General features: G+C 42.8%; 4 protein-coding genes across 5 annotated transcripts; 1 reads left to right on the forward strand and 3 right to left on the reverse strand.

Moving 5' to 3' along the window:
• Positions 1-618: 618 nt before the first annotated feature.
• On the reverse strand, positions 619-7,681 carry LOC121620831 (synaptotagmin-2-like). The gene is made up of 8 exons (XM_041957061.1): positions 7,477-7,681; positions 6,647-6,807; positions 4,430-4,561; positions 3,061-3,228; positions 2,200-2,367; positions 1,655-1,772; positions 986-1,119; positions 619-834 (listed from the first exon to the last, which is right to left on the reverse strand). Exons 1-8 carry the CDS (start codon positions 7,679-7,681, stop codon positions 619-621), a joined length of 1,302 nt encoding a protein of 433 aa, XP_041812995.1.
• A 24,514-nt stretch (positions 7,682-32,195) lies between these two features.
• mybphb (myosin binding protein Hb) lies at positions 32,196-41,870 on the reverse strand. 2 transcript variants are annotated; one of them, XM_041955789.1, is made up of 13 exons: positions 41,575-41,870; positions 40,084-40,152; positions 39,737-39,871; positions 38,876-39,043; positions 36,140-36,228; positions 35,852-36,047; positions 35,602-35,741; positions 35,350-35,509; positions 35,027-35,163; positions 33,536-33,722; positions 33,350-33,403; positions 32,615-32,646; positions 32,196-32,526 (listed from the first exon to the last, which is right to left on the reverse strand). In XM_041955789.1, the coding sequence occupies exons 1-11, from the start codon at positions 41,825-41,827 to the stop codon at positions 33,372-33,374; spliced, it is 1,566 nt and encodes a 521-aa protein (XP_041811723.1). In that variant the 5' UTR covers positions 41,828-41,870; the 3' UTR covers positions 32,196-32,526; positions 32,615-32,646; positions 33,350-33,371. The 2 variants fall into 2 exon arrangements, with proteins under 2 accessions (XP_041811723.1, XP_041811730.1); XM_041955796.1 differs by lacking the exon at positions 40,084-40,152.
• Positions 41,871-42,216: 346 nt separating this feature from the next.
• Positions 42,217-96,184, reverse strand: nav1b (neuron navigator 1b). Its single transcript, XM_041946194.1, is given in 33 exon segments — positions 42,217-45,609; positions 45,706-45,903; positions 46,034-46,152; positions 46,285-46,481; positions 46,839-46,910; positions 47,001-47,155; positions 47,261-47,496; positions 48,820-48,988; positions 49,396-49,491; positions 49,585-49,685; positions 50,186-50,384; positions 50,908-51,064; positions 51,192-51,370; positions 52,578-52,699; positions 52,788-52,899; positions 53,063-53,128; positions 53,274-53,357; positions 54,372-54,380; positions 55,372-55,449; positions 55,955-55,978; positions 56,311-56,363; positions 57,019-57,192; positions 57,798-57,958; positions 58,051-58,092; positions 59,032-59,448; positions 60,014-60,767; positions 61,867-62,167; positions 63,425-63,575; positions 79,936-80,292; positions 82,600-82,702; positions 88,785-89,519; positions 95,068-95,156; positions 95,400-96,184. Coding segments are annotated over 33 exon segments (6,579 nt in total). The 3' UTR covers positions 42,217-45,525.
• Positions 96,185-116,578: 20,394 nt separating this feature from the next.
• csrp1b (cysteine and glycine-rich protein 1b) lies at positions 116,579-121,640 on the forward strand. The gene is made up of 6 exons (XM_041952872.1): positions 116,579-116,651; positions 117,630-117,739; positions 118,207-118,375; positions 118,603-118,732; positions 118,856-118,949; positions 120,323-121,640. The coding sequence occupies exons 2-6, from the start codon at positions 117,631-117,633 to the stop codon at positions 120,397-120,399; spliced, it is 579 nt and encodes a 192-aa protein (XP_041808806.1). The 5' UTR covers positions 116,579-116,651; position 117,630; the 3' UTR covers positions 120,400-121,640.
• Positions 121,641-124,111: the final 2,471 nt, after the last annotated feature.

A 124,111-nucleotide genomic window follows, 5' to 3' on the forward strand; every position in this document is an offset into this window, starting at 1 on the left:
CTGATAAAATGAAGACAATCATTTATGCAGATTTCTCTTGAAAATATTTTGCAACATGGATCGCTGCATTCAGTGACCTGGGCCTTAATCACTCTCAATTAAATCTTTTTGCTTTAATAGACTTAAACAGACTCTATGCAGGAAATAACCCAATACTACAGTACTTTCTATTGCAAGTTATAGCACACTTATTAGCAAGATACAATACTGGGCGTGGTGTATGCAGAGCAGTGGGGAGGTAAGTAAAGCATGCTCTATAAACTAAACTAAAGCTTTATTTCCAGCATTGTCTTCAGCAAGACTTCCGTTCGGTGTCAGCACCCTAAGAATCAGTTTCTAAGTTTCTCCAAATGAAAGAAAGACCAAAAGTCGATCATTCATGAGCCAGTCACCCGATAACTCAACGCCACTCTTCGCAGCATACACTAATGTGTGAAATGTGATGCTTAAAAAGAGTTTTTTTCGACTTAACCATGAATGAGCAGATATTCTAAGATGTCTCTTTTTTGCTGAGCAGGTTTCATGACGGGTAGTCATGTGTTAAGTCATGGGTTTCATGCAAAGTAGGGGTGGGGGTTGGATTTCTGAGTTAGTGCATTAGCTGGTTGGTGGAGCACGTTACTTCTTTGCAGCCAAGGATGCCAGCTGACCATCGATATCCTCCTCTGGCTGCAATGGATGCCACTGGGCAATGGGGCGGCGCGGGTTAGCCAGCATGTCGGACCAATGCTTCAGACCGAGGCCAGTCGCCTTGCTGCCCACAAAGATCTTTCCGATGGCGTCATTCTTACCGATCTTGTCATAATCAAACACTGTGACGGCCACCAAGATTTTCTACGGAGGGACAACGTTTCTGTTAATGAGTCATCAAAACATCAAAATATGTATGCAAATTATTCTGAAAGCCTTTTGTAAAGTGGAGAAACAAAACTCAGCTCTCCTCACAGCCAGACATTACTAACTGAACTGTTGATTTGTACAGTACCTGCATCTGTTCCAGCGGGATTTCAAAGCTGAAGGATTCATTATAATACGGGTTCAAGGTGTTCTTCTTCACCGTGGTCTTCTTTTTCTTCAGACGCTTGCCCCCCTGCAGCAGCTGGATCTTTACATAAGGATCTGCAAAGGGCATCGATATGATCAGTAATAGAGACCATCAAAGGAATGTACTGTAATGCAGTTGCTAACTTTCCTCTTCTGCAATATTTGCTTCTCTTCCAACACTTGCGATACATATTTCCATCATTTTGATTTCCTGACTTCTTTCTGTATTGATTTACCCTCAGTGTTTGTGATAGATGTGGCATTTATGGAATTTGGTGCTGCTGAATTACAATTGTGAACTACATTTCCCAAGTGTACCTGCATAACAAAGCACAGTCTCTATGCCCTGTATGATCTATCTGAAATCATTATAAACTGTGGGATTGCCCTAACAAAGGCTCTAGGAACCCAAGGATTGTCTTTATTGTTACATACTCGCATTGAACCTCAATGTGCAGAGCTGTCTTCTCTCCAAATTTGATGTTCTAGGCTTTCTTGTACATTTATCATTTCCTAATCTCAGTCATAGACCAGCACAAATTGAAGCCTAAACTCTTACAAACAGCTCCAATCAACGCTGTAACTTAAAGGTGCTTTTGGCATTTTCTACCAGATAATCCGCAGGCGTCCATCTTCTTCAGGTTCTTTGCCTCCAGGATGCAGACGGTGAGTTTTCCAGCGGTGGGAACGTAACGGAGGGAGATGCAGATGTCTCCGAGTTTCTCAGGCTGAGCGGTCAGCACAGAGAGAAGAGACAGAGGTGACAAGCACACATGTTCATCAGACAACAACAGAAAACTGCTTGTTTTAGAATATGACGATGGACTACAGCAAAGTGCTCTCAGCTACTTGCACTTTTACTTTCGGGCTGAAATTGAGGCCTTTTCAAAATTCTTGCTTGGAATTGCACAGTTCTGTTTGATTCATTTGATTTTGGAGATCTGAGGCTCTCAGCGTCCCCTGAAGTGAATGAGATGGGGATTTTTGCTTCAAAGGATTTGTTTCTGTATTAAAAATGTAAGATATCTCAGCATAATAATTCCAAGGTCAGTGTTATCAAAATTATTGTACTACTGCAAGAAAATTGCACACGTTTACAAAACATCTCAGTCTTCTTTAAAAGCCTAATTGCTAATGTTTGAATATTAACAGCACCTCCTCTTGATCAGCGCTCTCCAGATCCCGCCACTCCTCGATCGGACGTCCGAGGTCGATGGTGTTCATGGGGATCTTCACCTCGCCAATGACGTCATGTTTGGAAAATCGATCGTAGTCATAAACAGACATCACCAGAGTCTTCCCACCGAGCTCCTCATAGGGTACCTGATCGACAGACACAGTGCCGTGTTGTTTTATACTGTGATGCCTTGTGTTTTAATTCAGTGGTGACTTCATGAATATGAAAACAAATGAAATCCTTTAATATGTTAAAAAGGAATTTTAAAAACAACAGGTTGACTGGAGAAGCTTAATTAGCCAGTTAGTATTAATACATGTGATATCAGCAACTATGGAAAACCGGTGAATTAGTGCTGAAAGCTGGTAAGAAATAAACAAAGCACAAATGAAATAAATTCCAATTCTCTGAGGAAAGACTATTTAAGCAGAAATGGCAGCTAAAAAGCAAATTGGGGACAGTTGCAGACATCTCATATGACATTAACTAAAAAATGTGATTCAAATAATCCTCCACAATGAAGTTAGGTTGTTTTGTGTGTTTGTACATTTGCAGACAGGCAGATCTTCCAACATGAAGCAGAGCTGCCCGTAAAGACTCTGCAGACTTTATCGAGCCTGGAGAGGAGAGAGGAGCATGCACTGCAGGCTGCACAGACAAGTGAGTGCACACATCCTGAAGGAGCTGACAATCCATCGTCAGTCCCGTCACACTGACACACTACAAGGATTAGATTAGATAATTTATGTAAAAACACAAACTGTCTCCCCATCATCCATAAATGTCTGATCTTTGCCTCTCGTTGTGTTTACAGCTGCAACAGACAACAATAGACTCACCTTGAATACAAACGTCTCATTGAAGACAGGGTTCAGGGTTTTCTTGTGGACTTTGGTGTCAAACTTCTTCTTCTTCTCAGGTAGGAGCAGGACTTTAACGTAAGGATCGGAGGTACCGCCTGAGTCCATGGACATGAGGTCCGCAGCTTGAAGGATGCCGACTGTGAGCTGTAGGCAGAGGAGGTGTGAGCGGGGCGCAGAGGACAGAAGAAGCGAAGACACAATTCTATCAGGCAAAAATCCAGCGTCTCTAAGATTGTTCATTTGTGTCAGGGTCACCGCTGCAGAGAGTGGTTATGTAACAGCCTCTGACAACTTAAGCCCTGCAATCAATCACCACAAACTTCTCATGTCAGACTGGAGAGGCATTGAAAGTTAGAGGGTTTTCTTCCCAATGTCACACAATTTTCACAGTGTGATAACTTCTAAAAAATATTATTTTATTTATGTATTATAAGATATACCATATATATATATATATATATATATATATATGCATATACGTATATATACAATATTTATAGTATATGTTTGAGCTAGTTGTACTTTAGTGACAACTAGAAAAGACCCATTTAAAGTATTTTTTGCTCCACTTGCTGCTCTGTTTTATTTTGACTTAATTTAAGGCTTAAAGCCTCATTAATTCATGCCATACACTACCAATGCGTTACTGATGATAAAGTTATCGAATCTCTGAAAAATATATTCCTTTTCCCCTCAGAAATAATTATTGCAAAACTATTCTGCCTGTTTTTCAGCCTTTCTGCAAAAATCATTATTCCATTGCTCCGCTGGGGTTTTACAATGAAGCTGCCCATAAATTTGTGAGGATCAGACCTCGAAGGAGTAATTGAATTTTTGGGGGAAATTCGCATTTCCGCTTTCTTGACAGGGGTTTGACAAGAAGGTCAATGCCCATTCAATATGCAGCTACATCCAGTTAGCTTAGCTTAGCATAAACATGGGGGAAATGTGGGCTAGCCTGGCTTTGTAGGAAGCAAACAAAATCTGACCACTAGCTTCTCTAAAGCTCATTATTAACTAATTCTGTCTCAAGCTTTAGAGTTATTGGATTTTTATTACCCTTGGACAGAAACCTTTGTATTAAGCCAAAAGATATGATGGTGGTATCGATCTGTTCATAAACTTTCATAAACAAGAAATTTAATCATTGTATTTCCCAAAATGATGAACTATCTTTTCTGGAGAATGTATTGTGCAAAAAATGTGCAACACTCCCCAAAAATCAAATAAAATTCTCAATGAAAAACAGTTCTCACTCATCTAAAACTGCTCCCTACTAAAACACTACTATTTCTTTTGAAGCTTGACAGTATGTGTAATGGATTCACAAGCAACAACCACAGACCTTTGTATTCTCAAAGTCATAATCTATGGAGTACTGCAGCTTCCCCAGTTTCTCTTGTTCTTTCTCCTCCTCCTCTTTCTCTTCCTCCGTCAGTCCGGTCTCTCCCTCGTCATCATCGTCGTCCTGGTGTTTCTGTGGTGTGAACGTGACAAGACAAAGCACGGTGTTAAAGGTCGGGGCACCAGGGATCAGAACGCAGGGCTCCCAACAACAGCCAGCATGCCACAGACACTGGAGCTCCAGGAGTTTTTACGTGGGAGATACATGTTTTGGTTACTGCTTACCTGCACAGCACCTGATGATAATAACCAGGGATTTATCATTTACAGGGTGAGAACTCTCGATTGGTAACACAAAAATACATGTTTATATCGCACTTTCTGCACACCTTGTCTGCTCATTTTGGATCATTGGGCAGTTCCTTCGACATGCTTGTGCAGTACAGTGACAGCCAGAGTCAGTGGAGGCTTTGCATGCTAGTTCCACTGAGAGGGGTAATAAATGCAAAGGTTTTCCAATGGAATCAGATATTAGCATAGTTTTCTAATTTGTCAAAGGGCTTTGATTTCACCGAACGAACAAGGAGGTGAATGTTTCTTTAAAAAACCCCTAAGGAACTAGCTCACAACAGCAAATGCCAGTGCATACTAAAATGATAAAAGGCAAATAAGACATAATATTCAGTGCAAGGAGATGGCTTTTAAATAAATTCTCACAACCTTCATCTTTCAAGATTAATGCAAAACTTTAGTAACCTGCATGCCTTGTCTCACCGCTAAATTTATGTGGCACCAAAAAAAAAAATAATAAAAAAACAGCCTTTCTTTTCAGCTCACCATTATTACAATAAATGGTTCAGGATTAAAGGGCACAGCCAGCTATTTGAATAATGTAGTCTTATTGCTGCAGTTATTATTGAAGTTAAATTAAAGCCTCATTGCCAAGGTGACCTTGACTTTGACATGTTTTTTCAGGCCATCCGGTGTCTCCACATCCTACCTCCTCCTTGAGTGTTACAATCAGAAGGACAGATTGGCGAGTATTCGTCTCTTCATGCAGTTTTATCATCACCGTTTCCATGTCTCCCAAACAACCAACCATGCCCTTTACCACATGCATAGATTAATAGTGTTAAAAAGTGTCTTGCATATCATCTCTTAGTCCAATACTTTCCATATTGGTGTGAGTTATAGTTACATTGTCCCAGGAACAATGCGTTAGATGGTTAGACTCTCCTCTCTGGGGGTTTATGGAGCACATCATAGCTTTCCATTGTTACATTCTCAAGCGGTCGTAACAAACTTTTAAAAAACAAAACAAAAGTTGGGGGTGTCTAAAAAGAAAATTTAAAAAAGCAACGGAAGCTACAACTTTCATTCCATGAAACCCCCCTCCGCCCCGGGGGCCAGAGAGCATCAACGCGAACTATCCACCTACCGTAGAGCGGGAGTCCACCACAGTCAAGAAACACGAGGCACACACAAGACAGACACAAAGCGGGGGGAAAAAAGGAGGAGAGAGGAAGAGATTCAACTCACAAGACACCAAACACACTACAAAAAGAGAGGCAGTCAACACCACCACCACCACCACAATTATGATGAGGAATGACACGCTTGTTTTCAGCCGGGGACGATAAATTCATGAAGTAATTGATCGCTTTAATTAACTGTCACTGGGGCTCAGGGTAATCTATGGTGATGTTAGTTGATTGGTCCTCAAATGAATCACTGGCTTTTCTAACATTCATCCCCTAATTCACTGTGGCTTTGCTTCCAAAATCTTCAAATATTTCTGCAGGTCTCACGCCTCCGCCCATTATCTTCAATTATGAAATGCAGCGTTTGGCACTTGCGACTCGTCAAAGGAAGCTTTCGCCTTCATGGCGCTCGTTACTCTTTGCCACTCCGAAACAAAGCGTGTCATTTCTCACCACGGGTCACAATGGAATACGTCACACGTTTAAACAACCACCACAACAACATCAAATAAATGGAGGGGAAGAGAGCTCTCCTTGTGTCCTCTACAGCCTGGGCTACAACAGCTGCCGGTAAAAGCAAATTTGGTTAGCTAGAGACATCTTTGAATGAATAAAAACTCTGCAATAATTATTAATAACAATAACAATTGAATGATAAATGATTGTAGGAAAGAAGAGGCAAAACATCACCACGTTACCCTGCATTTTCAGAATGTAGTAGGCACAAGGCACCATACCTCGCCACCCTGCATGTTCTTCATGTTGAAGCCATCCTTGCCCTTCTTCCCTTTCTTGTTCTTCTTCTTCTTGCAGCAGCATTTTTTGATTATGCAGAAGCAGCAGGTAAGGATCAGCAACGCGGCCACCACAGCAATGGCAATCAGAGCCCACGGAGGCACTGTCAGTTTGAGAACAACAGAGGGACAACTGAGATTGACGTCTGTGTTTCACATCAAAGAAACTTTCTGTCAAACATTGTGAATCTCTGCAGAGAGCGTGGACGCACTGCTGCATCATTCCAGCCCAGGCGCCAGAATAACATGTTGGCATTGAACATTTCTGCAAACCACGGACGCGTTAAATTTGCACATTTCGTATCAGCATTTCCACAATAGGTATCAAAGTTACTGGTACATGTGTATGAGCTGAGCTTCTCATCAGGAGGAGGAGGAGGGGATGCTGGTGGTGCGAAAGCTAGATGAGTCGACTGCTGAGCAGCAGATCGCTGTTTAAGCTGCGTTTCTTCCCAAAAATATTGGTATTTTTTGACAAGAAGTTGGAATATTTTCCAGCCATGTTTGTGGCAAGAAAACTGTGTATTGCTATTGAGACCTCAGGACATTTTCCAGCCTAACTTTGGAGACATATCAGGTATTCTAGGCCAAAACAATATCTTTTCCTGAGCCTAACCAAGTGTTTTTTCAGTGTTGGTACAACAAAACAAATTAGATAGTAAGAAACGTAAAGTTTCAACGAATCTGTGGTAAAGAAATGTAAAAAACATATACGTGGTTTGCAGAAACGTACGATCCCAACATTTATTCTGCTGCCTGGGTGGATTACTCACATGGGATTTTATCAATTTCATTCAGGAATTTGCTCTTGATCTCTTCAAACATGTCATTCTTGTTGATCTCTGTGTTGTTGGAGCCAGAGGTGTCCGGCGCCGAGGTGGAGATGACAGCCGGGGTGGGAGCCATGGTCATGGTGGTGGCACCGGTGGGCTCGTTGGCTGACACGGCCTGTGTCCTTCTGAACAGGTTGAACTTCATTGTCAAAGACTAGGTGCAGCGTCCCTGAGACACAAACAGATCAGACAGAGAGGGAGGATTAGATTCTCCAAACAACCGCGGTGTGTGAAGACGGCAAGAATATTTTATCTGAATCTGTATGAAAAGACTCTCAGAATATATCTCATCCTGAGGCTTATTGTTAGAGAAACGCACTGAATTTTAATTAATTTCAAACACGATGATATATTCTGTCAGAATGATTGTATGGTATCTTCCAGCTGACTGGTCCTCTGGGAAAAGACCAAACGGATGTTTTATTATAAACAACAAGTAAAAACTTAAATGTTGTGCAGAAAACCAACAATTCAAATAATTGATTTGTCTTTTAATGCATTTTGACAAAGAGCTAGTTAAACCTTTTTTGGGAAATATGCTTATTTGCTTTCTTTCCAAGAGTTAGATGCAAAACTTAAGCATGGAGCTGACAAGGGAGGCGATTATCTTAGCTTAGCATAAAGACTGGAGGTCCACCAGCATGTCTGAAGCTTAAAATTAATGTTTCTTGTTGTTTCATCATTCCACGAAGTGAAATGTGAAAAAGACAATTTGTGGTTTTAGGGGGAGTTGCGTGCTGTAACCATTTCTTCATGAGCAGCTGTTAATCGTGTAGCGTCTACAGGCTATAGCGCTGTTTGTCTGCCAAGCTCACAGTAACAACAAGGCTCCGGGAAGACACCGTGTTCAGTTGTTAGTGAGGCCTCAGGTGTGTGCAGACACAACATGAGGCACATTTTAGAGGCGACACAACTGTAAAATCAGTGGTAAGACGAGAGGGGGAATTATTCAGCGAGGGCAACGCAAACTGGGGCGGGGGTGCTTCTGCCCATGATGAAAGTGTTTTAACTCGAGCACCAAATCCAGGTAATCCCAGGGCTTTACGAGTCCACTTCATATGCACACAGAGGCTAGGCAAAAGGAAAGAGGCTTGAGGGACACAAGACAAAACTTCACTTCACTCACGGTCTGAAAACACATTTACAGACATGTGGACGGAGCCAGGCTAGCTGTTAAGCTAAGCTAATCATGTCCAGACTCCATTTCCACACTTAAAACAAAGGCACGACAGTATTGTTGAGCTTCTTGTCCAGCTCTTGGGAAGAAAGTGAATATTTTCCCAAAAGATCACTTAAATTCATCCTTCAAACAAAAATGCCAAATCTAGCAAAAAAGACGAATCAATTACAAAAAAACAATGACTTCCACTCCTGCGGAAAAGCTTTTCATGTTTATTCCGGATATATTGTTGCTCTGCTAGTGAGTGGCTAATTGATAAAGATGATCCCATTTGTGTGAGAGATGATGAGCTGGAGAGCTTCAGAGAAGCTACTCAGCGCCATGAACGATGGAGGGGCGTTAGAAAGAGACGGTCTGGGAGGCGTCGCAATCAACAGCGTTCATCATTAGTGAAGGATTAAACAGAAATCAGTCACGTGATTGAGCACAAACTCTCGGCTCAGTAATCTCATAGGATATAAAAGCCATGAAAGTCTGGACTGAACACATCAATTATGCTGAGGATGTGAGAATTTACTGTCGGTGTGAAAAATGAGCAGAAACTGAGGTGAGTACCCCAAAACTCCCTCTGAACACAGCGATCTGCCAGACCTGAAGGAGACCCAGAGAGAGAGACCTGCGTCTCAGCACAGGGCTACCGCAGAATTACAACCAGGAGCCGGCTAGCTGAGCTTAGCATGAAGACTGGAAACAGGGGGAAGCTAATAAAGCTAACAAAATTCAGTTACCAGTGAAATCACAACTTGTTCTTAGACAAAGCAGATATAATATGTTAATTTGTTAGCTGTAGAGGTTCTGGCAGACAGATTTTATTACCTCTGGACAGAGCCAAGCTAGCTCTTTCCAGTCTTTATGCTAAGATACGCTAACTAGCTCCTAGTGGTGGCTTCATTTTCAGTGGAGAGCTGATTAATTGCTGAACGGGCTGATTAATTGATTGGTTGATTGGCATTTTTTAAACAAAAATGTTGAACATTCCCTGGTCCCACCTTTCTTTTCTTTGTCCTTTGTGATTGTTTGATTCATAGCTTAAGGTTTAGGACTGTTGGTCAGATAAAATAAGACCAAACTATTAATATATGTGTTGCAGAAAGAGGAATAAAGTGTAATGCTAAAAAAATTATGAGGCTGCCATTCAACTCGGTCTCACATCAATCAGAGAACAATAAAACAAGTGTCCCTTCACAGCGGTTCATCTTTTTCAACCTTTGGAAATTCAATCTGCTGCAACCAGCTGAAAAGATTCATTTCCCTCCCAGCCTCAAGTAAGCATTATAACCTTTATTCTCCGTTTTTATTCTCCTTGTATCACTATGAGTGGCACTAGCATGCTATTAACGTTTTTACTGCTGAGCGCAAAGGGGTTGGAGCTGTGGTATAAATGAGGCTCGTTTTTTTTTTTTTTTTCACAGCACACAGAAAAACACATGTTGCAGATAACTGGACGCATCTGACAACTGTAACGTCGATTGACTTTGGATTAAATTAGAATCAGGGCATTATGATTTGATGCAGAGGAAAAAGAGGCTTCTTTTTGTGGTTATTTACTAGATTACTTAAAGCGGACAGTAACACAGCACTAATAAGACCGCTGGGATCAAACACAGTTTAGTGGTTTAGATTCTGCCTGCAAGAATGTTTTTACTGCAGTGTGATACATTCTGATGTATCACACTGGTACTGGTATTATTTTCAGGACTGAACATGGTGATTTGGACGCTGCCTTTACGCTTTCATGCCCCCCACCAGCTCAAACATCATGCTAAAGAATAATTGGCAACTTGACAACAGTTTAGTTGTTGTGCAGCTATGTGTTTGTTTTTGCTTCAGGGTGAAGAATTCAAAGGAGAAAAGTGTTTCGACTGAAAAGGTCACGCGTTCTTTTATTCCTCTGCAGCTTAATATATCTGCTGCAACTGTTAAGCAAGCGCCATGTAGACAGGCTTGTAGCATGAAAAGAGGAAACGAAACATAAAATAAAGATGAACAAAACATGCAGCATGAATAAAATATAAAACAATTTGTGCGCATGTGTCTGAGTGTTTGTGTTCATGTGTTTGTGTGTGTGTGTGCGCGCGTGTGTGTCATTACAGCTCGTAAATGTTCAGAGGATTTTCGTTTCATCGTCCTCTGAAAGCACTGAAAGAAAATGATCTGTCACAGCTTAAAAGACAATTTCTATCCACTGTTTTAAATGAGGAAGAACAACAGCTGAGTGTAGGGTTTCACGGACCCAAACATACTCACACACACACACACATACACACAAAATTATGTGTCAAATAAGGATGATATACAGCAAGTCTTTTGCTGTAGAGACAGTTTTATGTAATTAAGCTCACAGTGCATGTGCGGATTTCTATATCACAACATGAAAGTGTAAGATCAGACTTCTTTGTCAGCGTCTGGCAAACACAATTATGATGTAACCTCATCTCCATTGACTGCCAGGCCACGGATCAATACGTGCTGCATTCCAACATGTGCATTTTCTGCGTGATCTTACACCCCTTTTCCTGTCGTAGGGCAGGATTTGTGGTCAAATGCGTGGCGTTCGCATACAGTGCAGCGGAGGCCCGTGTGCTCTGGGCCCGCACATTATTGTTGCTAAGCAATGCTGAGTGTCTCTATCAGCTATCGAGAATTGCTCACAACCTGCCTATAGCCGAGGTGACCGGCCAATCAAATAGCCAGTTGGCTCAAGGCCAGTGTCAAGTCACCGTGTGAGCGGTGGGCTCGGGCATGCTGTGAATGCAGCCTGCTCTTCTCTGTTATGATGCGTGGCAATAATGATGAAAGTTTTAGCTGCAGCAGGGGTCCCTCCCAAAAATACTGCTGTCACAGGACACAAACTGTCACACAAAACACTAACAAAACATGCCAGCAGCTGTAATAAACGCATCATTCAGGACGATTCCTGCTTTCCTGATCTCAACTCGGGAATAACTCGACACTCTAACTTCCATAACTTAGCATGTGCCTTCTGCTGGCATCCAAATGAGCAGGACCGAGGACAGCGGCTGAATGTGAAAGACACCAAAACACGTCCACAGCCGCCCCCCCTCAGCTTGTTTTAGCTCAGTGTTTACCTCTGTGCCATTAGCACTCAGTCCTTATCTGCCTTTGATTTCTGCAGCTCATCACTGGCCAGCGTCACTCAGCCACACACGCACACACACACACACACACACACACAAAAGACTGACACATCCTGGTGCACAAGGATATGCAGGTACAGAGAAGACAGGCACAGTGTAATAGCTTCTCATGACTTAGTTTTAAAAAGGCAGAGAAGATCCTCTAAGATAGCTGTCTTCTAGTTGTGCGTTTCGATTGTATTCATGCCACATAACTGCGCCTTCATTCAAAAAGATCCCCAAAACAAAACTCACCAGTCAGATGTGGTATTCCCCTTCGCGAGGTGGCCCATCCAATATCAATAACTGTATGGGCTACAGTGCCTCAGAGCTGTGGTAACATAGTCTGATCTCTCCCATAAGCAGAGACCGCAGTCTCCTCTCACTTCTCTCCACTGCAGCACTACACCCCTCCTCCTCCTCCTCCTCTCCTCCTCCTCCTCCTCCTCCTCTTCCAATGCACACCATCTCCCCCATTTTCCACCCTCCCATCACACACCTCCCTACTCCCTCTCTGTCTCTCCCTCAATGTACTGATGCACGCAGCCTCTTTACCTCTTTCTCTCTCTCTCCCCCCCCCAACCTCATTTGTGATGCTGCTCACACAGCTGATTGCAGCATGCCACTCTTTGGTCTAGCATCGGAGGGCAGTTGTAACAGATCAATATGCACAAGCTTTGGGGTGAGAGGAGGTGGGTTTGAATGAAGCCACAGTTTGCACGGATAGAGTCGGAGAACCAGCAAGGCGGGTAGAAGGAGGGCCGACGAACTCTTAAGGGTGTGCTTACTTTACCACATCAGCTCCAAATAGCATCACACTGAGCTCATACAATTAATTGGATCCCAGGAATTGATCTCAGAAGTGTGATATAACCCTCCGGAGAGACCCTTCCCTGTTAAACCCATTCAGAAAGAAACAACTGACACCAAGAATGATTAGGTCAACTTGTCTGCCTTTCACTGATCCCTCAGGAGACCCGTCAATGATAATTGGAAGGCAGCAGATTGCAAAGCATCTTCTCCAGTGAACACAAACAAAAACGTAGCCCACGGTGGCGAGCTAAAACCATTACATCACAAAGCATATGCTGTGTGACCGAGAAATCTTTGCATACATGGAGATGAGAATATTAGGCTTGAATGTGAAAATCTGGGTAAAAATAGCCTGGTTATATTCAGTCTGCATGAAACTGGTTTAAAATCCTCAAATGCATGAAAGCGTCCCTCCTGTCGTTACTTCTGTACATATTTGAGGCCGTTTCAATTCCAGCATTCAATCTTTTCCCCCAGTTTTCTCCTCTAACGCTCCTTCCCTCCTCGCACTCCTTGGGGAAATACCTTTCTGTGTGCTCATGTTCAGCTAGCAGCTGTCAGGAGCCGGTGTGATGTTGCTCCTCTTGCTTCACGCACAGTGCAATGAGCTTCTTCTGCCACAGGGGGGCAGGGATCTCACACAAAATTGCTGCATCACAGATACTGCAAAGTTGTGCCCAGAGACACTTGTCTTTCATGCTTTGGCCAAATTGGTTTTCATCCGCTAAGTGCATCAGGTAAAAGTGACACATCCAACTCTTTTTAAACAAAATATTTAGCTTTAGCTTTGTACAAAACTGTTGATGATGGCCAAGGTCTTTGCTTTATTAAGGCTGAATATCCCATTTGCTTCTAAGCATTTTTGTGTTTAATGGCTGTCTATTTCATCAGATCCTCTAAGGCCTTGCCATCATTTTGTGAGCTGCACAACTCAAATTAGAAATTAGCAAATTTGACAGACTGAGGTGGACAATGAGGAGACGCAGTGGCGTGCACGGGGGGTGGGGGGGTGGGGCGCGACCGCCCCCTCTCGTGGCCCAATTGTTGAAAAACGCGTGCTAAAGTGCCACCTGGGAGCCAAAATGCACGCTAAAGTGCCCCCTGGGAGCCAAAACGCGCTAAAGTGCCCTCTTGGAAGCCAAAACGCGTGCTAAAATGCCACCTGGGAGCCAAAACGCGCATTATAGTGCCCTCTTGGACACCAAAATGCGCGCTAAAGTGAAGTCCTTTTCACCCCTGCCCTTTAAAAAGTCTGTGCACGCCACTGAAGAGACGTGATAGGGCTGAAAAAAGATGAGGCATATGGGAAAACTGAAGGAGCAAGGTGAAGTTAGTGAAGCTACTGTCACAGTCAAATCTGTTGAAGGAAACATAATCAGCAGCTCTAAAGGAACGGATCTACAATGTTAGATGCAGTCAGGCCTGGCAACATTCACTCATGTGATGCAGCAAAAAGCAGGCAGGACATGAAATAACGTGGGCATGGTTGTGGAGCTAACGTGGCTAACAGGCTAAGAAGAGTCGTCCATAATGCAGTGAATTATAAAGTTTCTATCCTTAACAGTAACCTCTGTCATTGTTCTTGCACTCGCTGTGGCCGAGCAGTATCCCTCTTTTTCTACTGCTTGCAATATTTTTGCTTGCAGTCTTGAAACAAGAATCGAAACAAACAACAACTCCTGAACGAGAGGTCACTCCCACTTGGAGCCTGGAGGCGATTAGCTTAGCTTAGCATAAAGACACGATAGGTAAGAAAATCATTCTACAAACACCTATAAATCTCAATGAGACATCCTGTAGTTTCTTGCTTGTTGATTCAGTACAAAAAGCAAAGAGTAGAAATGAGACATTGTTTACTGAGGGTTATGTGTCAGACTATTTCGTGGCTGCAGTGTCAGTGTTGCCGTGATTTTCCAGAGTTAATTGTTTTTAGTTAAATTAAGGGGTGTAGGGTCAGCTACAGTGCTGCAGGGTGGCTGTTTGCAGTAAGGGGGGTAAGGGAAAAGGACGCGAGCTGATCTATTATGCTGTCTCAATGAAAAGTTCCTACAGTCAGTAATTATACAGTGGCATTTAATGCTAAGTATAGCATCACTCACTGTAAATCTGCATTGTCAGAGGAGCAGACTTGGCAACAACAATAACTTAATTCACTCAAAAGTGGATTTATGATGCAGTAAACCCAGACTTCATTGTGAAATAAAGTGCAAACAGGAAAGGAAAAATTGAGAAAACATAGATGGAAGAGAGCCAAACAGAACTGCTCTAAAGTCAACAGATTTGAATTAAATTTTAAATTGTGCCATTTTCATTGACAGGGCCCGAAGGCGCGAGGTTTCAGGACTCAGATGCAAGACTCAGACACAATCAGCGAAGTTACAAAATAAAGAAGTAATTTATCAACAAAAGGCGCTCAGGATAAATAACTACAGCACATACAACGTATGGCTTCAAAGTACAAACAAAGGACGCTAGGGATAATTTAGAATGCAAAAATCAAAACTCAAAGAGGCTCACATGGCTACGAAACAAAGTAACAAATGAATCAAGACTAGACTAGAAAAATACTCAAACAATGACTTACTTACAAACAAATTACAAGGCACGAACAGCAAGACAAGGTTTAAGAGCGCTAGATAAATCAAGGCTTGGTACAAGGACATGGCACAAGACAATCTGGAACAAGACAAAGAGAGACGCGGACTATATATACACGAGGTAACAATGAACAGGTGGAGACAATTAGGGCGGGGTAGACAATCAGACAGGCGGGAAACACACCGGGAAGTCAAGGGGCCTGAAACGAGAGGAGAGTTAGGTTTCACAATAAAACAGGAAGTGTAAGACAAGACATGACGCTCCTGAACAAAAACACAGATCTGATGAGACATGACATTCATATTAGCCCTGAACCTCCACACCTGAAGAAGTACAAGAATTAAAAGAATAATCAACAGCAGCCAGGAAAGCGTGTTCATTTTTAAAACTGACAATGATAATACAGCTTTCTGAAAGAGATGATGTGTCATTATTTTTAGATCTGGTCACCAGTAATCAGCTAACGTTCTTCACCAGAGCTGATAGATCACGACTGCTTCTTGACTCAGCAGCTTTGGTGCCTGGCAGAGTTTAGTGCAAGGTCACAATGCAGCTGCATTATTAACCGAGGCAGTGATAGTACAGTAGGATTGACTTGGTTTCCCAGTGCATTGTGGGATACTCCAGCCCTTCCCTGGCTCTCTCATTTCCTCAGAGCATCTGTGAATGAGTAATTCTCTCTCCACCTCTCTTTCTACTAGCTGTCCTCTCCACAAAGCATGAGTCAGGCCTGAGGACTGTGCTGTGCTGTGCTGTGCTGGGACGTCGATAAGAGCAACACAACCACTATCAAAGCCCCAGATAATTAACATATGCGGGGAACAGCTGCTGCCAACGTGTGCCAGAGCTGAGCTGTGCCGGGACGTTTTGGTCGGGATGATTTGTCTCCTCCGAGGCAGCGGAGAAGATGTGGAAACGACTGCACCCTCTCAGCTCCTGCAGGGAGTGCTGCAATGCAGGGGTGTAACGGAGAAATCCAAAGCTAGGAGGCAGTTTGTCCACCAGTCAGCTGCTCACTCTCATTCCTCCATTTCCCTCCATGCCTCACTTCTTCCTCTCCTCATTGCTTTCATCTTTTACGTCTATCATTCTAGCCTTTTGTGCCTCCCTACCAACTCTCTCTCTGCATGTATCTCTCTCTCTCTCACACACACACCCACACACACACGCACACACACAGACACTTAAAGCACTGGTCGTGCTCTGGCCCATCATTACTGCAACGTAGACAGCAGTAAACAGAAAGCACCATATGGTCGTCGCTGGCTCTGTACATCAGCTGCAGTGTTTGGAAGTCTTGGAAGTAGCAGTTGGTCAACAAGGTGACAGTGTGTCTGTGTTTGCCTGTGTGTGTATGTGTGTCTGCAAACACAGGGTGGGTTTGGTTTGTGTGTTGAGTGGGTGGATGGCTGTCGAGGAGGAACTCCTGCGCTCTGACAGCAGCTTTTTACTCCGAGTTGCTAGCATCTGTGATGCTACAGTGTCTCCTAAGTGAAGGAAAACAGAGCTGTGACAACTCGACCATGTAAAAGCCATAACTGCTTGTCCTGATACAGATTACCGGATTTGCCCCCAAAATAATTCAATAGTAAAGCAAACAAAGCCAATTATACAGGCTTCCAGGCCAACAAAAGCCCAAACATCTTGAAGATTGTCAGAGAGAGCCACCCTGTACAGGAAGTACTGGACCAGCTCTCTGTTTAAAGGGTCTGATACTCAGGCCAGTACAGTCTTACCCTAATAGTGTATGACTGAGGGCTTTTTAAGATCAGTCTTTGTGTCGGGTTCAGTTGCCGGTGATGCCCGTTAACGTCAGCTCTCCTCTATGTGCCCAGTGCTCTTGTTATGGTGCTAGGACAAAATTTAGTAGCTGGGAATAAACCCCACTGGTCTGTTAATTTCTTTTGGCTAGAGTAATCTTTAAGAACCTCTAAGATGTTAATCACACAACCACCCATGGGAACATATGACCTAGGGAGCATAGGACTCTGGAAACATATGGCCTTTGCCACATAGGAGTTTTAGCTGAAAAATGATTGGTCATAATTATATTTATTTACACACGGCTTCGCTGGCACTTGAATAGACCTATTTTCTGACAAAAATTTGGATCTGTCATAACAGAAAAACACACCAGTGCAACTAATAACTAAAAAGAATGGCTCATTTTAAGGCCCTGCACACTCACACAGGTGTTGTAACTTACTCTGACTGATTAGAGTTCTGCTCAGGTTGTTGTTGGGAGGTGCTGTGCTGGGAATTACAGGTCAACAAACTCCATGTTCTTGTAAAAGTGATGACGTTCTAATTTGTCCTGCCCTAACAGGTGCGACAAAACTGTCAGCAAAGTGATAGAAATTTAAATAAAGCCCTGTTTGTACGTGGCAACACAGTCCTGAGAAGTCTACTCAGGCAATACAAATGAGAACACCTGTGTGGGCGGACTATGCGTCTTTGGCTGTGGTTCCAGAGTGAATTTACCTGAAACTGTTTATTAGTCATGATAAGAGCTGGCCAGAATCTCTCAATGCGAAGGAAAGGTGCTTCAACGTTTCCTTTCTTATCTCCTTTAGCATACAGGACGATCCCAGCCTTGAAGTGTGTGTCAGGGGCCATGGGAGTGAGCCAAATCTATTTCATGTAGACCGTCTATTAAAACCAGTATGTGTAGGATTTGAAATTCTGAGTTTGATGCCCCCAAGATAATGTGGCAGAAAGCAAAGCACACTGCTAAGTTACTCATCGACTCATTTCCACTGACAATGAAGGGCTGAAAACATGCACGTTATATAGACGAAGAAGAAAACTTGGAACACTCTGTGTAAAGCATGAATAAAACTGAATGTGATCATTTGCTAATCCTTTTTGACAAATACTCAATTGAAAACAGCACAAAGACTATATTTCATGTTTGACCTCATTAGCTTCATAGATTTCTGTAAATATCTGCTTATTCTGAATGTGATGCAGCAACATGTTTCAACAAGTTGAAACAGGAGCAACAAAAGACTGGGAAAGTTGTGAAACGCTCCAAAAACACCTGTTTGGATCATTCCACAGGTAAACAGGTTGATCGGAACGGATCTACAATGTTAGATGCAGTCAGGCCGGCAACATTCACTCATGTGATGCAGCAAAAAGCAGGCAGGACATGAAATAACGTGGGCATGGTTGTGGAGCTAACGTGGCTAACAGGCTAAGAAGAGTCGTCGACAATGCAGTGAATTATAAAGTTTCTAGCATTAACAGTAACCTCTGTCATTGTTCTTGCCAAACAAGTCTTGTAACAGGAATCGAAACAAACAACTCCTGAATGAGAGGTCACTCCCACTCCCACTCGCCTGGAGGCGATTAGCTTAGCTTAGCATAAAGACACGATAGGTAAGAAAATCATTCTACAAACACCTATAAATCTCACTGACACATCCTTTAGTATCTTGCTTGTTGATTCAGTACAAAAAGCAAAGAGTAGAAATGAGACATTGTTTACTGAGGGTTATGTGTCAGACTATTTCGTGGCTGCAGTGTCAGTGTTGCCGTGATTTTCTGGAGTTAATTATTTTTAGTTAAATTAAGGGGTGTAGGGTCAGTTACAGTGCTGCAGAGTGGCTGTTTGCAGTAAGGGGGGTAAGGGAAAAGGACACAAGCTGATCTATTAAGCTGTCTCAATGGAAAGTTCCTACAGTCAGTAATTATACAGTTGCATTTAATGCTAAGTATAGCATCACTCACTGTAAATCTGCATTCTGAGGGGAGCAGACTTGGCAACAACAATAACTTAATTCACTCAAAAGTGGATTTATGATGCAGTAAACCCAGTTCATTGTGAAATAAAGTGCAAACAGGAAAGGAAAAATTGAGAAAACATAGATGGAAGAGAGCCAAACAGAACTGCTCTAAAGTCAACAGATTTGAATTAAATTTTAAATTGTGCCATTTTCATTGACAGGGCCCGGAGGCGCGAGGTTTCAGGACTCAGATGCAAGACTCAGACACAATCAGCGAAGTTACAAAATAAAGAAGTAATTTATTAACAAAAGGCGTAACAGGTGATAGTATCATGACTGGGTATGAAAGGAGCATCCTGGAAAGGCTCAGTCGCTCACAAGCGTGCATCACTTTGTGAACACATGATTGTATGAAGGAGATTTATACGTGGGCTCAGAAACACTTTGTAAAACTGCTGCCTTGAAAACACAGTTTGTTTGCAAATCATTGCTTTCTGTTATTATTTATATTTTACACAGCGTCTTAACTTTTTTGGAATTGGGGTTTTAACAACTAATAACGTTAATGATGGTTTTGTTTGTGCCAACAAACCCTGACAGTGTGCAGCTAAATGAAATTTACCCATCATTAGTATCATTTATTATTTACACCTGTGCTTTTCCTACTGTGACATTTAAAAATGTCTCCTGACGTGTCATTGTGAGCCTTCTGGACTGTACCAATGAGGCAAATATGCTGAAAAGTAACTCGTTTAAACTAAGCTTAACCTTAATAGTATAGGGTGTGGAAATGATCGGGGTCAGCAATTAAAGCAAATGTATATGTGGTGTGGAAGTGCTGAATAGTGTCAAAATGAGAAGAAAAAATGCAGCGAGAGCTAAAAGTCCAGATTTTTAATGGTCCAGTTACATAGCCAAGGCTGACTAGGACAGCTGACGACCCTCCCAGGGCAGCTGGACCAGGACTGTCCACTACAGGAGGGAGGTCCCTTCAATAAAAACAAAAATCAACATTTTAAATGGTCGATGAGAACGTGAATACAAATAAAGGTCTTTCAAACAATCAAATCAAACCCAAACCAAATGTCTTTTGGTAATTAGTCGTTAACACTTTAATGCTACAGTGTATTACACCATCTGCTTACCACATAGTGCAAAACAATTTTAATCACAGGGGTGAAACTAACATAAGTATTTAACTGTGTAATATCTTTCTACTAAATTTCCCATGTGAGTCTGTTCACAAACATTAGCTTAAAGGCAAACTATTCCAACTATAACACCCACAAACATTTCCCTGAAACAATCGTTTTCTTTGTTGCTCATCTGTATGAACGACTGCAAATATTCTGCCATTCACTAAACAAACAGGAGTAATCTGGCTCTCTGGAGTTGATGACTATCCTTAAATGTTTTTCTCAGTTTGTGTTGGACTCATATCGACTCGCTCATTTGTGAACAGAGAAATTCTTTCAAGTTTTTCCTCTTTAGGTTTCTCAGATTGGACCAATCTACACTTCTCAGGCATTAAACCCCTTATTTTCTGTCTCTTTCCTGTCCTCCTATCCTCCTCCTGCACCGTAAACACAAATACAGTTTAACTGGACTCATCATCAGGACAGAAACCAACAAACGAACATACAGATATGTACATCTGTGCACGATATACACACTGTTCTTTCGTCCTCCCGGTGCTGAAAATAGCCTGGCCGACTACCACGGGATACTGGTGCATTTAGGGTGTGAGCAGAAGGGAAGAAGGGAGCGACATTTAGAAGCAGAAAGGGAGAAAAAACGAGAGGGAGGGAATACATCCCCCCACCAGTGAAGGATGTGTTGCCCAACTGCACAGATCTGGGGCAACATGGTGGGGTGGTACTGAGTAAAGAGAAGCCAGAAGGGACACGAGTTCAGTGAGTAATTATCTGATCCTGCTGCACAGACTTCCTACAGTTCCTCTTCTCTTCCTCTGGCCTCGAAACAATTTCACATCAGATTTTATTCGAGATGCTTGCTAATTAAACAGTGAGCAGTCACTTTCCCGCTACCCTCTGTGCCTTATTAAAGCACACATACAGGGATGTGGATGCATTTGGAAGCAAAAAACGTATAAGGCTGAATAACGATGAATACAAGAACCAGATGTGTCAGTCTTGGCATCTCCTATTTTCTGCTCCAGCAAATTTCCAAATCTGTCAAGGGTTTGGTGGAGGGAGAGGAGAAGACAGATTGGTATCATTAAGAAAGCCCTTCATCAGCAAGTCCTGAAAAACAAGTATGTATTCTGCATTAAAAACAGAAAGGTTCTCTTTGTTCTGTTACTGTAAGTGATAAATTACTTTATTTAGTGTGATTTAAAACATTCAGTTCAGACATGTGATTGATATTTGTTAAATGTTGCTATTGCTGGTCATCAACCCTCTGCATCTGGTCAGGTAAGCATGCAGGACTCAGAATGGCCAGTTGAGGGCACTATATCTGCAGAGGTTACTGGCATCAGTAAAATGGCTCTGCATACTTGAAGGAGACTTCATACACATTTCAGCTGGTATTAAAATCATTGGCACATTTGGCTGTATTGATTCTCACTTACTGACTTACTGCATCACTATTAACGTCATGCTTTTAGAATGTAATTTAGAGGTAGAGAGGAGTTGGCTTGGTAGTAGGAAATATTTCCATTTTGCGCTATATAATACTTATTTACCTCTACACTTCAGAGGTAAATACTGTACTTTTTACTGCACTACATTCATCTATGATCCGTCATGTCCATTAAAACCTGTTTCTATATTTTGACATTGTGTCTATTTTATATTTGCACTCTATCCTGCATCTACTTTGAACTGCTGCACAACAATTTCCCTTGGAATACATGAAGTTTTATTTTATCTTACCCAGTCTTATCTTATTTGACGGCTATTGTTGTTTGTGACCCTTATAAAAACAGCATTTATTCGGGATCCCTTGTCATGTTTCAGATGAGTCTGAGCTGCTAGTAGTTCCAAGGAAACCTTATCCGTCCAAACTTCAAGAACCAAGGAGGTAAAATTGTCCATTTATATAACATATTTTTGTGTACTTTCACACCACACTATTCATCACAAAGCCCTTCAGATCTATGTTGTGACCTTTTGAAGGGACCCCTCCCCCAGCCTGGGGACCACTGGACTAAGATATTGAACTGGAGCAAAAAAAAAAAAAAAAAAGTTAGCATTATTTCTGTACTGTTACTTAAGCAGTATTTTGAATGCAGAGCTTTTACCTGTAATAAAGCATTCTTGTATAGGCACTTTAACTTAAAGGCACAATAAATGATTTCTTTTGGCTACTTTGGGGCAGCTATTAGGAAACTGTTGCTTCCAGCAGTCAAACAGACACATTACCATTCATTTGGAGTCATGTTTCTGGCTACTTGATCCACTCTTCACCTTTTTTAGCTCTGTTTTTGGTCTCTACCGACTCCTGAGGGAAATACATGGATGTTTAGCCGCTAAATGCTCCACTGTGTTCACCAGCTGTTCACTAACTGTGTCTGTCTCCTGTTTGGTGCTGAGCAGGTGGTGTACAGTGGGTTTTCAGAGCTTTTAAACTGAACACAGCTGTCTTCTGCATCCAGAGTTGTTTAAATGAAAAGTTGTGGGCCGAGCATCAAAAAAAAAATCACCTGAAACTCGCTACAATGCTCCATAAAGCCGTGCTGAGCTGCAGATTTGAGTGATGATTACCTGCAGATTCATCACTGCACGTGACCTCTTTCACTTTGTCACCTTGTTTTCATACTGTGAATTTGATGCATTGTTATTACAAAAATAGAAATTATAGCCACTTTAAAGAAAGAATCTCAATACTTTTTCCACAACTGGTACAAATTACCCCAAAGCTAAAACAGCTGCTGTTTATTTTGTACGAACTTGAAAACGTTCTCTGACAGCTTCAGCTTCAGCTTCAGATTTTAGCTTTGCAGTATTGCAGTAAGCTACTGATCATTGCTGCTCAGCCTGGTGCTTAAATATATTAATTCGTCCATGAAGCACTCAGAATTGATCTGCTGAGAGGTATTGATCCCGCTATGCACAAGACTGTGGAGGCTGGGCTGCAACAGTCACTACAGTCATGTGCTTCTTAAGTAAATGAAGCAAGTGGTGGACCAGTGCACTAAGGTAATATTATATAATGTTGTATTTTTTTATCATTTTATCATCACCTCAGACATTACACACAGTCCTGTGATCTATAGTTAATATAAAAACATTGATAAGTGCAGCTTTAGATGGAAAAAGCTGAACCTTCCCTCACACCGATCCTGTCCTCTTTCTATCTTCACCCCTTCATCCTGGATTCCTCTTCAGTAGTCAAAAATTGGAGATTAATTATTTATTAAGTCAACCAGATATCAGCACATACTCAGCTCGGCTGCAGCTAACAGTTATTTTTAGCAGTGATTAATTCACTGATTATTTTCTTGATGAACTGTTGAATTTTTTTGGTGCATAAAATGTCAAAAAATGGTTACAAAAGTTCATTACAGCTTCACAGGATGGTTGCAATTTTTCTTTAAGAATTACATACATTACATTAATCAATTATTATAATAATTGTCAAGTAATTTTCTGCTGTTGGACTAATCAATTAATGAACTAATCATTGTAAATCTAGATCTCAGGTTTCGGCTCCTACACTTTCCCATTCAACCTATATGGCTTCCGTTCCTCCTAACTTCTCCCTCTGCTGTTACTTCAGTCTGGATTGTGGATTTGATCCGCTGCATCTTTTCTACCTTTTCCTCGGGGCTTCTGAACAATTAGCATCAACATTTGTTTCCTTTTGGACACACTAACTGACCACCAAAGGCTCAATCTCAACATTTGATGGCTCAGTACCTGAGCTATATAATGAGGCACATCTCATTTTCTGGGCAGGTTGAACCTTAAACCTTAAAACAAATCCGTTGTATCGTGTCCTCGGGCAGAGAAGTGCTGTACTGATGGCACCAAACAGACAGAGAACGCACTGCAGCACCAGCAAAGACATCAGTTCAGCAACTTTCACAGGGAAGCTCTCAAAGTCTACAAAACATCTCCCTCGACACTACTGACTGTGATTGATGTCAGAGTGTCTCTCATCACAAAGCATCATCAGATGTCATTTTGATAACTGCTATTACTGTGTGTACGGTACAGTGCACACAGAGGACTGTGTGTAGAGTATCAATGAAAGACATGAACGCTGTGCTTCATGTACATCGATGCACCTGACAGCCAGTGAAAGAGGATCTTAGTTTTAAGAGATAATGGGCTCCAGTACAGAATCCCATTTCATGAACCATCAAGCAGCAGAAGCGCCCCTGGCATGATCACCTCTCCTCAGGAGGAGCTGTGCTGTGGGAGGTTAAAGGAGCTCAAAGGAGGCCTCTTGATTACTGCAAGAACTGTTGACATCCGGGAAATATCACAACCGATATTCACATTTCCAACACTCGTCAATCTGTCAACTGTTTCACTATTGTGAAGGTGTTGTCCTCGCATACAGTCACACACATATGGAGGGTTCCTGCTAAATCTACCGGTAGCCTCAGTCGGCTCTTGTTTACTCTTAATATCATTGATCCAACGTGGGTGAAGAGAAGTAGCCAAAGATCACAAGTTGTAGTACCAACAAAAAAAAACTAAAGAAGACCCATTTGGTCACACATAAAATAACAAGACTAATGGTGTGTTCAGACTATCGGTGACAAACAGGCCACAAGTCTTTTTTAATGGAATTCAGTGGCATGAATGTACAAAGTGACACCAGACACTGATGCCAGACGAGCGTGACGTGCTACAAATTGTACGAATTGAGTTGAGCCGACCTCAACTGTTTTCAGCGCTTGACTGAGTGACACATCAGCGTCATGTCTTTGTTTCACCATTTCCAATCTCCCTCTGTCCCACAATTCTTGTTCCGTTTCATCTAAAAAATCGGAAGAGAAGCTCATGCCTGGTCCACGTGCACACAAGTATTTTCAAAACGTAGCTTTTCTGTGCAGTTTGGGCTTTTGTAAACATGTAAACTTAGTTTTAGGTAATTAAAAACAGAACTTTTGGAAAACTTTTTCCAGGCTGAAGATATTCAGAAGCTGGTTTGCAGAGTTGACATTTAGACTGACTTTTCAGCCTGTGAAAACAGAGTGTTGTGTATCGCCTTTGTTTGACGTCACAGTGACAGTGTGCATTGTTATTTCCTATGTTTTGCCTTTGCCATTGAAGGATCACACCTCTAGTTGCAGATAGCCTTCAGGTAATGTCTTTTCTTCAGGCTCCTGATTGGCCAGCATGGCATCAGGGTAAGGGTTATATCACTGCCTGTTGGTTTAGTGCACTTTTGATGGCACTTCAATTGTGCTTTCATATGGACAGAGATTTTTGTAAAACAGTGCTTTTGAGAGCAAAAGAATAGTGTATGTGTGGACTAATGTCTAGTCTTGCTGTTAAGCTCCCAGTGCTATTTAACCTTACCCTTGCTTTACCGTGACATCGTGAAAAAACGCACACCTGCACTTCAAGGTAAAGGGTGTCAACATGCTAAGATGCTCACATTGACAATGCTAACATGCTATTGTTTAGCAGACGTTATGTTTGCCATGTTCACCGTCTGAGTTTAGCATGTTAGCATGCTAACATTAGCTAATTAGCACTAAACACAAACTACAGCTGAGGTATGAGGTAAATATCGGACAAATTAAAACTTATCTTGATGCTGGAGCTAGATAAAAAGTCAGGGGAATCGCCAAAGTTGTTATAATTCATCCTGAAGGAAACATGAATGTCTGAACCAAGTGTCATGTTTATCCATCCAACAGTTGTCAGGACACTTTACTCAAAACCACAAATGCCAACAACATGGTAGTTCTAAATGAAAAAGTCAGAGGCTCACCAAACCCTGCAAGATTCAGTATATCGGAACCATGAATGCCTTTGCAGCATTTCATAGAAATCCATCCAATAGGTGCTGAGAAATTTCAGTTTGGAGCAGTGGTCGGCCGACTCGCTGACTCACTGACGGATAAAAAAAGAGGTGCGTTTGCTTACATAAACTTGAAATGGAAACTCCATAGTGTACTAGTGTTATAAAGGAACACCTGAACACTGACGTCATCACGACACACCAAGCACGAACTGTGCAGCGTGATTAATCCGCTAAATGCAAATTCAGCAAGAAAAAACTACTTTGTAGATGCAAAACAATGTTTGTGACAGTGAATGTTTGTCATAGTGCACCATACCTTCAGACTGTTCAGAAATACTTCATCTATCTACCTGAAAATGTTCAACATCTATTGCAGCACAAAATGCACCAAGACAAATGCATGCATCGTGGGAGAGGAAAGCTGTGTCGGTACGTGTGTGTGAGCGCAGACGTGCTGCAGCTACACACCCCTTCACCCATCTCCGCTGATGCCAAAAGGAAGTCCTCATTTGGCTCACGCACTCAGGAGTGTCCCAGCCATGTACTCATTACGCCCCCGGGGACTGAAGAGCCCACTGCATCACCTGATCTGTTCACACCACTGCATCATAATCAGCCAAGGAACATACAGCCACAGCAAAGATCATCCACCCAAATCTGTGGTGCAAAGTTAGATCTTAATCGACAGGAAAAACAGGAATATCCACACGGGAGATGTCTGTGAGGCCTAATGACGAATTTCAAGCTACAGCGTAATCAGTGTCCATCAGAGGCTGTAATGCGCAAAATTTCAAAGCACATTATCGAGAGCTTTATCTTTAACCACCTCCCATACCATCCGTGAGGGGAATATTCTACTAAAATGCATTTAAAGAAAAGGCTGCAATGTCATAAATTCATTTAGTTAACAGCTAACAGTCAGACACAGATTCATATAAACACAGTGAGCGCTGCAGACTTGCGTGGGCCCTCCACTCTTGCTGGCTCAGCAGATTTGACTTTGCACACACTCCCTCAGAGCTTTTACTGTATAACAGTGAGCTGACTCTCATCACCCCCCTCTAAAGACTGTCACACTGTAAAAAATGCCCCAGTGAAGAAATGCAGATGGAGAAGATGAAGAGGAATGAATCAGTTGTTTGCTCAAAACAACTTATTTTCCGTCTCCTTCAGGAAAATGTTTGCACCGGCATACTGAAAATCAAATATCTCTCACTTCCAATCCATTTCTAAACATCTAGATTATAAGCAACCAATGAAAAGTGTTTGCAGTGTTCTTTCTACAGTGCGAGAAATTTCCATCTCAAGTCCTGCCCTCTCACACACACGTTTGTTTTTGATATGTAACATTATACTGCAGCACTACATGATGCTACGCACCAGGCATGAGGACTTACCGGCATGCTGTAAAAGTTACACTCTGGCAGATTTAGCCTCTCTGTATTAGAATGAGAGGCGACTGGCAAAACACTGTCTGCTCTAATTACCCCTGAGCCATTTATTCGCTCTTTCTCTCTCTGCAGAGCTTTTTTTTTTTTCCACGTTCAGACTGGATGTGTGTAATGAGGCTAGGTGCCTCTGTGACAACCTGGCATGCAGCAAAGCCCCAGTAACTGATGATGCAGTCTTGGACAGAGAGGAAGAAACGCTGCTTACCTTGAAGAGAGATGTGCTGCCTCCGAGACAAGGAGTGGAAGCAGAGAACAGGGTCAGATATGCAGGAAGAAAAAAATCTTAACAATCTGCTCTTTGGTTCATCCCACTCTCAAAAGACATCTCAAAACACCCCAGTACTGGTAGGTCCCAGTTTTACCTGGGGGGTGGTGGGGGGGTTCTGTCCGAGAAGCAGACACCCTCAAACAAGAGTTCCCTAGGCTCAAGGTGCTGCTGAGGTGTTCTCAGATCAGGCAGAGAGAGGGAGGGGAAACACTCACACAGATTAACATTGTTCTAACACTGAAATCAGCACAAGCATCAGAGCCGGTGCAGCTCCACTGCTGTATTTCCCGGCACTGTTCGCTCATTGGCTGAGGAGCTGCTCAATAAAAACCCTCCCTGTCATCAATTGGCTAGGGGAGGGGGGGTTACATTTTCTGTGGCGCACTAACGACTGTGCTCCTCCTCTTTTCTTTCTTGCTCCATCACTTTTTTCCACTGTAGAGGCATACAGGGAGTGCTGAGCTTTGAGAATTAGACGCAGGAGGGAAGAGAGGCAGAGAGCGAGGAGATGGGGGGAGTGCAAGAACAGGGGAATCGATGAGTGGTGAAAGGGGAGGTGAAGATGGTAACCGGCAGTCTGCAGTGGCTCTCACGGAGCCTGATTTTAGGTCCTGTGTCTCCCTGCTGCAGAAACTCTGCAGGAACCTGAGTGCAGTGAGGTGTGAGGACCAGAGAGGATAGAAGGAGAGGGGGGGGGGGTGGATGGGTGAGGGGGTGTTACCGGTTTGCTTGGGCTGGTTTTGCTGCAGTATAGAGGCAGGCAGAACACAGATGGGAAGTTGTTGTTTTTCCTTTTTTTTTCTTCTTCTGGCAGCACTTGATGTGCAGCTCCAGCAGAGTCAGCAGCAGCAACATAAAAAGGCAACTAGTTCCTCCCATCCTTGTTTACAGGCATCGGACATGTAACTCGTGAATAATTCAAAAGAGCAGAAGGTGGGATGAGCTGCAGGAGTGACACAGATCACTGCTGCTGCCTCATTAAGGGGGCAGAGATTATGGAGTCATCTAATTAAACAAAAAAACGGGAAAGTCAAAGGAGTCAAACTGTGTATTGTAGAAGAGCGTTAAATCTCGCCTGATGTTGCCTGCACTGCAGACGAAGCATTCAGCTCCACAACCTGACATTTGGCATGCTCTATGAGCATTTCTGCTAGGATTGGTCATGTCCAATAATATATAGGAAAGCAACAAAGAAGAAGCTGTTAACTTCCCTCCTGCTCAACAGTTCAGAGCCTCAAATTTAATTAAACTGGCTTAATGAAGTCTCGTTCTGCCATCTGAAATCAATAGAATACCTGACTTCCTACACTGGACGGCTGGGGAGAGCTGCATCACAGAGTCACTGCAGGTTTCTCCTGGGAAATCCACTCAATTGCGTGACTGGTTTGTGAGAATCACTGTTTGCTAAAATCTAATCATTTCAGATTATTTCATAAATCATCACTGTGAAGAGACGAGATCTCGGGGACCAAAACAGTCTTAAAACATGAGGAAAACTGCCCTAAACTGCACACAACAGTACCACCTCCTCACAGTCCTCCTCAGTCCTGCCCTCAGACAGTCTATCCAGCAGATTTAGCAGTGTAACATTTGTTAATGAAAAGCAACGACAGGACAGTGGTGTGAGTGCCAGTTCCACCATTACACTTATTAAACCTTCTGGGAATGTTGCCAAACCTCTGCAGCAAATAGCAGCCAGGCTGCCTTCAAGGAGGGCAGACCATTTCATTGCCTTTGGCGTTACCCTTGACGTAGCAGCAACCAGGCAGTGCTCAGTGCATTACCAACGATTAAAGCAACGCCGCCAGATGAGTCAGAGATGCTGCATCGCTAAAGCATCCTGCCTTTTTATGAACTTTCCATCCTGCCATGCTTATTTGCTTCCATTCCTCGAGGGGGGCCGTGATGGACAAAAAAGTTTTGGACGGGATCTAATCATTCAGATGCAGGATAGTTTGTGATTGCCTCATGCTGCACTTCATGGCAGTAAATCATAATAGATGAAACAGAGACACGGAGATAATTCAGCATAGACATTAGAGTCGGAATATTCGCCTGAAGCGGCAGCGTAGCTCTGGTTTCATAAAGGTGAACGAGGGAGTTTAATGAGCCTCAAACATAAAATGGAAATGGAATCGTGAAGCAAGATTAACCACAAGAGCAGAGCTGCTGTAAAATGCTCCCAGTGACGATGCTAACATGCTGATGTTAGGCATGTATAATGTTTATACCACGTTCACCAACTTACTATGGTGGGTTGACACGCCAACGGTTGCTAATTAGCACTAAACACAAACAGTTGAGGCTGATGGAAATTACATTTGCTCCTAAACCAAAGTATTGGATAGACCTGCTCTGAGGATAGTGCTGGATGAAAAGTCAGAGGATCATCAAGGTGATTATGATTAATTCTGACAGTAAGTGGAACAAATTTAATGTCAGTTCATTCAAGAGCTTTTGAGGTATTTCATTCAAAACCACAAATCTGAAGTTCATGGTGGCACCAGGGGAAAAGTCAGGGGATCAGCAAAGCCGGAAGCCAGACAAAGTCTGGACACCATGAGCGTCAGTACAAAATTTCATGGCAATAAATCTTATAGTTGTGATATTTCACAACTATTTGCAGGACTAAAAGGACAATTTTCCTTATGAGATTTTGCAGATTTGACATATTTGCCTGCATGAAACTCTCCACACATAAAGTACTTGATTAAAAAATATAGTAAGACAGTAAAAACACAAACTCTTACCTAAGAATCTTTCACTTAGCTCACTAGTTAGTAAATATGAGTTTAGCATGTACAGTTACTACCATCATGTAAGATGTTGAATGTAATTATAGGATTCATACATATGAGGTATTTTACCTGAATATATTTAATATATGCACATACCTATATTATACATCAGTGATTTAATCGTGGTTTTCATTGGAGGTTTGAAACTTTCTCGGTGCAGGACCTAAATTAGACAGGAAGTCTCTCGCTCCATGACCCTATTGCGGCATGTCAGCATCCAGGGACCCACCAGAAGTAGGCCTGAGACCCATTATGGCTCCCAGCCCACAGGTTAAAGCTGCACGACGCAAATTGTGCAAGCAGGCATCTCAAAATGGCAGACATGTATTCCAAGGATGGTAAATCAAATGGGCAGGTAGCTTTGCTGATCTCTCTTCATCATTAAATTCTGCCTTTTCATTTTTCAGATGTGGCAGCAGCCGCAACTTCTGTTAAATGGTTCTATCAATCGTCCTATTGCAGGCCTGCAGAGGTCGTTGCATGATTGTAACACTAGAGGGTGGCACATTCAAAGAGTCAGACTGTTTTTCTTTCTACTCTAACCATAGAGCTGGGTCACTCACTCTGCAGCACACTTCCAGCACACTTGGTTACTACCTCTCTACAGTAATGCAAAGAGTGTGTGCTGGGAAACATGATCCTTCTGCCACCAAAATTAACACAATCTGAAAATGGGCATGTGAGGGAGGGGAACTGTGGTGTTTTTGATCCTTTTAACGCCAGATAATGAAGACCTTCCTCTCTTTCTGTTTGCAGTTATTTTTTTCATTTCGCTCCTTCAGTTTTCTGAGGAAACAGAAAAGCACGTTTCTCCAGTCGAGCCTCCCAAAATAACCCCGGCGAGATGGAGCACCGAAGCTAATTTTGTCAGCCGCTGTGTGAACCCATGTGTCTGTGTAACCTGGATATCTCTGGCATCCTGCCCTCCATCACTATGCCAGTAACTCAAAATCCAAATAGTTACAAGATCAGTACCATAGACTGGTATTACTATTATGGAAGTCCTGGCATACTGCGACGCACTCTTGGGGCTGTATGAGCCAAATGAATAGTACTGCTGTCCCCAGATTCTCACTGGTCTGCTGCCAACAGGGCTTCATACATTCAGCAGCTGAGTGAAACTGTAGTGGAAAGTAATTAAATCAGTTTGAAGACTCAGTAGCTTTCTGCATTAGCATCGCCTGTAACAGTGTTTTATGCTTTCATTCTAATTTCTCGGTAACTTTTCATTATGAAAAGATCTTTGAAAATCTATACCAATTATAAGGAAAGTAAGAACTTCTTTTAAATCAAGATTTACTGTAAACACAACTAAATATAAATTTCACTTATTATTGGAGGCTTTATTCTTTATATATATATGTATGTACTGCAATGTGTTCATGTCTGTTGACACTTACAATTCACTGGAATTATTTGTGTGCATTGAATTGTGTACCGGTTGAATTTTGTTCCTACAATTAGCACCAAAATGAACATAGTTCTGTCCAGGAGGCTTCTAAGATTGTTAATAATAATGTAATTAAGTGTTCTATATGTATGATTGTCCTTGTGTCACTGCATTTTATTAATTTCTCATTAAAACTGTGCACAGATGGAGTTATTTACAATACTGGTTCATGTTTTAAGCACAATATGGGGTTGTCTTTGTCACCTTTTGTAACCAATAGTAGCCTTTACATTACTTCTGCTGGAGATTTCAATTTGAAGAACACACTGTGTTGAAAAACAAAACCAGAAATTAAATTATTTATTGATATAAACACGTAGATGTTAGATGTAGTTCTTGGTGTACACCTTGTTGCACTGACAAGATGATAAAACCAGGGAGGAACAGTGTTTGAAATCTGATCATTTAGTTACCATAGACAGTATCGTTGGGGAAAAAGCTGATTGTGGACAAGGATGTGGACTTAATATGATGGAGTGAATGATGAAGGCGTAACATGACAACAATTGTTCATCATAAGACAGGGTAACACTCGGCAAGAGGCCACAGGCAGCAGCCCTTTGGCAGTGTGGTCACCAGCCATATATACATGTTCTTTCAGGAATCCAGCACCTTCCTGCAAAGACAAAGAAATAATTCAAAACGTAAAATCCTCGTGCATCGTTGCGGACGACGGTTTTAGAAACGCTAAAAGTGTCACGCACCTTATGCTGCAAAGGTCTCATTCCATCTGCTCCTAATTTGGGATTGCAACAGATGAACAGATAACAACAACAGGTGTTAAAGAGGAGTCAGAACTGCAGTTGTAGAGACGGCAGCCAATCAGAATCGCATAAAAGAATGAAAGAAAATAAGGCATACATAAACATTTGTTTTGTATTTATTAAATATATGCGTTAAAAATGAACTTCAGGATTGTATAAAACTTTGCAGAGATTAAAGCTCTGCAATCGTTATACTGTGTTAGTATTGAGAGAGTAACCTGCTAATAAAATGCTGTATCTCAGTTTTCTAAAGGAGGCTGCTGCTGCTGCTGCTGAGTCAAGGAAATGTGATTAAGTCTCCTATCCGAGTACACGAGCAGCCACCACAGTTTTAATTTATGGGCGCTACCGCTTGGACTCTTTCAGAGGCCACCTTTTCCAAGTTTAGTGCCGTCCATGTATGGAAAGTAAGTCACGGACACGGCAGATGTCACCTAAGGACTCATATAGATCAACCTATCTAATACATCCAGTTTAACTATTAAACTTTCATTGCAATCCTTTTTTATAACTATGCACGTTGTGCAACTGGACTACAAGGAACAACCAACGTCTGCAAAGATAATACAAACTAAACTATATTTGCATGTTTATTTCATAACGCTGATGAGGCACTTTTATTTATTTAGAACAGAACAACAAGAATATTGAAATAAGCTCCTGCTCATTTCTGACCTGTGAGAAAGTGAATGTTGACCTATTTCTTGTCTGCATCTGCAACCACCGGCTCTGTTTGACAGAAAGACAAGTTATTAGCTTTCAGAAAGTTAAAACTCAAATACTGGCAAAGCAGATGCTGGAACATAAATACAATTTGCACACCCACAAATAGATTAAGAGTTTGTTTTTTTTTAAACTTACGTTTGACCTCCAGCTTGCAGCTAACAGTTGCTTCTCCGTGATCGTTCATGGCTTTGCAGGAGTACACACCTCCGTCAAAGTTACCAGGCCTACGGATCTCCAGGGAGCAGATACCCTGAACGCAGATCTGCCTGTACTTGGGGTCGTCGCCGATAATCATCTGGTTCTTCATCCATTGAACCTTGGGCTGTAAAAACAAAAAAACCCAACAGGTTTAGATAACAGATGCAACAGATGTGATGTTTGCATGTTTTGCTGCAGGAGTACGGGAAGTATGTTGAACCATCTCATCCCCTCACAGCCATCAACTCAAACACAAACAAGCAACAAGGGTGTTTCTATTTTTGTTTGTGCTACTTGGCAAGAAAAAAAAAACCCTTTTGATTGAAGTGGACAAACAGCACGCACCCGGCTTGGGAGTTTTAAAGGCACTGATATGGTGAGGACCTCCTGGGGCCCCACGGAGGAATGCTACACATGTGACCCTGCCTCCCAGCTGACCTGTCCCCCCTCATGGCCTCCTCCTCTCCTGCTTCAAGAGCAAAGAATACCAATTCTAGCCTTCTCATCAAGACCATCTATGCTAATGCCCTGTTGGCGGCCCTTTGGGATTATGAGCCCAAACAGGAGGTGGGAGGCTCAGACCATCAGGCTAACAAGGTCAGAGCTAAAGTGCTGACATGTAGCTTGAGCAGTGGCACCTCTGTTGTTCTAGTGATCATTGAGCAAACTTCGAATGCACGCTCGTTCATCAGCTAGAAATTACAGCTGGTATATTAACAGAACTGCAAACCATTTCCCACAACATACCATTAAGTTTTCAGACTGCCTCCCTGCCGTGTATTAGTTTCACAAAATGTATGAAAATCAACTGGCAGCGACGTCTTTGAGACCAATTATCACAGCACGCATTAGTCCAATGCATTTAGATTTCTCAAATTGATCGTATTATTATGCTAAATGATTGGCACACTGCCCCACATTTCTCTCTCCGAGAGGTGTGTGAGGAGACAGAGAGGACGCAGGGCCTTAAAATCACCCAAACCACACCCTTCCACTATCAATCCAACTGCCAAACAGTAAGACATGAAGTGTGCATGCGCATTATTCTCACTGTGTGTAGATCTGGGTGTGATGCTGCAGGTTAACTGCACTTTGATTCTACATGCATGCTTCTCCTAAGGGGAAAAAATAAAGGCTAATCTAATGCAATTATTGTTGTGTCAGCAGTCAGCAGGTTTGTTTCAAAAACTATGCCTTAGTGGTGTGTTCAAGGACGCTCGGTGACTCCCAGAGTGTGATATTTGGTGGCTGAAACATAATGAATTTATGAGCCTCATTGTCAGGAAAATGAAGACAACCTATGTGCAGGTGAATAAACAGTTCTGGTGCTGGCTTCTGGTGCTACTACTGTGGTGCTAAAGTTTCGCTGAAGCTGGTAGTTTAGAGGCATGACGCTGGTCGAGCACAGAAAGAAATGTGAAACTGTACTTTTGGGGATCCCCTGACGGAGCACAGAAGCTTGGTGCTGTAGCCGACGGTGGTGGCTCTGTCAGACAGAGAAGTGGTGAACTTGGGTGGCTCGCTGAAGTCGTGCTCCTTGTACTCAGGAGGCTTGTAGTCAATACCTGGAGGATGGAAGAGAAACAGAATGAAGCTCCTACGACGTGTGCGCCTTAGCTGATAGAACAGCTTTCTGCACCCGCACTCAAATCTGAATCTATTTACCTGAGTGAAACACCCTCAGAGAGCTGAGGAAGGACCAATGAGACGACAGCTTCAGAGGAAACAGTCAACGATGTGCAAAAACGTACCTGTCTTCAGGATCTTGGCCTCCTCCTTTGCGATACAAGCGTCCTCGCTCATTCCACACTTGTTCTCAGAAAACACTCTGAACTTGTAGGTGTTGCCCATGATGAGGTCAGAGATGGTGGCATTCAGTCTATGGTAATGCTCCAACACAGTGAACCAGTCCTGCGGACACACACAGCGAAGAAACAACGAATTAACAGAGGAAACTTTACTGCGACCACACGGTCAGACACCGTTCGATGTGGAAAACTTACTCCAGTCTTTTTGTCGGCCTTCTGGATTGTGTAACCTGTGATGTCTGTGTTTCCGCTGTCTTTGGGTGCAGTCCACTCCAGAGCAACATTGAAGCCCCAGGTATCCACAATCTTTACGCTGGCAGGAGGCCCCGGCAGCTCTGCAAACAACCGGCCCGGATTAGGAATCAAGTACTCTATACACTATTCGTCACTGTATTTGGGACCGTCGTATGTCCTCTGTTTGCCGCAATCTCAACATTTTGCTCACCAACAATCTGAAGGGTGAGTGAAGACTTGTCCTCGAAGTCCTCCACCTTCACGCACATCTCGTACACTCCGGAGTCGTCTCTCTCGGAGGCACGGATGAACAGGATGCTGTCCCTGTCGGTGCTGCGGATGTTCACCCTCTTTGTGTCCAGGGGCTGACCATTCTTTGTCCAGGTGACCACAGGTTTGGGTTTGCCCTGAGGGAAAGAACAAAATCAGACATTTTGAGGAGTCGCGTAGTTTTGTTTCATCACGAGTTTAAAGGAGGATACAGGCGTCTTCGTCTTACGGTGAAGGGGATGGTCAGGTTGATCTTGTCTCCGACGTAAGCGACGTACCTCTGCCTCAGGAAACGAGGCAAGCGAACCTTGGGACGATCTGGAGGGGAAAAACAATGAATGAATGAACAACCAACGATTATTATGGTAAATCCACACTCATACATCTTTTACAATGAGAGCCTCTTTGGAGCTCTTTTATCTGCTGGTTCCACCGGGGGGATCAGTGAAGGGAAGAAACAGCCTGAAAGGGATTGTCAGGATCTGTTAAGAGATTCCTGGAGGGACACAAGAAGATTTCATTTTCTTTTGTGGCCATTAAATCTTGAGGATATCGATAAAGTTGAGTTGATTTAAGCCCATTTTAGCCAGAATTTTCACTGGTGCCATCAGGATGTCTTTGCCTAAAGTGTCCCATCTGTATTCCAAGTCCTTTATCTCTTTTGAGATGTGTCTGTCTGCTCGGTGGTGCATACCTTTCATAGACAACATGGGACAAGTAAGACTTTGTCTAGATTATAGTTCAGGAAAATAAAATGAGAAGATGCACATAATATTGGAAGACAGGAATCTATGGAAAGTAGGATAGTTAATATTTGTGTGTGTTTATATGTATGCATGTGCATATATGTTTTTTGCATGGGCTTATATTTAAAAAAAATCACTAACATATAGATCATTCTAATTTTATAGATGTATTTTATTTAATAAACCCTCAAACTCATCATACAATTTTTTTTATGTGTTTTAGCCATGACCGCCCCCCCACCCCCCGGTTTATTGGAGTTTGTTGTTCTGTTTGCAGGCTGACATACAATTGCGTTATTGTAACAAATTACAGTGAACTGACACTTGAAATTGGAAAGATAAGAGGCGTAAATGTGCAAAGATCACAGGCGTGAGCTGCCCTGGTGGATCCTTCCCCAACCGCCCCCACCTCCCTCCACTGTGCAGCAAGCTCGCAAAAGGCCAGAAAAAGCCCATAAATCATTATAAAAAGAAAATCATGAGGGCTGTTAGCCGCCGTGACGTTTCAAATGATACTTAAGCCTCAGAAGTGTCTTGCCGAGGCTCGTTTGTAAAAGCGATTTGGTGAGAGGCACCACCTGCTGAGGCCAGCAGAGCAACATTTGTCAGGACTCTAAATAAAGCGCCGTGCTGAAGCGTATCGGCTCCCCTCATGACGCACGACCCCCGCTCACATCAGCACGCATTCAAATTCTCGATGAATTCAACGGGACGCAGGAAGGATCAGACGGCCCCCGAAAGCAACTGATCTGTAAACGCGAACTGGAATATAAAGTATTCTGTGTGTATCAGGACAGATGTACCACATGTTAGGCGTCTTATCACCTCATGCAGAGGGGATTAGGCTTAATGAACATTCTCCCTGTAAAGTCTGAGGCATGTTTCAAAACAAACAGTGAATCTCTGGAAGTGTCATGAGATTTGGATGTCACCTGAGAGGTTAGATCCAAATCCACCACCCCCCAGCAGCCCCTCTGCAGGCAGAGACAGGACACGCTGGAATTTACCATCCGCCCCCCCCTCTCCTCCCCTGCAGCCCCCCACCTGCTTGCAATCAGGTCACTTGTCACCATCGATCTTGCAGAAAAGACGCCCGTCGCTCCCTCGGCATGAACCTTGGCAGGGATCACAACGCAATGTCAACCCCTCCGCAGAAAAGTCCGTGTTAATATCGGTGACATCCCAGCTATTTTTCCAAAGCTTTGTGGCCATTTTGTCGGAAACCATTCATAAGTCGTTTCTATATGCGGACCACCGGCTATGGCGAACATGACTATTGACATATTGCCAGTCCAGCTGGGATCAAGTTGCCTTCCCCTCCTGTTCAGCTCTCCATTACGCATAACGATGATTTGTGAGGGAGCCAAAGTAACACTCCTCCTCCTTTTAAAGCCCTCGGGGCCCAATCAGCATTTTCCCCGCGAATCACTTTAGATATACTGTCTATGATTAACACTGTGAGGTGTACGGCGTCAGTAAAACCATCGACTTAGCGAGTGTGTAATGATCACACTGTGGCTGGGTGGATCAGTGCTTCTTCTACGTTTTCTAACGTTAACACTGCAGCGATGTGTCAACAGGACGGGGACAGCTGAGAAGAAAACATTGCTGAGCTGTTTCTGTTTGACTCCTGCACTTTACAACTGTCCCTTCCCATAATAAATGTCTCCATAAAGTTAAGGCCAGACCTGTGTCGGAGAGTACATGCACATAAACCCATTAAAAATTTTAATCAACATTTGTCATTAAAATGAGTGATTTTTGGACCCATGTTGCAACATTTTGAGCTTCAAATTTAAAATAATTAATAGAGCATAATTTGTGATTACTTTGTCTCCATACACTTTGTAGTTAATATTCACATATGTGTGGGGTATGTACTATTAGACTTTTTATTTTTGCTATTCAGTAGATAAAGAAAAACAGACTGAAAAGCTTTTTTGTGCCCTTTTTTGCCACTGAAAGTCTGTATTTGTGCACATATTTAGCTTATTAAATTTTCTCACTTTTCTGTATTTTTTCCCACTGTTTCCTGTAGATTCCTGCATAAAGTGTCATAAATGATACAGTATTCTGTTTTTTCAATGGTTAGATATCTATTTTATGCATCTGGTCTTGTCCCTCATTTTGCTGCTGTGGTGCTTTTGAACTTCTTATCTGACACTTCTTTGTGATTTCTTGTACTTTTCTCGCTCTCTGTCTTTGTGAACACTTCTTACCAGCAACCTCCTTCACCAGGACAGCCTCGGGGAGGGCGACTGGGGGGCTGCGGCCGCCAGCATTCACAGCCACCACGCGGATCTTCAGGCGGTCACCGGTGGTCTGGTTCTTGATGATGTAGCGGCAGGACTTCTGCAGATCCTCATTGACTGCTTTCCAGTCCTCAGCTGAGTGGGAAAATTACGCAAAATGAAGATAGACTGGTGCGATTTACAGAGCTGTTGTTTATCTTGATATTACAGGATTAAGACTGTAATCATACACTATGCTGACTGTGAGAGCTGCTGGCAGACTGAGAGGAACGGATCAGTTTCACACAGTTAATACATTAGAACAAGTGCTGCCTGCTGTGCAGCTTTGCAGTGGAAATGGAGTGATTGCGTTTGACACAATTTTCTTGCATGTGATATGGAAATTGCTGGTCTGTGGGTAATCAGCGAGGCCTCTCTGCTAAATCAAGCCTGCACTGAACTGCTGCTGATATTAGCTTAGGGCTCTAAGTCTAAAAGCAGGACCTCCAGCAAGACCACAGCAGCTCCTGAAATGCTCCTTTCCTTGTAGGGAGAAGTTAGGTAGCTCATGATGTAACTCTGTGAGTGACACTTCAGGGACAGCTGCAACCGATATGGCTGACCCACATAAAAAGAGCAATTTAAGAGGTTCCTGAGAGTATATCAAAAACACTTAAACATTGAAGATATAATTAAAGATATTAGATATAACGCTACTAATGCAAAAAGCTGAAATCAGCTGTTTAAATAATTCAAAAGGTCAACTGACATTTTTGTCAGGGTGTATTAATAATCTGATCCCTTTTGCACACATGACAGTATTCAGTGTGCTGGTCTAGAAGGACTTACTTCCATCCTTGCAGACTTCGATGGTGTATCCATCCAGGCCGGATGGTCCAACGACCTCTGGCTGGCTCCAGATGATAGTAACGGAAGTGTCATTCTTATCCTCAACAAACAGATCCAGTGGAGCGCTTGTGGGCTCTGCAGACGCCACGAAAGCACTCAGTTAATCAACGGACATTTGCAAAGGGGCAGAAATGCACAAAAGCAATAAAATCATAAATCGATGCAAAGTTGAGGTTCGTAAGAGGTGATGACCCAGTTCTTTATTTTAACTCTGCAATAAAAGAACACACCAAGTGATGAAAGTAGAATCTTATCACTCTGAGGTTTCTCTCTGAGCAGTGGGTTACCTTTGGGTGGAGGTGGTGGAGGTGTGGGTGGCTTAGGCTCCTCTGGTGCAGGCGCTTCAGCAGCTTCAGCTGATGTTAAACAGGCATTTGCATTATTATTGGCAGCACGTGATGAGCAGAGCGATGTTGCAGCATCAACTAAAACCCAGCTATGCGCCTCACAGCTCTCTGTCTCCCGTACGGGGAGGTCAAAGGAATCACAATGCTAATGCTGGAAGGCTCCTTATCCAATTTGTGCCACATGACAAAATCATCACAGATATTAAAGAGAGAGGAATGAACATGTTTTGTGTCTGCAGGTTGGTTTACCATCAGCAGGTGCTTCAGAGTCCGCGGCTCCAACTGCAGCTGGAGCGGCGGCAGCTTTTATTAAATGTTAGATATCAGTGATTAGTGCAGAGCAGATGTGGCGAACAGACGATAATGTGTGTGCTGAGACTGCAGACTAGGTTCAAAGTGTTATATGGAAGTCAGTTAGTGACGTTAGCTTTACTGCAAAAGGTTTAAGACTCAAACTTAACATATAAAGACATCCTTTGTTGCTCAAGTGCTCTTTACCATCAGCAGGGGCCTCAGCTGCAGGTTTCTCCTCTGTTACTGCACAGCAGTGGATATTTGAGGTTAGAAGATATCCGCATTAGCTGTTAGTGTAGCTAGCTTTACTGTAGAAGGTTCAAGTTTTCATAATACTTATAAATTCACCACAGTCTGTTTTACTATCAGCAGCGGCCTCAGCTGCAGCAGCTGGCCTTCCTTCTGTAGCCGCTGATATTAGAGTTTAGAAGATGTGGAGATGCATAACATCTTGAAAAAAATGTTCTGAAAAGAGTTAAAATGTAATAAAATAACAAATGGAAGAGTTAAAATGAGCAGCAATGAGTGAGTTAGGTGGAAACTGAGATACTCCTTTCAGAGTATCACACCATCAGCTGCTCTGCAGCAGCAGGAGCAGCAGCTTCATCAGCGCTGATGTAGATGTTAGATGTTTGAATGGTGGCTGAATCAAGGGCGACTGAGGCGGATGGCAATTATTAGAAATAGTGAAGGAATTCAAACAGGTGAAGTAAAACAGGTGTTAAAATGCGTTTTACATCAGTCATGTAAAGTGAGAGACCAACACAGCGCACGTTTGCGGATGGAAATTTAACTGATGTATTAAAGCGCATGTTAACAGCGACTTTACAAGCAAACATCAGTTTCACTGTGGGGAAAATGACTTTCAGTAACTTAGAAGTCCGCTGCAGGAGTCCAGGCAGGCGGTTTACGCAGTTGCATGCAGCTCCCGGTTAATGTGACCTCGCCACGGAGCGCGCTCAAGCGCACGTGCGTAAAGGTTACCGCGCCCTTACCACGAGATGAACCGACTACTTCGGCTTTGATTGAAAGGTTAAACAACTAATCCAGGGCTCATCCGCTGAGAAATAACAAGTCGGCGGACTGTATAATGGACGGTGACTCGGGGCTCACACGACGCTGCGCTCGGACCATTACCGTCTGCGGGTGGAGGCGTGGGGGGTTTGGGCTCCTCAGCTGGCGGGGCCTCTCCCTCGGCAGGGGCCGCCTCAGCAGGTGCAGCTTCGCCCTCTGCGGGGGCCGGGGCGGCTTCAGCTGGGGCGGCTTCAGCCGGTGCGGCCTCTGGAGCGGGTTCAGGAGCTGGTTCAGGAGCCGGCTCCGGAGCCTTCTCCTCCTTCTTGGCTGGTTCTTTCTTAGCCGCCTTCTTGATTGGGGCAGGCTTGGACGGCATGTTGGAGGTTGCAGCTAATTCCCAACTCGGTTAAGTCCTTAAAAAGTGGATCCAATGCCACTATTCCAGTGGGGGAGGCAGGCTTATATAGGGCTCTGCAGGTTCAGGGACCGCCCCCTAATGAAATACATGTAACAGATACAGGGCACCGTGTATGACTCAGACCACCATGTCTGTTAGTCCCACTCACCAACACTCAGCATCATTAAATGTTCCACTACATAGACTATGGCCTAACTAAGTGACAATATGGAAAAATACAACCATGAGTTATTGATAATTCTTACATAAAGAACACTCATTGCATTATTATTTTATACACTTCTTATAAACAGGTCAAATGGACACACAAGAAGCAGCAGAATAAATATAACATGTATTTTATTGATTCCAACAACCAGTGATAGGTGGATGAAAGCCTCCAGAAACATGCCTCGTCCATGGATCGGACCCAACTCTGAAGAAATGTACCTTTCCCTCAAGGATGATCGCCCCCCCTTGTTAATGATTGTTGCCGCATCCAGAATGCTGACCTATTTACAATCTTTACAATGATGTCCTGTACAAAATAGAGAAATTAACTTTTACAAAGGATTCTTTAGAAAAAAAAGAAAAGAAATATCAAATATCGGAGTATTAAAGAGGAAAACATTATCTCGAATGATTTTCCGAAACAATACATTAATGTTAACGTTTTTCTCGTCACACAGCAAGTTTACATGCATTTACAACACAACCCTTAACATTTGCACATCAGTGACATTAGATACCGCATAACATCTTTTTTTTTTTTTAACGTCTTAGTTTAGTCCACAACAAGCTTTGCAAAAATATGACTATTCAGCAACCTGTATTGGCCTAAGATATCAGATTTAATCTATCTGGTTTAATTCTACTTAAAATATGCAAACGGTCAAGTGCTGATTCTTAACAACTGTTTCCGGCCCATAATAAGATTTTTAATCTTTTTCTTGGTTTGTTTATCGTCATTTGACCATCTACAAGTCCGGTTATGACACTTTTGGCCCCATTCATAAGGACAAAACACACGAAGCATCTTCATATCTTTAACTGCATCTATGAACCCTGTTCTCAACACAACACCAAACAAATCCAGCTCACCTTAAGGCTCACCTGCTAAAACAAGCTTCCACTTTTTATCCTGGGATGCAATTTGGTCCAAATCAAGAACTCAAAGACAGACCAGATGAAAACACGCCGAGTTTGCTCGTTAGGTTCAGACATTTGTTGATTGCCAACACCAGTAGAAGTTGCTGCATAGTCCTGATACAACAGTAAGCAAACACAAATCACAGCTACTACAGAGCAACAGGCACAACAACCAGTGAATGAGATGAGAAGCTCGAGCTGATGGCTTTAGTTAACCTGCAGAAACAGACCAGGGTGGGGTTGGTAATACTGTCTAATACCTGACATATTTACAATAACTGAAATTATTCTCAATCGGCATGTGACCAGTGAGAGTCACTGTCATCTTTTTTGCTCTTTCATGTCTTTAGTTCATCTTTTTTTTTGTTTACAGGTGACCAATCAGAGCTGCGCATTCATTTTCTTCTTAGCTTTAAGCGAACAAAGCAACAAAGAGCTCAGACACTGCTTAAAATGTTACACTTTCTCATCAAGCTGTCATAAAAGTGGTCTGACATTCATTTACAGGGTTTATGTACATGTGAAGTTTAGTCCGAGCACCTGAACAGTGACAGTTTGGGACGAACAGGTGAATTACTTCCACACCACTTGCACCACCATGTGCTTCGTTAATCCATTAGGGCTTCTTTACAAAAAAACCTACACAAAGAACCAAAAAAAAGTATTTAAATCTTAAGCTTTTCTCACGTGCTTTGATACAATTAATCTCCGGAATCAGCTCATGACTGTGCCGCGTACCCAAAATGTTCTCGGATATGAATACCGTACGACATCAACATGGGCGCACACCATACAATGTCTCACACGACTTGACGGTCTCCACGTAATGTCTTCAACAACACGTCCTAAAAAAAACATCTGGAGTCGTCTCTCAGATCTATTTCACGCTTCTTTAGCGTCTGACAGCACAAAACTCTTTGCTAGCCTACCCTGAAAGTCTACATGATCTGTGTTCAACACCGAAACAGTTTGGGACATTGTTAAAGAGCACCATACGCACCTAAATGATGATAATAAGCATGAGTGACATTAAGAATGAGAATTTTAAGTTCTGTGCATGAACTGTTGCAAATGAAATGGGCATAGGTTGCTTTAAAGTCACTGTACTCAGCCATTGTTAAAAGTGTGTTGCAGTGGAGCTTTGTGATAAGGCTTCCTTTAAAAGCACCTACTAAACGATTGATACTGTTACATGGTTGATTTATAAGTGTTTTCTATACATTCAGAGTTGAACTTAAACCCCTAACTTGACAGTCAATATGCATGATTAAAGTACAGTATTTGGTTCAGTATATTAGATATTTGCACCAACTAATATAGATAAAATAACTGCGATGTAGCCTGATTGTATGTACAAATATATACAATAACTACTCTGAATATGGGGAGAAAGATTTGAAACAAATTAGTCTTTCCTAGATAGATGTAATTTAAAAAAATCTGATTTGGATTCAATAGAATTTTCTTGATCTGTTTAATCAGAGGGTGTTTGTTATGTTATATTATCCCTGTGTATCTAATACCTGATATACTGTATATGGCAAGATTGGTGACACTGCTTGTTTCACATGAAGCAGTTCATAAAAGTAAATGAAGTGTCTGGAAAATATGTTTCTCTGCAGCGAAAAAAGTGACAAACTCACATCACTGATAAATAAGTTTGGTTTTATGTAAAAGAGTATGACAGCAAGTTTAACTTTTCAACTTATAAGCTATTAAAATGATAAAGTAGGTGGAAAAATATGTGAACAAGTATACTGATACTTTATCCTGGAATTATTTATCATTTCATACTGTTAAAAAAAGATGATTCTTTGAAATAAATAATGTGGAGTTGAAGAAATACTTGATTTCTTGGCTGGGATGATATTGATGAAAGCACCAGTATACTCTGCTGAAGTTGAGGTGACACTGACGTCTTTTTTCTTAAGGCATTTTATTCGTTTCACCTGCTCGGGCTGTAAAGTTCAGGATTGCATATGTATAAGATTTGGCCTACAGAGACTTATACAGTCGATATGTACCAAAGAACTTTGCAATAAACAGTAGCGTCTGTCATGCTGTCATACTCTTTTCCAGAAATGAGTCACCATAATTGAGAATAGCTCCTGTTGACAAGCACCCCATATCCCATGATGCACTTGGGCAGGACAGACTGCGTGTGCTGTTGCAGAAATCCCCTGAAGTCTAAGTGCAGAGACGATGAGTTTCATAATGATCTATTAGCACCGATCTAAGAGTACTGAGGGCTAACACGGCGGTAAAGGGAAGGGAACTGAAGTGAATGTCATCCAGTCAAACATATAGGAAAGGAAAAGAATATATTTCATTCAATGCGTGTTAACAGTCTTTTGAAAATACTGTATGCGTTAAGATTTGTAGTTACCCAGTTACACTTTTAACCTACTGGGGGAATGACAGTTTAAATCACCCTACAACCATTTCTGAGGGTTCCTTTGTTCCTGAATGTGCACTGCATCATTACAGCGGACAAAAACAAAAAAAATTTAACTTGAAGTGCTAAGTGTTCAAAGTTTAGGCAGGCTAGGGTCTTCTTTGTCAGGGGATTCAATGTAATTGGCCGCCTCCTGAAGTTTCAAGAGCATTGCCATCTAGAACAAAGAAGAGAGAGTTGAAAAATCAGCAATCCTGAAGGATCCATCTCAGTTTGAAATCACATGAAAGGAGCAGGAAGTGCTCTTTCTTACCAGTGGATCGGACTCCATGGAGCTGGGTGGAGTCTCTTTGTGAGGCCTCTCCTCGAAGGGCTGGCCGGGGCTGCTGGAGCCAATGCTGGGCGGAGGCAGGTGGAACAGCTTTGCCTGGTCCTGCTGGGCAGACGGCCAAGGCAGGGTGCCCCTCACCCACTCCACTGGGTCCTCCCACACCGCCTTCTGGCCGTGGACCTGAAGCGTCACAACATACCAGCAACAGTAAAATTAGAGCACCGCATTTCCTGTGAAAGAGAAGCCACCAGTACTTCATGAGGAAGACTCCAGTGTGAGCTGGAGACCACTTCCTGGACGTCTTTCTCACCTTGATGCCGTCCTTGGCCCCCTCTTGCAGGTAAGGAATGATAGAGTGGTTCCAAAGGTCAATGAACCACGACTGAAACTCATCCACCGTGACTGGACAGGACAGGAAGAAGCAGGGGCCTGAGGAGACACGAGAGGAGAGGAAGGAGAAAAATCTTTCATTCACGCAAATAAAGTTCTCAATATTCCAATATGCAAAATAAAAGTTCCTCCAGCTTCAAAGTCATGCCCTGTAGAATAGAAGTTCCATACCAATGAGGAAGTCCGACGTGCTGTGCTTCTCCAGGAAGGCGTGCAGGTGATACCACAGCTTGGGCACCCAGTCCAACACCCTCATCAGGTCCTCGTTGGTCAAACTTCTCTCATCCTCGGACTCCATCAGCTTCCTGTGCAGGTAGCGCACCAGGAAGCCGTTGGCCGGCTCCACATTGTTGGAGAAGGTCACCATCCTAAGATGGCGAAAGCACATACAGATCGATACTTGGCTAGTTTGTTGTTAGCTATGCCTTCGACCCTCTGAACCACAGCAGCTCAAACATAACAATGTAACCTCTTATTAAAACTAGAATAGAAAACTATCATTGGTATTCATGACACTCAGTGAAATCAAACTGCAGTTAAATCACATTGTATCAGATTGCATATAAACACATTAACTCACAGTTTACTATCGATCTGCTTTAAGACGTTTTTATTGTATTGACTTGTTTACTTCACAGCGAGCTTCAAATCCAACCTCAATGTAATCAGGACAAATCCGCAACACACAAGAGGGAAATCCTCCCACAGCCGCTCCTTCCACCAACCTGAAGCTGAGATGAAGGCCGTGGTTCGCTGTCATCTTCACCGGCTGATTGCTTGTTCCAACAATGTAAGGACTGAGGGCGGGAACAAGGTTAGAGGTTAGCTTACACTGACCCGCCACACTCCTCCTGCAGCTCGCTTCAGTCTGTGTATGTGGAGCTTACCATTTGTGATATTTGCAGGTGAGGGCACCATTTACCAGCTCGCTGATGGAAGCGGGGTCGTGAATGTCATCCAGAATAACTACCAGCGGCACTTCTGACGTGCTGGTTTCCCGATCGATTTGATTGGCCAGGTTGGACAGGTATAGCTGTAGGTCCTGAGGAGGGAAAGGAAGAGGGACAGTGACGGACGATGACTAAAAGAGGCTGACAACATGACGAGCAGATAATCCGCTGTCATTCAGGACGTCAGTTTGTGTCACCTTGCACGACTGGCGGTGCATGTTGAAAGTGACCACGATGCCGCTGGTGACTTCGCGGGCGCTTCGGTCCACTAGGTACTCAGCCAGCCGGGAGGCGAGGTAGCTCTTGCCCGTCCCGCTCGGCCCAGACAGGATGAGACGGCGGTGTTTGAGTAGCAGACTGATGTAGTGCTGCATCATGGGTTTGGGAATGAGGGTTTCGAATACCAGGCTGTCCACACACTTCTCCTTCAAACCTGAATTAACGAGGAAAAGTGAGAATGGACTGTGATGTCATAAACAAAGAAGTTGATGACTATCTGCTAATTGCCGAGCACAAATTAGAATCGGCGACAAAGTGTGATACTTGAGATTTAAGTGCTTGTTAAGAATTCTGTTAATATCTAGACCAAAATGAATACGCATTACAAACAGGAAGAGCCAGAGTAAGAAGACGCGGTGAAAACAGATTTATATCACCTCAAATGTCCTTCATAAGCAACATGGAGCTCAAGCATTTGGCTCTTAAAATAACTTTGCATCAAGCGTAGGGAGTCTGTGCAGCCCCCACCGGGCTGCAGGGGTCTAATGTTCCGCCTTCGCATCCAAGGGGCCCAAGTGTCTGAGGCTGATTGACCAGCTGGACCCGGCTGCACCAGGATCAGGTTACTCAGAGCCCTGTCTGGGCTGCCGCTGCTTTCCCAGCTCTCCTAGCACTTCAATCCTTACATTCCTGCATGCAAAGGTGCAGAGGGGTCGACTCCCAGACCAGGACCTGGTCTCTCCTCACTGGTCGCAGGTTTAGAATCACTGATGGGCTCCACACATGTGCACCTCGCAAACCAAAACACTGCTGTTACAGAAACCTGACGCGTGTAAGCCACATAAATCTGTACTTGTAGTCAGAATGTAAAGTTTCTATCTATAATTTGAGCAAATAAATCTAAAAGTGTGGCAAAATATAATGTTGTTGAGCTGACGAGCTCATCAGCTGCCACAGGGTCATGTGAGTTAACAGCAAGACTGGACAAAACAGTTATAAAGACAGACAGGTCCAAAGTGTCGCTCTGACAAGCAGGCAGACATGAGGATTTGCACTCAGTCAGACTTGGATCAGACTATTAAACTTTTCGGATAAACACCACACAGCTAAAGCAAAAGATCTGATTGACATTTGATCCGTCGATACGTTTGTGTGGACCCAGCTTTCAGTCAAAAGATTTGTGGTTTTCCCAGCGGAAGACATTTAAAATGTAAGCTGGGCCGACTCGAAAAGGGATCGAACCTCTGAATACTTGCGTAAGGAAGTTCATCTCATTTGCCCAAATTCTGATTGTCTGGAGGTAAAAAGGCGTCTCTGGATTTGTTTAAATTTGACTGAATAATGCCTCTGAGCTTGGATTGTAGTCTGCACTAAATCAGTGCTTTGTGAGGGGAGACATTGTTTTCTAATCTTATAATGTACAATCTGACAATGCTTCAATTCAATTTAAAAATCTACTTTAATCAAATCATATGATAATCATATGATAATATATAAGTTTATATGTGACAGCTACTGAAAACATGTCTCCACAGACCTTTCAGAGCCACCGTGATGCCACTGGGGCCTCGGGACATGCAGCGAGAGGGCTGTGTCTCTGGAGCTTCTCCTCCCAGCACCCTCTTGATGTGGCCCATGCTGTAGCTGTAGATGGAGTCTGTAGACAGGCCCAGGCTGGCAGTGGGGTCCACCTTGGCTATGTACACCTGGGAAGAAAAGAGCAGGAGCTGAGTAGGATTTAGACGGCGCCCCTTGTGGTGTTTCACAGCAAATTTCCAAAACGTGTCAAAGGTGAAGGTAAACACGATCTGGATCTGGCTTGGGTTTATTGGGCACTTACATGCTACCAATTAGACCAGCAATTCCCCACTAGCATGACCTGGACAATCTTCAAAGGTAAATTCAAATACCTCTTTTATTAAGTTTGTCAATAAAAGAAATGAACCGTGACGCTGCACGCTATTTCTGCATCTGAGTTTCCACCAGCGTGCAGTGGTCGAACTCTTTGAAGTAACAACATGCTAAATTTAATGTGGCAGCTGAATCACGAATGAGAGCGTGCAAACTGTACATTCAGTTCTCGGACAGGTCACCTTGAACGAAGCGGTCTCACCTTGAAAGCCTGGCTGACAGCTGAATCCAGCATGGGCCAGTCCATCCTGCCATTCACCCTGACGGTGCCGACGAAGAAATCCTGCTGTTTAACTTCCTGTTGACATAATGTACAGCAAACAGGTGATATCAGGAGTTTATGTCGTGTGTACTGGTCTGAGGAAGGACACGCGACAAACGGCACACTTACATCTTTGAAGACGTGTAAATCTGCGACGCAAACCACCACCCTAACGCGGTGATCGTCTCTCTGAGAGGAAAGGCTGAGAGAATCTGCAGAGTGCACATCTGCTGAGGAGTAAATAAAAAAAATGGAGGACAGAAACAGAAAAACAAAAGAAAGATGAGGAAGTTGGAACAAACAGCCTTTTGCTTTTGCTTTTTTAGTTAAGCAATGAACCTCTTCCTTGGTTGCATGTGCACAAATTAGCAAACTGTGAGGGGTAAATAAAATGTTTATTTGGAAGCAAGGAGAGACATCTGACCTTCAAAATAAAAGCAGGAGGTTTATTTTAACAGCAGCTTTTAAATAATATGATGTAGCATGTATTTGTCTTACTCCATTGGGAAAAACACAGAATAATGTGTAAAAATACAATAACAAGCCTACTTTTTTGCTTGAAGATTGTGCACAAAATGAACATCCAGCATATAAATGACAGGATTTACAAGTAAGGTGTAAGGTAAGTAAAAAATAACCTAGAAATATCTGAATTACATTTTTTGCACATTACGTATAATAATCATTCAGTAAATCCACCACAGTCGACATATCAGAGACTGAACTGTACCTGAGCTGCTCCCCTCACTCAGCCCTCTGCTGTAGCTCTTCGGCATGTGCATGGCGACCGACTGTCGAGGTGATGAGCTCCCCAGAGCAGTGAGACCCGAGGACTGGGACACGGAGCTGGAGGGACCGGGGGATGGACAGGGGGACAGGCCGCCTGTCTTCAGCTGGTCGTTCTCAGCCTTCAGGTTCTCCACTGTCATCTACAGGTAAAAAATCATACCAAGTGTTAGCACAGTTTTCATACATCACAGGGGTCAGTTCTTTAATATGACTGCAGTGGTGACGCTTTGGTGAGCTTAGACAGACCTTAACTATCCAAAGGTGGATTTTTTTAACCAAAAGAGGGCAGTAAGACAAGGCAGACTACAACACACAACAGTAACCACACGTTAAACATCAACCTAGAAATAAACTAGAAGGACACTCGGCCGGCGCCAACAGTTCACTCTTCTATGACATGCAAATCTGCAAGTGCAATCAGGATAGTCAGGATAATAATTTCTTCTCTGGAAAGTTTGAACATCTTTCCTTAATATCTCTGGTGGACTTTATTGCAGATAATCCCCATTTGGATGTGACGAAGATAAGGCAAAACTTTATGAACTAAAAGCTTGGCATCCTAATCACCTCTACCAGCTCCTCGGGTGAACTGCAGGGAGGACAGATAACTAGCCTTTACCTTTCTAGAAGTAGAAACAATGAAAAGCAGCGCATCGCACGCACCTGCATGCTGGTCATGGCCTCCTGCAGCTGCTCCAGGCGATGGGCGGAGCCGAGAGCCTCCAGGCGGATGTCTGTCAGTTTACGCTCCTTCTCCCACAGCTCCGTACGCAGCTCCGATACGACCTTATCGTCCGCCACCTCGCCTCCTTCACAGACTCTGCAGGCATTCAGGCCAAATAAGACGACTTTAGAGATGCGTGATAGGAGCATAGAGTTCTGTCATAATCTACCGTATATTCACATCAATTTTAATTATCTGCTGTCCATCGCAGGGAGAGGTTTACCCTGATGACGATGCTAAGGTGGAGGATTTAATTGACGATGGACGATTGTCTCCTTCGTGGTGCACTTTGGGGGAGGAAGGCGCAGAGGACTCCGGGGTGGCAATTTCCTCAATGTCAGCATACGGCCCTGACGGCTTGGAGCCCTTCTTACTAAAGGCCTTGTTGAAGGAGCTGCGTAACTGCACAGAGAAGAAATGCGACACAGATCTAAATGATATATCTAAAAACTCGTGAGTATAACAGAATTAATGAGCAGGTCTTAGGGCTGCTTCAATCAGATAAGTCATGTTTTCCACTGAGAGCTGTCATCCACACTTGATTTCTGTTAACCTTCTGCTGCGACTGTATTTCTTTATTCTTAACTGATGCAGCCATCGAGTTTTATTTATTTGTACCATTTTGAGGCAACAGTTGACAGATACAAACATCCAAAACCCGACTTGGTGTTAAATTTGCAGGATAAAATTCCAAATGAAGCATATCATATATAAGTGTGACTCTTAAAGTGCATGCAGGCTGGAGAAGAGGAGGGGGGCGTTTGGGGGTTTATTTACTGTAGCAACATCACTCACCTCAAAGACCTAAAATAAAAAGCAGGGCAGCATGAGGGAGAGACCAGAGTCATACTTAATAGCAGATTTGGAACAAGATAAGAGGAGAATCACACACACATGCATGAGAACAAACTAGGACGGCGCCTGACTGACTTCAGATCAAACACAACATAATAAACACTGATAAGAGCCCACAGCTCAGCGACAGACTGGGCCAACACACACATATCACTTTATTACAAACATTTAGAATATTTCAGCTTTAAATGTTTATCCTTCATCATTTCTTTTTGCTATTTTCATTCCCAGTCTAATTATTGGAGTCTTGTAATATCCAAGCCTGCATGTCACTGGACATATTGTCCAGTATGACCCTGTGACAGACACATCCTGTGAATCTTGAATCTTGGTGTCTAGGTTTAATCCAACCTGCTGCTTACACAGAACCACCTGGGAAGTCATCCATGGAAACTGGAAAAGGGCGGGAACTTTAAAAAATATTTGGCAGGTGATTGGGGGAACCAGTCTATTAGCGTCCATTATGGGCTAATGTTAACCAATCAATGAGCCGTGAAACTCTTCCTGGAGCCAGTCAGGAGAAGAGTTACGCTGTTCTCACACCTAAACGACACCTGTATGCTGATTGGTCTGAATGACTGTGGTTCGGCCACAAGTGCATAACTTGACTTCCTCTAGTGATCTGACAAAAATGTCTGATTCACCAACCTCTGAAAAATAAGCATCTCTCACGGGACAGTATGTTATCTTCTGTTGTCTAATCTACTTACTACTTAATTTGTCAGTCAGTATTTTCTAACCAGCGTGTCCTCACCCAGCTCTTCTTCTTCTTCTTCTTGGCCTCCTGCTCTTTCAGACTGCCCATACTGGAGTGGCTGGTGGTGCTGGTGAGGCTGGAGATGCTCTCTGAGGAGTTCTGCCGATTGATCAGCAGCTCTAAACAGCAGGAGAAAAGAAAGCACGTTCAACACCGAGAGAGAAGCTGAAATTCCTGTCATCGCCTTTGCATCGCCATGCTCCGCACCTTTAGGTGTGATGTCCGGATTACTGAGCGCCCCCTGGATGATTTCTTGTGCCTCTGTATTTTTGGTCTTCAGAATATCGATGGTGTCCTTCAGCTCTGTGAGCTCAGAGTCCTGAAGAGGGAAGACATCAATATATGTTCATGTCAGCTTCCACGCAGGCAACTGAAGCAAGACTCTCCTGAACGGAGGATTGTGGAACGTCTATCTGCTTTCAACGAGGATGACAGCTTGTGCTGAGTGGCTGATGACAAGGTGGAAATCCCACCATGCAAACCTTTGACCCACATCTCATTTCCAGAACAACTATGTCACTTGGCAGCTTCTCTTTCACTCACAGAACCTAATATGAAGCAGTTGAAACCCTGATCAACTAACTGATCAACCAACTTTAGAATGATATTCAACTTCTCTTCACTTTTCTGTATAGAAAGGGTCACGCACGTCACAGGCGGTGTAACATCGTTAGCATGATGTCACCGAAATACCTTTTGCTCGGAGGAGGCCGACAGGGTCTGCAGGCGTGCCGTCATCAGCGCCAGGCTCTGCTCAAACGCTGCCACCAGATTAGCCTTCAGAGGAGGGGAAGAGGGAGTCAGAAGAGTGGGGGAGGGGCGGGGGTAGGGTCGAGACAGACAGGTATGAGTCACCGGCTGCGTCGAGTCGGCCTGCGGCCTCACACGCTCACAGCACATCAAGCAAATGGCTTTCTCCATCTGCTGCGGGAGGAGGGAGGGGGTGGAGTAGTGGACAGCTGTGGGTGATGTCAGAGATGAAAGAGGATGTTAAGGTAATGGTGGTGAGGGAGGGCAGCGGTGCGACACTGGGGGGACAAACTTCATCAGCCTCATGCAGCATGTTTGACCTCTGGGGTAGGAAACCTCGAGCTACTCCTGCTGCTGATGGAGAGGAATCCTCTAAAAGAAGAGTTAGTTCTCTTTTTGCAGCTTCATTTCGGTTGGGTTTAGTTTCATCTTTTGGTTTGATAGTTTTGGGAGATCTCCCACTGTGTGTTCCTTTCCCGGCATGTCAGATCCTCCTTCATTTCTTTTAGTTGGTACTTTGTTCAGATATTTCTTCTGGGTCACATTTATTTAATAAGACAATACTCTGCTACTCTTTAAATCATTTTGAATGATGTTATGAAGCCTTTCATGGGGCCGTAACTGTTGTAACGACTCAATAAAAATGCAATCAGCTATTCACGAGCAGCAGATCTTCACTCTGGCTGCTTCTAATGTGTGTTACATCACCTGAAAGTCCATTTCTCTCAAATATCTATGTATTCCAAAGGTTAGAACTGCATGTTTGGTATCTTATTAGCTTTCAAGTCTAAGAAAGCTTCCAGGAGTAGGCAGAAATTGGTGCTCAGATCGGTTAATTAGCCAGCTTAGAGATAGATTTGCCATTGGTCAGGCATCAGTTATTAGTTGCAGTCAACATGCTTCACGGCAGATGATGAGGTCGGCTGCCCCACGCAGCGCGCCCAACAGAGATGTCAGATGGCAGCGACTCGTCAGCCTGACGTCCGCTCAGAATCATGCGGAAGCGAGAGAGATCGCTCTGGAAGCAACGGTCCAACAAACCTGGCCTAGCTGCTACACCCAGCATCCAGAGGTGCGGGTCAGCGGGAGGCAGGCAGGGGGGCAGCAGCGAGTCCGGCCGCCAATACAGCCAAGGACGTAAAAGAGAGGGACAGGGGTGTTAGGCGAGAGACTAAACTCCTTACACAACATGAACAGACACACACACAGATAGGCTTCATACAGTCACAGAGTATGTTCAGAACAGTCGACAGTTGAGCAGAGGCAGTGGATAAAGTGTGCAATAGGAGACCGCAGCCAGTACTGGTTCTCTATTATTAGATCAGGATCAGTAGTTGGGGTTAAAGTAAAAGTTGAGTGTGAGTCAAACAGCCAGACTCAAGCATCTCGAAGCTGCAGGGTGAGACTATAAGAAGAAGCAGGGGTGGAACTTCGATCAAAGAGTTAAAAGCAAGGGTTGAACTGGTGTCAGTCAAGACGGCAGCGCTGAGGGACGATAGCAACAGTGGAAAGATGTCAGTGAGACAACTGGAAATATGGCGGCCTAGTGGTTACGGTGCTGACAATGAAAACTGGGGACCTTTTTCGTTTCCAGTCATCTCCCACTCATCACTATCGGCTATGAAATAAAAGGAAGAAAAAGCTCCAAAAAATCTTTTATAAAGTGTTGGGCGGGTGTAGCTCTGCATATCTTATGAGTAGCTCTCCTCACTCCCCGCATATTGGACAGATGCCAGAGGTATGCCTCGGCATCCAGAGTCCTCCACACTTGAGCCTCCTCATTTTCTTGAGCAAGGATTCACACCATATTTTCCCCACATCTCACCCTCACAGAAATGCAGGGCACATATCAGAAACACCTGTCAAACGGGGTTTCTGTAGCTCAGACGGTTGTGGGCTACAAACTCAACGACTTGGAGGGGGCGTAATCTACATTCTGGACTGATAAAAGATCTGGCATGCAGCAACACATTAACAAATTAGCTTGGAAGAAGAGGGCAACAGGGAGTCTTAAAAAAATAATAAAAGAAATCATACTTACATTGGCAGAAAGCTGCATGGTCAAGTCGGCAACCTTTTCCTGGGAGGATTCCAGCTCTCGCCTTAACTTGCGGATTTGCTGTGGACAAATTGAAAAGCAAGCCCCAGCAGATTATACACAGTGCCACAAACAAATACAGATATTAAAAATAGGTTTTGACTATGATAATGTAGCTTTGAATGAGTTGAAATGTGTTCTTTTGTAACTAAAAAACAGAATATGCAAACACTGCTTCACAACAGAAACCAAAATGCAAGATAGATGCACTCCAAACCAACAGAAAATGTTTAATCACGGGATGACAGTGGATTTTTACCACTTTTCTCATGCACTGGGGGTTTTATGAGCTCTGAAAATGGCTTTATGAAATGTTAGCAGGCGGTGCTAAATGAAAACGAATATTAGAGATAAAACAAAATGAAGTGGGTTATGAGCTCCTGAGGAAGAGGTCCGTGGTCACAGACTTCACCGAGCGCCGATAACACAATCTGATAAATGGACCCGTTTCGACAGGAAATGACTGACAGATGACGCACAGCAATGGCACAATGTGAGTTGAAGAGTCACGGCACGCCGGCCTTACCTCCCCTTGTATCCTCTCCTCATTCTACAGAAGGCATGGCGAAAACAAATAAACAGCGGACTTTAGGGGGAGTTCTGAAAATGACGTACTCATCCACAGTGAAAGGGACGCGACTCAAGCTTTATAGAGATGAAAACGGTGAAATACAATCTTGGAATAGGTACCAACTGGGGAAAGCTTTAACATAATGCACATAAGCTTCTCCTGCATGTCAAAACAGTCCATGAATTATTATAATTGAGGCAATTTGCCTGCATTGACTGCGATGGAGAAAATGAGTCAGGGCTAAGTCACAGAGCGTTAAACTCCGGCATAAATAACGTCATTCTGCTCATATCATGACTGGGTCTACTCACCGACGAATAGTTGGATGAAGCATTGGACGCCAAAGAGAGCACAGAGCCATGCACTGAAACAGAAAAGGGAGAGATTTGACTGAACATTAAAAGTGCCTGATTTTTATTTATGGCAATTTTGAGATGCTAATAGGCTAACCAGGTAGTGCAGAAATGCTAGTTATCATTTCTCCTGAAACCAAACAGCAGTGCTTAAACTGGCTTTTACTGCTGAAGACAATGGCAGACCTCAAACTCATCCAATCAAAACACATTAATATCAGGAACAATCACAGGCATGATTAAAGAATTTTACTTAAAATAAATACTTCTTTTATTAGTGTTTAGTTAGTTTGTATTTGAGACTACTGATGTAAACAAACCTTTGTGATAGCATTGAAGTGCATTAAGAACTTGCAGTTGGTGGTAGTCTAGGGCTGGAATGTGTATTAAAAGCCAATTATATGAGAGTGAAACCTGCAGGTTTCAATTAGGGGTGGAGGGGCCTCCTGGTCTGTTTACATTTGGACCACAGATAGCGCCTTTAAGTTCTCCCATAACTCACGAGCAATCTGAAATGGAGGCACCAAAACTCCCCTCCACTGTCCGTGTTTATGAAAACAAATGTCCTCCTGACAGATTGCGTGCTGCACGAGCGGACAGCTTTGTTTAATGCGAGGCCACGGCGGGCGACCCCCCCCTGCAGGGAGGCCGGCTGAGCGGGCTCACCATCGTCCGCTGGTTCACGGAAAGACCCGCACCGCATCATGCTTTTTGGCCGGTCAGCCAGGGACACACTGCTGCCCAGGGGGGAGGATCCATACAGACTGCTGGCTGAGTCACTGGGGGGGCCGATGCTGTTGGAGCGCGATATCCTCGGGGTGCCGCTGGAAATTGGGGCGACTATCGTAAAAGAGGGATGTTTGGAGAGACAGTGAGCGGCCATGATAAAGCTGTAGGATGCAGCAGACACACTGACACACACAGACACAGACACACAGACACAGACACACAGACACACACACACAGACACACACACACACACACACACACACACACACACACACACACACACACACACACACTGTACGCCTCGGTATAGCTCCTGATTCTGATGAGTCAGTGAAAGGCAACACTTCGGTTCCACAACAGTCAGGATATAAATATAGCCTGACTTGACCCCCTATTGCCTGCATCTCCAGCATATTTCACACTTAAACTCGAGTCTAAATGAGCGAATCTATGAGATCGTAATATTCACACCACGATAATTTACCATCACTTCATCATTCAGACACGACCGGATCTATTATTGACAACATTTCTTAACTGTAAAAAAAATAAAAACGAGCCAGACGTCCCCCCAGCGTGAACTTAATATCCCCGTCCTCAGTAATAATCAAAGATAAGATGGATGGCTTATCAAAGATCTCAAGCCTCATTACTTCCAAAGCTCAAACAGCGAGTGCTTTTAGAACCTGGCAGCCAAATGGAGCGAGCGGACTCACCCACGCTGGTGAGGGGAGCCTTGCCGGAGGAGGGGTGGAGCGGGCGGGTGGGAGAAGGCAGCTGAGGGGGGCTGTCGCTCTCTGTCATGCTGACTATGGTGTGGGAGTGGCGCCTGCCCGGTTTGCTTCCATCGCTGTCTGACAGGCTTGAGCCATAGCGTCTGAGGAAAGAGGTCATTTCAAAGATTAAACGACGAAGATGCATCACAGAGGGAGATTTTAAACAAAATGGACAAAAATGGTTTCGACGTACTCTAAGCCTTTCTTCGGCAAGGTGTTTCTGTCTGTTTGTAAGCTGCAAAGAACACAATAAAAACATTATTAACAGAGGAATTAACAGTCAGTTTGAGTCATTCTCATAAAATAGTTTCATCACAAAACACTACAATTTTAAGCTCTGTTTAGCACCTGCAGAACACTCGAGTAATCCTTCCTGCACATGTAGCCCATATGGCACGCTGGGCGCTTTCGCACACGCACACGCACACGCACACACACACACACACACACACACACACACCGTGGGATTGCCTAAAAGAATTCAGACCACCTCCACCTTGACAAACAGAAATCTTCGGATGGATCCAGCCCTCCACCTTCGAAATGATGCGTCAGTGTTTCCATTCCCGGGAAACGGCGCATAAAATATGGTGCGCTAATACGTCTGCTGCCAAGAGACTTACAGGCCGATGCCTTAAAACTGAAACAGTTCGTCTCACCATCAGCTGCAAGGATAAATGTGGTTCCGTCGACCAGCACTGGTTCATGGGAAAATTGGCTTTTTACTCAAATCACTAAGTTTCTGTCTATTTTCTTTCTATTCACAGCTTTGGTAGATCAGTGTGTGTAACATATATGCATTTCTTGTGTTTTTGATGAATTACTCGGTTGCCAACTGAATCACTATCGAGTTTTCATACAGCTCAGTTTTGTGGATTGTTTTCCCATCCTGTTTTTTTCTTAAATAGCGACATTTTTTTCTATAATTCAGAAATTCAAGCAGCTCAGAGGTTCATCTACAAGACCAAAACTGACCTAATTAGTTGCAATGTAATAAACACTTGTTGCTTGTTTCTCCCCTCGACTGAAAAGTGCTCACTTATTCTGCATAAGTTGGTTTTTAATTAAATATTTCAGATGCCACTAATCATTTTTTTTAGAGTCAAAACAACAATATACACTAAAGACAAAGCAAATGATGGAAGAAAACAAGCTTAAATTAGAAGAGACTCACCTGTCTGCGAGGTTGAGGGAGGTCCTGGTTCCGGCCCCCCAGGTCCCCGGACCCCGCTCCTCCTTGTCATGCGTCTCAGCTTTGACGAACCTCGCGCTGGAGGGCACGCTCATCTGGAGGGGCAGGGACTCCATGCTGCGGTGCATGCCAGACAGCTTGGGGTAGAGCAGCGGCGACCCGCTCAGACTCAGGCTGTCACTGGTGTAGGAGCCGGGCGAATCGATGTGGAGCACGGGCGCCGGGCTGGGGGTGAGGCGGGCGGAGGTGTGGGTACCAGCCAAGTCCTGCAGCTTGGAATACGGGGGGACTTTGGGTGGGAGGTCCTGAATGGTCACACAGGAGTCAAGACTGTTGGAGTTGACCTTGTCCAGGTGGGCCAAGCTGGGTGGACGACCCAGAGACTTAGTGTTCAGCATCCTAGAGATCAGGCACAAAAAGAGATGGTAAATTGTAGAAACAAGGTGGAGGAGGTGGAGAGATGACGTTCAAAACAACCATTTATAGCATTAAGAAACCCTTATGCATGAGTATGATGTGTATACATTTCAGTTCATTTACCCCCTGCAATATATACTGTAGCCCGGCAGAAAGCTGCTGTTCTACCTGCCAACTTTTTGAGATTTCTGCCTCTAAAGTTCAAAAGCAACAAAAATCTAAAAAAAAAAAAATCCTCCAAACCATTTCTTTGATAGATTGAAAGTAGCTGAATTAAAAACTGTTCATTTTGAGCGCTGCAGATTATTTAGAGTGACTGGGAGAGATACTGCTGCTGAATTTTTTAAGATGGAATAAAATTTAATCATATACTGTGGTGGTGTATTGGGGGGTAGCAATCACGAGTATATAAAACCAGACCCTGTACCTACATGACAAGGTACCACTAGAGAATAAAGACTGAGGGAAAAATATCAGCTCTTGATACACTAGTCAGTCTGGTCAGAGTGTTTTTGTAATTTGGGCAAGCAATTTTTAAATGAGACACCTTGGTGTGGTGGGTGATGACAGTTCAGGGTATTTGCTGCTGCTGGTCCGTCTCAGGCCGTGCAGTTTCACAGCAGACTCTCCTGTGGACTGAGCCTCCTCTCCTTTCAGAGATCCACAGTCTACGTCAGCACCCACAGCCTTTGCCTTGGCTCTCTCCTTCTCCTTCTCCCGGTCTGTCTGGTTCACTGGGCCCGTGCACGTTCGATTAGCCATCTTACTGCCGCAGCTCCCGGGCTCTTTAACCCGGGGGCCCGTGGAGGCCATGGGCACAGGTTTCAAACTCAACAGACTGGGGTCAATGGTACCGCTGACAGGCCGGGGTGCGGGCCGACCAATCACGCTGAGCGTGCTGGACTTGGCCGGTCGAGGCAGGCTGCGGTACTGAATGCTGTTTCGGGCGTTTGGCCCCAGGAAGCTCTGCTCACTGCTGGCATCAAAACTGTTCTTTCGACCCGAGGGTATTCCTCCTCCCACAGGCTTCACAGGGATTCCAGATGATCTGGGGGTTTTCCCCACAGTCGCAGAGCCACTGGAGATGGTGGCGCCCCCTGCTGTCATAACAGTGGCGGTACCGGTGGCCGTCGGTGGTTTCTTGTAGCCGAAGGAGGCTCCAGCAGTGGGTTTAACTAAACCTGACGGGGGCTTGCGGTGCTCTCCATGATGATCCCTGCTAGCATCTGAACGAGACCGTTGTAGACCAGCAGTTTTGATGGACATCTTGGATTTATCCAGTGGCTTCTCACTTTTAGGTGCTACATAAAGGAAGACATTGTATAGGTGAGAACATTATGGAACATTTTGGCAATTTTAATATAAAATACATGTACTTAAATGATGAGAATGAGCAGGAAGAATGTTTGTGCTGCTCTGTTTCCAAGGATTAGCCTCACAGACTGGACAAGTTGATTGGCCAGTAAAACCAGTAAACCTGAGCTGACAGAAGTGACATCAACCCCTCTTAAATGACTGAAACTGAAATGGATAATCAGCCCTGTCATGCATCATCTCTCTCTAACCAGACACCTTCACATATGAGTGAATGTGGACGTCATTCCAGCTGAGGTTAACTTTATAAACATCTGTATTTACTTTGAGAGCTTTTGTGTGCCCATGACGTCGAATGTGACTCACCCACTGACTTAAAAGGGTCAGAGTCTGTGATAATCCAAGTGATCAAATCAATCAAAATCTCTTCTTACAGATCGTTAAAGTAAATATGTTGAGATTGAAGGATCCTGTAAAAGAGTAAAAGGGTCAAACTGGACTTTTTAACTTGGGGTTAAGTCTAAAGGGAAAGTATATTCAGAAGACGCAATCTGACCTCCTCACTCATTCCCTTAAAAATGCATCTGCTGAGCAAAACTGCAGCCAGAATGCATGCGATCAGGTCTACTTATGTTTAAAGCTGAGGAAATGAAAATGAAAGGCCAAGAAATGTTGACACTGGAACTCAGTTTTGAGCTATTCTCTAATGATGGCATGTCACGTTGTGCATTAAATGAATGTAGCCGCTGCAGATGGCAGACACTGTGTCTCTGCAGACATGTAAGGCTCCGGCCTTTAAGCTGAGATTTTATTTTTTCAATGAAACAGATTTCATGGTGTATTTTTCCATCACTGCTCTGTGCTGCGCTGCAAATCAAAACCTGGCTTATGCTAAGGGGTACACTCCTGTATTCATCCTGACACTGAGCAGATATCCGCCTTGGCCGCTCTACAAACAGGCTCTGTTTTACATTTGGATCCAGAACACAAAGACATAATGGATGACATAGATTTTGTAGTTAAAACAAGTCAACAACAGCAGTGATGAATTCCTACTGGGGAGGAATAAGCTGAGATTGACCTCACCTGCGACCTTCAGCGTGCTCTGAGAGGTGTGGGTGATGGGGGAGGTCACGCCTACAGGAGGATTACGACCCTTCCTGAAACTTCCTGGCTGACCCAAACTTTGAGGCTTCTTCAGTTCTCCTTTACCCCCCGAGTCCTCGCTGAGGCTCGGTGGCTTCTTCCTCCACTTGCTGGGGGCCTCCGCCTTCAGACTCCCCGTGTCATAGCTGCAGCTGTTGAGCTTGTGGCTGGCTTTGCCATCCTCGCTGTACCAAGACAGTCCACTTTCCACCAGGGAGCGCTTCTCTGCATCAGTGCGGAGCTGCAGAGGGCGGAAGGGAAGAGGCACAGTGTGGGGAACCATCAGTCATGCTCTGTGTTATCTACGGAATTGACTTTTCTCTGTAATCTTTGCTTCATCTCAGCTGCATTCCAGTGGGAAGGAGGGAGAGATGGACCGATATGCCCAAAGCGGATTAAAAAAAACCACAGAGGAAGACAAAGGAAAGAAAAAAAAAAGTGTTTATGGGTTTAACACTTTGCGGGATGAATCAACACAATGAAGAATTAGACAGAAAACCTAAGAATAGAGGAGAGTTTGAGACTTTTTTGGAAGATAAGAAAAAAGACAGCTACGCTGTAATAGAAAAGATATCTTGTGGTGCAGTGAGGAGGTGGCACTGAGGACAAAATTGGGCATGCTGCTTCTTGGCACCCTATTAATGTGATACAGAGCGACAGATGGCTCATTGAGGAGCACTAATGTTCATTTCTTCCTACTGAGCATTCTGTAAGTAAGCAAAGAGTCAAAATGTTTAGCTGTGGACAAGCTAAAAACAAGCACCACTCATCCAAAGTGAACACAAACTTCATCAAATTTAAAGATCCCCCACAGACAACTTAAAGATATAAATATACTCTGCTTCAATTAGGAATTTGTGACTGATTTTTCAAAAAAGTTTCCAAAAAGTTAATTTACCTCATTCAGATTTCCTAAAACCTCATCTACTCCTTCTCCCTAATTGAAAACGACAGAATACATGAATATGCCAGCTGGAAAACGCAAATGATGATGAGTTCAAAAGTTTAGATACTAAACACAAGAAGTCTTCAGAAGCTCATCCTCAGTGTAAAATATCACTTCAGAGTGAGAAGTCTGCAGCGGATGAACCTGAAAACATTGCCATCCTGCAGCGTGAAGCTCAAACATCCAAGCGAAGCAACAATAAGCAAAGCACATTTTTTGAGTGAAGAGGGGATTTAAGTTTCAGTGGAACTTGCAGAAGTTTACATGTAATTTTCTGCAGAGAGCAAACAGAGAACTGCCACAGTGAGGATTTATTGCACTGTGACAGAACGTGTTTCTCTTTGGCTCCATTTTAATGACAGAGATGAGGTCTGAGGTGTCTTTTGTGGCCTTGCATTTAACGCACAATGCAAAGTAAATCAGAGTCAAGCTTTGAAAATGCCTCAAGTAAAAGGTTTTGGTTGCAGTCTTTAGCACTGCTTACACAAAAAGAACAAGATAAAGCAAAGCCAAACGCTGTCACAGACTGTTGGGTATAGAATTTCAGCTCACCATAACAGAAGAGTTGCGTCTGGATCCCAGGGGTGTGCTCGGGAGGGAGTTGAGGGAGGAGCTGGCGTTGAACTCCTCTGAACTGAGGTTCTCCGAGCCATCGCCGTCACCGTCGCTGAGTCCACTGCTGATGGAGCTGCTCTCGTCCCAGCTGAAACAAGACAGGTTGACCGTTCAGAAAAGATGTGGCCTTATCGAATGAACAGCAGCCATGTGGATGCACATCATGTAAAGCTGCAGAAATCTGTGGCTGGCAGCAACAGTCATATGTCCATCTGTGTGCAGTACGGCGTCTCTGGAGGTGGCCACATGCTCAAACAAGCAGGTAATTCCAACATGGCTGCAGCTGCTTTGATTCAACGAACACATCAGAGCTCCAGGCCATATGTTGGCCAAAGCTGCAAGAGTGGATCTTTCACTTACAATGAAATCATTTTCTAACATCACACATCATAATGCACTCGTTCCAAAGCCTTTAAAAACTATCGTCTGGTGTTTGATTTTAAGCACTTTCTGGTGCAATTATGGTGCCAGATGCTTTAATTTAGTCATTTTACAAATCCAGAATCTGCAACTGCTCGGGATTACAAAAAAGAAGCATTTTTTTAAAAAATGTTCATATCCTTGAGTTGCTGCACTTTTTCATTAAATCAGTTCTTTTGTTTAGAACTTTCTTTGCAGTTAACAAAACTGAGGTACTAAATTCAGCACAACATATTTGGAAAACGCACGACGAGCATTCATAAGAAAATGGTCAGTTCGGGGTTTGTTTTAAGATAACAAAAATATTAGCTTAACCATAATTGAATAAATCACCATGACAGCAAAGCCAGGGGTTTTTAAACATGGGCCAACACACTGCAATCTTTAACTGTAGCTTCAAGGGAAACTTTACAGTACATGCTGATAAATCATGCTGAATAAAAAGCATAGCGACTGACAGCTCAGGGTTTAGAAAGTGGTCTGGTATGCTCTAAAGAAGCAGGATGAGGAGAAATCAGAGTGACAGGCTTCTAAACCCTCCCTGACCTTTCCCTCCACCCCACACTGCAGCCCTGCGTCGCCCTGAAACAGATGCTGCCAGATTGGCCCCCGGTGTGAGGAAGGCAGGGACAGCCCAGAGAAACTGCTCGCTAGGCATCAAGTCCCTGGATGCATTCGTATTTGAATACATTTAAAATGCAGATCACAGAGTTCAACACGAGGTGTAGCCTCTCAGTCAACCGAAACATCGTGGGAGGACAAAACAATTCAGAGTCTGAGGGGAGTTTCAAATTAAAGAGTAAAACATTTTTATATGCTTTAGAAGAGCAATAACGCCTTGTTGAATTTAAAAATTATATCTCCAGAGGGCTAAATGCGAGTCCAACCCAGATTTGCAGAATTACGTTCCCCGTCATTACTACTGGCAAACACAGGTGGTAATCAAATTTATGTTGGCGCACAAAAATGTGGCACAGTGGAAAAGGTAAATTAATAAGACCCTTTAAGGCTGAGTCACGGCCTGAGCTGAATCAGTTCTTTTCCCTTTCTTTCGCTTTCCCCACTGAGCTGAAAATGCTCTTTGTGGGTCTGCAGCCTGCAATTAGCAGAGGCACGGAACATGGAATTGCATAGAAAAATACAGGGAGACAAAAATGGCCCATACACGTTCAGAATTGGATTTAATCACATGGCTGCAGTCGAGTTGTAGTCGCAGTTGTAAAACACAGAAGAAGCTTATCCTGTCACTTTGCTATGGTCGTGAGAAATCTGATGCACAAAAGCAACATTTCAGCGAAGTGATTTGTGGTCGTGGACCTCAGGGGCGATGTCTGACATGAGCGGGGAGAAAGCTAAGATTTAATTGTTTGATTTGAGATTTTTTAAATGTTCTTGCGTACATTCCATCAATAAGGAGGATAATTTTGATTTCCATTAAGCCCAGATGTTCGTGGTATGTTTGAACAATACCACCCCTGTCAGGGGCGACAGAGGGGCTGTGAATAACCCCACAGGGATGTCAGCCTAAGAAGAGGCAGGAGGGCCTGTGGGCTGTTGATATTGCAAGCCAAACTGTCTGCTCTCAGAGGTGAAATCCAGACAAGGAGAGGGTGGGAGTGCACCAGCAAAGTGCATACTTCATACATAGGGTGGCAATTAACTTGTTGTTTTCTGTGGCGCAACTCCAACATCCCTCTGATTTGTGTGTCCGCGCTATTACTTGAGTTGGGTTGCTGGGAAAACGTTTTGATTTAAGAAGACTGAGGGATGATTGGTGCGGTGGAGCAGGGTGGGGTCCTCACAATCACTGTCCAGACTTGTCCACACACACGGACACGGTGCAGCACACTGCAAAGCCAGATGAACAGGGGGGGGAAAAAGCACACACGACATTTTACAGAGAAAAAAAATTAGCCATGAGCTGACATACATGAGCTCCATTCTATTGTGGCTGTAAAACCAGATGAAACAGCGCACAGTGAGAAGATTGCATCTTGCAGATCACTTCTTACACTGTATATTTTGTGCACAAAGGACAGCAAAGACAGGGCTCCTGTGGTGCATGCCTTTGGCCGAGTGAGCGGTGAAGACATCCTCTATTATGCAGATAGCTGTGGTAGCGGCAGTGTCCTCCAAGAATGAAAATGTGTTTCCACAGATGTTATCATTCCTGGTGCCAAATCAGAGTCAACATAGGTCCCTTTCATCATTATGCTCACGTGTACTCTTTCACAATAAAAGCACAAATAAAAAGAAATCCAATTACGCACTGAACTCCATTGCACTGTGGAAGTATTTCAGGGTACTTTTATTATTCAAGTACAAAAAATGTACTGAAACCAGCCGAATTCATCCTTTACTCGAGAGTAGCTAATCGGCTAATGTTACTACACTTTACCGTTAGTCAAAAGCCAGGTCGGGTTGAGAATGAGCTAAAACCAGCGAGTAACGCTATGAGACCGCGATTCCTATAGGAGAAACAACCATTAACGTTACACTTAATGTATTTAAAGGGCAAATGAAGAAAGCCAGTGTAGCATCCTGATGAAACCCATAACTTTAAAAATGTTGAAAAAGTTATTCAGCGTAAGCACGTAATGAAACATCATCATTACCTTTGCGTGAAAAGTAAACTCCTTTTGGCTCTTGACTGCAGAGGAGGAACCTTCCCGATCAAAACCCGACCGCTCATTTGTGACCGTTTATTGATGAGCGCAACTTCCTTCAAACAGTCTGCGAGCTGAGATTCAAAATCATGTCCTCCGCAGACCAAAGACCCCTTTCTTTTCCTCCCATTCAGCGAGCAGAGAGAAGCGGTCTGCCCCTGGACAGGCAACACCCCCCTCTCATAAAAAAAAAAAGGAAAAAGAAGCAGGGATGACGAGACCAGAGACCCCGATGTTCCTTTGTGAGATGATGGTGTCACTCTGCTGCGGCGTGCAACGCGTTACTGACCAGCAAGTGATGTGAGCACTCAGAGAGAAACAGTGGAGGAAGCATTCAGACGCTTTACTGAAGGAAAAGTGCTGTTAACACTCTGTAAAGGTACTTCAGGTCAAACTCCTGCATTAAAAATGTGAATTAAATAAAAGCATGTCAGCAAAATGCTCCTCAATATAGAAAACTGCCTCTGTGATTGTTATAATGTATATTATAACATCATCATATCATCATTCAAGTAATAATGTAAAAGCAGGATTCTACTGCTGTAGTTGGTTGAATTGGACAGCTAGTGATTCTTTTCATTATGGATTAACCTGCTGATTAGTTTCTCCATTAATCAATTGTTTGGTTTGTTAGGAAAATACTGTGTCATCTCACTTACCCAGAGCTCCAAGTGACAACTTCACAATGCTTGTTTGGAACATCCAATGGAAAAGCAGCAAGTGTTTTTGCATTAAAAATGACTTAAACGACTGCAAAAATAGTTGGCAATTAAATTTCTGTCATTTGACTAATGGGTTAATAAACTAAATCTTTCCTGTATATACTGCTAGTACTAGTTTAAGTAATATAAAAAACACATTTTATAAGCTGTTCATATGTTTTGTATGCAAAAATCTTAATTTGCAAAGCAACTACAGTAACCTCAGATGTGTATTCAGGTAAAAATAATGGAAGATGCTATTGACTTAAATAAAGGTAAATGTAGGCTCCATCTCCTGTGAGTCGCCCATACAATGTAAGAGAAGATGCATTATTCCATTTTACACTACACTCGTGTAGAATATACTATAGTATTAATGTAGCCAATTAGCTTAGCTAGAGTATATCCTTAGATACAGACCCTGTCATTGGGCAAACCACACGCAGGGGCTGGAGTGAATGGTGATATCTTATGTGGCTTTGCTACATTAGTTATGTCAAAAATTAAATACAAATATTGAAAAGGTAAAAGCAATAAGTGCCAGCTGCTTGTAAATGAGTTTGCCGTCATCAGTTAGTCTAATTTACAAGGCTGCACTCCAATGGGAAGCCCATGTTGCTCAACCTCTGCTGGAGGAAACGTTCCCAGTTTAGCCGTAAGAACTGGGAAGATATTAAAGCATATTAAGGCCGTCCTTCTATGAATGGACCTTATTGTTTGTACGAACGTCAGAGTTACTAACGACCCCTGTGTGAGCAGTGACTGGTCCATCTCAAACTCAACACAACGCTGCAAAACAAATCTTAGTGATTTGAATCAGTCGTAGTGATTTCTCAAGTGAGTCTTAACAGTGAGCCTGAGTCACTGTCAGGGTTTTAAAATGACCTATAGGGGGACAAATCACCTCTCTAGCATCATACTTTCTATAACATTAAAGAGATAATTAGCACGATGAACGTCCTTCAAGTTTCATTACCCTCTGGCTGGAAAAACTCAGTCCAAGGTAAGGCCTGAGTCACTGCGAGGGCGACCACAAACCCACATATGACACGAGGACCTCCAGCGAGGCATGAGTAGCCTTGGAAAACCTCCCTCCCCCTCTCGTTAGCAGTGGAACAGTCTCACGGCCGTGATCTCACCAGATCTCAGTGCTGTAAACTCGCCCAGGAGGTAAAGGCCCTGTGGGCCGAGGAGATCCCACACCCTGTCCACATCTGGACATGCCCACATCTGGACAGGGGGTACCTGACCAAACTACATGGACCGGAGATCCATCACAGAGCAGATAAAGCAGAGATGCGGGAAATGACCGAAGCGCTTCCGGATTGTCAAAAGTTATCTTTTCAAACGTAAGAACTTATTGACCCTGATGATGTCTTTCAGTTTTGAGGCTCGCTCTGTTTTTCCACATCAGGCCACATTTTGTAATATAAATACAGAGTCAGCTTGAATGGAATTTAAAATGACTGTGGTTTTACTTTTTGTTGAAATTAAACAACTGTTTGCTGTCAGTGTGTGCGCGTGCCAGACGTGCAGGCATTCCCCAAAATATCTTTAACAGAGCGAGATTCTGGTTGGATAAGAGATTGTTGTGTCTGCGTCTGCCGTCACTCTGATCATCATCTGAAAAAGATCTACGCCTCTCTGCCTGTTGCTCTTTTCCTCACAGAAAAAAAAAACATTTGTTTGATTACCTGCCGGTCACTTTGTTTTCTAATCTCAAAACAAAACCTCGGATGCTTGTTTCTCCGCCTGGAACAATGATACAAACTGTTTACGGCACAAAAAAAAAGAAGTGGGTTTTTTTTCCGCCCCTGCTGTTTATCTCAGCCGGGCCACACAGCTGCTAAACAAGCGGTCGTCCAAAAAGCCTTGAAGTCATGTTTGTGCTGTACAGTAACAGCTGCCCCGCACTGATAACCAAGCGGCTTGTGTCAGAAACATCCTCTGCATGTTTGCTTAGGTGGAGGGCTGAGCACTATCGCCACCGCCGGGCTGTTTACAGACCGCTAAAATATATAGAGATCAACCCAAGACGAAGACCTTCACTCGTTCTGCTGAGGTCACCAGACGAGAAACCATTTCCCCAATCTGACCTTTGCTGCGGCGGCTTTTGATCTATCAGCGCTGTCTGCCTCTGGCGCAGCAAACCGTGCAGCAGTGAGTCTAGAAATTTATTTTAAACTGTATTGGAGGGAATGAAGGGCAGAGGCATGAAATCTCGAGCTCTTTTAAGGCCCTTCTTGATATATTTTAAACGTTTTGTGCAAATTGGCAGCTGCTTGGTAGGAAATTTAATTACAGCTGAAACATGACTGGGACATCATCGTTTTCTACAATAAGCAGTGAGCCAAGGTGAAAAAAACTTAAAAAAGAATGACAGATACGTGATGCATGGCCAAAAGTGTATGGACAGGTGGCCAATGACAGCCATGACTGAGTGTTGGATGCTCACACCACTCGTTATGACTTCTCCGCTCTTCTGGGAAGGCTCTCCACAAGATGTTGGAACATGGCTGCGGGGATTTGCTCCCATTCATCCACAAGAGCATTAGTGAGGCTGAGCACTGACGATGGGTGATAAGCCCTGGCTCTTTCAAAACCTTGTTGTTCCAGTTCATCCTGAGGGTCTTGGATGAGATTGAGGGAAGGGATCTGTGCATTCCAGTAAAGTCTTCCATACCAAACTTGGAGAGCCATTTCTTCAGGGTCCTTGCTTTGTGCACAAGAGGACTGCCATGTTGGAGAGGGAAAGAGTCTTTCCAAAACTGTCATCAGACACAATGGTGTTTGAATTGCATCATTACGATTAACTGGAACTAAAGGGCCTATTAAAAAGCATGAAGAGCAGGCAAGGTGAAAGGGGAGTCTGCATTCTTAAAATCAATTAATCAATCAGAAAACATACATTATTCACACATTCAGAAACTAAATAGAAAACAATTAAATGCAAAACCTCAGTTAATCTTAGGAGATAAAATATCACAGTAAGTCTGCAGGACTGTGTTGTGCAGCTCCACAGATGGTGTTGTGACATTAGATTTCCAGCAGGAGGCGCAATGAGTCAAAGCTGTGCCTCCTGTGGCTACAGCTAAGTGTACCCGTGCTCTCTGACTGTATCAAAAGGAAGCACCACTTGGCATTTAAAAAAAGAAAAAAAAAAAAAGGCCTCCACTGAATTTTCAGCCCTTTGATGTAGAGAAAGAGCAGACATTCCTCCACTCTGTGCATTCAAATCACTGCTACAGAGTGGGAAATTACTTCAGAAAGACAGAATCAGAGGAAAACAGTGTTCAGTGATTTATGTCTGTTAAAGTATCGTTCATTCAAAAAAGCACCACAGATGAAAAAGCCAGCTGAGCTTTGCTTCAGAGCATCTCTGATGTTCCCGGTGCCTAATTTTGATCTGTATTGAGCCTGACCATCGCTAAGCAAATAGGATTGGGTTGCCTTCATCACAGAGCAGTGGCGCTGTATGTCAGCGCAGTAAATGGGTCTGAGATGCATCAGTGGCTGTGTCTGCAGCCGGCCGCCTCGTCTCCACGGAGCCCCAGAAAATGGACTCGTCGTCTGATTATTGGACTGGAAAATGAATGTACAGTCTCCATCAAGCTCAGACAGGAAACTTCCCCCCACAGATGTAGCCACAATGCAGCTGATGCACACTTCATCCAACAGACCCACAGTCTCATGCGGTGCCACATTTACAGCTGCTGTCTGGAATATTCTGCTGTTTGGGTGTTATGATGTGTTGTACTGTTCCTGACAGAGTGTCAGAGGCAGTTGCGTCGTTATGTTTTCTGTCCGTTTTGTTGGTTTGTTTGTCTGTTTGTCAGCAGGATTATGGGAAAAAAATGGCGCTGATTTGCATGAAACTTGGTGGGAGGGTGTAGCGTGGTCTAAGGAAGCACCCTTTAAACTTTGGAGAAGATATGAATCACGAGGCAGACACACTGTGGGGGGGCATTTGGCCTTGGCAGATTATATGCCATACATCTTAAAATCCAGCAGATGGTAGTGAAGTTCAAGGGTGACAAAAGATAGCCAATTGCAGAAATATGATGACTCCGCATCACTAACCACATTCACTGGTACCAGTAATCCTGTGGGACAGTCGGCACATGTAATTGTTTCAACGTCATGCAGAAAGCAGCTGTTATGAAGCGCTCTGCGAAAGTGGTTTCATGGGAAAACCAGCAATTGTAACATCACCAGAATTGCAACAACAAGGTGCAGCTTTGAAACCGCAAATACACACATACTGTGCTACCAATCATATTACTCACATCCAAATGTGAATCATCTGCAATAAACTCCACCAGAGATGTTAAGGAAAACTTAACGAGAACAGGCAACAATGTTGTCGGTGAAGTTTGCATTTGCAGATTTGCATATCATAGCAGAGTGGCCTGCCGGTGGAGGTTTGCGCTCTCCAAGTGCCCTTCTGGTTTCACGATGCTGTCCTTGAGCTCTGCTTTTACATCAAAGACAAACTCATATCAACGTGATTGATAGGGCACTTAAAACGGAACCTGAACTGACTCCGTTTGCTGTCTGAGTAATGCAGATTCAGTATCAACAACAGAGTTGAAGCAGAGCCACGTCCAACATAAAGCAGTATATTAAGTGCTAATCTGGCCCAGCCAGATTTCATTAGCCATACTTAAAGCAGATAATCTGACATTTTTGCACCGACTTCAAACAAACACACGGATGAATGGGGAATGATGGATTAAATAGTACCATGTGATTCACATTTATTATCTTATCCTTTAAAATGCAATACTGTGATTCAAAACAGTATCATATTTTCCACCTGGGGCTGAGTATTATTCACAGCTGGAATCCAAACAGCACACCCGGACCACCACACGCAGACATGATATAGGGATGATTCATACTCCCCGGGGTTCTGCTGTAATGGTCCGTTACACACATGGCTGAAGATGTTGGTGAAGGTGGAGGCGGGTTTGGTGCTGGGGTGGGCCTTTTAGATCCAGTATTTTACTGACCCTTGTTGGGGAATGGGAGCTCCATATTGACCCCAGATGTGTTTGAGCTGCTGACTGTGGGAGCCTGTTGGTACTGTACGTCTGGGTAACAGTCACATAGCAGGGTCTGATGGTGAGTGCATTTCATTGTTGCTATTCCTTTAAAAACATATGCAAATAACACATTAACTCATCCTGAAAAACAGCATTTCAGAGTCATTAGTGGATGACTTCATGTGTCCATGAGTGTGTGTGTGTTCGTGTGTGTGTGTGTAGCATTCAGTGGCAAGAAAACAACATCCCTTCTTACAGAGCCGTAGCCCATAAAGGACTGACCCAAGCGGTGACCTCACTAAACTGTAATCCCAGCAGCGCCTGCGGGGAACCAGAGCAGAGAGGCCAAAGCCCAATTTTTTTGCAGATGGGTTTAAGTGGGTCAGAAAACGTGTGAGGCTTCAGTAGTTAGGGAAGCACTCAGCGACTATAGAAAGGTTCAACCCGGGCAGGAAAGGGAAATTGAGTGCAGACTGCCGGGAGCACAGATCCAGGATCAGATGACTGCAGCGCGTTACAGAATGCATTTGTCGATACACATAGTTTCCATGAGTGAGGCTGTAAAGTATTCCAACATTTAGAAAACCATAAACGCTCAATTTCACAATGCACATGGCGAGCTCTGAACAGATCCACTCACGAGCACGGGTGAAGCTTTACAGTGGTTGCCATGGAAACGACATTGCCAGAGGCGCAAACTAAGCCAAGGGCTTATCTATAAAATACAGTAATGTAGGCAAAGAGAGCACTGACATGCGTTCAGTGCTTGTGAGTCGTAAAAATATATGTCATGTTTACTGGTAACGTGCAATTGTGTGGTTTCACGATCAAATTGATTAAATACGTTTGTTCTGTGTGGGTCAGTAATGCAGCATATCAGATTTCTGGAAAAAAAATTCTTGAATGAAATAATTTTCCACTACTAGTGCTACTGTAAATCCTGGAAATACAAGGATGCAAATGGAAATACAAACAGTAGTTCCATAATAGCTTTATTAACATATAACAGCTCTCCTCCACAATGCCATTTACAGAATGATTTAATTAAGTTGTTAGCATGCCTTACTCACACAGTCTCTCTTGCTCTCTCTGTCTGTCAATCTATATGATTTGCAAGTTCTCATGTTTTACAGAATGTAAGATGTGTACATTTACTTATACGTAAAGAAATTTAAAATTCCACTACTTTTTAAGGGAATTTGGCATAGAGGGCAACAGAACAAGCCAAATTCCATTCAAAAATATGCCACTTTACAGGTGCCTGTGCCTCTTCGGGTTATGTGTAAAATGACGACACATCATAAAGACTTACAAATCACTGAGGTAAATCTAATAGAATTGCAATAAAATGTTTGTCTGTTGCTGCCATTTTCACCCAATAGATGCTCATCTGTGAGAGGTTCTAGCTGGTAAACTGCCAAATAAACTTACTTTGCGAATAAAACGTGTGCCAAACTTCTTAGAACTTCATGCTTGATTGAATGCTATATTGTTTCTGGCAGATTAGATGCGTCAAGAGGGGAGAACCGCTTTGCATATACCAAAAAAGTTATATTCTGGTGTTATATTCTATTCTGTTTGGGGCACATAAAACACACCTCTTATCAGATAACATTATTTAGCATCCATGTGAACAGTTAAGATGGAATCTTTAATCAGAATGATTTCAGTCGGGTTGAAGAAATATATATATTTCTTTATATTTTCTCATTCTGCGTTTCCCTCCATCTCACACAGAAAACCAGCGGTCGGTGCACATAGGCACATCCTCCACACACACAGCCGTTCAGCAGCTATCACACTGACACACAAGGCAGCCCATCAGTGGGTCAGTGGAAGACGGTTGCCATGGCAGCACATCCCGAGCCATGTTGCCGCATGATCAGAGGTGTGATGCTGCTGAACCAGCCCCCCTTTTCTTTGCTCTGCATTGCTGCCTGTATGCTTCCATATAGAAACACAAAATGGTACAGTCCACATACCCAGACGTCCCCCAACCCTCTGTTACCTTGTAGAGTACAAGACAATCAATTTTCTTTCACCTACACTGTCTTTTTTCTCCAGTATGTAAACGATATGCATCAGCTGTAATCTGTATGCATCATGTGTGAGGCTATGAACAGCATGTGCTGCCGTCATCAAATCTAATAAATATGCCTGCGCTGTAAAACAGATTAGTGTCTCCAAAAATATAATATACATTTAGCTAAAATACAGAAAAGATTGAATGTAATTATATATCATAACTGGGTAGATGGAAATTCCAGTCCTTTTGCACAGTATTAACAGATGCGATGTATTATCAGAAGTATCTTAATAACAATAATGATCCTCTATATTTTTTACATTAAAGGCACTCCAATCAATATTTTTTTTATGAACAATAGATCAAAAGACAATGTATAATGTGAAAGGGGTCGCTCAAAGTGAGAAACTCACCAAGAATCATCACCCGACTGCACTTCTCAGCTCTGCAGAGCGTTGCAGCGGGTTTCAGTTAATTGTTTCAGTATTACACCGACAACTATGTTTTAGGCCAGCAGCTGTTTTCAGCTAAAAAGCTCTGATAAACCCTGTACATTACCTACCCAGCAACAAACTGCAGACAGACAACATCAGAGCAAGCGGGTGAACACGGCGGGGCATGTAGCAGATAACTGAGCCAGATATTTCCCTCAGGAGTCAGCGTGGAGACCAAAACATTTATCATGTGACCAGAAACATGACTCCAAATGAATGCCCTGTGTCTGCTGGATGTGTTAACCTGCAACTGGTTGCTAACATGTTCACCACATCAACTTTGTGAGGCGTTAACGCAGTGTGTTAATGTGCTGACATCTCGTTGTGCTGCCCCCAAGTGGCCACAAGGGTGCAACGGCAGCAGTGGGTGAAAGCGTGGTTACTGCACTGACTGTGATTATCACTGAAGCGATGACAAGCAATGACGTCAACCAAATATTTTTTATTATTTGATTATTATTGATTATTTGCCAAACCTGATCACCAGCCGATTCGGGTTTATGGAAATCAGACATGTGATGGATTTTTCTGTTCTGCTCCTCCATGTATCACAAGTCTTCCTCTAGTGTTTCAGGTTTTAAGAAAGGGTGATGAAAGAAGCAAAAACATGTTGTGGAGCAAAAGCTGGCCCAAGGCGCGACTTCAGCTTCCTATGAGGCATTGCAGTCATCAATAGCTCTTTATTGCAGCTAAGTGCCTTTTGCTGTTTCTCTCCTCAATCAGCCAAAGAGTCTGGAGCCAAACCAAATGCTGAAAGATATTTGCTTTTTTTCATTGAGATCTTCCAAATTTAGGGTTTTCAAACATTTAACCTGCCAAGATAATACATAAATCTGTCAAATACAATAACCATGTTCAGGCAGATGGGCCTCCTGTCAAATTTGCATGTTCTGTTACAGACATTAGGCATTGCATTCATCTCATCAACTAAATGACGTTATGGAAAAAATAAGCAATTTTCCTAGTGAACATCTGTATTTTGACATGAAATGCTAACCTGTGCTTACATACACTACAGCTGAGTGCCTGCAAAACATCAACCATAATTGAATGAACACCACTAAAATGACACTGGATGCTGAATGGCGGCATTATTTATATACCAGATATGGAAAAACCAACCGTACACCAGCAATATAATGTGATTACTGCTGTACTCGTAAATCAGCGCTTTAAATATGGCTTGCAAAACGATGATATCATACGAGTGACGGTTAAACTTTGCCAACATGGTGTGAAGAACGCGACCACAGGAAACAGTTATGGTCCTTGACGTGGTCAAAAGGGGCCAAGGCTAAATCAGAAGCCATCTCAACACGCCTGAGACGTGAAACGCAGTCACTCACCTCACTGAGGAAGTGGTGCTCAAGTCTGAAGTAAAATGAGCAAAAACTCTTGTTGCATTAAATGTAAGCAGACTTTTCGAGCAGACGCAGTGTCTGCTGAGGGCAACATGGGACATTACGTACAATTCTAATATTACACTACATAATTATGGCAATTTGGGTTGTAACTGAACGTAAACTGTTCTGTGTTATTTCCACATCTGAGAATAGTTTGAACATGTGTACTGAATGACCATCAAAATAGCAACCACTGCACTTAATGCAATCTAACACAACTGTCGTATAATAATAAAAACTTCCTTTGTGAAACTTTTCTGTATTACAGTGTCGGAGGTAGTGGTTGATGTGATGTTTGGGACTAAGTAATTTCTGCATTAACCATGTGAGAGCGTTTGCTTGTTGGCACACCAAAAACTGGCTTGAGCCTATTTTAGCTAATTGTTTATGATCTGCAGGAGCTGCTCTAATCAACATGACTTCCAGCAGCACCTGCCTTGCATCAAACTACAGACACAATTAGAGACTAGCTGGTGAAGACAGTTGAATATACAGCAAGGTAACGACCCAAACCACTGCTAAAACAGGAAAGTGCTCTAAACTCACAGCCTCAGAGGCTGAGTGCAAACCGTGATCCTGTTGAGCTTCCTGCCAAGTGAAAAACCATCGACTGCTGTATGTAGCGACAGATTTTAAAGTGGTGTCACGAATTCAGTTATCCAGACAAAATTATGATACTTTGTGTACTTCATCTGGACAACAAATAGATGCCTGTGATTGATTTTTATAGCATATAAACATTGATTGCTCCATAAGTGGCAACTGATGTTTAAAGCTGCTCTATTTCCCATTGACTTCAATAGTTTGCATGAGGATAGATTTAAAAACACTGTAAAAAATTAATTAATCTGAAATTTACCAAACTACATCTTACCCTGACATCAAATTGTTGTTATTTATTTATTTATTTATTTATTTATTTTTACATTTTTTGTGAACATGAACAAACATGTTTGTGCAGGACAGTTTGAAGACACAGTGTAGCAAGTTTGGTCAGAATTAAGCTGACTAAGCTAATTAGCGATAACAACTTTATAAGGCCATTAAGCATTTTGTCATCACTATGTCTGTCAGCGTTATTCTGAGTTCATCATCTAATGGCTAAAAACTGGTAATGTAGCTTTAAGGTTTTATGCATTGCAGGTCTGTAAGCAATATTGTTGGATGGCGCCCAGCAATATAGCAATGTGGCAACAGATGAATAGTCCTAGTTTCCCGGGAACAAGCAGGAAGGATAGTAATGATTAATAAAACACGGTATTTGAATACCTTTTGCATTTAACTGGGACAAACGGAAAGATGGGGCTCACGAGGAGATTTGGGATGTATGTGATATCAGATTATTGATGAGGCAGACATACAGTAGCAGTGATTACTGTCAGTGTGCACACATTTAGCTTTGGATAGCCAGTGCTGCCTGCTGTGGGTTAATCAATATCCATTAGACATGGAGCAATGTACTTTACTAATAAACAACATGCACTGTGTCTTATTATTTCACCAGAAAAAGCACTGTGCATTGGTCTTGTGCATTATACCAGCACTACATACTGAAAACTACAGCAGCATTATTGGTTGGTCTCACTGTACTGTGCAGATTTAACTACATTGGGGCTAATTTCAAATGAGGATATATGAAAATGTAAAACTGGGGCTTTAGTGAAAGGGAACAGAAATTGCACCTCTCCATACAGTCGATTACCAGCTGGTTTCCATGGTGACGCAGGAGGAGCCTGATCTATTTTCAAGAGCTGGTAGCTAATGGCTCTCCATGAGCTGAACTGTGAGTGTGTGACAAGGGGTGTACAGTGGGAATGCAAATGTATGTGTGAGAGGATACTGTAAGAAGGAAATGGGAGCATGTGCTGCTGTGCCTGCTTCAAAAACTGGATTAGCTAGTTATCTACACCAAAGGTTGTTGGTATATTTATGAGACAGGATTAATTCTTGATATAGAGAAGAGCAGCGTTTCAGTATTCCTGCAAGAGAATCAAGGATACTTTCCACTGAAGCAGTGCAAGCACAGACGAGCAAAGCATATAAATCAGAGGGGTTTCCACAGTGTTGTATCCTCCAAGTATACGCACACATCCTACTCAAGGTCAGGGACAAAATAGCAGCAAGTATTTCCATATCTTTATGTGTTTTTGCAGCCACAATAGCCTGTTATTACTTGTGATAACCCCCTGGAAAAGACAGAGCATGCATGCATTCATACCCACACCCATAATCCTCTTGGGGTAACTTGTAATAATCTACTTTAGGGGCCAGTTGTACTCATCGGGAGGTCTCACAGTCACCTTGAAAGCAAGTTTAGGGACCGTTGACATTGGAGGATGATGAGGCATTTTTAGAAAAGGGTTACATAAAATAATTAGCATCTTTAGTGCCTGTGGTGTTGCAGAGCAGAGCCCCCCCACACACACACCTCTCACATTAATTTGAACCAGCACAGCAGAGCCGGTGCAGCGAGGGACAGGACAAAATACAGGGCAGATTTAAATGGATTTCGAGTACATGGATGTTACTGTGAGGAATATGACATAATCCCTGTTTAATCCTAACCTTATCAGGGTTCTGTTGTATGACCCTGAAAACAAAATGGTAAACCTTTAACCATGGAGCAATTGTCCTGTTTTATTCAATACAATGCTCCCTGTTCCAAAATAATTTCCAGTATCAGTCTGATCATGCCGCTCCAATTGAACTCAAAATTTTACAGAACTTAAACTGACCCACTTCCATTTCACACTTTTTCTTCGTTGCTCTAATTTTTACTCAGCTAAAGTGTGTCTCATCTCTTTTCTTCTCCTTGGTGCACTCTGTAGTAAGAACGTGACCTGGCTAGCAGGGCCTGGTGAGCGCTCCAGGGGCTGAGCTTAAATCCCACTGCATGTGCAACAGCAGATAAAGCCACCGATAAAACCACACTGGAGAACTGTCCTGGATTCCTTCTCTCCCTCCCTCTGTCTCTCGCTGTCGGATGTCAACTGACAGCGAATTAGATGGCGGCACACAAAGGATGTGAGAGGTGAAGGTGAAGGAGAAGGTGGTGAGGAAGAAGAAGAGCGTGAAGAACAAAAAGGGAGAAGAAAGAGAAGAAGAGCAAGGCGAAGATGAAGAAGCTGTCTGTAGAAAAAGTGACATGGGTGATCTGGACTGGTTGTTGCTTCTGCATCTGTTGGGTTTACATCAGTCAGAGGCGAGGGGGCATTTATTATGTGACTGAGGGAACACCTGATGAGTTTTCAAATTCTGTCTGAAAGTGTTCTCTCACAGTCAGCAGCCTCTGACAATGTCATGGGCACTTTGAGAAATCCTTAAAGAGCAAAAAAAAAAAAAGAGACTGCTGATGAAAGCTCTTTGATAACAGTAAGCCTTCCAAACGCAAAACATCAGACACCAGCACAAAGCAGAAATCCATGATGTCGGCATGAAAAGTTTCCTTCGCGGAAGTTTTTGCACCACAGTTGAATATTAACATGCATCTGATCTGTGTATCCTCATTAAACATTGAAATGCTGCGACGTCCAGCAGCTACAGCTCGAAGCCTGTGAGTAAAACCTAAGTTGACAACAACTCCTAACTGACCTTTTCAAAGTCAGCGGACAAACCGGCAGGAAGTCATTGATTGGCCTGTGTTGCCGTGGTAACAGGAGGTTGAAACCCACGCTTATCTTCAGATACTCTTACCCGTTTGCTAGGTTGTCGTCATCGTCCGGGAGGCTCTTTCCCAGAAGGTCACTGTCACTCAGGTAACCAGACTTGAGGTCGGCGTCATCCACGTCCAACCCTTCGATGAGCTCGATGCGAGACGTGCTGCTGAGGCGGCTGGAGCAGCGAGCTGGCATCGTGTGGGCCGTATACTGGGAGCCGGTCTTACCCCCCTGGTACCCTCCACCTGTGGAGGACGGGGCGTCGCCCGCTTGCAGTCGAGGGCTGGACTGGCCATGGCGCCAGGACAGAGGTGAGGAGCGGTTGGACAGGCTGGATATGCTGCGAGCGTTGGTCTCATCGCTGTCATAGCCCACGTTACTGCTGTCCAGACAGCTAGAGAGACACGTGGGGGAAGGGACAGCGTGCATTACAGTTACATACTTGAGGCATTTCTCTGACAGACACAAAATCAGCAGTGCAAAGAACATGACCAGAGCAGCCAACAAGACATTTTTCTTTCTTTGTCCAACGTCCTTCAAAGAAACCCACACTGGCATTGAGTCGCTGTTGACCCAGATACAGCAGTTGCGTCGCATCGTCTTCAGGGAGTAAAGCTAGAAATGTGGCCTCTCAGAACCCAAGACAAAGACGAGGATGACCTGATATGTGATAATGTGGCAGGCAGGATCGCTCTGTCAGAGCCATATACGTTCACACGCGCCAAAGACTTTACTTTGCGTGACCACACCCAACAAATCCTCTCTTTTCATTATTCTGTGATTATTTCAGTTTTGTTTTTTTGTTTTTTTAACTCAAATTATTTTCTATTCACTCCTCTAAGTGGGTCAGGGTTAGAAATGCCCTCCAAATGGCTCGGAGCATCTTCTGTGTCTGCCAATTACATAACTAGATGTACCAACTCAGCCAAATAAATATTGCAATGGCTACAACCAAGAGAGTATTTTTATCCATTGTTGATGGATAATTTATCAATATGAAGGCCAACTGGTGCCACTCCGGTACTGAAACTGGCTTCCTCACTTCTGTCAATGAGTGACCTAGTAGCTTGTTGAAAAGACCTCTGAATGATTATCAGATAATATCTCAAGCAGCGTCAAGTACACAATCACAAGATTTCACAGGTAACAGATCAGAGCTGAATGACGGATGACAAACATTTTTTTTTCTGATACTAACTTAAGTGCACTGCTTGCACACACTGAAATGGCTTGAGGTCCATTTGGTAGCAGCCTGAGAAAACTGTTCAATCCAACAAATGGCTTTACATTATAATATTTGATCTTACTCCATGAACCAAACATGCGTCTCCTTTCATGCACAGGCTGCATGAAAGGAGGAGGCTGCACAGTTGGATTTTTCAGGCTGAGAGTTAAACATCTGATGATATCTTCGCTAATCCTTTAAATATGGACATATGTTACTACAGTGGTCAAGATATGCAATTAGCAGGACGGTTAGGAAAAAATGTGCTTTTGGGTGGACACACTATATACAGTAACAGTGGCCTCAAACATATCTTTTGCATTTCTGAACTACAATCACTTGTTAATTATTAGGGGACATTTTTTCAGATACCACAATATCTATGATGAGAAAATCTACTCTGGCAAGGCATAGCATTTTCGTTAAAACGGAGGCCTTTAAAGCTGCTTTAGTTCACTTCTGGCCAGCAGGTGGTAGAAAAAACACCAAATCAGACTGTCAGTTACACAACTGCCACCATTTCACTTGCTTATTAAGGTGTTATGGCTAACGTGTTAGCAGTCAACTGCCTAATTACACATTCTGCAGACAGAGAGCAACATCTGTATTTATTTAAGTTCAATTTTACTAGCCTTGTATCAATGTGAAAGAGATTTAGCTGTTTAGCTTTAGCTTGCAAAACGTCTTTACCAGCTAATCAGTAGGTCAGTCAGCCATTTGATGTTGGAGATCTTTATTTGGTTCATCAGAGTTATTATTATTATTATAAATTTGCAGGAAACGTGCATGGGCTAATGAAAGCAGCACACAGAACACACTGTTAATGTGGGGGTGTAAAATCTGATTTATTAGCTAAAAGATCCCTAAAAAAGCATTATTATGCTGCAGAATTGATTCATCATTTTCTATGAAATCAGCCCTTGAAGTAATCATTTTAAATGACTGAAAACTGATTCTCTATTAATATAAAAATACTCATTAATGCAGGTCTAACAAGATACTAGATAAGCAGAATGCTGTTCCTGTTTGCATTTGTGTTACACAGGATATTGCATCTCAACTTTAATGTCCAAATGAAGACCCCCTCCTCCTGTTATGCTGTGGTTGTTGAAGCAAATTAATGCCTGAGCTTTTTGCCTACGAGAGCTAAACAGAGATTCCTCGAATGAAGTCATGATCATGAAACAGAGAGGGGCTATTTAAGAAGGATGGAAGCCAGATGTGAACCAGGTGGCAACTCTCCAAGGGGCTGCAGCACAACTGTTTACACGTGATTGCGTTATGTATTGATCCAACAAACTCTCCGCTGCTTGTTCACATGAGTGTTTTTCAGTTTAAAGTGAAGACAGAACTTGGCTCAGGGGTTTAGGATTTCATGAACAAAATGCATACTGTATTGTGATATTATCCAGTGGAGCAGGAGACACTACTCTGAAACAATGCAACAATTCTTAAATGCAGATATAGTGCACTTACCTATGGCTAAGCTGCGAGCCCCGCAGACTCGACATGGTATCCTCCAAATTCTGGCGAAGGTCAAGAACATTCTGCACGGTCCGCTTCCTCTGGGACTCAGGGTCTGTTGGTCAGTCATGCAGAACAAAAGGTCATAAAACATTTAGAGTGTCGGAATAAAACTCAGATACAAGCCGCCGTTTTATTGTGGTCTGGGCTTGTGTTTTAAGAGAATTCATGCATGCACACAGCGCTCACGTTCTCGCCTCCACTCGCATGTGTTCTCGCTCGCTTTATTTGTGTCTGGACTGATGTGACAGGTGTCCTCCTTGTAAGCACAGAGCCAACGTATGTTCACATCATTAAGCAGACAAATTTCACTCCATGGGCCTCCCTCACCATGGTAACCCCCACACTAACCCCCCACCCCCTCCTGCACTGACATGGTGCATCCTGAAAATGAAACGCTGATAGGTTGCCTGTAACTTCGATAGCCCACCAGGGGGATGTATTCAGACATTCATGCCACACCAGGATCTCTTTTAAGTCACTGAGCTTCTTTCCAGAGCTTTTCCAGAGTTTTATTGAGCATTATCTCAGAGTCACTCAGAGTTGAAGTTGTGAGGCTAACAATAAGCTGAACTGCAGCCAGAAGGATTTCACAGGAGGTCAGCTTATTTGGACACAACTGTGTCCAATGTAAAGTGTACAGCCAGTGAGTGATGACCATGTTAAATCAATGCTACAGTACAATTAGAGGTGTTGTTGTGTTAGCTGTAACAAATGAGAGAAACCTCCCTGTCTCAAAAACACAAGGAGATGGGGTTTTCCACTGCAGTGTGGAGGCAAATATCCTCGGGGGGAGAAACGAAATTAACATTCAGTGCATTAAGAGCAATAGCTGGAGGAGAGGCGAGTGTGTCAGGGGAACACACGTCAAATAATGTGCTGCTTTCATGAAGGGACGAAGAACTACTTCAACAAGGGGGTGAACTGTAAGCATCAATATGACAACATTTACAGGCAGTCACACACTCACAACACATTTGCTGACGTCCTTTTTGCTAACCAACACTGGGGATATGCTGTAGGGTCCAAATCTGCAATGAAGCTGGGGGCCAGTTTATGAAAGAACGTTTAGCTGGTTTCAAGAGACCCTGAATACAAGCAATTTATGGGCTCAGTGGAAAACCAATATATAGTTTTCTGGCAATTTGCACCTCAGTATAATCCAAAATACTGTACTTGTGTATTGTGTATGTACAATATTGACAAGCACTTTGTCAATATTCTAACTATTTGATTTAGTTGAAGTTTGTGTGAGCTGAACTAAATGAGATATTGAGTTGATCTTATATATGATGCTGATAGAAACTCAGCGGGGCTCATGTATAATTTACTTTTTGTTCGTAGAGATTCCATAATGCAGTTTGATTTAACATAGTAGAAACCCTGAGAAAAGTCTTCTAAAAACGTTATTAAAAAGTAACACAAATCTAATCAGCTGCGGTTTTCTCAAAAACTTTGTTCACTCGTTTACACCATAACAAACACTTACTGGTTTACTCTGCAGTGAGCAGGAAAGTGAGATTTTGGAAACAAAATGTCAATGATTCAATGTATGTAATTGTCACTTAATAATAATAATAATAGATTTTATTTATCACGCACTTTACATTTGAACACAAATCTCAAAGTGCACAGTACAGGCAACAATAACAGTAAAAACAAGCAACTTGACTGACTGCTTGCATCTATAAAATGTGCTCTACTGCATTGTGGGATTGTTGGCAGAAATTAGACATGACATCAACTAAATGACTAAAGTCAATTGTGGACAGTGAACATAATTCACGTAAATAATCATATCATAGTAAGTAGGGAGTGATTTTGGACTGCACAGTAGATAGCCATCTCATAAAATGTCACAGTTTCATGGTATACAACAATTTCATTATCATTATCATCATCTTTTTAAAATAACACTAGTAAATGGATTTCAGTACTGCAGACAAGCAATTGTATATGATAACCCACAATTTTCATTCAACCGTATACTGTTAAACCCTGCTATTAACCTCCCCAGACAATGTCGACAGTGAACATTTTACGCTCAGGACCAACATTTTTGCAACTTGCCACATAAAGTATGTTTGTTACCAACATTTCCTTGCTATGTTAACAGAAAGTTCACACTGGCTTTACATATCCATTAATTAATTAATTATCCTGATGCGCTGGTGTTGCATCAGGCCGCCTCCATCCCTCTCAACAAGCGTGAACTTGGACAGGCACAAGCTTCATGTGATCCCAAAGAGGTAATCAGTTTAGTTTATTTGGTATTATGAGAGGGGGAGCATAGAATAACATAGCTAACACAATGAAGTCAAACACTTATTTCCATTGTGGCCTTTGATGTAAAGAATAAACATGAGGGAGTCTCGGTATAAATCTTTTAGTCTCATCACATCTGCAAACCCCACTAACCACACTGTAATTCTGGGATACTGTTCATTTACTTTGTGATGAATTCCGGGGGAAACACTCAAACAGGAAACCTGGTCGCAGAGCACACATGTGAATCGCATCTGTTTTGAGTATATACTGTATGCATTATGCACTGTGCGGTGACCGACAGTCCTCTGGCACCCTGCATTGCAGTGATGTCTACAATACAGAGAAGGAAACTCAGACAGAATACTGAAGCAGATGCGAATAGGGAAAGACCTACAGTAGGAATGATGCAGCACAGGAAGTGCTCTATATTGAAGCAGTGCAGAGGCAGGCTGAAGTGAGGCCAAATTCATTCTAAAGTATTGTTAAAGGACTTAAGTCATTAACCTTACAAACACTGCTAAATCATCATTAAAGGTCGTATGTGTTGCACCAATTCAATGAGACATCAGCATCACTTTCAATCAAATTTTCACGAACAGACAAGGCGGTCAGTGAGAGGACAGACAGTCTTCATCAGCCTCCACAGTTCATCTTGAAGCTAGCTTCGTTGAAGGTTTTCTTCTACCTCAAATGGACTCAGAGCTTTTCAGAGTTTCTCACAAAGGCGAACAGCTGGAAAATAACTTCGGTAAAAAGAAGCACACTCACAGTGATGTCGGATTGAGTTAGGAGTGGGCAATCACTTTTTTTGAGAGCCACATAGATTGCTCATAGTGGCTATCAGTGGTTAGACTCATCCCTTTTCAAATAACATCTTTCACGAGATTCTTGGCCTTCAAATCCATTGCTCCGGTCTTCACTATAAGCAGAAACATTCAATCATGTTGCAGCTTTGGCTAATAGTATCAAATACCATTATCAGATATGAGTAATATATTCAGATAGTACACCATGAGGTATTTCTTGGCTATGAAACCTTTTCCATGTTTATAAATGTTACTTTTGCCTTTTCTGTCCCTTAAAGACAACATTTTGTGACCCTTGCATTCTGCATAGCTTGTAATAATGCCATCTGTGACCATTGCTTCACCCATATACCCATTCCACTGCCCAGCTATGATTCTACATAGCTGTAGGCTTTTTCTATGTCTGAGCTCTTGCATGACAGATCACATATAATTAGAACGAAATGAGGTTTGCTCATCCCCTTGCTGTCTAGAGGAGAGATTTTTCCAGGAGTATTGCTGTCTGCACTACTCTAATCTTCTGCTTCCTTCTAAATATACTATATATCTGTCATCCTAATGACCTCGAATCTATTTATCATTGTACATTCATCATTTTGAAACTGATTTGAGGTTAGTCTATATTCATTTATTACACAGCAGACAGTGCAAGCTCGACAGCTCTGTGTGAAGAGGATGAAGAGTTGAACATAAGTCGCGATTATCTTGTAATATTAAGAAACCACAAAATAAAGTCTGAAATTTCAATTTGATCTGGATCTGGAAGGAAGTTTTTTATTTTGTTGCACATCTGCAGCGTCGTCTTGTGATGAGGAAGTGGCATGCAGTGTTCCCGTATTGGATGACAGCCACGCTGCACAAACTTACATGGCGAGTTTAACAAATGAGCCCATTAACTAAGTTCACCATTCTTGATGCCATATTGGTAAACAAAGAGACCCTCTATGATCAAAAATAAAAGCATCCTTTCAGCTTGCTTATAATGAGACAGGCTGCAGGAGCGGAGCACAGCATCAAGCAGGCACTGAATGCATGACTAAAAAGATCTATTTACAGTAACAAGCATGTCCACTGTACATGTGCAGTACAGTAGTAGGACAAAAACTTTCAGTCTAATACAAAAGAGTGTTCAGAAAAGGCTGTTTTACCAATGCAAAACACTAGCATTATTGTAATTAAAGATATTTTTCTCTTTTTGATCAATAATCAGTGTTGCAGTATTTTCTCATCTCTCCATCACCGCATTGTGTTTTCAATTTGACAGTTATTTGATCTTTCATGGGAACAAAACACCTGACTTGTGTCAAATACCCGCATGGGATTAACATCTTAAATGATGATGAATTATTCATTAAGATAATAAACTCCCTTTCTGAGAAATAATGACTTTCATTGATCTGGAAATGTCATGGAGGTCAACGCTGCACATTGAGAAGAAAAGATGCATCAGCCGTACTGCAAGTTTTTATGCAATTAGGTTCATAAAGCAGACATGGGTGTGGTGCTGGATTCTGCACAGCTTTTAGACATTTTGGTTGTGGTTTCACACTCGAACACACAACAAAACCCAACGATGCCTTGCTGCTATCCATGACATCCTTGTCATTGCTGCTCTTCGTTGATGTTAAGGGTGACTAACATGAGTGATAGATGTCCATGCGGTATAAGCTAATGAGGCATGGATAACAGATTCAATCACCAGAGATGTGTTCATTAAGATGCAACAGAGGACGTGTTCTTCTGATGGTATGGCGCAATGGAATTACGAATAACTGAATAATAAATGAAATGCCTGTTGATGCCATGCTTGAACCAGATTTGTCAACGATAGGATTTCAGGGGAATGAGTTCATGCATTCGTGTCAACGCGTAAGAAACGTGCACTCTAACGTTCCAGTTAAAAAACAAAAAGCACCACCACAAACCAAACTGTAACCCTTTTGGACTTTTATGCATAAAAACTGTCTATGTGAAACATTTTTTCATACCTAATAGTTCCTTAAAGGACCAAAACACTTGAGGTCTGAACAGTAAAGTAACTAAAGTCTATGATGTCAAATAACCTTGCAGTGACAACTGAGAGAAAAACTGGATTTGAATTGTAATGCATGTAAATTTGGGGTAAAACTGTGATACCTTCTTGCATCATGTGACTGAAATAATTAAAAACTACAGCTACCATTAAACAAGTAGTCATGCTTTGATAGCCAAAGCAAAAACAAGCAAAAAAACCATGAATTCATTTGAATTATAATCAACATCACATGATCAATACCCTTATTATTCGCCAAGCCCTCTCTATTGATAAACCTGACCTACACCTCCAGAGAGAAAGCCATTTTCTCTGCCATTTGCACCCTCGTAGTACACAGGGTGTAAACCATCTGTCAATGCTCTACAGATGAATGGAGCTGGGAGGAGGCTAAATGTGTGTCTGTGTGCCTCAAATGAATTCAATATGGCATGCCTCTTTTCCCATGTCTCTTTTTGGAAGTGTACGTGGAGCAGCGGATGGACCCTCGAGTGCATCGGCACATGTTGTAGCAAACGAGAGCTTTAGGAAGGAGATCAGTCTGCTGGTAATAATCCCCAACCCCTCAGGCTTTTTTTTCCATGCAATCACCCGGCAATGCTATGATAGGAAGCAAGCATATTTCACATCATCAATGGCACCGAGCCTCAGACACCTGCGTGACATGCTGAATACAGAACAATAGAGCATCACGATAGCTTTGGTATTCTACTAACCATTCAGCTTTGAACTGATGCAGCATTCAACAAAATAATAAGGAGAGGAGCATGCTTTGCAAGCACAACAAGGCTGCCTCTTTTTTTGTCCCCCCCGACAGTCGTCAGCGGCATCGAATCCATTCAGGGGGAATGTGGGTCTGCAGCAGCAAGCAGGTGCCGTGTGGTGGTTGTATCAAAGGGGGCGTGCTGCCGACTTTGAGAAGCACTGAGAAATCGTACAAGCGGGGCGTTTGGTTTGTAGCACATGGCGGCCACACGTACCACCGGACCCCTTGGGTGGAAGAGGTATGAAGACTGCTCTGCTGTACTCACCTAACATCTGACTGAAGAGCAGCTGCTCCAGGTCGCCCAGCACTGTCACCACCAGTTCTGGGTCCACCTTCAGGAAGGGCTTGTCTCCCCCTTCCTCCCCCTGGCCTTTGGAACCGGACTCCACTCCGGCTCCAGCTCCCTGCTTCTTAGCGTTGGCCTTGGCCTTGCTGGAGAGGATCTCGTCATCTGACTTGCCATCCTCAGGTGCCTTGCTCAGGGGCTTCACCTCAGCGTAAGGACCCCGAGGAATGCGACTCTGCTTGCTCAGAGCAGAGGGGGCAGCCAGAGGGCTGAAGGGCTTGGGTTTGCCCTGGAACAGCGAGTGTTCAGATTTGGATAGATTTCGAGAGAGAGGGGCACCCCCTCCGGCACTGCTGCCACCCCCCGCCGTCTTTGGCTTGCCCGTCTTGGTCTGCCCGGCTCCAGGCTTGGCCATGTCATCACACCACTTGGGCTCATAAAGGTGCAACTTCTTCTCAGCATCAGTGAGCACAGCCAGGTTTGTCATAGACCTCTGCTTGCGGAGACTGGAGGGCACTGGTAGCCTGCCATCAGAGCTACCCGGCCGGTAAACCTTCAGTTCACCCCGCTGTGTGCTCTGGGGCACCCCAGACTTGGCCCTCTTAGCTGCCATACCAACTCCTTTGCCATCTGCTTGGCCGTATGCCTTTGTGCTATCAGTCCTCTCCATCTTCAAATCTCCTCTGCCTTTCACACTATTTCCAAGCATGCCCCCTGCATGAGACCATATAGAAAAGCATCAGCAAGGGAGAAAACAGGCTTCCTTATCAAACCCTTTTCCTTGTGCAAAAACATTCAGAAAAATGCTTCCTGTAAGGCAATCCTGCAGCCTTCTTTCTTCCCTCTGCCTCCTTCTCTCCCTCTCTCGTCCTGACAGGCTGCTGCAGCTGCAGCTGTTGCAGTGCTGCCCAGGCACTCCCTTTCTCTCCTTCCCTCCCGTCCTCCTCTCCTCCGTTTTTTCCACACTCCTCCCTCCAGCACACCCTCCTGCCGCCGAACCGCGCAGCAGCGGAATGACAGCAGCGGCAGACGCAACAACGCTCCCTCCTCCCCCTGCTTTCTGCTGCCTCTCCCTCGCCTCCGTCTTCCCTCCCATCCTCCCTCCTCCTTTCCTCTTTTTCCCTTCGTTCAAAGATGCTTTGCCGTGTCTCAGCAGAATATGTGAAATGCAAGAAAGCGATGAGGAATGATTATGTGTGGCTTTTCAAACCAGGCACCATTCTCCTCTAACGCACCATGTTTTCCCACCATCTCCTCTGAATCCTTTGTTCTCCCCCTCCCCCTCCCTCACCTCTAGTGCTCCCTGTTCAATACACTCAACATGATGCATGATTTGTTATGTTAGTGGAAGTGTTCTTAATGAGAATGCATACACATTTAGATATATAATTAGAGACCATAGCATAAATCATTTTATCAGTCAAAATCCCACACAATGCAACAACTGGAGCATCCAGATTATCTCTTGATCCTGTCTGAGCTTCCTTACGATATCAATTCCAGATTTACAGATGGATAAAACACATGCTACAAATCAGCAGTGTGTTGTCTTGCTGTAAATGGACAACTGCATTCTTGTCAAAAAATATCAACTATGTTATAGGTTCATGTGCATCATGTGATGTTAATGAAAACTAAAAAAAAAAAATGCTTAGGTACTTTTTGTCCACGAGAAAACTTGGCTTTAAATTCAAAAAGTGTTTCGGCCAAATGGGTGACTTCACTTCAGCAGACTGAGCGAGTGACACGACGTGCCAGTCTTAGCTCGTAACACACCCAAAACCACACTTTGGAAATATCTTCAAGTCAGCATAAGACACATGTATACACACACATGCACACGTACACACATGTAACTGTGTTAAATCCAGTCACATAGAGGCAGTTTTTTTTGCTAACATATGAGGATAATCATCTTTTTATGATATTCCACACCGCCGTCTCTCAGGAGGATTGAGGAGGCTCCGCGGCGCTCTCATGCAGCGCTGCTCCATGGAAACCACCCGCTCTCATCGCATGCATGTCATCTGCACCAGACCTCGCTGCAGTGCACAAACACAGCTGGCAAAGAAACCTTTTCCATGAACTACTATACAGCCATCATATTATTATCATCAAATAATGTTTATGCTGTAATTAATGCGAATGCAACGCTAGTGAGTAGTCTAGTGACTGAGTAGATGGTTGTTCTTTTCCTCAACACAGCGTGACTGAAAACAAGCATGCTAGATGGTGCAGATCCACTGGATATGAGTGACCTGTTAGCTACAATGCCTACAGGGTACGACTGATACTCTCACAATGGGTTTGCAGCACACTCCACTGCTTTTTTTATTTGGGTTTCACAGCACCTGCGGCGCCTCATGGACCAGTGAGGTTGTCTGATCTGGCAATTAGTTCCTGGAAACAATGTCACATCTTGTTCCTCCTCATCACGAGTTCTAGGGCTCCCCTGCTGACTCCAGATCACTGTCGGAGACCTTTACTCCTCCCATGATGCAGTGAATAGCTTATTTGTTTTGGAGAATGGGAACTTCGTAATGAATCATAGGATAACAAATTACGACACGCCGAACGTACTGCGAGCCTTAGATGTTTTCATCTGTGCATTTAAGTTTGCATCACACAGAAACAAAACCAACACCTTCTATCTGTCTGTCTGTTGGTTGATCAGTCCACCACTTTGGTCTGGAATAAATATCCCAACAAATTTAAATGGATTTACATTTTTTGGTGATATTTTTGTTTTTTACTGAAGTGTCTCATAAAATTCGGCACACATATTCACTGTCCCCAGAGCATAAATGCTGATGACTTTAATGATCCCCTGTCCTTTCCTCTAGTGCCACCAGCAGTTTGGCATTTGTGGTTATGAGAGAAATATCTCAACAACTATATAAATGTAGGGTTCATTCTGTAAATGCAGAAACTTTCAATCACCACCACTTCTCAGGAGAGAGCCGGGTGGAGCTGCATCTTTCATTTGGTTTCTTTCACATCTGGGGTTGATTCTCTCTCTCCAACTGGCCATCTGAGTAATCCTGTGTGTGTGTGTGTGTGTGTGTGTGTGTGTGTGTGTGTGTGTGTGTGTGTGTGTGTGTGTGTGTGTTTATGTGTGTGCATGGTATGACAGTTACACAGCTGTCTATTCCCTGGACAGCACATGTAATCATTTTGGGGCTGCTCAGCTGCTATAATGCAATGGATTCAAGAATGTCTGGGAGACTTCCACATGTGCTCAAAGGGGAAAACCCACAGATAACATCAGTGAAAATGTGCACATGATCATATGTAGGTTGGAGCATGGTGTTAGGGGAACACGACAGAGATTGTTTGTGCATGATGTTGAAGTCATGCGGCTAATTACTGCATTGAGCTCATAAATAGAGATCTATCAGTATCGTTTTGTTTGCAGGGACGTGAGCAGCCGGGGGGATGAAGGCTGACCTGAACAGTTATGAGGGTTTTCTCACCAAAATTCCCTTCATGTCCTGAGATATAGTCCATTCATAATGAAGTCAAGCTGCTGGGAACGATAGCAAAGGCAAAAAACATCTTGTCTGAGTGATTAATTTTCTGTGCCGTATTAATCCTGGAGCAGCGAGTCTCCCATGTCTGAAACTATAGTCATTTTAAAGGAAGATTTCTCACCAGAGATCCTAACTGAGCTTCGGTTTCTGCAGATGTTTCTACTGACTTTAAAACAACCCTATTTCTCATCTTCCAGATAACTTGTAGTTGAAGCCGGATGACAGCTTACAAAGACACATCTCTCTGCTCTACGGTCAAAAACAGAATTTAAGCGTCCCTCAGGTCTGTCCAGTAGGGACAGGAGGAACTTCCAGACAGGAGGTGAAAGCCGATCCTCCCATCAAACCACTCAATCTCTCCGTCCTGCATCTGTCCACCCTCAGCTGAGGACCACTCAGTCTCTGGTCTCGTATCTCCCTGAGGAGGCTGGCTGGAGGCTCTCACCCCTCAAAGTCATTAAGATAATTAAGAAGACAGTTAGAGGGTTTGATAATAGCCCAGTGCAATTATATCTGCGTGCTGGGTGATCAGGAGAGACAAACACATCCAACACGTTGGCCAAAATGACTTGTTGTAGAGTGATTCAAGCTAGTAATGTAGGTTTTGAACATCAAACTACTTCTTTAACCATTTACTATGAATTACTGTAACTACTTAAGTGATTCATCAATTTAAACAAACAAATGCTAATTGTTAGCAGGTAGTGTTTTTGTACTGAGAGATGCTTTGTAAAAATATCAATTAATTGATTATAATGTGTTTGTGGTTTTTATTATGTGATTTTTACATTTCTTTCCATATTGCACGTTCATCTATTTTATATACTCCTTTTAGCTACTCTAGCGGCTCTAAAGATGGCAACTGGTCTTATGGTCCGTCGACCACTTTGGTCCACATTGAAATAGCTTAAATATTGGAAGGGTTGAAAATTTGTGCCACCATGTGTTTGCCATTTGAGGTTTTGTTGAAATGTTGCCATCTTCAGGTCAAAATATTCATTTGTGCAACACTCACATTTTACGATCTAATGCCTGCTAAACTCAGCTTCAGCTGCACTTTGGGTTTCATTAGCAAATGTTAGCACGATAACAGGCTAAACAAAGATTGTGAACGTATTTAACACCATACCTGCCAAACATCAGCATGTTAGCATTGTCAACGGGAGCGTGTTAGCTTATGGATGTCAGCGTTTAGTTCAAAGCATGCCATGTCACTGAGCTGCTAGCATGCCTGTAGACTCTTATGTATCTTTAAAGCTTTGATTTAATTAGATGAAGAGATGAACAGCAGTGGGTTTGATTTTTCAGTTCCTTTTCTTTGTGGTCCGGGAGGAACTTTAATTTGAGTACCGGCAGGTTTTGATGTGAAGTCACACAACAAACATGTTTAAGTATTAATTTTGTTTTGTGGTCACAGCTATTACCCCTGAGGCCACAGTGCTTGCTTACTTACTTAAATCACTATCACTTAGAGTATTTACATGACATCTTTAATTATGCAAATCTCTCCCTGATAATTAATTGATTGAATTGCTGTGGTTGTAACTGCTGAGGGTGAATTGCCTTCCTTCAGCAAGATATTCCAAGTTCCTTAAAATAATGAAATATTGACCAAGCAAACACCGTGTGTGTGTGTTTGTCTCTAAGCAACAAGACGTGTGAGGTACAGAGCTGTCGCAGGCATCGGAACAAACACAACATTCAACTTTTAATGTTTAACGCAGCACTGACAGAGATGACGTTAACACGATCATGATGGCACACCAGAGACACGGACACGTTTCAGAAACTGCACTGCATTAACGGCGCCGTGTGATTTGAGAGACGCGCTCGCTGCCAGGAATCTGTGTTTTCCCACATAAAGAAAGAAGTGAAGTGCTTCAGGAAATCCTGATGCACATAACAGGTGGTACATGCAGTATGAAGCTTTCGTTGCGAGTTGGCAGCAGCTCTGGTGAGAACAACTGCCACGCTGAACAGAGTCCAGTGTCAACATTCAGCCACATTGAAGCTTGGGTGTTACAGGATGCGATATAATACAATTGGAAAAACAGGGTTTTGCACAAGTAACTGGTTGAACCCTGTGAACTGAGTGAAAAAGTTTGTTTTTGCTTGGTTTAAGTAACTTGTTCCGGCATAATGACACTGCAGAGGGAGGACAAGTGCTTCTAAAGGATGAAGGTTGAATTCAATTATAAGTTGACAAAGTGATTAAACTTTATGGGCTGCCTGCTCTTTGAGGCTAAGATTCAGATGATAACCTTCAGATATCACCCTGTTTTATCATTGAGCGTCAGAGTCACTGCTTATTGGTAGTTTTACAGCAGTAGTTTCCAACTTCTTTGGCTTGTGACCCTTTAAAATATTTGTATTTCTCCTCTGAACTGTGGACACTTCTTATTCGTACGCAATTTTTAAAAGATTTTATGCCTTAATTGGATATGATAGGGAATGGGATGAGGATTCTGCCATAGCCCGAGGAGCATTGAGCACTTGAGTTTTTACCTTTCATATGGATTCATTTAAATAATATCTAGAGGCTTGAAGAATTCAGTGTTTCACAAGAAAAGAACAAAGATCAGAGAAAAGTCTAAAAGTCTAGGAAGATGGGTTTTTTCTTTCCTATCTAGTCAGTCTTCTTGACCCCTTTATGAACCACTGCCTTAGAGCATCAGGTGTGTCTGTATTCCCAGGTTGAAAAGATCAGTGGGAGGAGATTCAAAGAGACTCACCTAGATCGTCACAGCAGACCTCCATGGAATCAGAGGAACAGTCACTAAGATCATCAAGGGAGGCATCTGGGTCCTCGTGGACCTGAAACCTGCAGGAACAGAGATAAACACATTTTAATGGACTAAAAGACAAACCAAAAAATTGATGCTACTAGATGCTAAATAGTGCTACTAAAAGTAGAAAATAATGTTTTTAAAACAGACAAGGATTTATAAGATGCATGAGATGCCCTAAAGAGTCTCAATATGTCCCTCGACGTGTATTAAAATAAACCGCAGTCGGTGCAATGCTGCTTGTCTTCCCATCTTAAAAGGTGAAACACTGCCCTCACCTGAACCTGAAGGGAGCAACAGCGGCCATGTTGACTTTTCCTGGCTCACTCCCTCTGCGTGGCATGTTGAATGCTTGATGAGGAGACCTTGATTTGTTGCTGGACACCTCTCCTTCAGAAGCTCGCAGGTCCTGGTTGGAGATGTTCCTCCCCTGTCTTTGGTGGTTGGCCATTCCAGATGAGGACACACCTGATATTTCATTCCCATTCGCACCTTTAGTGTACAGCAGGCGTCCTCGTCCGTGGCCTAACTGGACGTTGGCAGAGAGCCGGCACAAGGCGTCATTGTCAGCCGCATTGTCCACGCTCCGCAGACGATATTTTCCAAAGGTCCAGTTTTTGTTGGTGGTTCGTCGCAGCTGGAGGTCTCGCAGAGCCTTGTGGGTCAGCGTGCTGGTGCGGAGGTCCAGCGTGTCTTTAGAGCGCGGGGCTTCTCTCTTTGGTATCTGAGGGCTGCTGTATGCCGAGCACGTTCCATCGCTTCGCTCTGTAGCTGCTGGACTTCGGTGATAATACATGCCAGCTTTTTGTTGCAGCAGGTGGTTCTTTAAAGCTGCACCCGTCAGCAGCTCTGCAGCACCCGAGGACACGGAGGCTGAAGAATAGGGAGGTCGGCTTTTGGCTCCGTGCTGATACTGCACTGTGGGATTGAGGGGGCCACCGAATTGTTGTTTGGGGTCCACCTTGGAGAGAGGCAACATGCTTCGGGGTAAAGGCAGGCTCGAGCCGACACCCGCGTCGCTCTGACTCTGAGACATGACTTTAAAATTCACGCCACCGCTCATGGTCGGTGAGAGTCACTGGACTGAGATCTGGAAAAGAAAGCAAGAAAATCTAAATTAGACCAAAATAGAAATGTACAAACATAGTTAACCATTTTCAACTCAAAGAAAGAACAGAAAAGTAAATGTAGGAATCAAAACGACAACACAAGTAAAGAGTCATAGCACTATTAGATATGCAAATGTGAGAACGTTGTGATTTAGACAATGACACCAATTAATAAGAAAGGCGCTTTTGTTTCATGGTTTTACTCAAAGTATATAATCTGAAACATGCAAAGTGTTTGGAACAGAAGAAGCAGTGAGCATCCGCACATAAAATACAAGTCCTGCACCTCATTAGACTGAACAGGCAACATTTCAAGCCTCGTCATTGGTCAACATGACAACAGGGAAGGTACAGCATATGGAGAACAGGTGCAAAAGTGATGAATAGATGCCAATGTCATGATCAGCCTCATGCATTTTAAGATGATGCTTTTAACAGAACACTCAAGATGCATTTTCAGAAAACAAATGGATGATAAATGAAGATTAACTTCCTTACTTTTTGTGCAAAGCTACGCTAATCAGTAGCTTCATTTTTAACATGCATTTACAACTTCTCATCTAACTTTTGTAACAAAAGCAAATGAGCATGTTTTCCAAAACATCAAACTTTTCCTTTAAGACCAAACAATGAAACAGCCAACATGGCTGTTATGTTCAAATGAAGATTGTCATGTGCAGGTCTATAAAGCATTTGTTTTTGGAAGGCTGTGGACATCCATCTGTGCTGGATAAGGTATCGCGGATAAAAAGCCTTCATTTAAGATTAATACTGTGAAGAAATACTGTAAAAACAGCTGTGCATTCCAGGGCACAGAGGAGGTCTCTAACCACAGAGGTGGTGAAAAAGTGTGAATGTAAGTGAGTAGAAAAGAAGAAAAAGGAAAAGATGGTTTGAGGGTAGGGACCATTATACCATTACGTATCAATTACAGCATCAAAGTAGACTGAAGGTCTGAGAACCAGATTAGTCACCAGTTCAAATTCTTCAACTGAGAGAAACATTGCGATCAAGAAAGGCAATGAAACTCTACATAAAATGCTGTTTAGGTGACTTTTAGTGGCAGTATCAAGTGAGGAAGTAAAGCAGCTGACGGACAGCAGAAAGAATCAAAGGTTAAATAAAGATAAAAAAAATGTTTCTCGGGAACAGTTAATTGAAATGATGTTGTATTTAAAAGATCAAAAACGATCCAACAGCATTGCACAAAATCAATCAAAGCATCAGTTGCATCTGAAAAGGCACCATATGTTTCAACAGCTTTGCCTAATATATTCCTGGTCCTGTAGCCACAACCTCCAGTGCGAGACGCGCTGTGAAAGCCAGTGACAGACTGACACCACTTGGCACATCCAGCAGGAGAACGGCTCCTTTCAGGCCATGCCAACACCGGCTGTCCCCACCCCGGCCCTGCAGACAGCACCTCTCCCTCCAAAAGATGTAACGGTAGGGGCTTCATCAAACCCCCCAACTCCATCACCCCCATCCCTCCATCTGATGCTGATAACACTGCAAGATGACTGTGATCTTAAGCAGACTGTTAATTAATGTTTACAGGACTGTGATTGATTATCCCTCCACACCTTTTTACATTATTATATTGTCTGTGCATGAAGTCCTAGTTTTATATTCTTATTCTGCTACTTGATTGCACAGCTGATTAATCAGATAGTCGCTCTAAAATTTATTCTGCAACTATCATTTGAGTCATTTTTCAAGCTCTTCGTCTTACATGTGTGTGCATTTGCTGCTTTTCTCTGTTTTATTATAATTGTAAACTCAATATAGTTGGCTTTTGGACTGGGCACTTTGTTCAGATAACTTATGGTCTGCAGATTAATCGATAATAAAAATCTTTAGTTGCAGCCCTGCTAGAGATTCATGTAAGAGCAACAGAAGAATAATGTTAAATACACAGAGAGGCATTAAATGGATATGTTGTTCCAGGCTCTGTGTTTGCACTATGAAAAGGAATGTTTAATCAATCATAAAACACAGTGAATTAGCAAATTTTGAGGTTATTTTCCAGCATGTCTGAATGTCAAAGACGTTACTTAAGCCAGGAATGTTTTGGGGGGGGGGGGGGGTTGCACAAACTGGTATCACATGGTCAGCCGTCAGCTCTTAATGTGACAATACTATTACATCCACTTCTGAATATCATGTGACAAGTTTTTACAAGCCCAAAAAACAAGCATGAGCATAGAGAGTGTCCTATACTCTACAGATTGTCAAATCTTTGAAGACAAAATTCAGATTTTGGGTTCCATAAATAAACTTGACTGTCTACTTTTAAAGCATTTTAAATGATCGTGAGACTAAAATCTACAATATTCACATTTGTGCCCCTGTGTGCCCTCATCCCTAAAATATCTCTCCTCCTCATGCTTTATTTATGAAGTGAAGCCTTGAAACAACCTGATGTGCATGAAAAATACTGCCACACACAATATGTAATTTACAAGGAATCATTACAGAATTGCAGAATTTGGTAAAATGCAAACAATATTTATCCATATTATGATGCTTTTCCACAGAATGTTATGTTGAATGAAATAAAACGTTTAATTATGCCAAATAAAGTAAAAAAAAGTTCTGTAAATCTAAATTTATAAAGCTAAATGAGATGTGTTCGTCTTACCTGTGCAAATAAAGTTCCATCATTAGTCATTCTTCAGCGCAGAGACAATAAGACGTGGACAACGTGATGCTGCGCAGACTAACTTGCTCTCAACACAGACGAGCTGCACTTAACAGAATAATGCAGCGAACAGTAACACAATTTAGACCCACGTGCTGCTTTAAAGTGAGCGAGGGCAAATCAATGCTGGGCGGCAACAAGCTGCAGTGAGAAAACTGGAGGGAAAGCACATGTTTTCACATCTGCACACACACACTCATACACACTAGTGTCACTCTCACACACACACACACACACTTCACCCATTATGAACAGATATATTAATGACTCATACTTCGATTTTCTCTGGTGACATCATGCTTTGTTTTTTCCCCCCCGGGGCTCATGCTTCTGTGACAGTCTGAATGAGACTTTGAGCTCCTTTCTAACATGCCAACCTTTCAACATGCCATCATCAAAGCATCCAGCCAGCGGTACGAGGAGCTAAAACTGCCCCAGTCTCCCAAACCTATAATCAGCCTGAGGGCCAGACTAAAGATACTCATACAACCCCAACAACATGTCGGCGTGGGATCACTTTACTCTGGTGAAGTCTCCACTCTGCAGTGCCAAAGGGTCTGATACTGTGCTCATAAGGCATCACAAGAGCCTATTTTCTAAACGCTATAAATCCACGCTGGAAGAAAAACGGGGGCCGTCTTAAAATGTAGTTGACCAAATGTGGAAATCATCATCATCATCATTCAGTGAACCGTTTCAGGGCTTATGATGCCTTCTGTAATTATTGTTTTGTGCCATATGCCGCCTTGCGAGGTGTCACGTTATAAAATGGTGAAGGTTTCCTTTCACTTGCAGATATTTTACAGATTTGAATGCTGTTTCTGTCTCCCTGTGCTCCAGTTTCTCTCCATTGCAGCCGCACACCAAAAGATAATAGAGTTGAACGAGTGCATCATTATCTACATAATTCAATTTTCTCAAGACTGTTGTACTATCTAGTTTTACAAGAGGCCTGATCTAATTTTTATATATAGCACCAAGTCCCAGATTCCTGATTTTCACCGCTTCCTCCTGTGTCCCAGCTCTGCCGGAGAGGAATTCTGCTGGGGCAAACATGGACTGAGGTCAAGTCACATCGTCTCAAAAAACTACACACAAACACACGTTCACATGCACAGACGAACGCAAACGGACAGATGTGAAGCATGGCTCGTCTTACGTTTGGCTCAAGGCGCACTGTCAGGTGATACCGTCCAGACTTTGTTTTCCCATTGTTTGTGACAGCTAAAAAGCTACACTTTGTGTTCAGGTTTTCCCTCCAGCACTGCTGTTTTTCATCTGTTTGGGATACTTGGACAACAAAACAGTTGGAAACTTGAAGCTACAGTTATTCTTGGGTATATCAAGACGGTTTCTTTCCTTCATTTCAATGCGGTTAACTGTGATCAAAGTGTGCACAAAGACATTTTTAGCAATGCGACTCAAGTGATGGCAACATGAATTGCTTCTCCACTTTTATCTCAACAACTATTGGATGTAAAGCCATGAAATGTTGTACAGACATTCATGATCCCAGAGGATGGAGCCTTCTGACGCTGCTTATCTCCTGACTCATCACGTCATGCCACCAGCAGGTCAATATTTTTGGTTTAAAGCAAAATATCTTGACAACTGTTGGGTGGAGTGCCATTAAATCTGATAAACACATTCATGTTCCCCTCTGGATGAAATGCGATAACTTTGGTGATCCCCATCATCAGGCCCGAATTTCACTTTGGTTTCTGACAAAGCTGCAAAATGAATGACATCCCATCAGCCTCGGCTATACTTTGTATTTAGTGCTAATTAGAAAATGTCAGCATGCTAACAGCCTAAACTATGACAGTGGACATGATCAACATTAAACCTGCTAAACATCAGCTTGTTGGAATTGTCATTGTGAGCACGTTAGCATGCTGAGGTTGGCTCCAAGCACTGCTGAGCCAAAGCACAGCCTGACAGAGCCTCTCAGCATGGCTGCGGACTCTTGGTCATGTTAATTGTGTCTGGCTTACTGTGAGTGTCAAAATAAATTTGAGTAGTTTGATTAGATGAAATATGGCAACCATATTTTCTTTGTGTGTGATTAAAACTGCAACCGCTGACATTGCCCACAAGAAGATGTCACTGTAAGTTATTTCTCTTGGTCACCCAAACACAAATAGCTTGAGTATGTAGGTACTGTACATAAAGATGTACGCAATGTAAAATGCAATGTGTTGCTAGCATCATTATTGCATAAAAACCCATTTAGGGAAGAACGCTGGTGCAGTGGCACTTTATGTGGCATTGGTTAATTCTATGTATTTATCCCTATAACCACAATAAACATTAATAAATCTGCATCAACCAGTTGAAGATTTTTTTAAATGGTTAAATTCTTCGTAGGTTGCATTAAATCACCTCCTCTGTTGTTTAATAGAAGCTGTAATGTGTGTACGCGGCTGCCTTTTGCGATCAAATTACTTTCACGCTCGTATTCACCTGATGGTGTGGCAGCAAGCAAAAGGTCAGCCTACATCATGGCCAGACTAAAGTGGATCACTGTGTCACACAATCAGAGCTGCAGCCACATGTTCTCCCCGGACAAGAGTCTGTTTTACAGAAGAGAGACATCTTGGAGTTATAACACCATCTTGGACGATAAAGTTTGCACAGCTACATGTTTCCTGCCACAGAATTACATTTCGTCGTAACTGCATTGTCTCCCCAGCATCAATAATGGTCGAACTCTCTCTCCTCATCCATCACGCATTGTAATAAAATTACAGCGCACTGCAGCAGCACTCTCCTGCAGTGCCTGTGTGTGTTTAAGGGCACGTGCATTATGTAAACCATGTTTTTCCGTCATGTCATCAAATATAAATATGTCACTTCATGCATTTTTTGTCATGTTTGCTGAACGTCAATTAGTCAGAGATTACCATAAAAGCATTAAATACTGACATATTGTCTTTTCCATTAAAGCCTACTGTACATTTTGTGGCACGCGAGATTAGAGTGGGCATTTAGGCGAGTGAGTTAATCTGTTGGCCCTTTACAGGGATTTATCCCTTATAAGTCACTTTAAGTGATTAACCATGGTCAGTAATGCCATGACATCATTAACACCCTGTAATGCTTCAGGCAGCTGTGTCCTGCTGTTTAAAAACACTAAATGTTAGAAATTACTCAAACTGAAATGATCTTAAAGTCCAGATTGGATCATTGCTGAAGTATGTCCTCTATGCTTTGACACATTCAGGTCTGCACTTCTGGCCACATGTGTCAAAATGTCATCCTTGAAAAAAAACAAAACAACCTGTAGTCGACTCTTTAATAAGATGCTGAATTTCTCAGTTTCTCAAAGCTTCCCTTCTATGTATCTGCAGATGCTGTGCTTTAAAGAATCATAATGCAGCCTGACTACAGACACAGTTGTAATTAGCCTTGCACATTAAATTCAATTATTGCCTCTTTAATTTCAGTGTATCCCACGCAGTGTTTCATAGGGCCACCTTACCTAACAGACCACCTCCATTAGCATCAACTGAATACACTTTTGTGAAATGATAAAACATTAATATTCAGAGGAGAAAAAGCAAAGGCTCTATTTCACATTGTGAATAGCCTCAGATATATTTAATTGCCATCACTTCCTGTCTAAATTGATTGTAAGATAAGATTTGTCAGGATCCAAGAGGCAAGTCTCACAAACAGTCTCCTTGAGGAAACAAAAAAGATGATTTAAGGTACAAATATGTAAGAATGTGAAGCACAAATTTGCATGTATTAATTGCTTTGTATTGCCAATGTTTATTTTTAAATGAATTGTAATGTAACTTAAAAAAATGACACCTTTCCTGACTTTCTTGGATGCCCATAACTGACCAATTTCTATGTAAAGGACTCTTTTTTCCGGGAAAATCTAAAGGATGTGACGTTATGTGCCCTCCCAAGTGGCTTTCCTGTCTTCTGCTCATCTACAGTGCCAACGGTTTGTGACACTTGCTAACATTAGCTTGTAAATGGAGTCTGCTAATGTCAACAAATGACTGGCACCCACCAGAGTCCAACACAAAGTGCAAAGTCAAAGCTAACATCACTGCAAAGCATGTGAAATAGCCCATATTGTTATATTATGGTTTTATCTGACTAATGCTAGCTAACATTAACTTGCTTGCTAATGCAGACAAATTGCTAGCTAGCTAACGTAGCAGGATACTGACTTGAGTGGGTAACATCAGCTAATTCATTCAGACTCCTGAGGCTGATCTGGCTGGTCAATTAGCTATCTTGCCATTTGCAGACTACTTAATCAGCTAGCAGCCGAGGCTAGATCGATGCAGCGCAGCTAAGTCACAGCTAGCTGTCTGACCTTAGCTTGCTTGCTCAAGTTATCGCTAGAAAAATACTACCTGAGTGGATATGTTAGCTGGCTAGCTTGCCAAATTACTTTAACCAGCTGATGTGATCCATGATTCTAATTTATGTATTATGACAAATTGTGTTGATCTTAGACAATAACAAATTATGTACAGTACAAAGCCAAGATGTACAACAATGGCTTTCTACTAGCCAAGAGTGATGCAACGCAGAGGCGGCCCACTAGCCAACTGTAACCCAGGCTAAGCTCTCCACTCCCTCCATTTAACTTGTTCAAAATAACAGCACAGATATTCAAATATAATTCGATAATTTTTATGTAGATTGACCATTTAAATAGCAGTTTTCAATTTCAGTTTCAACAAGGTAAATGAGGCCTTTTCATATAACATCATCCTAGGTTATAATGCTTCTCTGACATAAATTATTTATTTTAACCTGAAACAAAAGTAGACATTTCCCGAAAGCATCAGAAAAGACTCATAAGCAGTGCACAGTGTTGTATTGTACAATCCCTTATGCACACTGAAACAACCTGCCTCTGCAGTTATATGCTGCAGTTATGCAACTGACACAGTTCTCTGAAGTGAACTGAAGCTCATGTAGGAATAAGAAGGCGGTCTACACAGCATATTGCAGCACTCTGATGAGTCAAAGTGTGGGCAGTTGTCTGTGGTGGACCATTAGTCTCGCGAACTGGGTCATTAGAACATGTAGGAGAGGAGAAATGCATCGGAAATATGCTTGAAAACTCTCCAAACTATGCAGCAACACCACCTAAAATAGTGCAAGTTATTCAGTTCATGCATAAGCAAATAAAACACGCTTTTTCACTTTCATCCTTGAGGCACACAAAATAAGACTGCAGTAAGGAAAAATGTGTGCAGCTTTTATGTGTCTCTGCCTCTAGGTCCTGTTAGAATGGTGACCCATTGGGTAAGGTGCAATAGCCCAAACACTGGATGAAAAAAAAAACAAAATCAAGAAGCTATAAATTCTCAGATCATTTTTAGTTTGTTGCAAATTTACAGGTTTTGTCAGCAAAGGTCTGAAATTAAGTTTGCTATTTTAGTTTTAAAAGGATCAGACATAACCATAAATGTTGGTGCCTAACCTAATAAAAACACAACAGCACAGACATTTATTTTGTTTGTCTATAGGAATCTTGTCCTTATAAAGCATATGCACCTACAAAACCCCTCATTTTGATTTATTCTAAAATGCCTATGATATACTTTATTGATTTGTATACCATAAATTCTGCTAGTATGTTAAAGGTGACATACTAAAATGACATATTTCTAAGATTTTTTACATGAACGCCATGTTTCTGAGCTGTTTATTAATATTATAATTTCAAAAGTGTCTTCTAGAACAGGGATTGTGAAAGCACTATTCAAAAGTAAAAGTAGATAGAGCTATAGATAGATGTTTGGCAGGTTTCCACCCAACAGCTAAGACACAGTATGTTGCTGAGAACCCAAATCCCCCCCCACACACACACACACAAAACACCTGTACAGCACGTACAAACACATGCACACACATTTTCTGCAATGTCAGAGCCAGAATGACAGAAGTCTTTCTGTCGGTTGCCGCAGTCAAAGTCACAGTTTATATGACCTATTGAGCATCTGCTTCTCTCATTCCTGAAAGCTGTCACCACTGTCGGCTCATTGCAAGAGCCAGCAGAGTAAACAGCTCAGGGCTTTTCTTTTTTCCTCTAACACTTTGGGTAAAAAATAGAAAATAGTACTGTATGCCAGGGTCTTACAACATAACAATGTACTGAGCAGACAAGTATGGAGGTTTACATTCATATCGAAGACAGTTCATTTCACTATTGACTCACCTTCAGCCAGAAGGGGAGAACTAATTAGTGAAAACAGCTTAAATGGTTGGAGTGAAACCTGCGTACATATGGCTCTCAGTGGCACCACTGAGCTCGGTCTTTAACACTGCACAAGCAAAACTGACCAACTGAAATGTTCACCCTCTCCATCTGTCAGTATCATCCACTTCGGACCAAATGCAGACTCCCAGGAAGCACGGGAATCCTAGTCGAGTCATCTAAAGTCAGCATTTATTTAAAGTGAAATACACACAGAGAGTGTCTCAGCACATTTTGAAGGGGAAATCCAACAAGGTGCATTACACCATATCACCCCCTGATGATCTTACCCACTGTCCATATCTCACTGTATTTAGATCCAAACTAGAAAAGCTCTTCACTACTTTTTCTTTATCTATGCAAATTGAAAGCAACTTGACCTGCTAGTGCTGTAGATGGAATCCCATATAAAATGCCTGCTTCACTTCTACTGTTCTTCTCCCATCACCCAGTTTCAACAAGACAATACATGTTCGATTTTAAACGACTATAAGATTGTTTTAATTTCGTTACCTTAACCAAAGGTAACCATCTAGCACTGAACTTAAACAAAGGGTCCATGAGGGCAACCAACACGAGCATTTAGATAAGTAATGGATTTGTTGTTGTTGTTACTACTACTTACTGCTCCTAACAGGTATGACACCAGATGAAATGGACTACTACACTCAACCTTTTGGGTTATTTTGTGGCCTTGATTTTACTGGCAGGTAGCCAGAAAATCTAAACAGATTCCAGTAAAAAGGGTCACCACACTTATTAGTGGACTATCCTCAGGTAATGTTTACAGTATATTTGCCATCATTCGGTTCTTGAGTGCAGGCAGCTATATGTATGCATGTATGAAACACCAAGTCAGCAACAGACCAGGCCAAGATGCAACTTTGCATAGGAGTCACCCACTGAGATGCTACAATCTTCACATAAACAAATAACCAATAAATTGGGGACTAAGCGGCCGTGGCACTTGGAAAGATGGTTAAATGGTCTCTTCAGGCAGTGAAATGTTGTCACTGGTTCATAAAAACATTGCCTCTGTTGTAAATAAACTGGAGTTCAGCTTCACTGGCAGCTAAATGTTCACATGAAACACAACAAAATGAAATAGTTGTCTCACTGTCACATCATTTTGCCACAATGGAGATTTATCATTGAAGTGGTACTAATGCAAGAATCTGGGTTTCAGAGTTTGTGCTCATTTCCTGGAAATTGGACTGTTTAACTAAAAACAGTCAGCTGTTCAGCCCCAAACCAACAGTAGAGGACCTCCACTGTGGCAGCCAGATGTTGAACTAAAGTTCCCACAAACAGCAAGGTGGAATCTGTTAAATTCTTAAATCTCAGATGTAGCATAGCCTGTTGTAGCACCCGTATTCTGCCTGCTAGTTCATCTGTAGAGTGTTATCAAAGAGCGTCCATCAGCGTCTGGTTTACAATCAGCTTCTGTTCACTGAGGGGGAAGTTGCTGTTCTCCAGAGAGGCGCAGTGGCTGCAACATGTCACTCAACAGCTGACAAGATGCTCACAGTGACATAAATTGTAACCTGGAGACTTCGCTCTGAAATTCAAGTCAAATGTTTTATATATTTGTATCTGACTACACAAAAGCAAGTACTGATCATTATATATTTATTCAAGAGGCCTCCAAATCAAAACATGCAAATTATTTATGTCTTGTCTTTAAAACAGAACAAACACCTCACACTGAACTCCATTACCTCCACCAGGGAGGTTATGTTTCTGTTTTGTTTGTTGGTTTGTTTGTTAGCAGGATTATGGAAAAATAACAAGCCTGATTTTCATGGAGCATGGAGTAGGGGAGAAGCCATTACATTTGGCAGTGGGTCTGAATCATGGGGCAGATATATGAATTTTCATGAACATTGCAAGATTTGGAATTCCGTCTTAGCTGAATAAATGCCATACATCTTAAAATCCAGTAGGTGGTTCAAGTTCAATAGAGACAAAACACAGCAGTTGTAAATATGATAGCTCCATATCACAGTCCACATTCACAGGCACCATCCTCTCGGGTAGCCGGCACATGCAGTTGTTCAAGCTTCCTACAGAAAGCTGTCAATATGGAGTGCTCGGGGACAGTGGTTTCATGGGAGAGCCGGTACAACTGTAACACCGCCACTGTGCTTTCTGCTCAAACTAACATGTTGCTATGGAAATGTAAATATGCACATATCATACAACTACTTACTGACATCCAAATGTGAAATTGTAATTGTTTTGGATATATTACAGACATATCTAGTGGTTGCACTTGCATATATGCATCATAGAAGAGTGTACTATTAGCCTTGGCAGGGGTCTGCGCTCTCCGACTGCCCTTCTAGTTTGTATTTAAATCGGTGTATTTGTTTTTACAACAGACAACAAGACCAGAAACAAACGGCAGCGTAAACACCATCCCTGACATTTTCACCCAAAACCGTTCATGTCTGAGATCCTCGCCTCTGGCAGCCATCACAGACTCTGCATCAAAACAAAGACCGAGCCAGACCTGCACCTCTGCACAATATGGGCTCCGTCTTCCCCTCATGTCGCCTCCTGTATCTGATCTATGACAAAAACGCATTTTCTCAACACTTAATATTGTATAACAGCTTTATATGGAACGTGTAAAATATGTATCAGGTTTTCCAAGGCCAGCACACATGTCATTTTGGGTTAGCCAAGGTGGAACATGTCTGCCACTGGAGCGTGTCTGTAGACTCAACTTTCCAAACCAGACAAACCACACACACACACACACACACACAATCACACTCACAGAGTTGGATTCAGGACACAGAGACGTGGCATTTACGAGGGACCAAAAATCGCTCTTTGATCTTGTTGCTCCCTAGTATTTGAAAACATCCCATCATAGCATCCTTGTGCATGCCTGTGCTGTTATATTATAATCATCGTAATTAGTTTGCTTACATGTGTAATTTGAACAGATATGGATTTACTGTGCAGTAGCTCAACCTGACCACAGCGCTCACAGTGGTGCTTCTTTGAAGGAACGATGAGAAGGAAGAAGGAAGTTAAAGCTTCTGCTTTATGTGTGCACAGCTTCTGGAAGTGTCTTGGACATGGTGCAGGCTGTTGAGAAGAGAGAAAATTATGCCCTCTGCAGCATTTTTCACCACCATAATGGATGTTGTCTTACCACAGGACACTATTTCTGTGTCGTCGTACCATAATCCAGAGTGACGCTGAAGTTACAGGAGTTCAAAAGTGCAGCACGTTGCACACGTGACAGATCTGTTTTATTGGCGATGACATCACCCACCATTAGTGGTATTCCCAGAGCCATGCATGGACTCCCCAGAATTGAATTATATTATGGTCTATATTGTGTGCATCAGTGCTTGCTGGGGCTGGTAATGGAACTTCAGTACTCTCTGGAAGCAACCAGAATGTATCATAGTGAATATTGAAACTGTACTTTATCTGCAGCTGAAATTAAATGCTAACTCAGATTCTGTTTTCTCTGATTTGCTGTGTGAAATATCCTGTGGAACATCTGCAAGCTGGACTGGCACAGCATTCTGACATTCCTGGCTCCCAGAGGATGAATGCTAACGATTCAAATGACCCCCTGACTTTCCATCTAGCGCCACCACACTGCAAAAAAAACTTCCAAAGAACAGAGAAAAAGCTGTAAAATGGTGGAAATGTTGCTTACATTTGTCTCTAAAATCCATTTAAAAGCAGTGCAGTCAGACTAGGAACAAGCACGTACGTATGTCTGGATACAAAAAAAAAAAATCTGACTTTGACATTACTCAGAACCAAACAAACAAGCTTGAAACAAGTGACATGTTCGAACATAAAAACTGCCTGGTAAGAAGATGATTCTTGTCGGACTAAAAACAAGCATACAAGTTTCCAATTTGCCCAACACTTCAGTTTGTGATCACATGCCCATCAGCCTCTGCCGTACTTTGTATTTAGTGTTATTTAGCAAATGTTAGTATGCCAACACAAAAAACTTCCATTGTAACATTGTAAACATTATATCCGCTGAACATCAGCACGTTACTGTTGTCATGTGAGCATATTAGCGTGCTGACATTAGCCTTTAGCTGTGCTTAATTACAGCCCCACAGAGCTGCTCAAATGGCTGTAGACTCATTGTGCTGTTTAAACAGACAATTTTTTTTTTAATCACAATTTTGTCAGTTTTGAGTGGTATTTTGCTGATGGCAGCTGCTCGTGTTTAGGCAACATTCTCCACTGGAGCAGTCAGTCTTTGTTGTGGTGCAGCTGCGGCAATTACGTTTTTGGTCGCTTGGGAGCGGCGGAACAAGCTGTAAACGAAATTTGAACGTATTATGTCCCTGTGAAGTTGTAATGGGAAACACGTTGGCAAACACCTGCTGATTTGTACATTTAGCAGCATTAGCATTGGCTTTGTTTTCTGGCTAAGTCAACATACCATGAGCTGAAAGACACTTGAACGCCCCACAGACTCTGCAGGTTCATCACTCTGAACACACACATTACATCTAGACTTTTGATCAGTTGGTAAAAAACACTGATTCAGTGCAGACATTTTTCATTTAAAAAGGCTTTGCGGGGTATTTAATAAAGTATTCTTTTGCTAGCAGCACTGAAAGAACAGCTCTTATTGATTCACTCTTTGATGAGGACATCAAACAGCAAAGCATGAATGACCACAGTCTAGTGTATCTCAATGTAAACTAAGGAGATGGGTGGCGTGAAGTGTGAGCCTGATGCAGTGGTAGCCTGTAGCACACACTGGTGTGAGTCAGCAGTACATCCCAGACAATTACTGAGCACATGACTCCCCATCCCAGGCAGGACAATAAAAGTCCTGCACGGGACCACAAAGTCTTTGGAGGAATTAGTTCAGCAGCCTGACTGTGTCCTGTTTCCCTCAGGCCTCCCTCTCTGCCTGCAGGCATACACATGACAGCAATATCTCAGCCAGCCATGACATGCTATATTGTTAAAGGGCTGTGTCTCACATGCTCAACACACACTCCAGTGTCATGCACTTTGTAGTGGTGCACTTGTTTATGTACAACAATGTCATTAGATGGAAAGTTCAGATCAATAAAATTATTTTAAAAATCAAACTGTGCAGCTGGCATGCCCGTCACTGGCCACATTTAGTCACATATACTAATACAGACATTAACAGACTAACTTACCTCAAATGAAGCTGACAAACTGACTTAGTGAAGCATCTGCAAGGGAAGCTGCGGCCAGTTGGTGATGAGGGTGTCAAGCTGAGTGATTACCATTATCTTCAGGTGTCCATCAGTCCATCCCTCTCATGCTCTAACTGTGCAGGGTGGCTGCCCCGAGCCCTGTGCTAGTACAGTACACTGTCCGACATGCAAATCCCAAGATGGGACAGCGAACAGCAGCACTGAGGACCGAAGCATTTCAGCCTCCGTCCGACGTCTGGATCAAAGTGGGACTGCTCCCTTCCTGCTTGCATAACAATACTCTAGACAGATCCTCTGCTGCAGTTGGTGCCTGTGGATCAGACTACTTAGCCGGCAGGCGCTCTCTCTCTCTCTGACTTGCAAATGGACCAGGCGTTGTTCCTGTCCCAGTCTCTCTGAACAAAAGTGCTGAGCTAAAACTGGGCCGCATACCTGGTGAAACCCCATAAAACTGCCTGATACTCTGCACTGTCTTGTCTCCCTCACTTTCTATCCGTCCCTGTTCAGCTTGGCGTGTTGCGTATGCATCTTTTCCGCCTGGCGGTCAATGTCCTGAGTCACAGCCAGAGCCAGTGAACTGGACTGATTTGAATTGTCGCTGCATGTTTGTAGTTGGCTGCCTACAGGGCACAGGCTCCCTCAGTGGGAATCTGGGCCAAAGGAGGCCGACTCAGAGGTGTCGGCTTAGGAAAAAAAGAGAATGACAGGAGCGATGACATGGTGACAGCATGGGCTCTCACACACTTTTCCCTCATATAATCTTTGAGGTGGAGATTTCAAACTGTGACTAAGACAACCCCACTGTGTGTAGTGAGGCCAAATATTGCAAAGTGACTCACACGATCAACTCACGAGGCAGAATATGTGCAGGCCAAGGACGTGTGGTGGATCATGACCAAATTAATCGTGCGCCGAGAGCAACGAAACAACACGCGTGCTGGTGTGAAGATACAAGGCAACGGGTGGTGCGATGGTGGGTTATGTTATATTCCCTTTTGCGCATTTGAGCAAATTGCCTCTCCTTGAAGTAAAATCGCTCTGCAGGATGACTTAAGTTCATGAGGAGAGATTATAGACTGAGGCAGTTTGGAAATTACATCCTCTGTGTTGAGTCACAGACAGGAGATAAGTGAGGATTACAGTCAAAGATGTGTACCATCTGGACATAGAAATATTCAGAAATGTGTAATTAATCCACACACACACAGTACACACATGCTGTCTGACCTTGAGAGATACAAACTGCTCTCTACATTATTAGATCCCTTGAACAGGGCTGAACATAATCGCATCTTAATTAAAGGTGCCAAGATAAAGAATCAGTGAGTTCACAGGCAGGTACAAACATCCCAAGTGAATTGAACTGATAGCAAAAGTCCTTCATCCCTCACCCTTCTCTCACACCTTATTAATTGTGCACTTCACACTCCAATGCGTGCACGTTCTGCTTCGGTTAATAAACCTCGTCGCCTTTTGCATCAGCACGGCTTACAGCGAGTAGTACAGAGCCAGAGACGGCGAGAGACAGGCAGGGAGAGAGGAATCAGGGTGTGTCTCAGCATCACTCAAACATCATCTCTGCCCATATGTGACCTCTACTGACTAATTCATGAAACTGCACCTCCCCACCTCTCATTATGGCCACAGCGCGTGTCGCAGAGCTGGAGTCAGCAGAGAGCACATTAAACTCAAACTGCTGCTTGTTGAGTCAGACAGAGGGGGTCTTCCAGCCCAGATATCCTGCCAAACTCCCTCTGCCCTAAACACAATTATCTCATTTCCCCCCTGAAATGCTTCTAATAATGTTTACTGGATGAGTAGGGGTTATATTTACATATCCTGAGCCATCTAAATGACATTATATGAATTAGTGCAAACATTTTTGGCTACCTGTGTTAGAGCAGCTTGCTTTTGTTGTCTCACACAGACTTGGACAAGAGCATTATTACTAAAAAGTTGAATTTAGACAGATTAGTAACTTGATTACTGACGTCCCTGAACGCTGCAGAGAAAAAGGCATTTAGTTTAATGAGTGGGATTTAGGTCACCGTTGACCACGTAATACAATATTCAGATAAGTCAGCAAACTAGAGCTGCAACAAGCAATTACTTTTCATAGGCAATTAATCTGTTCATTATTTTCTCAATTAATTGATTGGTCCACAAAAATGCCCCAACGCATTACTCAAAGCCCAAGCTGACATGTTTAAACGTCTTGTTCTGTCCGATTTCTGAGTCCTAAAACCAAAAGATGTGAGGTTTACGATCATAAAAGACCAAGAAAACCAGCTAATATTCACATCCGAGAAGCTGGAACCTGTAAATGTTCAGCATTGACTTTCAACGAATTGCTGATTAATCTTCAGTCTCTTAATCGAGTAGTCGTTTTAAGGGCTACAAAAAAAATTAAAACACACATACAAAAACATGCATGTGGAAATGAGCCCTCATGAGATTATTCTGGCAGAAATAACACACATGGAAATCAGCCACAGCAGATTTGACACTAAACACCGTCATGCACAGAGCCAAATACACCAACACAGTGACGTCTAGTTGCTATGCAAACACATTCCCAGCGTGAAGTCAGCTCACCTCCTCCGGCTCTTCCTCCTCACCTGACAACTTGGCAATGCTTCTCTGAAAAATGCTGCCAAAGGGAGACCATTACCAGGGGGAGGAGTCCTGGCTTCAAGTCAGGTCAGATGCCAGAGAGAGCCTGAGTGCTGAATTCCTCCATGAGACTCCAGTAAGCAATCAGCGCTCCTCCGTGCACTGATGGATGGACCACAGCCCAGCCCCGTCCCTGCCTCTTATCTTGCTTTGCCTCTTATCCTCTCCTCTTCCTCTGGATTAAATCCATTGAGTCTCTGTCACTCCACTCCTCTCTTCCTCTACTTTCCCTCTCTGTCATGAGCAGAATCACATGCACACATACTAAACAGCAAGCCAAGGCGGATGTCCACAGAGCAGACACAGAGGGATAGTGTTGGCCAATCGCCGGCTATAAATAGGCTTCTTGAGTTCATCATTGTCTCTTCCTATGATGGTGAAGAGCCTAGAGGGCTTGGCGAGAGGGAGGAAGGCAGACCAAGCGGCATCAGCCTCTGCTGGCTTTTACTCCCCTCCTTGTATCGACTACAGTCTCCCTATCAGTTTCACCTTTCCTGATTCTCCTCTTTTGTAGGAAGATATCTGAGCCGTGCCGGAGGCGCTGACATTCACGTTTTTTTAGCTGAATGGCAAAATAAGGAATGAATGCTCCACAGCACACGAGATTGTACCTTGGAGTTTTATTTTGGCGAACAGCATGATGACTCTATGGTCGCACTGACCATACATCCATCTATTATGATGTAAAGGTCATGTCATGTGTGATTTGCTCTAATAAAGCGTGAGAGACAGTGAACCCCTGCCTGCACAATTGTTGAATGCCACCATGATCAAAATCACCAGTAAAAAGCCAGCAATGCTCTTAATGTAGTGGTAGTAACAGTCGTGTTTGTAGCTGTTTATTGTGTCAGTCCACATGCTGTTATGGCCCCTGCTGCAGTGGTGAAATTCCCTTTCTTTGCTGCCCAAATTTGGTATAAAATTGGTATTTATTCTTTCTGAAGGATGAAGTGTTCCCTTCATTGTCTGAGAAAAACCATCCCACGTTTTATGCTGAATAAACCGTTTACAGACTCAAAGAATCATCTGAAAAATGCAGCGTCACAAAGATGAAAACAAGGCGGTTTTTTAGTAGCTTAGGAGGTTTTCCACATGACAGAAGCCATTTGTCAACAATTTAACTTCTTATGTATAACATTACATTGCAATCAAAGAGCATATTATCTTATCAAAGAACATCTGCCACTAAAATGAAACTCATGTTCTTAATAATCATCCAACAAGAAGTCATTGGAACTGAGAGGTATATCCTTTAAATCATCACACAAAGAGCAATAAAAAAAACAAACAATAGACCTAATTCACATAATATAAAACCTTTTCTATAGATGATGGTCATGCACCTGAACGCAACCGTGCACACTGAGATATTGGACTTTTGGTTAAATCCCTCTTCATGTATGTGAGGTTTTATGAGGAAACAAGTTCCTAATTTAGGTTTATACCAAACAGCAACAGACCTTCTCTCCTTACAATTGCTTGATTGCATTGATTGTTAAAGATATTACTTTAAACTGTTAAAAAAAAAAGCCATCACCTCACCAATCCAAGTATATTTATGCAAAACAATTATCAATTTTCTTGTCAATATATTTTATATGATTGCAGCTCAGTCAGACACATGCAAAATGTGTCAAGCTAACATTCCTAGAAGGAAATGTCCGGTTGACCTACCGCCCCCTGAGTCACACGAATCACTTAAACCCCTACAGAAGGTCTTTGAGACCGTGAGTAATCCACCGAGCAAGAAGGAACATCCCACACTTCCTGCAGAGACACCTTGTAAGGCAGCGGCTGCAGTGTTACTGCTTCTTAGATCATACAGATTTATAGGACGTCCACTCTGGATATCACCGCTGCTTATCACTATCTCTCGTTTATTAATGGTGGTTAGAGACACAAGCATCAGCACGTCCAGCAGCACTGAGTATTTCATGAAAACACATGTGCCACCCCAAATGACAAACCTACTGCAGGAGCTGTCATGAGAAAATGTCAGATGTGGTTCAGAGCAGGAATCTCCAACGAATACAGCTGTTATTATAAAAATCTGGTTGACTGCCTACTAGTTTAACAAAACACAAGCTAGCAGACCATGTTATGTTTTGAGGTCGTTCACATCCATATTTGGTAAACAGTGCAGGCCCTGTAGCCCTTTTTTCTTCAAAGTCCCCCAATTTTAAGACAATCATACCAAAACTGATGTACAAAGCAACCAAGGAGGTTTTCTTTAGAGCCAAACAGAAGAAGCAGCTGATTTACCAAATCAGTCATCTGACCTCAATCCGAGCGATCATGTGTTTCATCTACTGGACAGAAAAAGAAAATTCCCTGAAACAAGTGAGAAGGCAACATGGCTGCAGTGCAGACGTGGCAGAGCGTCACCAAGTTGCCCGCTGATATCTGTAGGTCAGAAGACTGAAGGATTTAAAAATTAACTGCATTTTCTGGCCACTTGGGGGCAGCAGACATAAGCTTTAAACACTTTTTTCACCCTTCAAGCTGATATGGTATTTTATGATTATTTTCAGCTTTATGTGAGCATGGCTACATATATGTATTATACGTTACACATGTACATGCATGCTTAGGGTATGGAAACATAGTTTGTACCACGTTACACATCACCTGTATCCAGGTATGAATAAATACATTTTTGTGCACATTTTTAAATATTCTAAATATTTTGCTTTGTGTTTTATATCTAATTTAAAGAACTTTTTACAATGTATATATTTTGCTAATATTGTTCTATTTTATTTTATTTCTATTTTCTGTTTAATTTTACATACAGCGCTTTGGGGACATACTTTGTGACATCGCATTGTAATAAACTCTGACGTGACTTAACATACAGTGACATTGTGAGCAGCAGTTGCTTATTTTCACATTGAACAGACCTCAGGAAACATTTGCATCCATTTAGAGTTGCATATCCGGCCACCAGATGAACGCAAGTTCATCAGCAGCTCCTAAATTTTTCACTATGCTCACAAGCCAGCCACCAAGTTTGCCTGTCAGTACTGGGCAGGTAGTGTACCATGGGTTTTTTAGAGGCTTTCCACTGAAAACCGTCGCTTTTTACTGCTGGAAACAAGCGGCGAGCGGTGAGAGTGAAGCAAAACGGCAAAGTTAGGCTCCATCTTGCCACATTACCTATATATGGAAGTCCACCAAACTCTAAAAAGCCACCTCTTCTTTCCATTTGGGGTCACTCATGTGCAGAACAAGCCTGAACCTCAGTATCAGCTTCTTTATAAACATGATAAGTAACCATCCATCTGTTGCTTTTAACTTCATCAGTTTAATTCTGAATGTTGTCCGGCAGGAAATTCTGTGATTTCACCAAGTCAGACGGTTTCTGCTACATCAAGATGGAGGATATCCATTGCTTGTGGTTTCCCACCCTCCATGTCCATCAATAATTCTCACTATCTTTCTCCTTTTCCTCCCTACTTCTCTCCCTCTTTTTGTCTCTGTGATCCGACTCCTCCCTCAGTTCAGCCTGGTGTCCACTCAGCCTCCCTCTTCCTCTCTTCATCAGACCAGTGTCTCCTCTCAACTCAGTCATCTCCTAACACCACTGAGAGGATCAGCCTGTCACCTCAGTACAGGTAGGTTTGTCTAACTTGTACGGACACAGAAAAAATATATTAAATATCTCAATAGTAGCGTGACAAGTTCATGTCTTCATGTTTCACTAAGTTGTGTGTTAAAGTTAATTTAAAGAGAAAGTATAATAACCTTTTTATGCTACTAAGATCAAATAAAATGAATTTATAGGAAAGAATGTTGCTTTCATTTAAGATTTGACATTCAGAGTTACTTTTGACCAAACAACTATAAACTGGTGCTGGTTTGTGTCCGGTTAAGAGGCCTAACTTTAAAGTGGGAGATTTCCTCTTATTTGGATAGAAAGGGTTTCTGCTTCCAACATGTTTCCTGAGCATAAACAGCAAAGACAGATGTGAAACAACCTTGAAAAAAGGTGCCAATGTAAAAATGCCATAAGCAAGTACAGAGTGTGTATCAAAACTGACCCCAAACACTGCTTTTATTTGTTGTTTTCTAAAACAAACTGAGTAACTCAACAAATCTTTATTGTAGCTTGTTGGGTTGTCTGAGGTCACGACTGTTAACATATGTGATTGCAAAACGAAATGCGGGGAATTTCCTGTTTATCCAGAGTGACCTCAGATTGCCGACTGTCATGAAGTCGACACCATAGAGAGACATTTAATTGCTGAAACTGACATCGCTGTGGTGTCCACGCAGGGTGTGTTCTGGCATCATTTTATCTGTGTGAGGTGGTTTGGTGCTATAACTCAGCAACGCTGGCAGGTACTTTGCATTTTACAATCAGGAATGAAAAGTCCTTCAGATATCCACTTATGACAGTCTGCTAAAACAAGAGGGAAAGAAAGCGCAGTGTGTCAAAGCACGCTGGTACGTCTCCTTTTATAGGTAACGATGCATCCAGCGTCGCAGATGGCCTCTGGTAATGAGTAACACTGATCCCCACTCCAGAGGAGAGACGTTATATATACAGTGCATGAAAAATGTACACAACAGGCTCTGCTGTGTGCTTACAGAATGCCTTTCGGCGGAGGAAACAAGTGCGGCTGCTGCCAGAAAACAGTCTACTTCGCCGAGGAAGTGCAGTGCGAGGGGAAGAGCTGGCATAAATCCTGTTTTCTGTGCAGTGAGTATTAAAGTTCCCAGGTAATCTGCTTTATTCGTCTTCCGACTCCCAGTTCATAAACAACTCTGAAATCACGAGAAGTGCCGGAGTGGAATGCAGAGTATTTGGCATCCGAGTAGGAAAGTGAGCATCTGCAGGTTTTCGCTCAGACATCTCGGCCCTTATTTGGATCCAGTGGAAGCATGTGACCAAGGCTTGGTCTTCCTTAAATGGCAGAGGAAGGTACCCAAACTCCCCCTCCAGCACAGTAAAGTATTTATCTGAGCCGGCTAAGCTCACAGTGGGTATGGCCCTTCTTCAAAATGTCACACATAGTTTGTGGTTATGTCACAGTTAAACATCTGTGAAAAAAAATGTTCATTTGTTGTGCTGTAAAGATGCTTGTGAGCTACAGAAAAAAACACATAATTCTACGAATATTTGCATTTCTAATTAGTTTTTGATTTTCCTCTTTTCTTTGTTGTAAGTGGTCTGTAAGAAGAACTTAGACAGCACAACAGTGGCCGTTCATGTGGATGAGATCTACTGCAAATCATGCTATGGCAAGAAATATGGGCCAAAAGGCTACGGCTTCGGAGGTGGAGCCGGCACGCTGAGTATGGACACAGGAGAAGGACTTGGAATCAAGCCTGAAGTGTGAGCAATCTATTAAGAAGAGTGTAAAGCTATATATGGTTTATCCAGATTATAGAACGACAAAGTACATTTGATCTGATGCTTGAGTTTGCTTCATTGAATGGAGATAAGTGCACAAAGTCTGCAGGTGCTGGAAAAAAATGGATCCACTCATCTGTGTTTCAGTCCCAGAGATTCCCTCCACCTGATGTGTTTCCCACCTTTAAAGCTCTGTTTCTTCTTGACAGACAAAGTCCCCATCGCCCCACAAATAACCCAAACGCCTCAAAGTTTGCCCAGAAACCAGGGGGCACAGACGTGTGTCCTCGATGTGGGAAAACAGTGTACGCAGCAGAGAAGGTTATCGGAGGAGGCAACGTAAGAACGATCTGCATATGCCGTTATCTCAGTTTATAAACTGCGCTTCAGATCAAGAATGAAAGTGGAGATTTGTCAGTTCTGTGTATATTTTTGAGCCTGTGCTCTCTGCTCTCTCATCAGTCCTGGCATAAAGCCTGCTTTCGCTGTGCCAAGTGTGGCAAAGGACTGGAGTCCACGACCGTCGCCGATCGAGACGGAGAGATCTTCTGTAAAGGTCTGTGTCTATCAACAGCAGCTTCAGTCACTGCTGCATGATTTGATGAGCTGATGGGCAGAAAATTAAATCAGCAGCTATTCTGATAATCAGCTGTTCATTTTCACAGAAAGTAATACCAAACATTCCCATTCCCTCCAAAATGTGAAGATTTGGTTGCTTTTCTTAGTGTTATGTGCAGTGTTGGAGAAGAGGTTACTTTTGAAATGTAATAGATTACAGTAGCTAGCCTGTTAGAAAATATATTATGTAATTAATTACAAAATAATGTATTACACTAATTACTTTTCTAACGTGTTTTAAACTGGGCAACAAAGCTGAAAAGTCCTAAAAACCAAAAGGCATCTGTTAGCGAGCTAGCATAGATATGTAGCCTGGACATTCAAAGCAAAATATAGAGCTGAATTACATCTTGAACACACACAAATAACATTTAGGGCCAGGAGCCACTTTATCTGATGTGGCTGATAGCAGGAACATTAACTTAACATGTAGATGTTTCCTCAAGTTTGACATCCGTATTTTCGATGTTTACATCATTTTCACTGCTGGTCTGTCCGACTCAAAAATCTGAGCCAACAGAAATACGCCAAGAGAAGTAATTCCTGCAGGGCGAAAAGGTGCAAAGCAACAGAATGACTGTTATATTTCACATATAAGAACATATAACACCAGAATTTTGATTAGTAGTAATTGATTACATATTTTATCTCAACTGTAACAATTACAGTACAATTACTTGCATTTTGTAATTTCATGTTACTAGTTACTCCCCAATACTGTTTATGTGACAGTAAACTGAAAATCTTTGGCATTTTGGACAAAATAAGCAATCTGAAGACATCACCTTGATCTTGGGAAAACTGATTTACTGATTCATTTGTGAAATAATGTGCAGATTAATTGATGGTGAAAATAAGCTTTAGCTGTAGCTCAGTTCAGTTTGAGTGTTATTGGATGAATGAATGAAATAATATATTGCAGCACTTGCAGTTGTTATATGAGAGGCAGCAGAATTGTACAACATACAGTCCTTCAGATGTCAGTGGTTGAGTTAACCTCAACCGGCAACATCTGAACCTCGACCTGCAGAACAGAAGCAGTTGCTCTAAATTACTTAGACAGAGACCCAATAGGTCAGCAGCCCCTCTGACATTTGCCATTTAGTGTATTTTTATTCATATATGAGCAAGACTTCATGTTTGTCAGCTACCAAGTTTAAATAAGCCAGTTAACAGCTAAAACGATCTGTGGTTCTGATACTGTGGCTCTGCAAGTTGCAGTTAAAAAAGTCATTATTCTGTGTAATTCAAACTCCAGCCTGCCAGAGTATCCTGCACAGTGTTTCTCAGCCTCTGTAATGTCATTCACAGGTTGCTATGCAAAGAACTTCGGTCCCAAGGGATTTGGCTTTGGTCAGGGTGCAGGAGCTCTGGCGCATTCCCAGTAAGGCCTGAAGCCTCGGCCCACCTGGGACTGACATCAGCGATCTGATATCATCGCTTCCAGGGGCCTTCAGTCAATATCCAGCCTATTTTACCCTGCTTTCACTCTCGCTGAAGGCAAAGAGGAATGAAAGAAGCGCACAACACGCAGCTTTTTGTACAAGCTCACAGAGTAGATTTTGCTGTTTGTCTACATTCTCATTTTGCCTGGTTAAAAAAAACGAGATATCCTGTGAAACATTTTATAACGCACTGAATTCTAACTCTAACTCTGTGCACATTGTGTGTGTTTAACCTGGTTAGCAGCAAGCTGACTCCATTCTTACAAGGACAAAAAAAAGAAAAATTAAACTGTGCTGCAATAGTAGGAGACACTTGCACTTGAGTTTGGCTCATGTGGAATTTGATTAAAATCTGAATGAGTCGGTGTCTGACAGCAGTGAAAAAGCAGCCCCGCATCAAGCTTCACTTACACTCAAGATAAAGTCTTCTTTTCTGCCTTACATGTCAAATGGTGTACATACGGTCTTAAGATATGCAGTATTAGTGAGACACAAAGTAAACATCAGGCAAAAACAAACAAAAAACAATGCATTTCTTTTCTTATTCCCCTGTGATGCAAAATTTGGCATGTCTTACACAATTGTCAATGTTCTTTTTGTTGTTCTGGTCTGATGAAATCAGTGTGTATGTTTATGTGGTCTTGGGTGTGCTTGCTACTCCTTGTAATCATCATCAAACTGAGCAAAATGCCTGCTGTTGTGGTGAACAAGGGAGTCGCAGTGCTCAGCCCCGTCTCGAGGAGGCACAATGACCAGTGTGCTTGGCAGCTGTGGTGGTGGTGGTGGTGGTGGTGGTGGTGGTGGGGGCAGCAGCGGTTTGCTTTGGCACTGACTACAACATGTGAGTCACATAAACAGCAAAACTAAGTCTGAAATCCACACAGAGATGAAAGTATTACAGTGGGATCTGTTCCAGAGCTTTCATGTGTTTAGATTCATAATGAATAAGTGGAGCGACCATGTAGACGTCTTAGTTTGGAAATAAGTTGCTCTGAATGTTCTGCTCTAACTATGAAAATACCATGCACATATAGTTTTACTCCCTTCAGTCCTTCATCCACCAGAGGGCAATAGAGAGACCTAATCCAATAGTCAATCAGCTGAAATGATTAATATATAAAAGTCTTGTCCACAAGAAAATGTATATAATTTACTCATTAACTGTAATAAAGTGGATTTGTTTTGATTCATTCTTTTGACTCAATTGCAATATTTTTACATTTTTATTCTGTTTTGTTTCTTATTCAGTGTTTGCTAAACCCCTCCCCCAAATAGTGATTGTCCAATCATAGCCAAGCAATCATTGCTACAGTAAGAGCTAGCTTACAGCACTCACCCAGCATCACTTCCAAGGAACGCTTCACATTCAGAGTTACAGCTGTTAACATCTGCTAATGATAGTGGTCATTTCAGTCAGCCCGGTGTCAAGGGTCCATTATTTCAAATATTAATACAAATTTTAATGGCAGATCTGCCTGTTATTATTGAAAATTGCACATGTGTGACAGCAGAGAACGAGACAGGAATAGCAACAGTAGCTTCCTTATGAGATCTGGAATATTAATATAGCAGCAAACTATGTAAAGATATGGTTTGAAGCTGTTGGCCCTCCTCAAGAGAAAAACTGTACTGTAGTAGTTAGTGTGATACTCTGGTTCTGTTATTTCCCTCCAGTCTCTCCTCTCTCCCCTCTGTGCATTCATTAAGTAAAGTACACTCCCCCTCCAGTCTGCAGTCAACATAGACAAAGAGAGACTAATTATTACATTATAACAGCTGACAGTGGCTGAGAAGCGAGAGTGCAGATAAATCCACTAAACAGATTAATTATATATCTATTCCAGTGTTTATTCCTTGAGAAGCTCCAGCCCTGCGAGCAGCGGGTCTGTCCCCTGACTCCATGCAAAGAATTAAGGGTTAATTCAAGCATTGATTACTGGAGCCGTGGAAAGACAAACCAAAGTGGTTTTGGTGAGTTTTATTTCTGTTGAGCTTGAATGAAGTGCGTTTAATGATGATCTGCGGGGTAAAATGACTGTTTCTATCAATGGAGTCTGGCAGCTTGCAGGAGAGAACGGCTGCTGCTGGTTAGAGGGGAGGCATGGACGAAGGGCCCGGTCTTGGCCTGACATTCTGGCGCAAGTGCGACATCTAGTGAACGTCATCATATGTAGAACCTTTAACACTACATTTTAAATAAGACATGAAACCAAATATTGCTGTTGTTGCGCTTTTACACGATACAGATGCAGTAGACGTTTTTAATTCTTAAACAATATACTTTCACGCTGTACTGTACGGAAACCGTGATATAATCCACTGGCATCAGTTTCCTAGAGACAGTCCAGCAAACACACACAGGGCTTCATGATCCTGCTGCCATATATACTGTGGAATTATAATCAGCAGCCGTGAGCCAACAGCCTGGATCTCAGTGTCATAACTCAAATCAGCATTTGGGACATTAAAGACCTGACTCGGCAAGAGCGAAAGTTCAATCCTGCAGCTTTTAACAATAGCAATAAAAAGAGAAAGAGGAGACACGCAGTACAAATGCAATTATCTTATACATCCACCGATTCATTTCAGTTAAGACGGATTCTGTGCAGTATTTTCCATAGAAGGGGCCGATCCTTGATGCAAGTTTCAACAATGCACAGCGACTATAAATATGAAACTGTAAGCAGGGTTGGCGGCCCAGCAGGTCACAGTCTGTGGTCTCAAGAGGCTGACGGCTCGCCAGTTATCCTGTTGAGCTGCCTGCTGCTCCTCTGTAAGCTGCAGGAGACAATGCAGCAGCCGCACATATGCAACCACAAATGTAAAGCATGTGCTCAGTGTGAGGTGCAGCAGTATGAAAATGCTGTTTTTAATAATACTGCCATTTGAGCAAGTACGCAAAATACAGACGGGCAACAAATTAAAGGAAAGCCTGAATAAATGAGGGGAGGAACATGCTTCCATAGACGAGGTCACGGTGTGGTTTGAGTGGCATGAAAATGATGTGAATCATAAACCATGGCCATGGCAGTCACCAGATGTCAACACCAACGAGAGATTTTGGACTGTTCAATAAAACTCTCCATCATCATCATCATCATCAAAACACCAAATGAGGGAATATTTTTGGAAGAATGGGGTTCAGCCCTCCAGTAGAGTTCAGAGACTCGAGGAACAATATGCCAAAGAGCACTGAAGCTGTTCTGCCCTCACTCGTAACGAGCTAAACGCACTTTCAATTAGTGCTCAAGACAGGGAAGTTGGCTTTAAGTTTAGTTAAATGATAGCGGTATATCTGATAAAGATCCGGTAAATTAAACCACATATACTGTAACAATTAATTACTGGCACTGTAAAAAAGGTAAGAGAAGAGAAGTGGGGGGTAGATTGGTCAATTAATCAATGAGTGGATCGACAGGAAACGACATAACATCTTTTAAAATCAATGGAGTCACTTTTCAAGCAAAAATGCGATAAAACAGTAGAGGACAACAACAACTTCCTCCAGCAAGTATAACAGTAGATAATAGAGTTAAAAAATAAACATATGAGTCCACAAGGGAAATAAAATATGTAACATCAGCAGTTGTCCTACAATTGATTCACAGTAACCTTGAACGTTGCCTTAGCAACACATTTATCCCCGCACATGTTG

The sequence above is a fragment of the Chelmon rostratus genome, chromosome 2 (assembly GCF_017976325.1).
Source record: "Chelmon rostratus isolate fCheRos1 chromosome 2, fCheRos1.pri, whole genome shotgun sequence".
Classification (NCBI taxonomy): Eukaryota; Metazoa; Chordata; class Actinopteri; order Chaetodontiformes; family Chaetodontidae; genus Chelmon; species Chelmon rostratus.

Coding starts and splice junctions, on each gene's coding strand:
- LOC121620831 (XM_041957061.1), bottom strand. CDS start 7,681: ATGAAGTTCAACCTGTTCAGAAGGACACAGGCCGTGTCAGCCAACGAG. Junction 3,229..4,429: donor ATGACTTTGAGAATACAAAG/GTCTGTGGTTGT, acceptor CTCTGCCTACAG/CTCACAGTCGGCATCCTTCA. Junction 2,368..3,060: donor ATGAGACGTTTGTATTCAAG/GTGAGTCTATTG, acceptor TCTGTCGATCAG/GTACCCTATGAGGAGCTCGG.
- mybphb (XM_041955789.1), bottom strand. CDS start 41,827: ATGCCGTCCAAGCCTGCCCCAATCAAGAAGGCGGCTAAGAAAGAACCA. Junction 36,048..36,139: donor ACCTGACCATCCCCTTCACC/GTAAGACGAAGA, acceptor TCTTTCCCTCAG/GGCAAACCCAAACCTGTGGT. Junction 33,404..33,535: donor CTGCAAGCTGGAGGTCAAAC/GTAAGTTTAAAA, acceptor TCTGTCAAACAG/AGCCGGTGGTTGCAGATGCA.
- csrp1b (XM_041952872.1), top strand. CDS start 117,631: ATGCCTTTCGGCGGAGGAAACAAGTGCGGCTGCTGCCAGAAAACAGTC. Junction 117,740..118,206: donor TAAATCCTGTTTTCTGTGCA/GTGAGTATTAAA, acceptor CTTTGTTGTAAG/TGGTCTGTAAGAAGAACTTA. Junction 118,376..118,602: donor CTTGGAATCAAGCCTGAAGT/GTGAGCAATCTA, acceptor TCTTCTTGACAG/ACAAAGTCCCCATCGCCCCA.